This window comes from Nelumbo lutea, chromosome 1 (assembly GCF_056320005.1).
Source record: "Nelumbo lutea isolate HS-2025 chromosome 1, American lotus-T2T, whole genome shotgun sequence".
NCBI classification, from domain to species: domain Eukaryota; kingdom Viridiplantae; phylum Streptophyta; class Magnoliopsida; order Proteales; family Nelumbonaceae; genus Nelumbo; species Nelumbo lutea.
Genome location: NC_142684.1, coordinates 73,631,990 through 73,758,674, shown reverse-complemented (window position 1 = coordinate 73,758,674; position 126,685 = coordinate 73,631,990). Strand labels below are relative to the sequence as shown.

The window sequence follows — 126,685 nt, the reverse complement described above, 5'->3', positions numbered from 1 at the left end:
TGGTTTTGGGCATTTTGGGTTTTCTATAATTCGGTTTTGGTTCGGTTTTTAAGGAAGTAGGGTTGCAAACAGATTGGATCAGATTTGAATGAGAGGGGATTCGAATTGTTTTTGGGCCAGTACTGATTCGATGTGAGTGCGCAACAACCAATACTGATTCTTAGAATGAGTTACCAGCGTATAAAAAGGAATTGTTTTTGGATGTAGAATGGCTTTTGTTCATCGAAGCATTTTAAGGCTGTTTGGTTAAAATTCTGAATTATTACTATTTGGAAAATGAATTTTGAGTCAAAATGATTTTTTTTTTAATTTTAAAGAATCAATTCTTATAATGAGTTCTAGCCTATGAAAACGATTATCTTTAATGGTGTTTATGAATCCAAGCTTAAAAGTGGTTGCTAGGATCACTTAACTTTTGGTCGGCTATGTTTGGTTTGAAAGTAAAGGTAAAGGAAGGGAAACTTGTATAAACCTTGTATAGATTTCTCTACCTTTCCCAACCTTTTCATTCAAATCAAATACAACCTCAAAAATTAATTCTTTGAAAGTTTTCCAAATATAGCCTTTTAAGTCATGTTTGGTTCAACTCTCATTCTCACCTAAGATAAAACTCTAAAATGGACAAGAATGGGTTAAAATGAATAGAATGAGAAAATATTGCTATGAACCAACACTCTTTTTCCTAAAAAATGAAATTTTCATACTGCTAAGTGCCCTATGTTCATTCTTCAAAAAAACTCTATGTTGTTGGTTATGCAAAGTTTCTTTAAAGAATAGAATGAGAGAGTATTGCTATGAACCAAACACTTCTTTCCTAAAAAATGAAATTTTCAGACAGCTAAGTGCTTTATGTTCATTCTTCAAAAAACTCTATGTGTTGCTCATACAAAGTTTCTTTAAAGAATGAAAATGAACAAGCTGAGGCATGATTATTTGGTGCATCAGACTAAAGAATTGTCATAGGTTGGAATAAAAAGTGAAGGGATATAATTGGAATTAATATAGGGAAAATTCCACTTTAGTACCCTACACTTTGGAGGTAGTGTCAAGTTAGTACCCGAAGTTTCAAATGTGTTACTACACTACTTAAACTTTCAAAAAGTGTCAAGCTGGTCCCTATTGTTAACCGATCATTAGTTATCTATTGAAAATGTCAAAACTACCCTTTGAAAGAAGACGCTATTTGTTGTCTTCTACCTTGGTACTGAACTAGTTATCTTCAAAGAAAAGAGAGAAAAAACATGAAATATGATAAGGGAAATAATAACTAAAAGCAAATAAAGAACTAGATAAGAATGTTACATATCTAAAAGTAGAAGACAATGACTTCATTAGTCTAGAATCTCAAACACCTCAACTGGTTCAGTCTCAAGGTAGAAGACAATGAATAGTGTTTTCTTTTGAATGATAGTTTTGACATTTTCAACAGATAATGGACGGTCAGTTAACTGTAGGGACTGACTTGACACATTATGAAAGTTTAGGTACTATAGTGATACATTTGAAAGTTCGGGTACGAACTTGACACTACCCCCAAAGTTCAGGGCATTAAAGTGGAATTTTCCCTTTTATATATGGTTAGTTAATCAATAAAAATAAAATAATATATACATTTGTAGGGGTAATATTGGAAAAGCAAAATCGTGGTGTTCAACCATTCTACTTGTCTCATTCTCATTGTTATATATGGGTAATAGAAAACACATATGAATGGGTGTTTGGACTTTATTTTTATAAATTTTTCATTATGGCAATTGTATGCATGATATCTTAGAAAAGTTGTCCGTTTTCCAAATTTCAATGTGCCACATCACTTTGATTGTTGCAAATTTCAAAATATCCCTTCTTTCATAATATCTTAATATTAATTATTGCAACAACATTTTTTTCCAAAACAAACGGTTTGCTAGGTGTGATAAATAGCGTTTCCTTTTTTGTTTTGTTTTGTTTTTGTTTTTATCCCGCAAATGTAGCAAATTGGAAAAAGGGATACCCATTAACACAAGGTATTTTGGAGGTGTGATGTTTTAAACGTGAAATCTCTACTATTAGGGCCTTTTTGTTTTTAGGATTTTGAGAGGGGAAGACTTGGTAAATGGGATTTTGGTTGTGGTTGAACTTTTTCAGATTTATTGGGATCTACAAAAAAAATTATTTTTCCTAGGTACTCCTAGGTGAGTAAGTATCTTTTCCCATGAAAGTTGCATCACTTGTATAAGACATAATAATGACTTTTTTATGGCTAAAACATCATTGTCTTATTTACCTGAGAAATAAGGTACTTACATAAATGCTTTTACTCGGATAAATAGGTTCCCAAAAATAGAACGAGGCTTTAAAGCTAGCTTCAGCTACTACAACAAAACTTGGACCACCTTGATTCTACTATAGAGAGCTTGTTTGGCCGAGTTTTCATGCAATGGTTTTTGGCTTTATGAGGTACGCCCCACACAAAATAGTCTATATGCTATGTTTGGTAGAAAATGGAGAGCCCAAATATGGATTCAGCCAAAAACTTTGGTGAAGCTTCGGTTAGTAGCTTCTTCAAAGCAATTCAGTGAAAACAACTCAACCAAAGCTTTATCCCTCACAAACAGGCCCAATCTCCAGTACATCTGCTTACAATTACAACCATCCCTGTAGTACTATAGATGCTTTCTCCTGAAACTAAAATCCACCATCAACACTGGTTGAGGTATTAAATTATTCCCATTTTTGTCTATAAAAAATGAAATAATCGCCTTTTATCTACTATTTGTATTTGTTCTAACATAATATTCCCTTACTTCACAAAAAAAAAAAAAGTGCACTTCAAAAAAAAGGTGATAATCCTTATTTTTTACAATTTAGAAAACATGTCCATTCATTAGTTCTATTTAACATGTCGTTAAAAAGTTAATTGTTTAACCAGGTACTTCAGCATCATTGAATTGCTCACCAATCGATTGGTGTTCATTCAAATTCATAAGTTTTAGGTTTTTGTTTGGTTAAAGTTCTTACGGCACCATTCCTTATTAGCACTAGAAAAATTGCCTACCATAAGCCTATATCACCAATTCACCGTCAAAGACCTTGACAGTTACTGATGGGGTGGAAGTGAACCCGAATAAAATTAAGGCACGTGGTAACCTCGGTCAGCACATACTCACCTCGGACAACTAACACTTACCTCAATTGGACTGGATTTGGTCCAATCCGATCCACCAATGTGAGTCCATTTATCAGGTCCAATCCAATTCAATGATTGTTTTGGATCAATTTGGACCAGTTCAATTCAATGTCTAGACCGTCCAATCTGTTCACATTCATTTTGATTTAGATTGGTTGTTTTGGACCAATTTGGACCAGTTCAATTCAATGTCTAGACCGTCCAATCTGTTCACATTCATTTTGATTTAGATTGGTTTCAACCCAAACCTGGTCCATTGATATATGTATTCTTTTCTTATATCAACGGATCAGATATTGGCTTAATCCAACTCAATCCAATATAAATTTGTTACAGACGGACCAGGTCCAATCCAATCTAATGAATATTTTGGACCGGATTGGTCTGGTCCAATATATCTTATTGGTCCGTCCAATCTGTCTAAATTGATTTTGAACTGGATGAGGTCCAATCCAAAACCGGTCCATTGACACCCTTACTGACAATTACCCTGATTGAGCACCCTGATTGAGCTACCCTACTAGTAGTAGTGAAGGGCAGCTCGGCTTACGAGCTTATTTACATAAGAAAGCACACTTCGTCGAGATGAACTGCCTTAGAAGAAACACACTCGAGCTCCACCACGTGTACATTGAGATAGAATATCTGGCAGGCTGGCAGCATAGTCATCACACCTACCCATTCGATCATTTAGTGGGCCCGGGCTTCCTGCATGCGTGATTAACATGGCATATGAATCACCTAAAGTGTCCCACTTCAGTTCTAAGTGTCTCGCTTTATTTCTAGGTACCTTACATCTCTCCCACACATACAAACTAGCATGAGCATCCCCAACCTAACACACCTTGGACAGCTTGGCCGTTACTAACTTGCTCGTTAGAAATTCAAGCCCGGGGTATCATTCGGGTCCTCCCACTCTCTTCACCCTTGCAGGTACCCGGCTTAAGGGTGCAAACGAATGGGATGATATACGATCTGATTCGAGATTTCATTTTATTTGGTCGAATTTGGATCACCCCTGTCAAGATATTCGGATCAGATTGGGTAATATGATCCGATATGAAATTGGATCAGATTTGGATCACTCTATCTAATCCGACGAGATCCGATGTATATTATATATTTATAAATATAAATATATATAGTACGTATATATGTTATTTATTTATTTATAAATATATTTTTACTTTATTTAAATTAGTATATTTTAATTTCCTTTTAATAATTTATTAATTTTTAAAGAAAACAAGTTAGATCAAATCAGATCCGAAGATCCAACTTACCGATAGAATTCAAATTCAAATAGAGTCCTATCATATCCGATCGGATTGGACCTGACATGAAAAGTGTTGAATCAAATTCGAATAAACCCTGAGATTTTTGATCATCATCAGTTACCAAAGTCGTTGCTTCCGAGACAACCTTTTTAGCTAAGACATTGCATTTACATCAAGTCTAGATCAAGGAGGATTTTAAACTGACTGTTAAACACAATGTTTTCAACCCGTGTTGACCTAGCCAACCGAACCGTTCGAACCATCACTCAGCCAAGATTCCGGGTTTGGTTCAGCCAAGACCCATTAGATGATTAAAAACTGTTGACTTGGTCAAGAACCATTCAACCCCGACCGGTTCAATCGTTGACCTGTTCGAGCTGGTCATTGAGTCGTGGGTTGCACACTCAATGTATGCAAACATTCGGAGGCCATAACTTTGCACTCTGATGTCCGATGTCAAATTATAATTTTTAATATTTTTTATAAATAAAAATTAAAAATTGATTTAAAATATAAATTAAATATAAGAGTACATATAACATATTTATACATTATTTATTGATAAGATATATATTTATACACATATATGCATACATACATACATACACACACACACACACATATATATATATATACTTAATACATATATGTGATGAGGCAAAAATAGTTTGGCCTCTGTGTTGGTTTTTAAAACATTGGTCGAACAACCCATGTGAAAAGGGTGAAAAATCACAAGGAACATCAAGAAAAACGTTGATATATGAAATGAAATGGCTCAAGTATAACACTAGAAGAACTTATAACAACTCCATAAAATTGATTGGTTAAAGCTCTTGTAGTATCATACTTTTTAAGCATCATAGATTTACCCCTACGTGAAATTATTTCAATAAGTTAACTAACTTTTAGGTTCTTATAAAGCACATGAGGGTGGAGCCCTTGAGAATTGAGATTAGGCCTGTCAAGGACTTTGTGGCTCGATTTAAGATATAATTCGATTATCCCAGATTAGGATGATGTGTTTATGTAATTGGATTGGATTCAGGTTTTGCAATATGCATCTAACTAATAATCGGATTGGATTTGAATTTAACTCTACCTGATTAAATTAACATCCAAATTTGATTATATTATAATATTTATTGATTTCAATGTAAACCATTTATATGATTATATTTAAAATTATAAAAACATTATTTATATATATATTATATCATATATACAATAAATTCAGTATATTATATTTGTATTAATTTATTCCATATAAAAGTTAAAAAATAATTAACCTTTTAAATATTTTTATATTTTAAAAAATTAAAACAGAATTAGATTAAATCCAAATCTAACCCGAATATGTTAAAAATCGAATTGGAATTCAAAATTTTCAAATCAAATCGAATTTTAGATCCGATTTGAATTTTGCTGAATCCGATCCATTTATGAATGATTAGGAGGTCTTGGGCTTTGGCAGGCACGCTTGGTCTTGGTGAACTCATAGAGATAATCACCGTATGACAGAATCAACTGCCACGCAAGTGTGACTCCCAGCCCATCTATGCAATAACCCAATTGCACACTGATTATGTGTTTATGAATATGCTGATGGTTGATGGAGTGTATCTACCTCATTTGTACTTGTCTTTACGTGGTTGGGTCACCATTATTTTTCATTTGATTTAAATCCAATATAATCAATTTTTATTATGCCTATTGGTTACGACTAATCACAGCTCCCCCCTCCCAAAGGCTCATTGTTCACGACTTTTATGATACCATTAGTTCAATACATATAGTATATTCAATGCAGGCTTTAGTATGTACCACTAATTGTATTTATATCATTCAATTCAATTTCTTTTAATTTGGGGAGAATTTCTTAACAGTATCTGAACTTTGGGGATTGTGTCAATTGTCAAGTCAGTTAAATTCGTTATGTAATATTAAATATGTATTAAATAATTTTAAAATGACAAAATTATATTTTATGATATTTTTTTTGATCATTTTATCCATTTCGTCTGAGTGCTAAAAAAAAAGAAAGGGAATGAAAGGTTATGAAACCGGACAGGTGATCGTCCGATTACAGTTGATCGTTGAATGGGGGAGGTTGAACAGGGGATCAGGAGCTTCAATTGACTGAGTCCGATTTCATAACCCTTCTTCTCCTTTTCTTTTTCTAATACTTAGATGAAATGGATAAAATGGTCAGAAAAATATCATAAAGGAGAATTTTGTCATTTTAAAATTATTTAATGCACACCTGATGTCACGTGATGGTGTTGACTAACCTTCAACTAAGGGTAGGGACCTATTAGACACAATTTGAAAATTTAGGATACTATAAATTAAAGACACTTTTTAAAGCTTGGATACTGACTTGATACAACCCCAAAGTTCAAGGTAAGGCACTATTTAGGAATCTTTCCTTTAATTTTTGGGATTATATTAGATAAGGGCAACTTTTGGGCCCTAATATCAAAGTAATATATTTAAGTAAGATTTCAAAAATAAGTTAATTTTTTAAAAATAATATAAAAAAGGAGCAAAGTTATTGTTCATCTTCTTCTCAGAGCTGCCACCGCCGCCTCTGAGACACCTCCGGCACATCTCTGACTGTCGTATCAAAACTCTATGGAAGCAAGGTGGACAGAGACACTTCTCTCTATTTTAGAACCTTCAAATAAAAGGGGGACAGAGATCTGCATTTACTCCTGCGGGGACATGAGTATGGAGACAGAAAAACGCTTGCTTATGACAATCATTTTTCTATACTTAGATTCTTCGAAGAGCAAGAAAAGAGGAGTCTTAATTTTAAGAATCCTTATCCTCTCAGTCTTCTGTATTTTGTTACTGTTCATCTTCTTCTCAGAGCCGCCCACCGCCGCCTCCGACATGCTTTCGGTACATCTCCGACTGTTGTCATTTTTCTCAGTGGAGTGCTGCCTGCTAGCTAGAGGCGGAGACGACAGTCGGAGACGTGCCGGAGGCAAAGGTGGGCGGCTCTGAGAAGAAGATGAACAATAATTTTGTCACTTTTTGATATTATTTTTAAAAAGTTAACTTATTTTTAAACTTTTATTAAATATATTACTTTTATTGATATTAGGGCCCAAAAATTGCCCTTATATGATATATCCCTTAGTTTTTAAAAAAAACTTAAACCTCCTTTGACATTTGTCCTATATAATGCTCACCTCTTTTTTCAAAATGGACTAGATCTCCCCCTATCTAATGCATTAATTGTTAAGCCTAACCGAAGAGTTAAAAAATTTAATATAGCCTTTTGGATTAAATGAACTTTTGGCCATCTAATTGTCTTCAACAACACAACTATGAAAAACCATTTCTGTAAAACCCCATGCCCTTAAAACTAGACATCACCACAACTTCAGCAATATTATATCATTAGTAACATCCCCTTTGTCAATTTAATTCGCACTATATAGGAATTGAGCAGGTAAAATCTCTCTTTGCAATTAACATTCTTCAACTTCATATCATCTTAAAATAATATGAGGTATTTCAAATTCTAAATCAGTATTGGAACATGAAACCCATCATAGCTCAATTGTACATCCAACCCTCAAATTCCATTTACCTTTTGCGTTCCCTGTCATTGAATGTATCATTTCATTGAAAAAAGTTATCTTAGCTTGGATCTTCCTAACTTCCTCTAGTCTTTGGGTGTCTAAAATGTGTCAAATCAGGGAGATGATAATGATTATCCAATCACAAATTAAGACGATAAAGGCCTCTAAATCCAAGAGACTTTGGGAGTCTAATAATCATAATTTTTAAAACCGGATCGGATTAGATGGTCGAGTAGAAAAACTGAGAATCAGTCACCGTTTCATTTTTCCCAAACCAGATATTTGCAAAAAAATGTTGATTTTGTCAGCAAATCGTTGATTCAGGTGGTCGAAATGTTCAAATCGTTCAACGGTTTTGACTGTTTTTAGTTTATTTTTATTTTTTGTTAGAACAGGCTGACTGTGCGACTCAAATAGTCAGACCATTCAACCTGAGAATCGGACCCCTAACCGGTTTGTTCTCTGGGTCGGTTTTAAAAACTTTGCTAATAATAGAAAAGATTAGAATGAGAATGGGTAATAATGACAGTATTTCCCTAGTAGAAAAAACTTGCTAGCATTCTTATAAATGTTAAATTTTCCAAGAGAACATCTAATAAATTGGATGTCTTTAGTTATCTGTGAGGCAGCTTATGTGTGGGACGCCTTTACAAATTCCGGAATTGCTGTCCATTAGAGGTAAACTTGGAAAATCCGTTGAAAACTTGAAATGGAGGGGATATGCTGTCTCGAAAATGAGATGCAAAGTTGTATAGCGTAACTTTGCTTTTGAAATGAGAAATTGTTAATACAAGTATATTATTGTTTTATGTTCTATTAATGTATATATATATTTTTTGAATTATTCATTAAACTGGACACCTATAGACTTGTGTTAATTTAAAACACTCTCAGTCATTGGATAGAATTGGATAGCTTATATTGACAAAGCTGACACTGATATGCTATCGACTTAGTGGAGTAACTTATTTTAGTTACTAGGGTTAGATCCCAAGCATAGTTAGAGGGTGTCTGGAAGAAATACTAAATTTGAGCAAATTTCTAGTTATTCCATGAACCTCAAAGATAGATGGGCAAAATTAAAAAATTGCATTTAATCCCATATTTGATTATGATATTGCATTAGGTCATGAACTGAATTGCTCTTGATATGTCAACCAGTCAAATCCATTAAGGACCAAATACTTAGGCAATTAGACCAATTTGGGAAATTACTTGAGCGAGTGATCATAATGATATGATTGACCCATTTGTCAAACAAAGCGAATAATAGATTTGATGAAAACCTAAACTGCCCACAATGGATTTCAACTATATTTAAAATTTGATTTGCAAAATTATATTTACATACTATATTATATTATTTTCAGGAAATGTTTATAAAAAGTTTTAATTACTGGACCCATCTAAGTAGAGAGTGTGACTACATTTTGTAATAAGGGAAGATGTCCTTCCTTGTGAACAATGTTTTGATGATTATGAGCCAAGAAGTTAAGTGCAAGAAACCATTACAAGGCTAATTACCTGATTAGCTTCATATTATATAACATAAGTCCATTATCTTTGGCTCTTTATAGAATGTTTGAATCCAAGGATCATTTATATTTAAATGTTAAGTACAAACTGAGCCAATGTTGATTAGGTCAGGGGTAAATTTGGTTTCCCCTACTACAGGGGTAGGGCCAAACCTCAGTGGACTTATAAAGACCTTTGTGGATCCCACACCATACAATGTTTAGGCCTATGCAAGCTTTTGAAAGGCTAAAGGCATATTTGAAATGTAATGACCCAAAAATTACAATATCCATATGATATGCCAAATTATAATGATAAAAAAATCAGTTTACAAAAAAGGAAACAAATTAGTTGATTTGATCTATAATAATAATAATAATAATAATAATAATAATAATAATATAAAAAAAGATCTATTAGTATAACAAATGAGAAAAATAACAAACTTGGGACATTACATTTAGAATAATAAGAAAAATCTCACTTGATTTATCCAAAAGAAACTAAGAACTTAATTAGTATTTTTTGCATTGAACTTTCTTAAAACACTACTAAAACCAATAGAATTTGATTTACCTTCTTGGGTTTTCTTTTTTATTTTTTTATTTGGGCTATAATTATTAAAGTGTTTTTAATTTTTCTATATACATTAAATTATAAAATGTATATTTTTGAATTAATTTACTAAGTAATCATTCATATTTGAGGCTTATGCTTTTTATGCCTCAAGGTATGCCTCACATCAAAGTTGTGAGGCTTAAGCCTTGAGGTAAAATTTGTACGCCTCGCCTCAAGGCATACATCTCATGCCTTAAGGCTTAAGCCTTTTAAAACAAAGGGCTTATATGGCCTTTTAATGCTTAAGTTAGTGAGCTATTAAACAATTTGGCTCAAGGCCTATTACTAATGTTATTACTTAAGTGTTTACATAACAACTTTGAACCAAAATTGGTTATAGAGCATCCATTCTCTTAAGAAGATAATGCTTGTCTAATTAAAGATAAGTCTTGATCCAATTTGATTTGGATCAACTTCTAATAGAATTAGAAGAGTACTCTATATAAGAGAGTAAGAGGGAGGAACAATTCACTATATTCTCTCCACCTTCTTTCTCTCTTCTCTTTTCCCTTTGCACCTGAAAAACCCTAGTTCACACTAGCTATGGTAGGGGCCGATTTGGATTTGACATTGAACATGAACTACTACTTTGGGAAAACACTATGGTCTCCATATCAGGTATAATCGGTTTTAGCTTAGATTTTAAATTTGGTTTGATTCATTGCAAGATCAATAAAAAAATTCAGATTTCAAAATATTGAAAAATTGATTCTCAGGTTGGATTGGAAATTATTTTTAACATTCGACTGACAATTGTAACAGGTTCGACCACTTTATATATGGTTTCCAACCCTTTCAACAAAAATCAGCATAGGGAATTTTATGAAGTTTAGAATGAAAGATTTTTTATATTAGAATTATTTTTTCAAGTAGAAGTAGAGAAAAGATAAAAAAAAGAAAGAAAAAACATCAATCAGTCATTAGCGCCCTGGTCCTTAATGCAACACCAAATTAATTATACATACAACTTGAAGAGACAGGCAAGAATACTGTATTGGCCCCATAAGAAAATGAAGGTGACATTAGGAACCAATGCTGTGCAATTCGGGCATTCCTAACTGGCAGTCGACTGGCTCTTAACTAGCGACGGACGGTACCTGAGAAGAAGACGGTGAAGGAATCCCGGGGGACTTGCCCGGTGGGAATACTTCGATGCTTAAGTTAGAACACCTGAGAAAGCGGTAAGGAATGCAAAGAGCTAAGAGTGCAGGTAGCGCTAGATCAATGAAAGTTTGAGACTAACTCAAGATACAAGATGCAAGATACCTTTTCCCCTTCAACCATGGGGCTCTTAAATATGTGCGTTCTTGTCAAATTGGGTGTAACTGCCACTAGATCCCTATCGCAGTCGTTATTTGCCAGGGCTGCGCAGGTAACCGTTGTAGAGTACTACCCAATTGGATGAGTGACACGACCCAGAAAGGACAGGCACGCCACCATCTACCGATAAATGTGGGTGCAATCTACCGGGTTGGCAGGGACTGCACCATCAGTCGGGAGATGTGATGTAGTCTGACAGGTACGGTCTTGTCAGATAAGAAGCTTCCTAAGAATGCTACGTCACTTAGTAGCGAGCTATCCTGTTACGAGTTGCTTTGTAGTGAGCTCCTAGAGGTACTTCGAGATGATTCCGCCTGAGGTTGCCTTTGGGGCAGTTCTCCTACCTAAGTGTTGGAGCGAGCTAGGATAGACTTGTCTTGGAGTATTCCCTTTCAGCATACTAGGGCTCTTGAGCTCGTGCTGTAGTGAGCTCATTCCGTGGCGAGCTGTAATGTAGCGAGCTGTCCTGCGAGGACCTTAACGAGTTTGCTACTCAGTCGTAGCCAGGCTATCATGCTGAGTTGTTGCTTATGCTGAGTCATGTCCACGTGTCATCTTCTCAGGAGGTCGGGTCAAATCACCCTCCATCAATTGCCCCCCACTCCTCGAGCTAAGGATTCTATTCTACTACAAGGAGTTCATGAAGTGTGACGGGTGGATTTGATCCGAAATTCAAACTTGGTTGACTGATTGCATTAAATACACGCATGGAAGTCAGGGGATTCCTAGGTTTTTCGAATGCCAAAAAAATGCGCCAAAACGGTACTCAGTTCCAGAAGTCGTGCAACCGACATTACCTTAATCATGGAAGACGTGCAGCCAGTCATGTTTCGGTTTCATAAGATGTGCGGTCAGCTTGACTATGAACCATCGATTTTGAGGTCAATGGTTTTGTGGGCACAGTAGTTGTAAATAGTAGGGCCCCAGGCCTCATTTCATTCACGCCAGCTTGCCTTGCCTTCGGATTCTGAGGTCGCGCCTTCCCCTAGCTGCTCGAGCTCTTCTTTCTGTTCACGTTGTCTTTTCGGTTCATCTCTTCCCTGGTGAGTCTTATCATTTTGTCAGTATGTCTGGGTATCCGTACAACGTCTTTCCCTGGGGAGGTAACCAAGATGACGCCCCCTCGACCTCAGGGGGAGCTTGGGGGCAAGCTCCAAAGGCTCGGGAGGCGTCGGCGAGATGGCTTCCACCTCCTGGGGCAGGGAGCCAGATAGCTTTGGTCCTTCCTCCATGTCGATGGAGAGACTTAGAACCTTGGTTCTTCAATTTAACCTCCCTAGAAACCTCATCTATAGTCTCCCATCCAAAGACTACCCTTGGGAGCACGGTCACGATGAGATCGTGATCTTCCAGAAGCAGCTCATCGCTGGCCTCCATCTTCCTCTGCATCCTCTGATAGTGGAGGTTTTGAACCACTTCAATGTTACTATTGACCAGCTTCACCCCAACTCAATCCAAAATGTAGTTGGAACTATCTCTTTATTTTATTAATATTGTCTTCCCCTTAACCTCGACATCTTCTCCACCATCCTTTCCATCAAGAATGCTTCCCTCGGAGCGCCTCTAGAAAGGTGTTCCTATTATTTTTCTCCCCGTTCTGGCTTCAAGCTCCTACACAAGCTACCGAATAGAATCCTAGCCTAGAAGCGGGACTATTTTGTAGTTCGCAACCCCGAAGGGTGGCCCTTCCCAACTCATTGGAGGGCCGCCATCTAGGATTCGGGTGTTGACTTGGATCCTAAAGTTCGGGAGACGTTGAAATCCTGGGCAGCGGTCGACTTCCATTGGTCGAACTACTTGACCGAGGACAAGCTCGTGCAGGCCGACCTAAGCCCTGGTAGGTTGCCTTTTAGGTCGCGTAGTGCCTTATAAAATTTTTTTATTGGACTAATGCCTTGTGATGTTTGGCAACCATCATGTCTGGTGTAGATGCACGCCGCCTTTTATCCAACAACCAGAAGCGCAGGGCGAAGAGGTCGCGCCCTGATTGAGCTTCCACTTTTGGGAGTGCTGAGTTCGAGGCTGCTGATCCAGCCTTCGTTTCTCCACCACATGAGAACCCACCGGTCCCGTTTGAGGGAGTAGCCACGGAAGGTGGCGTAGAAGAGCCTGAGCTCCCGACGCAAGGGCAACACCCTCCGCCTAAGTAGTCCCACCCTTTTGCTTTCCCACGGTTTCCCACCGGGGGGTGGGAAAGCGTCACTGACTTCACCGTGGCTTCACGAAGGAGCTGAAAGGCAATCTCCCATGAGGAGGTCGCTAGTTGGGGAGGGATGGACCCCAAGCATCTTACTAGGCTAGCCTCCGCTCACTCATGGTGGTAAGTAACTACTTTTTTCTTCTTTTCCCTTCTTCTTCTTTTTTCTTTTTTTTGACCTCAACCTTTTGTTGGCAAGTGAACTCCGCCATCCACGCCATGGCCCTCCAGACCAACATTCACTCTGATGATGCTCTCGCTCAGAGGTCAACCGTGTAGACGCTCACTCCAGGACGAGCTCGATCGGGCCCGAGGTGAAGTTCTTCAGGCTCGAACAGGGAGCAAGGCCCAGGAACTGCACGTCCGGGACCAGGAGGCACAAATCACTCAACTATCTGAGGAGAGCGCTTGCTACCGGGAGGAGTCATCGAGGGTGGCAACGGAGAGGGAGCTTCTTCGCCAGCAGGTCCGGGACTTGGAGTCTACGCTTCAGGGTTGGACTTGGAACTTCGACACCATGGTGGAGGGTGAGCGAGCTAAAGCAGTGTGGGACTTTAAGGACTCCCAGGAGTACCACGACCTCCAGGTGGAGTACGACTCAAGCTCCTACCGTTCTGGATTTAAAGTCTGCCACTGGCTAGTTCGAAAGAAGTTTTCGGGGCTCAACCTTGACGGCATAACAATTAACAGTGTGGATCCAGAGATGGCGGACCTAGCGGAGGAGGAGGAGCCTGACTCTCCGAAGGATGACGAGGATGTGGAGGCGGTGGATCTCTGAGGCCGGTTTCTGCATTTCTGTTTTCTTTTTCTAATTGGATTCTGGTGGTTCCCGGGTGTTAGAACCTAGTTTTAAATATCTCTTTTTTGATGAAATCTCTTGGGCGATTGGCCCCTACTTTTTATTTGTTTTTTGTTGAACCTTTCCCGGGATGTTAAGCCCAGTTTTTTGTTTATAGAAATTAGTAATGAAATATCTTATCTTTTTCTGCTAAGTACTGTGTGCTCTTTACTTTCTACCGAAGCGATTTTATCACTCGAGCTGTTAGAGCTACATGTACGAAGTATGATCTTTCGGTAGTCGTTACCCCGAGTTGTTCCTCCATACTTGAGGTAGTTTTTATGGTATACCCCGAGGTGGTTATCATAGTGAGCTCGAGTTGTCCCTTATCGAGTTCAACTAGTATACCAAGGTGATCTACACTTCATAGGGCTCATGCCCGAGCTGCCTATGCCATTGGTATTAATACTTAGCTATTGCCGATAAAATGGTAAGGTCTTTCACAATGCCGAGGTCTTAGTTAGCTTGGCGTTTTAGCCCTTAGGCTGAGGGAGTGACTCATAGTCCACTCTTGGAGTTCGCCCATGCTATGGAGGCGACTGAGTCCTATTGCACCGAGGCCTACATTAGCTCACGATTTTGGCCCTTAGGCTTTGGGAGTGACTCGTGGTCTACTCAGTAGTTTTCCCATGCCATGGAGGCGATTGAGTCTTATCGCACCGAGGTCTGCATTAGCTTGGAATTTTGGCCCTTAGGCTCTGAGAGTGACTCGTGGTCTACTCAGTAGTTATAGGTAATATTGCTTTAAGTTGAAAATATTCCATGCCCGAGGTACTTGTTTCGCTTCTAGGGTTCCGAGCTCGTATGTTCCCTCCCCGAGCACTCGCTTTACTCGATAGGGCCCTTCTCAATTTGGCCCGAACTTACCAACAACGGGCTCAGGCACCATAACTTTGCGAATGACCAAGTCGTCGACGCGGAGGTTCCGCTTCTTGACCCTGGCATTATAGTACCGAGCTACTCTCTACTGGTAGGCCGCAAGGTTCCGTACTTCGTTAAGGAGGTTGAGGTTAGTGCATAGCTCATCTTCATTCGCCTTGTCGTTGTATGCTTGTAGTCGTAGCGAGGGAACCTCGATCTCGACTGGGATGACTACTTCAATGTTGTAGGTGAGGTTGAAGGGGGTTTCGCCAGTGGCGGTCTTTACTGTGGTCCGATAAGCCCATAGAACACTGGGTAGCTTGTCTGCCCATAGTCCCTTAGCTTGGTCTTGCCATGCTTTCAGTCTGCGGAGGATAGCTCTGTTTGTGATTTCTTCTTGACCATTTGCTTGAGGGTGTGCGACCGAGGTAAAATTTTATGGAATTCTCATGTCTTGGCACTAGTTATGGAATTTAATATCCTCAAACTGCTTACCGTTATCAGAAATCAGTACCCGAGGTAACCCGAAGTGGCACAATAAATTTTTCCAAAAGAAGTTCTGTACGTTCCAAGCTGTGATTGTTATGAGAGGTTTAAATTATACCCACTTGGTGAAATGATCAACTGCTACCACTAAGAGCCTCCTCTAGCCCGTCACTGGTGGAAACGGTCCGAGTATATTGATCCCTCATTGTGCAAAAGGCGACAGGCTGGGGAGATACTTGAGGTTGGCAACGGGCTGATGGTGGATATTGGCATGCTTTTGGCACTTGTCACACTTTCTGATGAGCTTGATCACGTCTACTTTCATTGTTGGCTAGTAGTACCCCTGTCGTAGCGCTTTTTGGGAGAGGGCCTTGCCCCAATTGTCCACCGCACATGCCTTCATGAGTGTTGCGGAGCATGACTTCGGCTTCGGAGGGTTGCAAGTAGCGCAAGTAGGGGAGCGTGTAAGATCTTCTGTACAATCATTCGTCTATCATGACGTATTTGGCCGCCTGATGCTCTACCCTTCTGGCAGCGTTGCAGTCTACAGGGAGGGTTCCATGTAGCAGGAAGCTCACGAGCGGATCAATCTAGCTCGGCTCTGCTTGAACGACAAGAGCGACCTCCTCTACCCCCTCGAGAATGCTAGGCCGAGGTAGGTTCTCTATGTACACGGTTCTCATGGTATTATCACTGGTGTTGGCTAACCGGGACAGGGCATCGGCCTTAGCATTCTCCGATCTCGGGATTTTCTTGATGAAGTGTGACTAGAAGTTGAGCAGAGTCTCCCTTACTTTGGCTAGGTAGGCAATCATAGTTGGTTCATGAGCTTCGTATTCGCTTGTGACTTGATTGACCACAAGCTGGGAATCGCTGCAAATGATGATATGCTTGGCTTTCACTTCTTTGGCTAGAGCTAGCCCGACTATTAACACCTCGTACTCCGCCTCATTGTTGGATGTCGCAAATTCGAAGCGTAGTGCATACTCCAGTTTTATGCCGCTTGGGCCATACAAAACAATTCTAGCTCTGCTGCCCTGTTGGTTTGAGGAGCCATCTACGTGAAGGATCCAGGCCATACAAAACAATTTGCGCTTGGCCTAACTAGGAGAGATGTCGCACTGGTTACTTCCTCACGGTGCTTGAGCTCAACCGGTCTGGGAGCTTTGGGCTCGCCCGAGCTGGGGGCCTCGTGATCGACTGGCCTAGGGACTTCGGAGTTGAAAGTGCATTCTGCGACGAAGTCTGCTAAGGCTTGGGCCTTGATAGCAATTCGCGGCTTGTATTAGAGGTCGTACTCGCTGAGCTCAATGGCCCACTTCGTCAGTCTACCGGAGACCTCAGGCTTGAGTAGAACTTGCCTCAGAGGTTTGTTGGTGAGGACGATGACAGTGTGAGCTTGGAAGTATGAACAGAGCTTCCGGGCTGCAATAACTAGTGCATAGGCCAACTTTTTTATCTCTTGACATCTCGTCTCTGCTCCTTGCAATACTTTACTAACATAGTAGATAGGTCGTTGGACCCGATCTACCTCTTTTATCAGTACCGAGCTACCCACCTCATCGCTTGCTGAGAGGTACAACTCTAAAACATCGCCCTCCTCGGGCTGGGTTAAGACTGGTATACTAATGAGGTGCATTTTGAGCTCGTCAAACGCGAGCTAACATTCTTCAGTCCACTCAAAACATTTGCTCTTAATTGCCTTGAAGAAAGACAGGCAGCGGTCTACCGACTTGGACATGAAGTGGCTCAGAGCAGCTATTCGGCCATTCAACTTCTGAACCTCCTTCAGTTTTCAGGGTGGACTCATGTCTAGGATGGCCTTTATTTTGTCCGGGTTGGCTTCAATGCCGCACCGGTTAACGATGTATCGTAGGAATTTACCTGAGTTAACACCGAAGACACTTATTCGGGTTCAATTTCATGTTAAATATACGCAGAATTTCAAAAACTGAATGCAAGTCTTGTATTAAATCATGCGAAAATTGGGTCTTTACGACCATGTCGTCTACATAGCATTCTATTTTTCTGCCAATCAATGGCTCAAACAATTTATTCACGAGTCGCTGAAAGGTTGCTCCAACATTTTTCAACCCAAAGGGCATGACCTTGTAACAGTACAGGCCGAGCTCGGTTATAAAGACAGTCTTTTCTTCATAAGTTGGGTCCATCCTGATCTGGTTGTAGCCTGAATAGGCATTTAGGAAGCTCAACAACTTGTGCCCTGAGGTTGCGTCTACTAGACGGTCAATCCTGGTGAGTGGGAAGCTGTCCTTTGAGCAAGCTCAATTCAAGTCAATGTAGTCGACGCACATGCGCCATTTACCGTTAGCCTTTTTTACCAGAATGGGGTTGGCCACCAAGCTTGGGTAGTGGACTTCCCTGATAAAGTCAACTGCGAGGAACTTCTCAACCTCCTCATCGACTGCCCTCCATCACTCTGGGGCTAAGTTGCGTTTCTTCTGTCTAACGGGCCTAACTACAAGATCAATATTAAGCTTGTGAGTTATGATGTCGGGGTCTATGCCGGGCATCTCTGCCACGGACCATGCAAAAACATCTAAATTTTCAAGTAAGAAGCGTACCGATTGAGATCGTAGGGGCTCTTCTATAGAAGCGCCGATATGAAGTGTCCAAGCTGGATCCTCCGCCGATGTCGGGATGGAGACAGTCTCCCCCCACACTTAAACCTTGCCCGTCCTCGGGCAAGACAAAATTCAAGCAAAAATAAAACAAGAACAAACTAATTATCCTACCGATTTTTAAACTCAACTCTCCATCTTTTTCCACAAATATCCTAGGTCGGTTATTACGAACTATTAAGTCATCACAACCAAATTATACTCAACTCATCTATCAGTCAATCCCTTCTTTACTACTACAAACTAGGTAGTAAACTAAGGAAAACATTTTTACTTGCTCTCTTTTTTTTCTTTTCTTTTTTCTCTCATTGGTAGAAGTGAGTGTATTTTATACTCCATCTCACTTTTAGAAATTAGTTAGTGGGTGCATTTTATACTCCATCCCACTGTTAGGATTACTTGGTCAATAGGTGCATTTTATGCTCCATCCTATTGATTGAATTGCTAGCTAGTAGGTGCATTTTATGCTCCATCCTACTATTGAATTGCTTGGTTGGTAGGTGCATTTTATGCTCCGTCCTACCAATTGAATTGCTTGGTAAAATATTTACCCTATTTACTTAAATTTGAATTTAGGACTAGCTTAAAAGGGATGGCTTCAGATGGATGGTGTACTCCTTGATCATATTTCTTTACTTAGTTCACAAGAATTTTCTTAGAATATTGTTTCAATTGATTTCAAAAGAGTTGAGTTTTTTTTTTTTTTATGTAGAAAAACATGACCTAAATCAAATTTTAAAACACAACCTAAATTCTAACCTAAATCCTAAATCCTCCCCCCCCACACTTAAAACTTACATTGTCCCCAATGTGAGGTTAAATGCAAAGAAAGGGTAGAAAAACTAAACTAGAAATGTAAAAACAAAAACAAAAAGAAAAAGGAAAAACAAACTTCCCTGTTTTTAATAATCATGAATCGGATCCTCTAACTCTCGTGGTTGCAATTTTCGGTGTGTTCCCCTTTCATTCATCATGGGTGGGTTCAAATATGGAATAGGGGCCTGCAAAATAGAGGGTAACGGTCTCTCATTAGAAATCGACAACATAATATAATGAGCATTACCTTGTCTTGGCTTGAACCCTTCTTGACCGTCCTCCAAATAGTTCAAAACCTCCTTAACTTCCTCATCCAAGTTAACTTTCAAAACTCTTTTAGGGTAGGGGAGAAGAAGTTTAATAGCATCTAATTTATTTTTAGGTGTACTCCTTTCAATCTCCATTTAAGAACCGGCTACCTTAATTTTTTGATTGTCATCCTTGATCTCGCCAATAGTCTTTCCACTTCTTAAGGCAATGGCATTCACTTGCTCCCTTGGGTTCTTCTCTATATTGCTAGGCAATTGTCCCTCTCTTCTTTCTGACAGCATGCTCACAATCTACCCCACTTGAACCTCTAAGTTCTTAATAGTTGATTCTTGATTTAAGAATCTCTTTTCGTGATCTTGCAACTTTGCTTCAGCAGTATTAATGGACTTAGAAATCAGATCCTCTAAATTTCCCTTTTTTTTCTTGTGGGGGTGGCTGTTGTTGAAATCCCATGGGTGCTTTTTGTTGGTTGTTATTCCATGAAAAATTTGGATGATTCCTCCACCCTGGATTGTATGTATTCGAATAAGGGTTGAAATTTGGCCTGCCATCATGAGAAATGAAATTAGCACTTTCATGTGAAGCAAAAGGATTACCTACTGGACAATCAGAACTTATATGTCCCATTTGGCCACAAAGATCACATGGATTATAAGATGACACATTTATTGAAGCAACATTAAAATTGTCTAATTTTAGCAATTTGAGAAGATAAAGCTGAAAAAGAATCTATATGATGCATTCCCCTTCGATTAGCTCGTTCATTATTCCATTGGTAGCTGTTTGATACCATTTCTTCCACTAGATCATAGGCTTCCTCTAGAGTTTTCCTTATGATTGTACCTCTTGCAGCTGCATCAACAATGGAGCGATTAGATGGAGTAATACCGTTATAAAAAGTTTGAATTTGATGCCAAACTGGAATTCCATGGTGAGGACACTTCCTAAGCATTTTTTTAAATCATTCCCATGCCTCTGGTGTGTGTCATACACTAAGTAATCTGAAACACATTAAATAAAAAGTAAAATCCAAATTAACCAAGGTTAACAAGTTCTAATATTATTTTAGGATTAAATCACTGGCAATGGCGCAAAAACCTTGATAACTATAATTATAACCCTAACAAGTGCACACCCTAACAAGTGCACTAGTTATCAAGTAGTATAAAAGTATCGTTCCCAAGAGGATTTAACAAAATAAGTATCAGAATTACAACCTTCCTTAATTATTTGAACAATCGAAATTTAGATCAAACAATAAGAACTACTGAAAATTAAAAATAGAAAAAGAAAATAAAAGCAAGGGTGATCAATTACTGAATATGCAACGATTAATTGAAATCTCTAGGACCATTGGTCCACCTAACCATTTCAATGAATATTAATGGATAAGATTAACCAAGATAATTTGTCATTTCCATAAGCTAAAGTTTTTCCAATTTTATTTAATATTCTTTCCCAAGATATATCAAATCTACTTCTATCAAGTAACCCTTTGATCCCTCGACTAGAGTTCTCAAGATAGAAATGCATTAAGTTCAAAGAAAAACTTATACATTCAGATGAATCATGTGTATATATCCCTATATATCTTTCAATTCACACCATGAATTATTCGGTCCATTATATGAATTCCTCTCTCGATTCATTCACATAAACCCAATCAATTAAGAGATGGTCACTCCTAATCACATTAAACATAATAACTCATAGACTATATGGAAATCACAATATTGGATAAATCATAATAAAAATATATCCATTGTCATGGTTAGGCTTTCCACAGCCCTAGCTATAAATAAATCAATTCATGATAAAGGAAATAAAACAAACGAGAGGAAAGAAAGAACTCATAATGCCACCCTTGGAGCTGAGATCTTCTCTTCTTCTTGCTGCCACCTCCTTCTTGAAGCTTTCTTGATGGTCTTCTTGATTACTTCAGAGGGAACTTTAGTAATTGATTGATTGATTGAGTGATTCAGGTCTGGTATGTCCACCCTTTACATAGTTTTTGGGGAGGGGCTGTTACAATTACTTGGAGTTATCTCAAGAATGGATAATCCAGGTTAGTTTTACACTGATCCTATCCTATCTTATCTTATCTCTTATCTAATGATCTCAATCTTCTTTAACTTTCTAGAATTATATTTAGAATTCAAATGTAAGAGAATTCTGGATTCTTGAATTCGAGTGGGCTGCTTTAATAAGTTGGGTTGCTACAAGGCTTTTCTGCGAATTGGGCTTCAACTGTGAGCTGGGCTTTACTATGGATCCACTTCGACTTTAGGCCCGATTTTGACTTTGGTGCAGGCCGAATCTGTCAATATCAAAAACATAAAATTTGTAGATTTCACTCTCATCTTTCCATTGCATCTTAAATCAGCCCAATCGGAGCCCGTATATGAGAGTTATACCCAGATTACTGAATGGTGTCAAAACTATGAAAAACCATTCGATTAGCCTTATTTTTCACCTGATGCCTTCTTTCATGCCCTGAATCGAAATACAAGAATAATGAGTCCAATTAAGTACTAATTAAGTATAAAAGACTGAATATTTGGGGATAAAAATATGATAATTTTTATTCTCATCATAGTCTCTTCTATGGGTGCAGCTCGCTCCTCGCACTGCTCCGTAGGTCGCTCCAGCTCGAGGTCATTGGCCACCTTGGCTTTCCCTTTGAGGGCGGTGACGTAGCACTTGCGAGACTCAAGCTGATCACCTCGTGCTATCCTGATTCTGAAGTCTGTGGGGAACTTCATCACCAAGTAGTAAGTGGAGACCATTGCAGGTAGGGCATGGGTGATCGGCCGACCTACTATGGCATTGTAGGGAGGGGGTTACGACCACTAAGAAGTCGTAGTTGAGCCTCACAATGCTAGGCCAGGTTCCGACTTCCACGGGTACTGTAATCCTTCCCAGGGGCCTGACTTCCTCTCCGCTGAAGCCTACCAAGGGAGTGTTTACAGGCTTCAGGTCGCTTTCTTAGAGCTGGAGCAGGTCGAATGCTGTTTTAAAGAGGATATCCGCTGAGCTGCCGGAGTCGACAAGGACATGCCTGACTTCAAAGTCGTTGATCTTTATCTTTATGATGAGCGCATCAACATGGGGGTAGTGGATCCCGTGCACGTCGTCCTCCGTGAAGAAGATTGGATCTTTCGTCCTTGGCCGCTTCGGTGGGTTCTGTTCTTCCCTGGCGGCCTCGTGAGCTGATGTCCGAGCTGCAACTGTGGTACAACCCATGACAATCAAACCTCCAACGGTTACGTGGATTCTCCCCCGAATTGGTCTTTCCTCCGGGGGCTGCCTCTATGGTTGCTTTGCCTGCCTCCATGACAGATGATCTCCTCTATCTCATCGCGGAAGATTTTACAATTTTTGGTGCTATGACTGTGATCTTTATGGAAACTACAATACAATTTTTTATTCCTTACACTAGGATCGGCCTTCAGCTGAGGTGGCCACCTCACATACGGGCCGCCCTTGATCGCCATAAGGATCTCGGCCCACTTTGTGTTCAGTGGCGTATAGTCCATTCTTTCTGTTGCTGGACCTTAGAAAGGCTGACTTGGCCTTGCCCCCCGAGCTGGGTCTTTTTTCTTCTTACCGTCCCCTTGAATCGAGGACTCGCCTTCCCTTTTTCTCTTTTCGGGCACACTTGCGTTCTTCTGGTTGATTTCCTCATCCGTCCCTATAAACTGATCTGCGAGCTTGAGGAACTCAGTCACAGTCTTGGGCAGGTTAACTACCACATGCCACTTGAATTCTTTATGAGTGATGCCTCGCTTAACTACAGTGAGACGAACTGCGGGGTCCAGATCAGGTATTTTCAAGCAAGCGTCATTGGACCGCTTGATATAACTCCGAATGGACTCCCCTTCCTTCTGGATTATGCCAAGGAGGCTCTCTTGAGTTCTTGGGCACCGCTTGCTGGTGACAAAGTGGGAGGCGAAGACTTGCACGAACTATGCCCAACTTCTTATTGATCCGGGCGCAATGTTTTGGTACCATGTGCTGGCCACCCCTTTGAAGGTGGTGGAGAAGGCCACGCACATATAGGATTCACTGGCCCTTGTCAGGTGTATCTGGGACTAGAAGGCGTCCACATGGTCGTTCGGATCGAAGGATCCGTTGTACTTATCCAAGGGAGGGAGCTTGAAATCCTTCGGCATAGGGACCGCAAGAAGTTCTGATGACAGAGGGGAAGGGACCGACAGGAGAGGAGTAGCTTTTACTTCATCGGAGCTTACCTCCTCCTTACCCTTGAGCTCGAGTAGGACGTGGGTAGCGGTTCAGCGAGCTCGTCAATGCCTCTGCTGCTACTTCGCCAGCTTGGCGTTGGTGCTGTTGGCTTTAGTATTACCGAGCTCAATGGATTGCTGATGATAGCTGTGAATCGAAGAGCCCTGCTTGTAATCTGCGGCTAGGACCTCAAACTGGTTTCCTGCGAGTGAGAGATCGAACTGAGAGTGTTGAGGTGATGCGAGCCTAACCGGCTGAGAGGTCCCTGACCTGCCCGCAGGCTGTGAGCCATGAGACGAGGCTTGGCTTTTGGAAGGATTCTAGGTTTGAGAGGCCTTTCCCTGATGAGGATGTTCGCTCCGACGGGAGGGCTTGGCTTGCTTCGACGCCGGATGTTGAGGGGGAAGCGGCTACTGGGCCTAAGGCAGTGAAGGGAACTGCTGTTGGTACTGGTATTGAGAAACTTGATGCAACACTTGTTGCTGGTATAGTTGAAACTGCAAGAACTGTTGCATTTGAACTTGAATGGCTCGCATGCACTGCACCAGGTCTTCAAGCTGGTTTTGGCTGCTTACTGGGGGAACAACGGAAGGTTCAGTAAATGTTGCTCCAACCGCGGAAGGGAGTGGAGCGTTCACAGGTGCCACCGTGTGAGGCACGTTCAAGCTGGGAATTCCGTCCGCAGAGAGGGGGGCGGTGAACTGTCCGATGCAGACAGTGCGGAGCTGAGGTTGTTCCCCAGGAGCATTCTGGTCGGCACCATGTTCGGCATTACTAGAGGAAGCCATGAATGCTGGGTTTTTGAGAGGGGGTTGTGGAGATTAGAGGATGGCTTTTTGAAGCATTCCCACAGACGACGCCAATTGATGCTGTGCAATCCAAGCACTCGTAGTTGGCAGTCGATTGGCTCCTAGCTGGCGATGGACGGTACCTGAGAAGAAGACGGTGGGATTCTCGGTGGAATTGCCCGGTGGGAATACTCTGATGCTTAAGTTAGAACACCTGAGAAAGTGGTAAGGAATGTAGAGAGCTAAGAGTGCAGGTAGCACTAGATCTATGAAAGTTTGAGACTAACTCAAGATACAAGATGCAAGATACCTTTTCCCCTTTGACCATGGGGCTCTTAAATATGGGCATTCTTGTCAAATCGGGCGTAACCGCCACTGGACCCTCTTGCAGCCATTATTTTCCAGGGCTGTGCAGGTAACTGTTGCAGAGTACTACCCAATCGGATGAGTGACACGACCCGGAAAGGACAGACATGCCACCACCTGCCGATAGACGTGGGTGCAGTCTGCTGGGTTGGTAGGGACTGCACCGCCAGTCGGGAGACGTGATACAGTCTGACGGATACAGTCTTGTCAGATAAGAAGCTTCCTGAGAACGCCGCATCACTTAGTAGCGAGCTATCCTGTTACGAGCTGCCTTGTAGCTAGCTCCTAGAGGTATTTCGAGGTGATTCCGCCTGAGGTTGCCTTTGGGGTAGTTCTCCTGCCTAAGTATTGGAGCGAGCTGGTTATCCCAGCTTGCGAGCTGGGATAGACTTGTCTTGGAGTATTCCCTTTCAGCATATTGGGGTTCTCGAGCTCACACTGTAGCGAGTCATTCCTTGGCGAGCTGTCCTACAATGACCTTAACGAGCTCGCTACTCAGTCGTAGCCAGTCTGTCATGCTAAGCTGTTACTTATGCTGAATCATGTCCACGTGCCACCTTCTTAGGAGATCGGGTCAAATCACCCTCCATCAGCACTTTCCCTTCATCAGAGTGTCCCTATACACCATGTAGATTTTATTGATCTCATGTGCTGTAATTGAGTATTGATGGATATGCATGACGGAGAACCACTTGGTTTACAAAACAGCCAAACAATTGCAAACCTGAAAAATAATATTCCCATATGATCAATCTGACATATCTTTAGCTTGTTAATTAGAATATAGAATACAATATAGAGGTCCAAATTGAAGAAGAGGACCCAAGATGCATACATCTGGATTGGATTCAGGACATACATAGCTAGTGCTCGCTTTGCTTTCCCATCGCTCTCTATATTCTTGACCTTACAAGTTACAGTCCTTCATTGAGGAGTGGCTCGCCGCGACTCGTCAATGTCCTCCACTTGCCCAAGTGGAAGGCGACAGGAAAAGCTGAGCCCACTCACAAACGAATATACCAGTTTCTTCTTTTCCCTTTCTTTTTCTTCTTTTTATAAACCCCTTACTAGTAATTCAGTTCAGTCAATTCAACAGTAATCAAATGGCCCTATAGAGAATTATTATTATTATTATTATTATTTTGCTTCAATTTAGTGGATTGTTTTAATAGCTATGATTTTTTTTTCTTTTTTTATTGGGACTAACATGGGTAAATATAAATTTTTAGTTTTTTTTTTTTTTTTTCCTTTACTGTTCAGTCTATTACAAGGCCAAACTTGTTTCGGCGAGCGGCTTCTTGACAAGCAATTATTTGTATAAAATAATGATAATGGAGTGACAAATGAATATGTCAGAAGTAGAGATATAAAGAATTTGAACGGTGGCACAGAAAAAAAGGGTAAATGTAAATGTTTTGGCTATTTTGTTTCATAGCCATTTTATGAGAAAACGGTACTGATAAGTGATTATTGCATTGTTTCTCAAAAAAGAAAAAAAAAAAACAGTTCTTTTTTATTTGGCATCGATGCTGTCATATAGACTGTTTTTTGGAGAAACAACACTGGTTTTATTTTATAGCAGTGTTGTATAATTGTTTTTAGGGGATTGAATTTAAATTGGATTAAGTAATATCTGTATTCGAATCTAATTAAATATTCGAATATTCGATTCAATTAAAGTTTGATTAATTACTTATTTTAGATAGTTAATAAATATATAAAATAAATAATTTATTAATATAAAGTATATAAATATATAATTTAATTATTATATAAAATATTTTATATATTATATATAAGAATTAAATAATCAGTTAAATTTGGGTATTTATCAAATCGAATCAAGTCATATCCAAATTTGAATCCGATTAACTATTATTCGGTATGAATAGGATATCCAAATTCAATTTGATTATGTTAAATATGGAATTCAAAATTGGATTTTCAAATATCGTTGACATCCAAACTGTTTTCAGCATTGGTCTATATTATCTAACGCTTCAGATGATGCCACATTAGTGCCACGCCATTGTACTGTTGATAACAACGGTTCCCAAAACAAAAAATGCCAAATTTGACAAATCATGCATTTCCGATTTTCAAGATGTGATTTGGAACAATATATTTTCTAAAAAAACGGAATCAAGCAACGACATCAATGCCAAACACCATAAATTTTTGGCTATTTTATACAGCGTATGAGAAGTATGTTATTAAGGCAACCCAGTGCATACGGTTCTCGCCAATGTGAGGCCTGGATTTAAACTCCGATCAATCGTTGCGCCAAGGACCCACCCTTGAATGAAGGCATAAGACTGGGTCACATTTTATAGATTATATCAACGCTTTTGGTATCTTTCCGGGGCCCACGGCCCAAAGTAATTCTCTTTTATGGGTACTTAGTGGGCCAGAGACACAAAGTTGTATCATATCAATAGATGCATCCTTATCGGTATTAATCAGAACCCCCCAACAAGGACAAAAGCTAAACAGGGTGAGAAGTGAGAAGTAGTGTTAAGTGTTAACACCCCTAAATCATCTGTATTCGCACAAAATCACAAACACCTTTTTCTATTTTATTTCATCTTTTTTCTTTTGTTGTCTTACGCTTTTACCTTTACAAGGTCATAGCGGCTGCGGTTCTTGGTGCTAGTTTTCCTCTTTCTACGTCACCTTTCATTTGTTCAAAGATACTTTTTAGCCCTGTTTTCTTCCATTTTCCTGGAACAATCCTTGCAGACCATGAATATGCATCACCTAAACGCCCCCACTTGTACACTGCCTTGATTTTATTGTATACCCCTATATCCTTCATTTCTATTACTCTCCCCCCCACTAAATGAACCGTAATGAAAAATATTGGCTGCATTTAAATGTGCTCTAATTCTAATTCTGTACTCTTGGAATTTTGCACTCATTGGTTTAAAAAGTGGCGATTATCCATATATATTTATATATATATATATATATATATATATATTTACATCGTTTTTATAAGAGAATTTCTTTTTCCTTTTTCAATTATTGATGTAAAATTCGACATGTTTTGGTGGTAATTTACGTTTCATCCAAACAATTATAAAATTGGACTGAAATGTAAAATTCCTGCAAACAAACGCAGCCTAAAGAATGAATTATTTAGATTTCCAGCAATTTTGGGCTATCTGAACCTCAGCACGCCATGGGCCGGGGCTCAGGTCAATTTTGCCGGTAGATAGCTGAGCTAATACTTGAGAGTCGTGACTGAGCGTAAGACCTACTGTGTATTGTCAAATTTAATCGAAGAGGCTTACGGTTTAGTGGAAGGTCAATAACTGATATCTGTCTGGTTGGTTAGACGAAAACCAAATTTTCATGGAAAATGACAATTTGAAGGAAAAAATAAATAAATAAAGAGGTTTAAGCAGAGAGAAAGTTGGACTTGGACCTCCCTTTTTTTAATTTCCTTTTTTGGCTTATTATTAGCTCGGCAAGTTGGACCAAAACTATCATGCATGATAGTGAATGCTTTGGGCCTTTGGCATCTTTGAGGGCCCACAAATTCAGTGACCTCACCAACAGAGCACCTACTAATGTTGTCAGACTCAGACCAGACCATATGGTTGGACCATTGATAACAGTAACCAGCAGCGTGGTTCTTAAAAAAATGTTGACCTAGTCAAATTTACTTCAAATAGGTTTAATAATAATATAATATTCATTATGACCAATAACAAATTAGCTTTAGGAGATAATCTGGAATTATTTATTTCTTTTTCTTTTTGTTTTGTTTTGTTTTGGTTTTCTTTTTCTTTTTTTTCTTTTTTTTTTTAATCTAACGAGTTGAATGGAAATGGGTATTTTAACAAAATCGCCATAACAACGAATAAGTATCAGTTTCTGCCCTCAAAATACATAGAAATTAACAGGAGTGTCCTAGTTTATAAACGCCAAATATAAATAGGGGTGTCAATTGGACTGGATTTGGTCCAATCCGATCCAGTCCAATGTGAGTTCATTATAAATGGACCAGGACCAATCCAATCCAATGAATATTTTGGACTGGCCCAATTCAGTGCCTGGACCGTTCAATCTATTCAAATTTGTTTTGATTTAGATTGATTTCAATTTAAACCAGGTCCATTGACACCCATATTCTTATTTTATATTAATTGATCAATATTGGTTTAATCCAATTCAATCTAATAAATATTTTGGACCGAATTAGTCCAATCCAATCTAATAAATATTTTGGATCGAATTGCTCTAATCCAATATATCTTGTTGGTCTGTCTAATCCGTCCAAATTGATTTTATATTGGACGAGGTCCAATCCAAAACCGGTCCATTGACACCCTAAAATATAACCATACCATCTCAAATTATTTTATTTTCTGAAATCATTTTTAACTTTTCATTTTACACCTTAAAACTATGGTGAAAAAGTTCAGCGCATCAATTAATATAGAGTAAGAGTATTCTTTTATCCAAATGTACAGGGAAGTAGGGGTGGAAGTTGGGCCGAATTAAGTTAGGTTGGAGGTCAATTGTTGTACACCCAACCATAATCCTAAGCCGGCCAATAACTTTGGTTTGGGTTCAGGTTGGCCTAATTTATTAACTTCTTATCAGAATGTTCTTATTTCTCAGACCTAATATCAGCAGATTAAGGGCCCATGTGGGATATTGTTCAGAAAAGGGGGGCTGTTTTGGAGGGTTTCAGTGTTGATTGAACCCGAAAATAGCCTATTAAAAACAACAAATGGGAGGTAAGAGTATTTAAACCCTAATTATTAGTTTGTTATAATTACACTTCAATTGCTTGTTAAATGAATGTAGTTTGATTCTTATGGCTCAGTTTGGAAAGAGTATAAATATAAATTTGTAAAGTGTAAAACCATATATTTGCATTGTACATATTTATATTTGTATTCCTTTCAAACTGAGGCTAAACAACCTTTCTTATCTAAGGGGATGATTGTCAATAAATGTTAAAGTTGATTATTATTTATTGTTATTAGTGTAAAACTTTAGGATTTATTTAAATTTTCTAATATATATATGTATGTATTGATTTTTGTCTGCATCCTTGATCCTTGAACATACCTTCCAATGCTAGAAACCACTATGTGAAACCCTCCCAAAAAGACGCTAAGGATGATTTACAGTAGCATTGTTACATGTACAAGGACAAAGATATGGTGCTTTATCAAAAATACATACATATATTATACTTAGGCCCCTTTCGCTTTAAAGTAAGTTATTTATCCGGGTAAATGCAGTTATTTGGGTAAGTTTTTTTAAGAAACACTTACCCATGTAAGCGTATTTATCCATGTTCTTTTATTTCTCATGTAAATAAGGCAATGACCATTTTAATCATGAAAACCCATTATTAAAAAAGACAATTTTATACCATTCAAGTGTTGACAACTTTCCCCTAGGTGGGAAAGTTATTTACCCATCTAGAAGATGGGTATACCCAGGAAAATAAAATTTCCCTAATCCCCATATAAATCTGAAAAAAGAACATGCGATTTTTGGTCAATGAAAATCAGAATCTTATTGACCGACTTTCCCCCTTTTAAAATCCGAAAAAAGAACGCCCCTAAGAAATAAGTTCTTTTGAAACTTACGAGCCATGATGATGCATCCATACAACATTTATACATACAAATACAAAGATGTGTCAAGTTTGGGTGAAGGTTGTCCAAAGTTTCAATCCTAAATCCGATCCAATATCAAGTTGGATTAACCCAAACTTTAATCCTACCTAATCCAACCCAATTTTTTCTTTTTTCAGGTAAAGTTGTACCTTTACGAAATTTTAAATATTACATAAACGTCTTTTTAGAGTTTTATAGGATTTGTTAAAATGTAAATGGGCCAATGCAAGGGCCCAGGCCCAAAAAAGGTACCTTACTTGTACCCCCCTTACAAGTCGGGTCTTAAATCAGATTGAAACCGAAAAATTAATTAGGTGACAAATGTCTGCTGACTAAACTATTGAGCTCATGAAAACCGTCAAATAACCGGAACCGAGAAGGCTCGCTGAGCCATTGATACAACATCCCGGTCCGAGTTCGAGAACAGTGGAATAGGTAAAACCCGAAACTGCTAACGTTGAGTAAATTAATTGGTAAACCGTGAACCCGAGTACCCGATAATTATTAATTTTAACAAGATCGCAAGGAGGTATAAATAATTTACATTATTAATTTGTTTATTTTTGTTAAGATTTGTTTGGAGGCTGGCGTTCCATCCAGGAAGTCTATCAGACTCTCAGCTTCAAACCCTAATAATATTTATTTTTCTTCTGGCCCGCCAATTGCCAAGTGACGGAAGCGTACAACGACAGCACAATTTATATGAACCAATGGTAGTATGACACATGTCAACAAACAACAATCACATTCGAACGTATAAATGCGTCCAGATTCAATGAACCTAGAAATTCGTAATTTCCTCAATCAATTATTTAACACCGCTAATCTCCCGGACCGAGTATAACAACACAACAATAGAGAGATACAGAGAAAGAGAAACAGAGAGTTTCTTCTTTAGAATTCTCGAATGGCGTTGGCTGCTGCTTCTTCTACTGCCATTTCTGGTTCCATTTCTTCGCGGTCTCTGGCTTCCCATGAGCTCATAAAAGGTACTTCGTCCTTTGATTTCTTGTTTCTCCCATTTCTCCTGCGGCACATTCGGTTATTTTTTGAGCTCTTTTGCTCTCCTTAACTTATTCTCGATTAATTTCATGTTTTGCGTCATGGGCTCCTCCGAAGCTTTGATTGGTTTGTTGGCATTAAATTTTGTTTTTCTCGGTGGGTTTGTTGATGTTCCTTTTCGTGTTTTTATTTGTGGGTCAAACTTGTTTTCCGTTTGAGTTTCTTTTCCTGGTTTATAACCAATAACCTCTGTCGTGAGTTTGAATCCATGTAAGACCAGTGTCGGAAGGCAAAAATGATAAATCTTGGTTTTGTTAGAAAGGACGGATAATTTTCTTTCACTTGTAGCAGGATCGGATGAGGGTGTTTTGAGTTCCCCCCCCCCCCCCATCCATGGTGTTTTGTTGCTCCTCCTTTTTTTCTTTTTACATATTCTTTATTGTACACTGTTTACTTTGCTTCAGCTTATTGCGGCTTACAATTTTCGTTTTTTTTTACAGTTTATTACTGTTCTTTTTATTTTATGTAGAGTTTGAGTCTAATTTGTTCTATATTCTATCCACAGCTCCACAGATCGGTTCTTTTCGACCGCTAGAGCGACATCTGGTTCCGTCAGGGGCGGTGAATTCTTCCCGAAGACGATGCTTGGTAAAGCCCGTTTACGCCGAACCAAAACAGAGCAATTCCACCGTCCCTCACGCAGCAACAATCGTTGCTCCCGGTATGATTTTCTTCTTTGGACAAATATATATGGCGTGTACGTTTTTGTTTGTGGTAAACACGTATTGACTGTTTTTTCTTTTTCTTTTTCTTTTTTTTTTTTTTGCGTGATATTTGCAGAGGTTTCAGAGAATGTTGAAGAGAGTATTGAGAAGGAAGACTACGAGAAATTGGCCAAAGAACTTGAGAATGCATCTCCTCTTGAAATTATGGACAAAGCCCTTGATAAATTCGGAAATGACATCGCTATTGCTTTCAGGTAATGATTCTGGATTCTGGACGATGAGGTGGATCTTCACGCAGAGCCATAGATTCCCAATAAAATTACTAATAAACATGTAAATGGTTATGCTTGGTTTGTGCAGTGGAGCTGAGGATGTAGCCTTGATCGAATATGCTCGGTTGACTGGACGACCGTTCAGGGTGTTCAGCCTGGACACTGGTAGGCTCGACGCCGAGACGTACCGGTTCTTCGACACCGTGGAGAAGCATTACGACATCCGCATCGAGTACATGTTCCCAGACGCAGTGGAAGTTCAGGGGCTTGTTAGGAGCAAGGGACTTTTCTCCTTCTACGAGGATGGACACCAGGAGTGCTGCCGAGTGAGGAAGGTGAGGCCCCTGAGGAGAGCCCTCAAGGGTCTCCGCGCTTGGATCACCGGCCAGCGCAAGGATCAATCGCCCGGAACTCGAGCTGAGATTCCCGTCGTTCAGGTAGACCCATCTTTCGAGGGGATGGATGGTGGGGTGGGCAGCCTGATCAAGTGGAACCCAGTAGCCAATGTGGATGGCCGGGATATATGGAATTTCCTCCGGACCATGAACGTCCCCGTTAATTCACTGCACTCTCAGGGATACATCTCAATTGGGTGTGAGCCCTGCACGAGGCCTGTGTTGCCGGGGCAACACGAGAGGGAGGGGAGATGGTGGTGGGAGGACGCCAAGGCCAAGGAGTGCGGCCTTCACAAGGGCAACATCAAAGACGAAGCCGCTCTCACTAATGGTAATGGTAATGAAGCTGCCGCTGCTCACGCCGGTAGCACCGTTGCAGACATCTTCAACACCCAGAACGTGGTGAATCTTAGCAGGACTGGGATTGAGAATCTGGCTAGGTTAGAGGAGAGAAAAGAGCCTTGGCTTGTTGTGCTCTATGCGCCTTGGTGCCGCTTCTGTCAGGTAAATTTCATCAAGAAAACTTGGATTTCTTGCAAAAAAACAAAAAAAGGAAAAAGAAAAAAAAATTCTGTGATTAACAACCAATTGTGCGAGTCTTATAACAAAAATGCATATCTTCTTCAATTTGGACAGGGGATGGAGGGGTCATATGTAGAATTGGCGGAGAAATTGGCAGGTAAAGGAGTTAAAGTAGGAAAGTTCAGGGCAGATGGGGAGCAGAAGGAATTTGCAAGGCAAGAGCTAGAGTTGGGGAGCTTCCCCACAATACTCTTCTTCCCCAAGCACTCATCTAGGCCGATCAAGTACCCATCTGAGAAGCGGGATGTTGATTCTTTGACGACTTTCGTCAATGCTCTTCGGTGATGCAACCCAACGAGTTATAAATCCATATTACGTGTATAATTTGGAGTAGAGGGAGTTGTGGGATTGACGAGCCACGAGCCCAGCAGAAGAGAGGATGAAGGTGAGCAGTCAATTTACAGTTGATTGCACGGTGGCTAGTTCTGTCCCGTTAACAAGCAGCATAGATGTTCTTGTATATTGCTCTTTTTTTTTAACATAAATTTCTTTTTCGAGTCATTGTGAGAGAGTTCCCCTTCCACTTCAGTTCTCCTTTTTTCTCTTGTAATATTTGTATAATCGTTGTTGGAACGAATCAATGAATTGGTCTAATAAGCTTCTTTTGCTTCCCAGAATTGTGGATGGATGACCTTTGTGATTTGTGAGCAACTTAATTTCTCTCTGTCGAATGCTGACCCTTTTTCGTGCAATAGTGGGGAGAGAGAGATGAGTGTTTTTGGTAAATAACACTAAGATTTCATTAAACATGAGAATCAAACACAGATACATCAGAGTTTGGTGGTCTCTGGGTGTATAGACTAAAGCGAGATTGTGGTTATTGATGGATTGGGGCATTGGATCTTGACTGAGCGTGCAAGACATTTGTTGGAAGGATGAATGTCAGCGTCAGCGAGATTATGCAGTTGAATTAAGTGGGATAGGGTGTCGTTTTAAGTTGCAGAAAGCCACCGAAAGATTATAGAAAAGTCCACAAGCAATGATCAATTATGGAAAGAGATCATGGCTAGCATGGGAGATCAAAATTTGGAATAGATCGAGACTTGTAAGTAGGCCGGGCGGGGTCGGGTTTTAAGCTCAACCTAGGCCCAACCTTAATATAAATGTATGCATCTCCCTATGAATTATAACATGTAAATACTGAAAAACTGTAATGCCATGTGGGTCCAAATATTTATATACACACGAAATCCGGATAAATTCAAATTTGGAATCCTGTTTGCATCTGGGTTGGGGATGGGCTACTCCTGACCTAGGCCCAACCCAAAAATATTAAAATGCCCAAACTTTTGGGTTAGGTCCATTCTAAGAACTGAAATTCAAGTCCAATCCATATAAACTTACAGGTTCAGAGACAGTCCGAACTCAGGTTTGGCCCACCCAAGTTGAACCCATATTTACCGTTATTTCATATTAATAAAAATGACCATTTGACTTAGACAAAACTTAGATTGAGTTTGGATAAGCATGAAGATTCCACTTTTGAAGTCTAACAGCGCAAAGCCTCAATTTTTAGTATCATTTTTAGAAGCAATTCTTTCCAAATGCTTAAAAGACTTTTTGGTTCATTTTTGTTTTTACAGCCCGAAATCCAAAAGCAAAAGTTTATCGGGAAGGAGCCTAATTTTCCAAAATTGTATAATTTTGTGTTATACTGTTTTATTAGTTTGCCTTTCCTTATAGAATGTACTTAGCAATATTTCAAAGTTTATTTTGGAAACTTTATCAGATTTTTTATTTATCAGATTCTTTATTTATGTTTTAAGATACTTTTCAGATAAACAAACGTAGGAAAAATAACAATCCATCATAGTAGTATTAGAAGTGTACAAGTTAGCTTAGATTTTGATAAAAAAAAAAAGAAGAAAATTTAATTGTTTTGATAGACGTTGAAACCCTATTTACTAATGGAACGCTCCAAATTTGTGGTATAGGGTTCAATTATAAGTGGCACAAGGAAAAGAATTTCTAAATCCCCCATTACGTAGCCTATTCACCTTGCAGAAGCAAAAGAAAAAGGTTAAGCGACCGAAATGAATAGTTTATTGTTTTTAGGGTTTGGAAGTCCAATTCAATTATTAAAAATTCTGATTGATCTAGGGGTCTTAAATTGGATTTGAGTCGTAAGGAATTTTTATATCCAATACAAGTTTGTTTTACCATTTTTAAAATAAAAAAAAAATGAATAAATTAATCACACTTTGACTTGTACCCAAAAATTAAATTTATAGATGTAAAATGATAGATTTATTAGTCATAATATATACATATCTTATATATAGTCATCCAAACCATCCACCAAGTTTGTAATCTTTCAGTCCACATGAGTTTTATAACCCATTTAAAATGATAAAAAATATAAAAACTTTCCGATAAAAAGCAACTCTTTTGGATACGTGCCAAGTCTTTGGGACCCTCCCCTCTCTCTCTCTCTCTGCTTCATGGGCCTAGAAAACAGTTTAGGTTGCAAGTTGGGTTTCTGACATCAGTCCATTAAGGTTTAGGCCCATTGAAAATTTTACAATTTCCAACCAACCTGACCCAATGGCCCATTGAAGATTTGATAATTTTCAACCAAGAATCCCAATCGATTTTTAGTTATATACCAAAAAACAGGGTGGCTTCACCTATTTCGTACAAGTGGTAACTGTTGAAGCACTTAAATCTAGTTTTTATTTGTTCTAACCATATGGAATCTGCTACATGAATTCTGTTCTGCCATTCCACTCTGAACAATGAATCTTGTAAAGCTGGTGAGTTTGAGCCATGAATGCAGAGTTAAAGGTTCCAAACCGATACGAGCTGTGTCGGTGCTTTTTTTTTTATATATATTTTACTTATTTTTTTGAAGTCAGTTTAGAGAGACCGGTTAAGGTCGGATTATCCTCTGGCTGACCCGATACAACCCCTGTAGGGACACATCTGGAAGTCACTGGCACGATCGATACTTTGAAGCTTGACAGTGTAAAGTTTTAAGCAAAGTAAACAAAGTGTCTCAGTGTTAGTTCGTCTTGCAGTGTGCACTCTATTTCTAAATTTTAATAAAAAAGTATGAACTGTTCTTCCACGGTTCCACCTACCTGTTTAAACGAGATTTCTGGGTTTTCACCTACTCTCCCCATTTCAATAACAGTAAAATTTCTTAAGAAAAAGACATTGTTAACACATACATAATAACTAGGGGAATAGAGACAATTTAGAATACAATGGTAAAATTAGAAGATCCTCTCGATATACCCATTCCAACAATGTAGGTCTTCTTCCCTCAACAGAACTAGCAATAGCAAACTAGACTTTTTTTTTTTTTTTTTATTCTTTTGTGGTATAACAATAAGGCTAGAAGCTACACAAAACGAGGCTTAGGTCGCTCCCGATAGTCTTCCACAATAATTGCAATGTAGGTCTTGAGAAGTTTCTTCACTGGCTTGGATGTTACCCTTTGGTTGGCAATTAAATACCTTGCTTGATTTTCTCTTGAGTATTTATGGCTTACATTGACTTTGGTACTCCGGACTCTGGCTGTTTCCCAAGCCATCTTTTGGATGTCATTACTCATTAGTGATTGTAGACTTTTTATGGTGAACCTATTTTCCCCTAAGGCTGTCTTTGGTCTGATAGAAAACAAGAAGGAAACAATAAGTGATAAAATTTTCCTCTATAATGATTGTGAAACTTTCCTCCAAGTCTAAAGAACTTTCCACTTTCTGATTCTCTCTTATTTTCTATCAAACCAAACGCAGCGTAAGGTAATCCAATTGTGGCTTTTTAAAGCTATTGTGTTTTTATCATTAATGGATTTTCACTCTGCCTCAGGTCTTTCTACATTGGAAACTGTTTATAGTGTTGTATTGGAAATATCTCTCCATGAAAAAAAGCATACAAATATGGAAATATTTCTAATGCTGTAAAATACTATAAGAACATGGTCTTATAAGCACTGCCACTTTCATTGCATCCCCAATGGATGATTGGAGATTATTTATCTAGAAATTTCTGAGTCCAACTCTGATCTGACCAACGACTGCATTTAAGCGGACCAGAACTAGTACTTTTTGATAGATTTTTTTTTTGATAGACCAGAACTAGTACTTAGAACTTTAATTTAGCCCAGAAGATATAGGGGTCGTTTGGCAAGTATTTTTGGGAAGATTTTTTGATAGTTCTGACAGTCAAATAATGCCTTGAACTTTTGTACCAAGATATGAGTAATCTGAAGCTAGTTTAGCTACTATACATCTTTCTACGTTTTTTCGTCAAAGAATAAAGCGAGAAAGATGCGAAAAGCTCCATTTGGAGCTTCTCAAAATCAGCACAAAAATGAGCTTCTCACGTTTTTTTGATACATCAGGCTAGATCTGTTATAAGTTAAACAGAAAAGGACTGCGGCATGATCTGCTTGACTTATAAATAGCCAAAAGACCGCACAGAAAAACACATCAAACAGGGCCATAATCTAGTGCAGATTTTATAATATGATTATCAGTGTGTTTATATATAATTTAATGATGAATATAATACCGAGCAAAGCAGAATAGAATGGCCAAATGGGATTCATGTAGCCAACTCCATATAATTGGGATAAGGCAACTGACCCAGAATCGCATTAGTCCTGCATTTAATGTAGGCCAAAACTAGTACTTGTAATTTTAATGTAGGCCATAACCTAGAGCAGATTTTATAATATGATTACTGTGTTTATGTATAATTTATTGATGGATGCGGATTATATGAACAGAATGGAATGGCCTAATAGAATTCATGTAGTCTACTCCATATAATTAGTATGAGTATTATATAAAATATTTTTCATATTTGTATATTAAATTCATGGGAAGATGTTGACAGTAGAAATGTTTATGTATCACTTGCAGACAAAACTAACCCCAAAGACGGTGTATGATGAGATTATGCCATCTTTTGCAATTTCTGGTGGGAAAATTCTAAAAGAGGCAAAGGGTACTACGTGGAATCCTAGGCCAGTTACCTAAAACCCAAGGAGAAGGGCGGGCTTGGCTTGGTCGATGTTGAACATAGGAATGTTGCACTTGTTTTGAAACTTCGTTGACATTTTTGTACCAACCCAGACTCACTTTGGGCACGGATTCTTACTGGAAAATACCTTTCCTAGGATATTTTCCAAGGTGGCAGCCTTCATTAACCATGAATCTATGAAATGGGAAAGGGAAGCTCTATCAACAACCTTCTCAGATTCAGAAGTAAATCTTATCCTTGGTATCAAACTTCCTCTATATGGGACACCAATGAAAGACAAACTGATATGGCACCTGACTACTCATGGTGAGTTCATATCTGCACCCCATAATGCCCCACAGCACATCCCAACCATGTATTGGGAACATTTCGTGAGATATGTTGTTCCCAGTGCAAAAATGGTGGAAAGTAGATGCCAACAATTCTTTTGTACTTCTTAATGGGGTGGTCATAATGTGGTTCCTATGGGGGAGTTGTAACAAGAAAGTGTTCGGGCAAAAAGAGTTCAATGCAATTTCAATTATTAGTCATGTTAAGGATAATGATATGGTTGAATTTGTTATATTAAGATAGAGTTTGAGATGGATTGAGATAGACTACATAGAATCCAAGGTATAGTCTAAGAATTTGAATTTGAATAGGTTTGATCTATCTTAGTTTATAAATATGATGTAATTATTATATCAAAGCAATGCAATTTTTTTCAAATTTCTCTGAAATTTCACATGGTATCAAAGTAGGTCCGGTTGGACCTGATTGATCTCTTAACGTGATCCTAGCAGTGGCCGGCATCAAAGCTACCCATCGGGTCTAATGCCTTGTTTATCCCATTTAATTTACTTGGTTTAGTTTTATTTATATTTCCTTCCATTTATAGCTTTCCTTTTCTCTTCCGTTTATCTCTTTCTTTTGGTTTCTGTCACAATAGAACACTATCAATTGCAATAGGTCTTGAGATTTCAACCCACCTCTTGCTCTCGCTCGATATCACATTACCGGTTATATTATTGTTGCTTTGCAACTTGTTGCCGTCCGACGGGAAATTGTTGGGTGTAGGTCCAGCACATATGAGGGGCCCACCCCACCTTTTTCATGCTTCCAAAAAGGAGTTGTATTGTGGAAGCCAAAAAGGCTCCCACTTGTTTTTTTTTTATTTGGTGTGCTTCCATTTTGTAACCACGGAAGTGAGAAAGAGAATAAAAACAAAGAGGGACCGAGGGTTTTTTTGGGTTCTGAGTTTTGTGAAGAAGAGAAGAAAGAGCTTGCTTCTATTCCATTCAAGGCCAAGTTCAAATGTGTTTTCAAGCCCGTTCTTGATGTAATTAAGTGTTGTTCAAGGAGTCAAGAATCTCACTTCACTTTAGATTTGTTGTCTCTTCATTTTTTCTCAGTTCATATTTACAACAACTTGGTGAGATCCAAACCTTTGTTCTTGTTGAATCCACCTTATATTTGGTGATGTTAACACTATACTTGTTAGCCAATGATTATTTTCCTTGATGTCTGTAAACCCCTTGTTGCTACTGAAGAGGACTATTGTACCCATTAATTTCTGAACCATCGGAAGACTTTCGAACCATAGGTCCAGTGGTTTTTCCCAAATTTGGTGGTTTCCATGTAAAAATTTTGGTGTACTATTATGTGGTGAATGTTATTTGTATTTTCTATTACTTGGCTGAGTTATTTATTTATTGTCATTGTTGTTGATAAACCCCTTTTAATACACAAACTTAGGGGAAAGTTTCTTATTGTACTTCTTGGAAATGTTTTTCATACTCATTTATGCTATTGTAGTGTATTTTCCCCAATAGTGGTATCAGAGCTGGTTAACTTAAATTAATTGTTTGTATTGATATAAATGGAGGAATCTTTGAGTGTTATGATAAAATTTACCTCATTGAATTATGCCATTTGGAAACCTAGAATGGAGGACATTCTTTATTGCAAAGATTTGTACCTGTCCATAAGAGGTGATGATGTAAAGCCAAGTGGCAAGTCAAGTGATGAATGGGGAACTATCCATAGGAAAACTATAGGTCAAACCCGATAATGGATTGACCATAGTATTTTTCACCATGTTGCACAAGAAACTAGGGTTGATATTTTATGGAAAAAATTAGAGTCTATGTATGAAAGGAAAACAAGTTTAAATAAGGTTGTTTTGATTAGTTGCACACTTGAGATGTAAAGATGGGACTAACATGTTTGAACATTTGAGTGATTTTCAAGTTTTGGTAAATCAATTGACTACTATGGAATTGAATCTAGATGATGAAGTGCATGTCTTGTTGTTACTTAGTTCCTTGCTTGATAGTTGGGAAACCTTGGTGGTTTCAGTCAATAACTTAGCCCCTAATGGCATAGTAATCATTGACACTACCAAAGCTACCTTATTGAATGAAGAGTCCAAGAAGAAAGAACAATGAATTTACTCAGAATCTCAAGCTCTTGTGACAGAAAAGAAAGAAAGATAGGGAAGAAGTAAGGGCAGAGGTCCCCGTAACAAACATGATAAATTTGTAGAAAGATCTAGGTCCGAGAAAAACATTATTTGTCGCACTGTAAAAGATCAGGATATTACAAGAATAAATGTAGGATTTGGAAAAGAGAACAAGCCAAAGGAAAACGTGAAGGCAAGAAAGAAGAAAGGGATACTACAATTGTTGCAGCCAAAGGTGATGCCATTATTGTTTGTGATGAAAACTATGTCAATTTTACATGCCCAAACAGTGATTGGGTTATAGATTCGGGTACTTCCTCTCATGTTACTCTCCATGGTATTTTAGACATGTTTGTTTGGGGAATGTTGGTGCATCCAAGATCGTTGTTATGAGAGATATTTGTCTAGATAGCAATACTGGTTGTAAGTTGCTTTTGAAAAAATGTTAGACATGTTTCTGATATCCACCTAAATCTTATTTCCACTAGCAAGTTAGATGATGAACGTTATGCAAACATCTCCAGTGATGGAAAATGGAAGTTCAATCAAGGTTCACTCATTGTGGAAAAGGGAAAGAAGCACAATGCCCTTTATGTGAAGTAGGCAAGGTTGAACAAAGGAGAGGTGAATGCAGTTCATGATTCATCCATTGAGCTTTAGCACCAGAGGTTTGGACATTTGAGTGAAAAAAGGCTTCAAATAATTTTTAGAGAAAATCTTCTTCTTGATGTGAAAGTTATGCCTCTTGGAACATGTGTACATTTCTTAGTTGACAAACAAAGTAGAGTTGTGTTTCATAAATTACATCCATATAGAAAGCCTCATGTTTTAAATTTAGTTCACATTGATGTTTGTTATATGAAAGATAGATCACTTGGTGGTGCATTATATTTTGTGACATTTATTAATGACCACTCTAGAAAAGTGGAGATTTTTTCTTTGAAATCTAAGGATTAGGTATTGGATGTTCTCAAATGTTTTCATGCCAAAGTTGAAAGAGAAATAGGGAAAAAGTTGAAGTGCATCCGAATTGATAATGGTGGTGAATATATGGGTCTTTTTGAAGAATATTGTAGGATCCATGGTTTTGAGTTTAAGAAAAATATTCCTAAGACTCCTCAACACAATGAAGTAGCAGAGAGAATGAATAGAAGAATTACTGATAGAATTAGATATATGCTCTCTCATGCTAAATTACCTAAATCCTTTTGGGGTAAGGCTATTAGATCTACAATTGACCTCATCAACATTTCTCCTTTAGTTCATTTGAATGGAGATACTCCAAGAGAAATTGGTTAAGGAATGCCATATCATATAGTCATTTGAAAATATTCAGTTATAGGGCATTTGTTCACATTCCTAAAGATGAAAGATCCAAACTTGATGACAAGGATAGATGGTGTATCTTCTTATGTTATAGGTATGAAGAGTTTGGGTACAAGTTATGGGATCCACTAGATAAGAAAGTGATTAGAAGTAGAGATGTATTTCTTGAAGATCAAACAATATAGAGAAAATTGAGAAACCAAAATTATATGTTGATGTTCCTATCAATTTGGATCTAGTTTCCCCACCTATAGTTGATAGTGATCACGGGGGAGCTGTAGCAAATGTATATGATGATGTAGTTAATGATAAAACTATTATAAATGAAAATACAAAGGGAATACAAAATGAATAGGTACGTCCATCCTTTTCACCACAAGTTTAGCCTAGAAGATTCATTAGAGAGAAGACCTTCCACTAGGTACCATCCACATGAAGATGTGATGCTAATGGATGAGGGAGAGCTAGAGACTTGTCGAGAGGCTATGTCACATGACAACAAAGGTGAGTGGTTGAAAGAAATGCAAGAGGAATTAAAATCCTTTCATGAGAATCACACATATGACTTGGTGAAATTATTAAAGGGGAAAATGGCACTAAAAAATAAATGAGTTTATAAATTAAAATCTGATGAGAGTGGCTCATAAATGAAATACAAGGCAAGGCAGGTTGTGAAGAGTTTTAGTCAGAAAAAGGGGTGTCGACTTTGAAGAAATATTCTCTCTTGTGGTGAGAATGTCTTTTATTCGAGTTGTACTTGGACTAGCTGCAAGTCTAAATTTGGAAATTGAACAACTTGATGTGAAAACTGGCTTCCTTCATAGTGATTTGGAAGAAGAAATTTATATGAAACAACTAGAGGGATTCAAAGAAAAAGATAAAGAACATTCGGTGTACAAGTTAAAGAAAAGTTTGTATGGATTGAAACAAACACTAGGGTAGTGGTACAATAAATTTAACTCCACGGTTGATCATGGGTACACTAGGAACAGTTCAGATCATTGTGTACTTGTAAAGAAATTTTTTGATGGTGATTTCATTATTCTCTTGCTTTATGTTGATAATATATTGATAGTTGGTCATGTTTCTAACAAGATTGATAGGTTAAAAAATGAGCTTAGCAAGTCTTTTGCAATGAAGGACTTGGGACCGACTAAATAGATTCTTGGTATGAAGACATCTTAAGACAGACAAAATGGAAAGATGTGGTTATCCCGAGAAAAATATATTGAAAAGTTTCTTGAGAGATTCAATATGAGCAATGAAAAAGCAGCTACTACTCCACTTACAGGTCATTTCAAGTTCAACACTAAATAATGTCCTACAAGTGAGAAAGATAAAGCAGAAATGAAAAAAGTGCCTTAGGCATCAACAGTTGGAAGTTTTATGTATGTTATGGTGTGCACGAGGCTGGACATTGCTCATGCTATTGGGATAATTAGTTGGTTTCTAGCTAACCCTAGCAAAGAACATTGGATAACAACAAAATGGATATTCAAATATCTTAGAGGTACTTCTCAAATATGCTTATTCTTCGGGAATGGTAAAATCATGTTGGATGGGTATACAGATGCAAATATGACTAGTGATGTTGACTCTTGAAAATCCTCTTCGGGATACTTAATGACCTTTGCAGGGGGAGCAATTTCATGGCAATCCAAACTTTAAAAGTGTGTTTCATTGTCCACCACAGAAACAGGATACATTGAAGTTACAAAATATTGTAAGGAGATCTTATGGTTGAAGAAGTTCTTACAAGAATTATGCATCTCTATTGTGATAGTTAGAGTGCTATCAATCTCTCCAAAAATCCAAATTTTCACTCAAGATCCAAACACATTGATGTAAGGTACCATTGGATTCGGGTGTATTGGATATAAAGTTGTTGAATATTGAGAAGATTCATACCAATAAGAATGTTGCATATATGTTAACAAAGTCCTTGCCTAGAGACAAATTTGAATTTTGCAAAGAAGTTGCGGGCTTGGTGAAGCCCCACATAGGAGGGGAAAAATTGTTGGGTGTGGGCTCAGTCCATATAAGGGGCCCACCCCACCTTTTTCATGCTCCAAAAAAGGAGTAGTATTGTGGAAGCCAAAAAGGCTCCCACCTTTTTTTTTATTTGGTGTTCTTCCATTTTGTAACCACGGAAGTGAGAAAGAGAGAAGAAAAACAGAGAGGGAACTAAGGGGTTTTCTAGGTTTTGAGTTTTGTGAAGAAGAGAAGAAAAAGCTGGTTTCTATTTCATTCAAGGCCAAGTTCATATGTGTTTTCAAGCCCATTCTTGATGTGATTAAGTGTTGTTCTAGGAGTCAAGAATCTCACTCCAGTTTAGATTGATTGTCTCTTCCTTTCTTCTCAGTTCATATTTACAAAAATTTGGTAAGATCCAAACCTTTGTTCTTGTTGAGTCCACCTTATATTTGGTGATGCTAATGTTGTACTTGTGAGCCAATGATTATTTCTTTGATGTTTGTAAACCTATAGTTTCTATTAGAGAGGACTGTTGTACCCATTAATTTTTGAATTAGTAAAAGACTTTTATGGACCATAGGTCCTTAGGTCCTGTGATTTTTCCTTAATTTTGGGGTTTTCCACGTAAAAATTTTGGTGTGCTATTGTGTGGTGACTGCTATTTGTATTTTTTGTTACTTGGCTGAATTATTTATTTGTTGTCATTGTTGTTGACAAACCCATCTTAACACATAAACTTAGGGGAAAGTTTATTGCCGTACGTCTTGGGATTGTTTTTCATACTCATTTCTGCTATTGTAGAGTATTTTCCCCAACAATGGTTGTAACATCTCCCCTCCCCATTAAATCCCTTATTTCCTCTTAAATATCTATGAAACACTTTTGGCTCTAACAAACAGGGTTATAAATTATATGGTTGGGTTAAGACCAACCTTAAACATGGACACAGGCATGGAAACAATAGTCAATGTTTGTAACATCTTTCTCCCATTAAATCCCTTAGTTCATCTTAAATATGTTTGAAACCCTTTTGATTTTCATTGATAAGGCAAGGATATAAATTAGATGGTTGGGTCAAGACCAGCCCTGAACATGGATACAAGCATGGAACCAATATTAAATATTTTTAACATCTCCTCTTTTTCTCTCTCCCATTAAATCCCACAGGCTGTTTTTGGAAAGATTGCAAATCCCAATTCAGTGCATATATGCACTCTAGTTTAATTATGCTAGTATTTGGCAACAATGCAATTGTGTATTGACAATGCTAGAAAACATAATTTCCGAGACATGTTTACATCCAAAATGAGAGGTAATTCTGCATAAAAAAGGAAGTAAACATTTGTGTTCAAAGTAGTTAATGTTAATAGGGTTCAACTATGATATGATATCCAAAAAGTAATTGACCAATAAACAAGAATCATAAATGTGGTAGAAAATAAGGTCTTATTTATCAAAATTCATGGGTGGGTTTTGATTGGTCAAAACTCTTTCCATACCATTTCTTTTCCGCATCATAGATTTTCCCATGTTAAAAAGGTATATTTCAATACTGGGATTTGTGTTTGCATCCATTACAACTAAAACTCATTTGACAAGAGAGTAAATTTATCAATGCAAAACTAATCTAACTTTGCATTTGTATGGACCACAATGCATTCTACATATTTGCATTTACACTTGATTTGTACTATTTCCAAATGTAGCCTTATTTCCTCTTTAAAATCATTGAGTCCCTTTTGGATTCAACTTGTAAAGAAGAGCATGTATCGTAGAAGGAAGCAAAGCCATAGATAAATCTACCTTCCCCATCTCTGGCCACACCCCTCCCGCCAAACCCGGGTTCCCTCTAGAGGCTCCATCAGTGTTTAGCTTAACAGGTAATTGCCATTTAATCCATTTGACAGATTTGGTTTTAATTGCCTTAGTTGGGATTTGAAGAATTGCATTCCATCTCATATTAGAGTCTAGAAATCGAGGGGGTAGAGCCAATTTGTTTAATTCAAAGATCCAACTTTTAATATGGATAATAATTTGGCTTGCCACTAGGTACTTACTTCCCTTCAAAACAGCGTTGACATCTTTCAACCCAGATTTACCACAATAAGACTGAAGGCAAGATTATTAGAACTTGTTTCTGTTGGGAGTCTTTGGTGCAAAGGCCCCACCAGTCCTTGACCTTGCTTCTCGCATCTTGGGTCTTATGAATTGGAATCTCAAAAATATCAACAAAGTGCTTCCAGCACTCCTGTAGAAAACAAGTGGTCAAAAGACACTTGATTTGGGTTGCCACCACATCTATACTTGGAAACCAAGTTAACCCCTTTCTTTATGATAAGATCATTAGTATCAAGGGCTTTGAACATGAAAATAGAGATTTTTGCAGGGATATCCACTTCCCAAATAAATTTTGACCAGTTCAGAATTGTCTCGTGATTTTTTGCAGGATTCTAGACTAACAAAGTAGAAAAGCACCCGCTTGAGTTTCCTATCCACACCAACCTATCATTGGCATTAGTAAGCTTGGTGCTGGACTTGCGAACCAACTACTGAATATTTTCTGGGGCTCTTAAGTTGCTTGGAAAATTCCAAGAGCCATCATCTCTAAGAATTTCATTAACGTTGAAGTCCACCACCTCTAATTGATTTGTTTCAAAAGCAAGTGGTCATGTCTAGTCCAATGATGATACCAAAAAGATACAGGACCACAACTGATTAATCACTTGTTTTTCTCTATAGTGTTGTCTCTTATCTGAAAATTTTTCTTCCAATATCTAGTGGCACAAGGATTAAGCAAGGCTGTATTGAGGGGGGTTAGGTCCCAGATATCTTGTTGTAAAGAATTGCGCCCATGAATTTTCAATAAGTTTGAAGCAAGGTTTTAAAAACTGTCTCAAAAACACAACCATTCTAACCATCGGTTTTTGGGTCAAACGGTTTGAACATCTTACCCATTAGATTAGAATATTAGGGTAAGATGTATACTATATAAGAGAAAATAAGGGTTAAAAGTTGAAACTTTGAATGAGAGAGATTTGAGAAAATTGTCAGCTGAACTGAAAGAGTTTAGAAGAAGAAGTAGAAGAAGAAGAAGAGGACTTGCAGGTTGCAGGCTTGCAGCGTTGACGACGACGGTGACTTAGTGTTGGGTGTGGGTCCAGCCCATATGGAGGGGCCCACCCCACATTCATTTGCTCCCTAAAGAAAAGGGAGCCGAATAGTGGTAAAGTGGTTAACACATTATTGGTTTTGTTTTTTTTTCAGTGGCGTCAAACTAGTAACCACCGAACAGAGAAGAACGAAGAAGAAGAAAAAAATACAGAACCAAAAAGAAAGTTTGATCTGGTTCTTTGAGTTTTGTGAAGAAGAGAAAAAAATTGACTCTTGTTCCATTCAAGATCAAGTTTGGAGGTGCCTTTCAAGCCCGCTCTTGATGATGTTAAGTGCTAGAGTTAAGAATCCCACTCCAGTTTAGATTTGGTGATTCTTCTTCCTTTTCTCTACTTCTCAGTTCAGATTTATAGCAACTTGGTGAGATCTAAACTTATGTTTGTGTTGTATCCACCTTGCATTTGGTGATGTTAATGTTGTTCTTGTGAGCCAAGGATTATTTGCCTGATATTTGTAAGCCTCTAGTTGCAATTGGAGAAGACTATTGTACCCATTAATTTCTGAATTAGTGGAAGACTTTTATGGACCATAAGTCCCGTGGTTTTTCCTCGATTTTGGGGTTTTCTATGTAAAAATTCTGGTGTGCTATTGTATGGTGATTGTTATCTGTTTTTCTGTTACTTGGCTGAATTGTTTACTTGTTATTATTATTGTTTGAAAACCCATTTTGACACAAATTTGGGGGAAAATGCCAATAAAACTATTTGATTGGGTAGAGCCGGAATCTCACTCCCTTCCTGATGGAATGGCATTCCTCCATTTGAGGGAATGGCTCTTTCCTCCTCCTCCTTTGGGAAACAAAATCCCATTTCATCTGGTTTCAATTCCCATGCATTCTGATTCCTACTTGAATTAAACAGACTAGGAATAGATCATTTCAAATCCAATTCTGATTCTGACTACAAACCAAATGGACCCTTAATTTTAATTTTAAGAACAAAAAAAAAAAAAATGTTCATCCCAGGAATGACAACCTGAAACTTGGATTTTGTGTTGTTGGTTGAGCTTTAAAAGCACAAAACCTAAAGCTTATCCAAAAGCAACACAAATCTATTTAAGTTGATGATGGTATGTTGATTTGAGTTTTTTTCTTTTAATTAATGATAAAAAGTTCTTTAGTCTGGTCATACCACTAGTATGGTGGAAATGGTGGCCAATGTTATCTTTCAACAGTACTTGGGTTTAAGCATCTCTTAATTATGGGGCTATTTAGTTTTATTGGTGTTTATTTAATTTGTATGGCATTTATCTTAAAAATGAGAAAAACGGTTGAAAATGTCATGGGATTGGTTTTACTTATTATTATTGTTTACTTGTTATTATTGTCTTGGGATTGGTTTTACATTCATTTCTGCTACTATAGTGTAACTTACCCAACAGTGCTATCAGAGCCAGATTGGCTGAAATTAATTGTTTGTGTTGATACAAATGGAGGAATCCTCAGGTGTTATGATAAAATTGACTTCATCGAATTATGCCATTTGGAAACCCATAAGGGAGAACATTCTTTATCGCAAAGATTTGTACCTACCCATAAGAAGTGATGAAGTAAAGCCAAGTGACAAGTGAAGTGATGAATGGGAAACATGCATAGAAAAACTATAGGCCAAATCCTACAGTGGATCGACCACAATATTTTTCATCATGTTGCACAAGAAATTAGGGCTGATGTTTTATGGAAAAAATTAGAGTCTATGTATGAAAGGAAGACAGGTTTAAAAAATGCTACATTGATTGGAAAACTAGCACACTAGAGATATAAATATGGGACTAATATGTTTAAACACTTGAGTGATTTTCAAGCTTTGATAAATCAATTGACTACTATGAAATTGAATATGGATGGTGAAGTGCAGGCCTTATTGTTACTTAGTTCCTTGCCTGACAGTTGGGAAACCTTGGTGGTTTCAGTTAGTAATTCAGCCCCTAATGGTATAGTAACCATTGACACAATCAAATATGCTTTGTTGAATGAAGAGTCCATGAGGAAAGAACAAGAGACTTACTTTGAATCTCAAGCTCTTGTAATAAAAAAGAAAGAAAGACAGGGAAGAAGTAAGAGCAGAGGTCCCCGTAACAAATATGATAAAACCAGAGGAAGGTCTAGCTCCAAGAAAAATATCATTTGTCATCACTGTAATAAACCGAGACATTACAAAAATGAATGCAGAGTCTGGAAAAGAGAACAAGCCAAAGGGAAAGGTGAAGGCAAGAAATAAGAAAAAGATACTACAACTTTTGCAGCCGAGGATGATGTTGTTATTGTTTGTGATGATAATTATGTCAACTTTGCATGCCCAGGCAGTGATTGGGTCATAGATTCAGATGCTTCTTTTAATGTTACTCCCCATGGTGAAATTTTCACAACTTACACTACAGGTGATCTTGGAAATGTTCATATAGAGAATGCTGGTACATCCAAGACTGTTGGCATGGGAGACATTTGCCTACATAGCAATACTGGTTGCAAATTAATTTTGAAGAATGCTAGACATGTTCTTGATATACGCCTAAATCTATTTTTTTCTAGCAGGTTAGATGATGAAGGTTATGCAAATACCTTCAGTGATGGAAAATGGAAGCTTAGTCGGGGCTCACTCATTGTGGCAAAGGGAAAGAAGCACAATACTCTTTATGTGATGGAAGCAAGGTTGAGCAAAGGAGATGTGAATGCATTTCATGATTCATCCATTGAGCTTTGGCACCGGAGGCTTGGACATTTGAGTGAAAAAGGGATTCAGATGTTTTTTAGAGAAAATCTTCTTCCTGATGTGAAAGGCATGCCTCTTGAAACATATCTACATTGCTTAACTAGCAAACAGAATAGAGTTGCATTTCATAAATTTCCTCCATCTAGAAAGCCTCATGTTTTAGATTTAGTTCACACTGATGTTTGTTACATGAAAGATAGATCTCTTGGTGGTGCATTATATTTTGTGACATTTATTGATGACCACTCCAGAAAAGTGTGGACATTTTCCTTGAAATCTAAGGATTAGGTGTTGGATGTTTTCAAGTATTTTCATGCCAAAGTTGAGAGGGAAACAAGGAATAAGTTGAAATGCATCTGAGTTGATAATGATGGTGAATATAGAGGTCATTTTGAAGAATATTGAAGGATTCATGGTATCAGGCTTGAGAAAAGTGTTCCTAAGTCTCCTCAACACAATGGAGTAGTAGAGAGAATGAACAGAACAATTACTGACAGAATTAGATGCATTCTCTCTCATGCTAAGTTATCCAAATCCTTTTGGGGTGAGACTATGAGAACTGCATTTGACCTCATCAACTTTTCTCCTTCAATTCATTTGAATGGAGATATTCCTGAAAGAGTTTGGACAAGGAAAGCCATATCATACAATCATTTGAAAGTGTTTAGTTGTAGTCATTTGTTCATATTCCTAGAGATGAAAAATCCAAGCTTGATGACAAAGCTAAACAGTGCATCTTCTTAGGCTATGGGCACGAAGAGTTTGGGTATAGGTTATGGGATCCAGTGGACAAGAAAGTGATCAAAAGCAGAGATTGTATTTCTTGAGGATCAAACAATTGGAGATATAGAGAAAATTGAGAAGTCAAAATTTTCTGTTGATGTTCCAATTAACTTGGATCCGATTTTCCCACCTACAGTTGATGGTGATCATGGGGGAGCTGTACCAAATGAACAATATGATACAGTTAGTGATGAAACTCCTATAAATGAAAATATATAGGAAGTACAAAATGAACATGTATCTCCAATTCCTTCACCACAAGTTCAACTTAGAAGATCAACTAGAGAGAGAAGACATTCCACTAAGTATCCTTCACATGAGTATATGATGCTAATAGATGGGGGAGAGCCAGAGACTTATCAAGAGACTATATCACATGACAAGAAATATGAGTGGCTGAAAGCAATGCAAGAGGAATTAAAATCTTTGCATGAGAATCACACTTATGATTTGGTGAAATTACCAAAGGGGAAAATGGCTCTTAAAAACAAATGGGTTTATAAATTGAAATTTGATGAGAATGGTTCACAACTAAAATACAAGGCAAGGTTGGTTGTGAAGGGTTTAAGTCAGAAAAAGGGTATTGACTTTGAAGAGATATTCTCTCCTGTGGTGAAAATGTCTTCTATTCGAGTTGTGCTTAGACTAGTTGCAAGTCTAAATTTGGAAGTTGAATAGATTGATGTAAAGATTGTCTTCCTTCATGGTGATTTGGAGGAAGAAATCTATATGGAGCAAACAGAGAGATTCAAAGAAAAATGAAAAGAACATTTGGTGTGTAGATTAAAGAAAAGCTTGTATGGGTTGAAACAAGCACCAAGACAGTGGTACAACAAATTTGACTCCTTCATGGTTAATCATGGGTGCACTAGGATCACTTCAGATCATTGTGTATTTGTAAAGAAATTTTCTGATGGTGATTTCATTATTCTCTTGCTTTATGTTGATGATATGTTGATAGTTGGACATGATTCTAACAAGATTGACAAGTTGAAAAATGAGATTAACAAGTTTTTTGCAATGAAGGACTTAGGACTAGGTAGACAGATTCTTGGTATGAAGATCTCTCGAGATAGACAAAATGAGAAGTTATGGTTATCTCAAGAAAAATATATTGAGAAGGTTCTTGAGAGGTTCAAATGAGCAATGCAAAACCAGTGACTACTCCACTTGCAGGTCATTTCAAGCTCAACACTAAACAATGTCCTACAAGTGAGAAAGACAAATCTGAAATGAAAAAAGTGCCTTATGTTTTGGCAGTTGGCAGTTTAATGTATGTTATGGTGTGCACGAGGCCAAATATTGCTTATGTTGTTGGTATAGTTAGTCGATTTCTCTCTAACCCCGGCAAAGAACATTGGACAACAATAAAATGGATATGCAAGTATCTCAGATGTACTTCTCAGATATGCTTATGTTTCGGGAATGGTAAAGTCATGTTGGATGGGTACACTGATGCTGACATGGTTGGTGATGTTGATTCCTAAAAGTCCATTTCGGGATATTTAATGACTTTTGCCGGGGGAGCAATTTCATGGCAATCCAAACTTCAAAATTGTGTGGCATTGTCTACTACAGAGGCTGAATACATTGTAGCTACAGAAGCTTGTAAGAAGATCCTATGGTTGAAGAAGTTCTTACAAGAATTGGGCATGAAGCAAGAAAGATTTGCTCTCTATTGTGATAGTCAAAGTGCTATCCATCTCTCTAAAAATTCAACTTTCCACTCAAGATCCAAACATATTGATGTAAGGTACCACTGGATTTGGGATGTGTTGGATATGAAGTTGTTGAACATTGAGAAGATTCATACCGATGAGAATGGCACAAACATGTTAACAAAGTCCTTGCCTAGAGACAAATTTGAATTCTGGAAAGAAGTTGCAGGCTTGATGACGCCCCCCATATGAGCTGGAGAGGGAGAAGTGTTGAGTGTGGGTCCAGCCCATATGAAGGGGCCCACCCCACCTTCATTTGCTCCCTAAAGAAAAGGGAGTCGAATAGTGGTAAAGTGGTTACCACATTGTCAGTTTTGGTTTTTTTTTTTTTTTTTTTTGAGTGGCGTCAAACTAGTAACCACCAAACAGAGGAGAATGAAGAAGAAGAAAAAAAAAATACAGAACCAAAAAGAAAGTTGTTTTTGGTTCTTTGAGTTGTGTGAAGAAGAGGAAAAAGTTGGCTCTTGTTCCATTCAAGATCAAGTTTGGAGGGGACTTTCAAGCCAATTCTTGATGATATTAAGTGTTGGAGTTAAGAATCCCACTCCAGTTCAGATTTGGTGATTCTTCTTCCTTTTCTCTACTTCTTAGTTCAGATTTACAACAACGTGGTGAGATCTAAACTTATGTTTGTGTTGTATCCACCTTGCATTTGGTGATGTTATTGTTGTTCTTGTGAGCCAATGATTATTTTCTTAATGTTTGTAAGCCTCTAGTTGCAATTAGACAAGACTATTGTACCCATTAATTTCTGAATTAGTGGAAGACTTTTACGGACCATAGGTCCTGTAGTTTTTCTCCGATTTTGGGGTTTTCTACGTAAAAATTCCGGTGTGCTATTGTGTGGTGATTGTTATTTGTTTTTCTATTGCTTGGCTGAATTGTTTACTTGTTATTATTGTTGTTGGAAAAATCCATTTTGACACATAAATTTGAGGGAAAGGTTCTTGTTGTCCTGGAATTGGTTTTACATTCATTTCTGCTACTATAGTGTAACTTACCCAACACTTACAGCGACAACAGTGGCGGCAATGGCAAACTACAGAGGTGATGGTGGAAAATCTGAGATTTCTCAATCTCAAATCTCACTCTCTCTCACCGTCTCGCACAGATCTATCTCACACATCTCAGATCTCTCTCACCTTCTCGAGCAAGAAAGATAAATCTGCACAGATTTGAGATTTCTTAGTCTCAGATCTAAGATTCTCGGTTTTTAAAATTTTACAGCAAACCATTCTCTAGGTTGAACGGTTTTTAACTAAATGTCGGGTTTGGGGTAAAACGGAATCGGTCATCTAAATGGTTTCCGGTTTGAATGGTCCAACCATTTGAGTGAATGACGGTTTGAAAACATTAATTTGAAGCAAGGTTTGATTCAGCAAGCCTTAATGACCTCAATTTGAGGAACCCAAAAAAATTGGGCAAAAGTTTTATGGATTTGTTGAATTGTTGTATAACTTTTTTTTTTTTTTGAGTTAAAAGAGAGCTTTAGACGTGAATAGACATACTTTGGAGAACATGTTTAATAAGAATTAACTTACCCCTAGCTGAAAGAATTATTTATTTCCACCCTTGGAGCTTTCTTCTGATTTTTTAGATTAAGGAATCAAAATCCCTAACACGCAAGCTTATATTTCCGATTGGAGCGCCCAAATAGAAACTTTTTGTTAGTTTCTGGACCTGAGTTCTCCTCATAAATATTTAGGAATTGCAGCAAGTTCCTTAAGCCTCTCTTCAAGCCCTAGGTAAAAATTACGTCGCATCATCTGCAAACAAACAATGTGAATGGTTTCGATTCAATTTTAATTCACAAATTTCTGAAAATCAGTGTACGGGTTCGATTTGAAAAATAGGCCCGGCGGTTGGAATAATCGAATCCTGAGCACCCCCTACACTGCTTTTTTTGGTTTTGGTAGAAAGAGCACCCCCTACACTTTTTTTTGGTAGAAAGAGAACCCCCTGCACTTGTATCCCATGTAATGCAATTCGTAATACCCAAAACAATCCCACTCCCAAATCATGGATACCCCACAGCTGAAATATTTGGGAAAATGATCCATCAGTCCAGGGTCATAATTTATAGGTTCAAATTACTATTAGAATAGGTAATTTACATTAATGCATAAAATGTGGATTGTAGTCGTTTTCAATATTTATAACTCCCCAGTGTAAATCGGAAAAACAAATCCGTACTTCTCTGAAAATATTTTTCATAGGACCCACGTGGAGTGATAGATCATAGATATGACGCTGACTACAGATATTATCACTTGTCAGTCCACGCATGTAAAATCCCACATGTATGAATCCATTTAAAAGGAGCAGTGGAGAAAATAGAAATTTGCATTGTTGGCCTTCTTCTATAAGAATCTGATCCATGCAATAGTCATGAAAATAAATACGTAAACCTGGTCCCATCCCACACGCTGATCAATGAATTATTAATTAGAAGCAACAATTTAGTCGTACCAAATGAAACAAATTGTAAAAGTTGACCTGAAACATATATTTAACTAAAGATCCTTAGAGTTCTGCCAATGAGAGGAAGCTCTTCGTATTGCTCTCAAAAAGGGCTTAAAACTTTTGTCTGGGTAAATGGATCAATGGTTCGATCATTTGGGTTAATAAATCACTAATTAAATTAATGATTTTTGGCTAAAAAACAGTTTTAAGCTAAAATGGAATTGATTTCCTGCTCAACTGGTCGGACCTTCCGGTTTGATTTGATTCTCAAAACCATATATATGTATATTTAAATAGATATACTTAGAATTCTGCCTGCCAATGAGAGGAAACTCTTGGTATTGCTCCCGTTTTTAGAGCATTGATTTCAGGTCCCCACCCATTTCTTAGTTCATGTAAAAGCCCCACCCAACCTAATACGGTCATATACTGTCTTACAGTACGTGAGAAAATGGGCCCGTCCACTGAAATAGAAAAGTACCGGCCTTTGTAATGCCATATGTGGGCTTTGGTTTTAATTTTAGCCCCAAAGTCGGAAGTTGAAGAAATACAACTTCTCTTGGACGCATTAATTCTTTCCAAGTTATGATGACCTAACTCAGAGAATATGGCTGCTCACTGTGGCTCTTATTTCCAGTAGTTGTCCAAGGAAATTGAGAAGAAAGGTTAATGGAGATTCCGTTGAGCTCCCAGAAATCAATTTTGTTGCCATACTCTCATCGTTGCCATTTAGCCACTTGAAAGATTCACAGAATTTCATTACTATCCTCAGAGGATACTTTTCCAAGGCCAATTAGTATTTTTTTTTAAGCTTTCGGTGCTGGGGATGGTAGACTTGGTGGGGTTCAATACTCAATAGGTTCCCCAGCTTGAATAATTCTGGTTTCCTCCTATCAGACCTATTTTAGTTTTAACCCCAATCTCACTTTCTTTTATAATTTATATGTTAATTCATTACATACTACTTCCACACTATCTCACCCAATTACACAAATCCCTTTTGGACATATTTGTAAAACAAGGGTAGCTTCAGAATAACCTAGCTCTGCTTTCCAGCAAACAAAGGACAATGACCTTGTTTTCCATGCTTAGAACTGAGGAGTTTAGTGTTTATTTTATGAGATACCCGTATCGACTAACTTACTTGCATAAATGTACAAGGGCTCAAGTTATTGCCTTCGGGGAGTTGATCATCCCAATGAAAAACAACAGAGGTTTGAACCTGGAAGTGGTCCAAATCCATAGTTTAGTGAAAAAGGGGTACTACCAACATTTTAAGACAATTACCTACCAACAAATCTTTTCATTTTTAAATCCACGGTAGCATCCAAACTGGGAATAGCTGCCTTGCCGGAATTTGATTGTGGTTGATAACCTACTGATGTTACTAAGTGGGGACTCGATTGGTTGGAACCTCAGTTTCAACAACTACTGTTGAACATTCACATTTGGCAGTCAAACGCATCCTCCTCACGCCCTTTGCCCTACTTAATAAATGGATTTGATAGGGATGTATTCAAATGGTATTAAACACAGAACAGAATAAGATGTAATCACAGCCATCCGATCCCACTTCTGACGAACTCCCCAATGAGCGATAACCCACCACAGCTATAGTGGTATAGCCTACAGGCCACAGGATTTGACTAGATTGTAAATTTCTAATGACCGATTGTGTAAAGTGTAAAGTGTATAGTAAGTTCTGAATTTTAAACCAGTGGGCCGCCGGTCTGAATTTTGATTTCTGAAGTAAACCGGTTTTGTAACTGGGAAAGGGTGTCTTGGTAATTCCACTGGGCGATCGGAACTTCTTCTGGACGAGAAGGAAATGCCAGCCTGTGACCCAACCCACCTCAGCGATGAGCTTTGCAATCACCGAAGCACCCTCCAATTCCTCATAGAACTACGAAAATACCCTTGCGTTAGTGCGCCGATGCGTAACTATCATGTAGTTTGCGTGTTTTTTGTATAGATGAGGGGTAATTTTGTCATTTAAGGATGAAAAAGAATTCAGACAATCTAGTAACGCTGAAAGAGCAGAGCTTTTTATCTGTTGGATCCTATTCGACTGTTGACAATAAATTCATTTTTAATACGGAATTTCGTCGCCGTGTTCTTTCTTCCGTTCCCAAGAGTAGATCTCGTGGGTCTGTCTCTCTCCTACTGCAATCCATTGCATGTGTTGAGGACCCGAGAGAAATCCCTTTTTTTTTTTCCTGTTTTTTACTAAAAAACGAAGATATTCGAAGATAATGCAAGGATCCGTAGCTGAACCAGACGAAGACGATGAACAAGTAAAGCGTGAGGTCCTCAAAAATGGCGGATTCTAAGCTTACTACCAAAGCTACCGCTCGCTTATCTCTACCCTTGTTTGTGTTGTTTACAGTTTTAACTGTAGCAGGTAAAACCCACTAAATTCTCCCAATTTAAGCGAGATTTTTTGTCATCAAAGACCGCACCTTTCTCATCTCTCTTTTCTCTATCAATCGGTTGTTGCAGCAGAGGCGGCACTAGTAACAGAGGTTAAGAAACAAGACGATGACCAGCCTTTTGTGGGAGTTAACATCGGTACCGACGTTTCCAACCTCTTATCTCCGACGGCCCTGGTTTCGTTCCTACAGTTACAGAAGATCACCCACATCCGCCTCTATGATGCTGACACTGACATTCTTCGAGCTCTCGCTCAAACCAAGATCCGTGTCGTCGTTGGTGTGCCCAACAATCAGCTCCTCGCCATCGGCTCATCGAATGCCACCGCTGCCGCCTGGATCGATCGCAATGTCGTCGCATTCTACCCCGAAACTCTTATAACCGGCATCGCGGTAGGTGACGAGGTCTTCACCACCGTTCCCTCGTCGTCTCCTATTCTTCTCCCTGCAATTCAGTCGCTCTACAGTGCTCTGGTCGCCTCAAATCTACATACCCAGATCAAAATTTCGACGCCCCATTCGGCTTCCATAATTCTCGACCCGTTTCCCCCATCGCAGGCCTTCTTTAACCAGTCTCTCGTCCCAATCGTCCTTCCCCTGCTCCAATTCTTATCCAAAACAGGGTCTCCTCTCATGATGAACCTCTATCCTTACTACGTGTTCATGCAGAACAAAGGGGTCGTCCCTCTGGACAATTGTCTCTTCAAACCATTGACCCCTTCGAAGGAAATGGTCGATCCTAATACCTTGCTTCACTACACCAATGTACTGGACGCCATGATCGACGCCGCATACTTCTCCATGAAGAATCTCAACATTACAGACGTTGTGGTTCACGTGACAGAGTCAGGATGGCCATCGAAAGGGGACTCCAAGGAGCCATACGCCACAATGGACAACGCGGACACATACAACTCGAATCTAATTAAGCATGTTTTCGACCGGAGCGGAACCCCGTTGCATCCGGAATTCACTTCCATTGTTTATATCTACGAGCTGTTTAACGAAGATTTGAGGTCGCCGCCCGTGTCGGAGGCGAATTGGGGGCTATTCTACGGGAACTCGACGCCGGTATACCTGCTACACGTGTCGGGAAGTGGGACATTCATGGCGAACGATACAACGAATCAGACGTACTGCGTGGCGATGGACGGAGTGGATCCTAGGACGTTGCAGGCGGCGCTAGATTGGGCATGTGGACCGGGACGGGCAAATTGCTCGGAGATTCAGCCGGGTGAGAGCTGTTACCACCCCAACAATGTGAAGAACCATGCTTCCTATGCGTTCGATGGCTATTACCAGAAAGAAGGCGAAACTGCTGGGTCCTGTGACTTCAAGGGTGCCGCCATGATCACTACCACAGACCCAAGTATACCCTCTTAAATCTGATCAAACAACAATAATTAATTAGAAATTTCTCTTTCAAGGAACAGAGCTATAAGTAGAGTCGATTACTTGAAATTTGCTAATCCGTAGGATAGTAAATTTGGGCATAAAAGTATCATATAGAGCAAGTTAAGAACTTAAAACCCCAATCAAGTTTGCTACTTTGCTCGAAAAGAAAAATACTATGCTTACAGCGTACTCTTCCCTTTTCTTCTTCGGTTTTTTTTTTTTTTTTTCTTTTTTCTCCCTCTTTTCTCTTTTTTCCACTTTGGCTCCTGATTTCCAACGAGCGTCGTAGTGGGCATTAATTTTTGGTGGTTTGCTTGTGATTGCAGGTCACGGGAGTTGTATTTTTCCTGGAAGGTGAGAAAGGTTCTGGGTGACTGAATCTGGGGTTACTCTCCTTTCCGTCTTCCCTCCATCCATAGTACTCTGTTGTTTCTATTGGTTCTCTTCTCCCAATACAGGGCACAGTTTCTTATTTTAATAATTGTTTCCGAAAGAAGGAAACATCTTAATCAAAACTTAAATTCAGAAATCTGAACTGGGTGCTTGTTATTTATTAATTAATTGCAGCAAGAAGGTAAGCAACAAGACAGAGACGGGAGGGTCCAGCTCCAGCAACGTGACGGACACAAGTGGAGCAGCTGCTGACAGACTCTGGTTCTGGAGAGGGACGAGAAGGCCGGAGGTTTCACACGCTCTTCTGGTTTTGTTGTTAACTTCGCTAGTGTTTGCCATATTTGACGCCACAATGAGGTAAAGGAAAATAAAGGGAGAGCGGAAATGTTGTTTTGGTGAATGTTGGTGAAGAGGAGACACCTGCATCAGCACAGCAGCTTCCTCGCTTTTCTCTGCAAGGAAAGAATGATGGGATTCATTGATATTTTGGTCCCTGTTAGAGTAAAAGCCGGGTGGGGGGAGGGAGTAACGTAACTCTTTTGTTTTTTTCACCGAAGAAGAAGTGAAAAGAAACTAGAAATTCTTTTGACCCTTGTTTCGGGGGGCAACTGTATGTATAAAAAAGTTGCTTTTCTTATTATTAAGAAACTGGTGAGACCAATTAGACACTTGAGGTTGTTTTTAATATCTTTAGGTTATTTTTCTACAGGTGGAAACCATTTGTTTTGATCCCAATAACTCTATTCATTCTTCTCCTTTTTCATTATTGTTCTCTTTTTGGGTTTGCCTCAACTTTACCTGATCCATGTGTTATATCGTCATTGTCTACAATGGTGTTTTGCTTCTATTATCAAAGTTTGTAGAAAGCAGATTTATATTTGGACGGACTCTTATGAGTCCACGCTAATGACTAATGCATTTGGACTCTTATGAGTCCACCAGTTTAACGTATTGCAACAACCCATGTATGTGACCACATTATGCTTTCCCTTTCTATTCTTCTTCGTCTCTCTTTTTAGGCCCAAGACGTTCACGGAAAACTAACAGGACTAGATTGGATTGGATTGCTTCACCGTTAATGATGGTTCTTTTCTTTTGCCTTTGTCTTCTGATTTCTTTCGGTGTGCTGGCTTGATTAGGAATAGAGGGTTTTCTAATAAAAAGAGCATTGGATTCCCTTCTACTCATTAGAGCATTTCTTTCCTTGGAAACCATAAGCCTTTTTGTGGAAAAGGATTCTGAGATTCACTCCTTGTTGGGCTCACAAAAAACACAAAAGCCAAGTGAAATGAAGAGATTCGTTGACCTTTAAGCCATGTTTGCCATCGGCTCCTAAACAAGGGCTTGCTCATTCCTGTTATCCACCAAAACAGTAGAAGTTGTGCCCATAATACACTTCCCAGTTCCTCCCCGCGATTCCAAGATTGCTTTGGTTCTCTAAGTTTTAAGTTTTAATGCAAAAGTGGGCAAATGTTAAATATACAAGTGAGAGGGCGTAATCTGAACTTAGTAGGGTTTGAATCCTTAGGACTACAGAAGTAAGAAACTGGCATTTCGATGTAGGCTTCCTTATGGTTCTTGGATGTACAAATTGGGTGGGCCTGGGTTTGATATATGTTTGATTTTGAATAGTTTGACTTTGAAGCAGCCCATGAGAAATAATGCGTATGTTTGGTTCTGCCTGCGTTTCCTGAGAGGGGTTTTTTTAGGTAAATGTTTATTTAAAAAATGCTATTTTAAACGTTTTGGTTTTTGTTTCTTTTTTTGGTTTTTCTATTTGGTTGGACGTTTTATGAGTGTTTTAAGTAACACCCCATAAAATTGTTTTCCACATCAGATAAAGTGTGTCACATCAGCATTTCATTTTAAGAAATGCCCACGCATTATGGGAAACATGAAATTGATGCCCCATGCACATAGCATTTCTATTTTTTTAGTATTTATTTGATAAATTGTGGAACTAAGCAGTGGTTTCATATGCAATAAACACCAATGCCTATGTGGTGCTGATGTGGCATTGGACTACAGATGCTGAGGTGGAAGCTGATTTCGTAGGCCTGTGCTTTGAATGAGTCTGAATCTGCTCCTCATAGAGAAACCTCACAGCATGTTCCAGCTGCACATCAGGAACATCTCATGTACTTCCATGTTATTGTTCATTGGAGATGTTCTGGTATACCATGGAAAGTCAAATGTGGCCGTGAGGTAGGTGTGAGTAGCAGGTGCAGATCCCAATTCGCTTTGGATGCCTAGGGCTGACTGGCTGTGAGTGGTGACTTCAGCAGCATGTTGGATTCAGGGTTGGAACTAAATACAGAATTATATGCATCTAACTGCACGCTTCCCCCACTCTTCCAACTCCACTGAAGGCCGAAGGGCTTACAACCATCCTTTAAATTCACTATCCTTTTAATGGATAATTGCTGAAACCTCCCCTCAAGTTTGGTAGTTGCAATCACATCTTTGAACTTTATGGCATAGTTGCAAGTAGACCCCCCTTTGTTAGAGTACTATAAAAAGAGACATGAAAATATCCAAAATACCCATTAGGTTACTTTTGACCAAAATGTTTATTTTCCAAATTTTCTTTTCATATAAATTGCAAGTCCAAACCCTTCCAATCTCTTTTTTGAATTTGATTTTTTTTTAATTATCCTTCATATCAATCACCTAGAGGTAAAGCTACAACTTTAAATTCTCTATATTTTTTTTTGTTATTTATAAAGTTTGTATCATTTTTTCTGTAGAAATCAATCTCAATAGTAATTGTATGGGTATTTTGAGCATTTAAATTCTCTTGTTAGAGGATTCTAATCGAGGGATCTACTTGCAACTATGTCAAAAATTTCAAGGGAGGTGGTTGAAGTTACTGAACTTCAAGGAGGATTCAACAATGGCCAGAAACTTCAGGGGAGCTTTTAGCAGTTTACCCTATTAACTTTTACATGCAAAACTATTTGAACGAGTACCATATCTATATCTATAATATCTATAATCTATATCTATATCTATAATAATTATAAAAGTGCGAATGGGGCTCTTGGCTTCTGGAATTTTCACTAGACAACTTTAACTCTATATCTTGAGGTCTTTGAAGGGTATTCATGTATTTGTAATTTGATAAAATGATTCACATTAATTAACCTACAATTAAAGACTGGCTTTTGGTTTTGGCTAAGAAACAACTAGCTAAATAAAATGGAGAGATAATGGTAATGGTATAACTTGAGGTCTTTGGCTAGAAAAGACTCATAAGAGGTTGACTTTGAATTCTGTCAAGATATCTTCTCTAGAGGAAGGGTTAAATAGAACAATGCTCAAATTGCAACTAGCTAAAAATGCAGAAATTAAGGATGGTTCTGATAATCCAACTGATATTTCAAGGAAGTTCCAAAAATCAAATTTGGAGTCTGAGCAGTTTAAAGAGATGGTAGAATTTGCTAAATATGAGGTTTTGAAAGCAATGTCAAAGATTGAACAGGCAAAGACGAGTATAAAAACAGCTAAGATCCGATTGATTGCAGCCAAAAATATGGAGGAAGCAACTAGAGCAGTTGAAGTTGTTGCCTTTGTAGAGATCAAGGCTCTGGCAAACAATGAGAGCTCATCTAGGGTTTTCCAGCAAAACCTTGAAAGAGTAACTCTTTTTTTTTTTGTGAAGAGTATTCTTCCCTAACCCACAAAGCCCAAGAAGTTGACATGTGCTCAAGGAAGAAGGTGGTAGATCATATATGCCATGCTTCAAATAGATGAAGCAAATATATCTAAGATGGAGATATTAAAGAAGGTGGAGCAAGCAACAGAAGAAGTCAAAATCAATAAAATAGCTCTTAAAGAGGGTTTGAACAAAGTGGAGGCTGCAAATAGAGGGAAGCTTGATGTGGAAAAGGCTCCAAGGAAATAGAGATTGGAGCGTGGTCATAAAAGATGCCCATTATACAACTCTACCAAGTTCAAGAACTCCTACTCATCTTACCATCGCAAAGATTCAAGGCTACTTGATCTAAATGGAACGAACATGAATATTGATGGGTCAAAGCCTATCTTGAGACCTATTAGAGACTTGCGATAGACTTCATGATAAAGTTCATTGCATGATCCTTACATGTAATGAATTTTTTACTTAAGGTCTAATTGCTCCCTCGTCCTTATCCTGATAAACTCTATCTGATGGAGTTTTGTTGTAACTTAAACCAATCTCTTAATCTTGAGTGTTGTACACAAACTCAAACTCTAATAATTGCACTCAATCTTTATCTGGTCATCTATAAATAGTTCAAGGTTCGACCAAATCATTATCGGATTGTTTACCCATTCATCTTGAATTCTCTCTATTGTGCCTTCTTATTTTCTTTATCTTGGTATCAAAGCTATGACTCCATGGCTTCCAACGACAGCACAAGCTTAGTTCAAAATTCGACGCAAAGCTCTCAATCCAATAATTTCTCAATCCGGTGGTACAGGTTCTTTTTCAATTTCAACTTCGTCACACTATCTCCCGATCAAACTAACAGGAGAAAACTGTTTGTTGTGGAAAGCACAACTACTTCCGGTCTTCTATACTTACAGGGTCATGGGTTTTGTTGATGGAATGACAAAATCTCCTCCAAGAGAAATTGCTGATCCGAGTCAACCTAACAATATCGTACCAAATCCTGCCTTTGCCGAGTGGTTTCAACAAGACCAACATGTTCTTAGTTGGATTATCTCCACAATCATGGATGGAATTCCCTCTCAAGTAGTAGGCCTTCATTCTTCTCATGAGGTATGGACTGCACTTGCAAAATCTTTTTTTTGCACATTCCCGTTCTGCATACTTCAGATGTGTAGACAATTGCAAAGTCTTAAGAAGGGTACTCTCTATTACTGAATACATCAATCGAGCCAAATGTTTTTCTAATAATTTATCTGTTGTAGTCGATCCTGTTAGCTCTATAGATCTTATACTTTATGTATTAGCTAGACTAGGTTCAGAATTCGAATCAGTTGTTACCATTATCACCAATTGGCCCAATATGGACCAACTAGGCATCGATGATGTCTTAGGCGTTCTACTCAGCCATGAAGCTTGGTTGGAACAACATCATACCCAACCTCTGGATACCACACATAGCCAATCACACTTCCTACAAAGGCAAAAATCAATCATCCCAAGAGAATAATCAAAATTTCTCAAATAACTGAGGCAAAAGCTGTGGTCGGGGCAGAGGTCATTTCAATGATAATGGAGGCAGAGGTTGTGATCGTTCCACTATTATTTGTCAAGTTTGCAACACCCTAGACACAAGGCACTGAAATGTCGCAGATGGTATGATCTCAACTTTATTAATGTACAAACTGAGGAATTTACACCTGCTTCTTATCATGGAGGGTTCTCTTCAAATTTTGATCCTACATGGTACCTGGGCTCTGGTGTCACACATTACATGATGCCCAATGCTAACTGATGCGACACGATCCGGGCACTCCTAGCTGGCTGCTGATTGGCTCCTAACTGGCAACGGACGGCACCTGAGAAGAAGAAGGTGAAGGATTTTCGGGGGATTTGCCTGGCGGGAATACTCCGAAGCTTAAGTTAGAACGCTGGGGGAGAAAGTAAAGAGTGTAAAGAGGCTAAGAGTGTAGGTCGTGCTAGATCACTGAGTTCTCAAGATTAGCTCGAGAGCAAGTAAGATGTCTCAAAATCAGATTCGATCAGAGATCCCTCCCCCCTTCGACTAAGGAGCTTTTATAGGGGTGTTCTTGTCAAGTCAGGCGTAACCACCACTGGGCTTCTGTCGCAGCCGTTACCTGCCAGGGCTACGCAGGTGACCATTGCAGGGTACTACCCAATTGGATGGGTGACACATCCCAGGAGGATAGGCATGCCACCATCTGTCGAGAGATGTGTGTACAATCTGCTGAATGGACTCGGACTGCATTGTCAGTCAAGAGACGTGGTGCAGTCTGACGGGTATGACCTTGTCAAATAGAAGCTTCTTGAGAGCACCGCGTTACTTAGTTGCGAGCTACCCTGTTGCGTAGCGAGCTATCTTGTCGTGAGCTACTTTGTAGCGAGCTCCCAGGGGTGCTTCGAGGTAACCCTCATCGAGATTGTCTTTAGGGTAGTCTTTTTGCCTAAGTGTTGGAGTGAACTAGTCACCCTAGCTCGCGAGTTGAGATAGTCTTGGAGTATTCCCTTTCAGTAGCTCGGGGGACCTCGAGCTCGCATTGTAGCGAGCCATGATGTAGCGAGCTATCCTACAGGCTCGTTACTTAGTCGCAGTCAAGCTGTGGTGCTGAACTATTGCTCGTGCTGAGTCAGGTCCACGTGTCATTGTCTCAAGGGGTCGGGTCAAATCATCCTCCATCAATTGCCCCCCACTCCTCGGGCTAAGAGTGCTACCTTAGTGTGAGAAGTTCCTGAAGTGTGACGGGTGAATTTGACCAAAGTTCAAACTTGATTGATTGCTCGCATTAAATGCGTTCGTAGCATTTTGAAAGACGAAAAACACATCGAAGTAGCTCTTAACTCTAGATGTCATGCAGCCGTCATTACCTCAATCATGGGAGACTTGCAGCCAGTCACATTTCGGTTTCAGAAGATGTGCGGTCAGCTTGACTACGAACCATCAGATCTGTCTCAATCTGGGTCGTTGATCTAAGAGCACAATGGCTATAAATAGGAGGACCCCCTAGTCCTCGTCTCATTTCCTTTCACGCTAACTTGTTGTCTTCGGATTTTGAGGTCGCGCATCCATCTAGTTTGCCCGAGCTCTTCTGTTCACACTGTTTTATCTTTCTGGTGAGTCTTATTCATTCTGCCAATCATGTCTGCGTATCCGTACCACATTTATCCCTAGGATGGTAAACAGGATGACAATGCCCCCTCGAGATCAGGGAGAGCTTGGGAGCAGGTTCCGAAGGCTCGGGAGGCCTTCGGCGATGTGGCTTCTACTTCTCGGGGCAGAGAGCCCGACACCTTCGGCCCCTCCTCTATGATGATGGAGAGACTCAGATCTCTTGTCCGCTACTTTCACCTTTTTGTGGACCTTATCTACGGTCTCCCCTCTGGTAACTTAGCATGGTCCCAATGACATAGTGATTTTCCAGGGACAGCTCGAGGTTGGCCTGTGTCTTCCTCTGCACCCTCTAATAGTGGAGGTGTTGAATCATTTCAACATCACCATTGAACAGCTCCATCCCAATGCCATGCGGAATGTAGTTGGGATTATTTCCCTATGCTATGAGTATTGTCTCCCCCTTGATCTTGATATCTTCTCTTCCATTCTCTGCATTAAGAATGCCACTCCCGGAGTGCCTCCGGAAAGGCGTTCTTATTACTTTTCTCCCCGCCGCATCTTTAAGATCCTGCACGACTTGCCGAACAGGGTTCCCACTTGGAAGCGGGACTATTTTGTGGTCCATAACCTCGAGGGGTGGCCCCTCCCAACCTCTTGGAGGGGTGCCATCCAGGACCCCGGGGTTGAGTTTGACCTTGAAACTCAGGAAGCGCTACTGTCCTGGGCAACTGTAGGCCTTCTCTGTTCAGATTACTTGACCGAGGAGAAGCTTGTGGTTCGTGTAGTGCCTTGTAAAAATATATCATATATTTTCTTTTTTTTTACTGGGTTAATACCTTGTGGTTCTTTGGCAACCATCATGTCTGGTGTTGACTCGTGCCGCCTTCTTTCCAGCAACCAGAAAGGGTAAGGTGAAGAGGTTGCATCCTGACCGAACTCCCACTTCTGGGGGCACTAAGTTCGAGTCTGCTAAGCCAAACTTTGTTTCTCCACCGCCTAAAGTTTCACCGGCCCCATCTGAAGGAGGCACCGGAGAAGGTGGCCTCAAGGAGGACGAGCTCCCGAGGCAAGGGGTGATTCCTTCTGGTCCTTCCTGCCCAGTCCCCTACCCGCAGTTCCCGGTAGGAAACTGGGAGGGTGTCAATGACTACATTGTGGCTGGGCGGAAGAGCCGAAGGGCAATCTACCACTAGGAGGTCACTAGATGGGGGGAGATGGAGCCCAAGGCGCTCACCGCATTTGCCGCCTCTCACTGTATGGTGGCAAGTGGTCTTTTTTTTTTCTTCTCGTTCTTTCCTTTCTTTTGTTGTTTTCTGACCTTAGTCTCTTGTTGGTAGGTGAACACTGCCATCCACGCCATGGGCCTCCAGACCAACATCCGCTCCGGCGATGCTCGCAATTAGAGGGCCATCGTCCAGAACCTCCCGGGCGAGCTTGACCAGGCCCGAGGCGAGCTCCTTTAGTCTCGCAAGGGGAGCGAGGCTCAAGAGCTGCTTGCCTCTGACCAAGAGGTGCAGATCACCAGGCTTTTTGAGGAGAGCGCGCGCTACAGGGAGGAGTCATCGAGGGTGGCAGCAGAGAGGGAGCTCCTTCGCCAGGAGGTTCAAGACCTAGAGTCTACACTTCTAGACCGAAATCGGAACTTCGACACCATGGTGGAAGCTGAGCGGGCTAAGGCGGTCTGGGACTTCAAGGACTCCCAGGAGTATCATGACCTCCAAGTGGAGTATGACTCGAGCTCGTACCGCTTCGGATTTAAGCTCTGTCGCTAGTTGGTCTGAAAGAAGTTCTCTGGGCTCAACCTCGACCGCATTACAATGAAGGGCCTGGCTCCCGAAACGACGGACCAGGCGGAGGAGGAGGAGCCTGACTCCTCGGAGGACAAGGACGAGGTGGAGGAGGTGGACCCTTGAGGCTGGCGGCTCTGTTTTTTTGCTTTTTTGACTGACTTCTGATGGTTCCCGAGTGCTAGAACCCGGTTTTCAAAAATCTTCTCCTTAGGCGGTTGTGCCCTTTTTTACTTCTTGTTGGACTTTCCCGAGCTTTTTTAGCTCGGTTTTTATTTATGCATTAGTAATGAAAATTTTCTTTCTCTGCTAAGTATGGTGTGCTCTTTTATTTTTTGCCAAAGCGACCTCATCACTCGAGCTATTAGAGCTACATACCCGAAATATGATGTTTCGGTATTTATTTCCCCGAGCTATCCCTTAGTGTTTCGAGGCATTTTGATAGTATACCGCGAATTTGTTATCGTGCATTCCTGAACTGTATGTTTGTAGGTTGTACCTTATCTGGTCCAACCGATGTGTCGAGACGAGCTATGCTTCGTAGGGTTCAGCCCTGAACTGCTTATGCCTCTGATACTTCATACTTTGCCTTCGCTGGCGAAGCAGCTAAGTATTCCATCGTGTCGAGGTTCTGGTTAGCTCAGTGTTTTAGCCCTTAGGCTGAGGGGATAACTTATAATCTACACTTGGAGTTTACCCATGCCATATAGGTGACTGGGTCTCATTGCGCCGAGGTCATGTTAGCTCGGCATTTTGGCCCTTAGGCTTTGAGAGTGACACATAGTCTACTTAGTAGTTCGCCCATGCCATGGAGGCGACTAGGTCTTATTGCACCGAGATCGTGTTAGCTCGGCATTTCGGCCCTTAGGCTTTGGGAGTGACACATGGTCTGCTTAGTAGTTCGCCCATGCCATGGAGGTGACTGGGTCTATTGCGTCGAGATCATGTTAGCTCGGCATTTCGGCCCTTAGGCTTTGGGAGTGACTCGTGGTCTACTCAATAGTTACAGGTAATACTGCCTTAAGTTAACAATATTCTAAGTCCGAGGTACTTGTTTCCCTTCAAGGGTTTCAAGCTCGTATGTTCATTCCTTGAGCACCCATTTCACTCGGTAGGGTCCTTCCCAATTCGGTCCGAGCTTGCCAACATTGGGCTCTGGTACCATAACATTACAAAGGACCAGATCGCCAACGCGGGGGTTCCGCTTCTTGACCCTGGCGTTATAGTACTGAGCTACTCTTTGCTGGTAAGTTGCGGCCCTGATATATGTGAGGTCCCTTACTTTGTCAAGTAGGTCGAGGTTGGTGCGTAGCTCATCTTCATTTGTCTTGTCGTCATATGCTTTCAGTCGTAGCGAGGGAACCTCGATCTCAGCTGGGATGACTACTTCAGTGCCATAAGTGAGGTTGAAGGGAGTCTCTCCTGTGGCGGTCTTCTCTGTGGTTCGATAAGCCCATAGAAAACTGGGTAGCTTGTCTGCCCATAGTCCTTTAGCTCGGTCTAATCGTGCCTTCAGTCCGGGGAGGATAGCTTTGTTCGTGACCTCTGCTTGACCGTTTGCTTGAGGGTGTGCGACCGAAGTGAAGTTCTGTTGGATCCTCATGTCTTGACACCAGTTTTGGAATTTGATGTCCTCGAACTGCTTACTGTTATCAGAAATCAATACTCGAGGTAACGCGAAGCGACACACTATGTTCTTCCAAAAGAAGTTCTGGATGTTTCGGGCTGTGATCGTTACGAGAGGTTCAACTTCTACCCACTTGGTGAAATAATCCATTACTACCACCAGGAACTTTCTCTAGCCTATCGCTAGTGGAAACGGTCCGAGTATATCGATGCCCCATTGCGCGAAAGGCCACGGGCTAGTGAGATACTTGAGATCAATAGCGGGCTGGTGGTGGATGTTGGCATGCTTCTAGCACTTGTCAAACTTTCTAATGAGCTCAATAGCGTATGCTTTCATTTTTGGCCAATAGTATCCCTGTCGTAGTGCTTTTTGGGCGAGGGCCCTGCCCCCCAAGTGTTCGCCACACAGGCCCTCATGAGTGTCGTGGAGTACGAGCTTGGCTTCGGAAGGTCGCAAGCAGCGCAGGTAGGGGAGCATGTAGGATCTTTGGTACAGCCGTTCGTTTATCATGACATATTTGGCCGCCTGACGCTCTACCCTTCTGGTGGCATTGCGATTTGTAGGAGGGTCCCGTGTAGTAGGAAGCTCATGAATGGGTCAATCCAGCTCGGCTCTGCTTGAACAACAGGAGCGACCTCCTCTGCCCCCCTCGAGAATGCTAGGTCAAGGTAGGTTCTCTATGTACACGGTTCTCATGGTGTTATCACTAGTGCTGGCTAACCGGGACAGGGCGTCGGCCTCAGCGTTCTCCGACCTCAAGACTTGCCTGATGAAGTGTGATTGGAAGTTGAGTAGAGCCTCTCTTACTTTGGCTAAGTAGGCAATCATGGTTGGTTCGCGAGCTTCGTATTTGTTTGTGACCTGATTGACCATGAGATGGGAATCGCTACAGATGATAATGTGCTTGGCTTTCATTTTTTTTTCTAGAGCTAGCCCGGCTATCAACGCTTCGTACTCTGCTTCATTGTTGGATGCTGCGAACTCGAAGCGTAGTGTGTACTCCAGTTTCGTGCCACTTGGGCCGTGCAGAACTATTCCGGCTCCGCTGCCCTCCTGGTTTGAGGAGCCATCTACGTGAAGGATCCAAGGTTCCTCATCCCATTTCACGTGTGGCCTAACTAGGAGAGATGCTGCGCTGGCTGCTACCTCACGGTGCTTGGACTCAACCGCCCTGGAAGCTCCGGGCTCGCCTGAACTAGGGGCCTCATGCTCAACTAGCCTAGGGACTTCGGAGCTGAAAGTGCACTCCGCGACAAAATCTGCTATGACTTGGGCCTTGATAGCTATTCGTGGCTTGTATTGGAGGTTGTACTCGATGAGCTTATCGGCCCACTTTGTCAGTCGACCAGAGACCTCTGGCTTGAGTAGGACTTGCCTCAAAGGTTTGTTGGTGAGGATGATAATAGTATGAACTTGGAAGTAGGGACAGAGCTTTTGGGCTGTAATAACCAGTGCATACGCCAGTTTTTCTATCTTTGGATATCTTGTCTCTGCTCCCTGGAACACTTTACTAACATAGTAGATAGGTCATTGGACCCGATCTACTTCTTTTATTAGTACCGAGCTGACCACTTCGTCACTCGCCGAGAGGTACATCTCTAAAACATCGCCCTCTTCGGGTCGGGTTAAGACCGGCATGCTAGTGAAGTACTTTTTGAGCTCGTCAAACGTGAGCTAACAATCTTGGGTCCATTCAAACCCTTTGCTTTTAATTGCTTTAAAGTAGGCAGCGATATGTCGACTTGGACATGAAGTGGCTCAGAGCGGCTATTCAGCCATTCAGCCTTTGAACCTCCTTCATTTTTCGGGGTGGTCTCATATCTAGGATGGCCTTTACTTTGTCTGGGTTGGCTTCAATGCTGCGCCGGTTTACGATGTATCCCAAACACACTTATTCGGGTTTAGCTTCATATAGAATCTACGCATGATTTCAAAAACTAAATTCAAGTCTTGTATTAAGTCACATGAGAACTGGGTTTTGACGACCATGTCGTCTACATAACATTCTACTTTTTGGCCAATCAACGGCTCAAATAATTTATTTACAAGTCTTTGAAAGGCCACCTCGGCATTTTTTAGTCCAAAGGGCATGACCTTGTAGTAGTACAGGCCAAGCTCGGTTATGAAGGCAGTCTTTTCTTCATCTACCGGGTCCATCCTGATCTAGTTGTAGCCTGAATAGGTGTCCAAAAAGCTCAGCAACTCGTGCCCCAAGGTCGCGTCCTCCAGACAGTCGATCCTGGGGAGTGGGAAGCAGTCCTTTGGGCAAGCTCGGTTCAGGTCATTGTAGTTGACGCACATGCGCCATTTACCGTTAGCCTTTTTCACCAGAACGGGGTTGGCCACCCAACTCAAGTAAAAAGCATACCGGTTTAGATCGCAGAGGCTCCTCGATGGAAGCACCGATCTGAAGTGTTCGGGTTGGGTCCTCCGTCGAGGCTGGGATGGAGACAGTCTCTTATATGGGTGCAGCTCGCTCATTGAGGGCGACGACATAGCATTTGCGAGACTCAAGCTGGTCTCCTCGTGCTATCCCGATTCCGAAGTCTGTGGGGAACTTCATGGCCAAGTAGTAGGTGGACACCACAATCTATAAGGCATGGGTAATCGGCCAACCTACTATGGCATTATTAGGGGGAGGGGGTTGCGACCACTAAGAAATCGTGGTTGAGCCTCACTATGCTAGGCCAAGTGCCGACTTCCACGGGTATTGTAATCCTTCCCAGGGGCCTGACTTCCTCTCCACTGAAGCCTACCAGGGGAGTGTTCGCGGGCTTTAGGTCACTCTCCTGGAGCTGCAATTGGTCGAAGGCTGCTTTGAAGATGATGTCCGCTGAGCTGCCTGAGTCAACGAGGACGCGCCTGACTTCAAAGTCGTTGATCTTCACCTTTATGACGAGCACGTCATCATGGGGGTAGTGGACCCCGCATGCGTCATCTTCTGTAAAGAAGATGGGATCTTCCAACCTTGGCCGCTTTGGGGAGTTCTGTTCTTCCCTGGCGGTTTTGCGAGCTAATGCGCGAGCTGCAGCTGAGGTACAGTTTGCTACAATCGAGCCTCCAACTATGACGTGGATGGTCCCACAAACTGGTCTCTCTTCGGGGTTGCTTCTGTGGCTGTTCCGCTTGCCTGCTGGACTCGGGAGTGTCTTTACTTTGCTCCCCTTTCCAACCTACTTTATTATTATTATTATTATTACTTTGTACAAAATTTCTCAAATATCTGCGACGGATGAGTTCTTCTATCTCATCGTAGAGATTTTTACAACTTTCGGTGTTATGACTGTGATCTTTATGAAAGCTACAGTACAAATTTTTAATTCTAACATTAGGGTCCGCCTTCAGCCGAGGTGGCCACTTTATGTATGGAGCATCCTTGATCGCCATGAGGATCTCGGCCCACTTCGCGTTAAGAGGTGTATAGTCCCTTTCTACTGTTGGAGCTCAAAAAGGCTGATTTGGCTTTGCCCCCCGAGCTTGGTCCTTCTTCTTCCTGTTGTTGCCCTGAGCTGGGGGCTCTGGTTCCCTCTTCCTTTTCTTAAGGGTCTGCTTGCCTTTCTAGTTGATTTCCTCCTCCGTCCCTTTGAACCAATCCGCAAGTTTGAGGAACTCGGTCACGGTCTTGGGTTGATTGACAACTACGTGCCACTTGAACTCTTTGTGGGTGATACCTCGCTTGGTTGCGATGAGGCGAACTGTGGGATCTAGGTCGGGTATCTGTAAACAAGCGTCGTTGAACCAATTGATGTAACTCCGAATGGAGTCCCCTACCTTTTGAACTATGCTGAGGAGGCTCTCCTGAGTTCTCGGGCACCTTTTGCTGGTGACGAAGTGGGAGGTGAAAAATTGCATGAACTGCGTCCAGCTTCTTATCGAACCATGCGCGAGGTTACGGTACCATGTGCGGGTTACCCCTTTAAAGGTGGTGGAAAAGGTAACACACATGCAGGATTCACTAGCTCTTGCTAGGTGCACCTGGGACTGGAAGGTGTCCACGTGATCGTTTGGATCGAAGGATCCGTCATACTTGTCCAGTGGGGGGAGTTTGAAGTCCCTTGGCATGGGGACAACAAGGAGTTCTGGAGATAATGGGAAAGAAACTGAGAGGAGAAGGGTAGCTTTCACTTCACTTGAGCATACCTCCTATTTTCCTTTGAGCTCGGGAGAGACTCGGGTAGCAGTTTGGCGAGCTCGTCGACGTCTTCGCTGCTGCCTTGTTGGCTCGACGTTGGTGTTGATGCTTCTATGTCACCAAGCTCGACAGGCCCAGACTGCTGGTCGTGGCTCTGAACCGAAGGGCCCTACCTATAGTCTGCGGCTAGGACTTTCAGCGGATTCTCTACGAGCAGGAGCCCAAACTGTGAAGGTCGGGATGGTACAGGATTGGTTGGCTGGGAGGCCCTCGACCTGCCCACGGGCTGTGAGGCGGGAGTGGTTGGCCTCTCCTTCTGGCTATGGGAAGAGGCTTGGCTCTTGGCAGGATCTTGGGCCTGGGAGACCTCTTCCCGAGGAGGTTGTTCACTCTGACTGGAGAGCTTGGTCTGCTTCATGGCCGGATGTTGAGGGGGAAGCGACGGCTGGGCCTGAGGCAAAGAGGGAAAAACTGCTACTGATACTGGTATTGGGAAACTTGGTGCAACATTTGTTGTTGATAGAGTTGGAATTGTTGAGATTGTTGCATTTGAACTTGCATGGCTCGCATGCACTGCATTAAGTCCTCAAACTGGTTTGGGTTGCGCGCCATTGGGGGCACAACCGAGGGTTCAACAAAGGTTGCTCCAACTGTGGAAGGGAGTGGAGTGACCGCGGGTGCTACAGTGAGAGACACATTCAAACAGGGGACTTCGTCCACGGAGAGGGGGACGGTGAACTGCCCAATACAGACAGTAGGAAGTTGGGGCTTCACCCCAGAAGCGTTCTGGCTGGCACCACGTCCGGCGTTGCTGGAGGAAGCCATGAATGTTGAGTTTTCAGAAAAGGAAACTGTAAAAGCTTTGAGGAAGGCTTCTTGAATCGTTTCCCACAGACAACACCAAATGATGTGGCACGATCCGGGAACTCCTGGCTGGCTGTTGACTGGCTCCTAACTGGCAATGGACGACACTTGAGAAGAAGAAGGTGAAGGATTCCCGGGGGATTTGCCTGGCGGGAATACTCCGAAGCTTAAGTTAGAACACTAGGGGAGAAAGTAAAGAGTGTAAAGAGGCTAAGAGTGTAGGTCGCAGCAGGTCACTGAGTTATCAAGATTAGCTCAAGAGCAAGTAAGATGACTCAAAATCAGATTCGATCAGAGATCCCTCCCCCCTCCCCCCCCCCCCCACCCTCGACTAAGGAGCTTTTATAGGGGCGTTCTTGTCAAGTTGGGCGTAACCGCCACTGGGCTTCTGTTGCAGTCGTTACCTGGCAGGGCTACGCAAGTGACCGTTGCAGGGTACTACCCAATTGGATGGGTGACACGTCCTGAGAGGACAGGCATGCCACCATCTGTCCAAAGACGTGGGTACAGTCTACCAAATGGACTGGGACTGCACCGTCAGTCAAGAGACGTGGCACAGTCTAACGGTTACGGCCTAGTCAGATAAAAGCTTCCTGAGAGCATCGCGTTACTTAATCGCGAGCTACCCTGTCGCGCAGTGAGCTACTTTGTAGCGAGCTCCTAGGGGTTATCCCATACTTCCCATCTAATATTTACCCTACAATAATCCAACTTTTATTTTTACCGTTGTAATCTATCACAAAGCACCGCCGCTACCATGCTTCACCGTTTGCCGCTGCAATTCCGACCATCGCGTCTTCCTTCAGCACTCATCATTGCAACTCCGACCAACATTGCACTGAACTCTCTGTAAGTATAAAGAGAACCCATTTCATATTTGATTAATGAAACAACTCCGACCAGCACTGCAATCTCTCATAGAGCATCGCCGCTACCATTGCTTCACTGTTTGCCGCTACAACTTCGACCACCGCGCCTTGCTTAACACTCACCGTTGCAACTCCAAACAGAACTGCATCGAACGGTTTGTAAGTATGAAAAGAACCCCTATTTCATATTTGATTAATGAAACAACTCTGACCAGCACTGCAATCTATCACAGAGCACTGCCGCTACCATTGCTTCACCGTTTGCCACTGCAACTATGACCACCGCGCCTTGCTTCAACACTCACTGTTGTAACTCCGACTAGCGCTGCACCGAACTGTCTGTAGGTATGAAAAGAACCCCTATTTCATATTTGATTAAAGAAACAACTCCAACCAGCACTCCAATCTATTACAGAGCACCGCCTCTACCACTGCTTCACCGTTTGCTGCTTCAACTCCGACCGCCTTGTCTTGCTTCATCACTCACCATTGCAACTCCGACCAGCACTGCACCGAACTGTCTATAAGTATGAAAAGAACTCCTATTTCATATTTTGTTTTCTTATTTGATTAATGAAGCAAATATGGTGTTTTCGGTAGAAAGAAAACGAATATCCTCTTTCATATCCATTAACTCTCTTTGTCTGTAGAAAGAAAACGAAAGTTCACAAATTTTGTCTTTCTAGATTTTTAATTTGCACCTGTTTCATATCTGTTTACTCTTGTTTCATATTGTCTTTCCATTGCCACTTTGCACAAGTATTTGAACATCTTTTTTTAATGAAATTTTGGAAAGCATGTCAATGTTTTTTATCTACTGAACATAAATAAGAAAATAGTTGCAACCCCACTTCCCCGTGAAGAAGAAGACAATATTTCCCCTTCTACTCTCTCTCTCTGTCAAACCGGTTTTGAGATATAGTTACTGCATCCCAATCAAGTAGAAGAAGTAGAAGGAGTTTCTGATGAAAACCTTGAATGGGTGTGATTAGGGGTAGTGCTCATAAGAGACCAAAAACCTGCAAACCAAACCAAAGGAACCGAACCGAAAAGGGCAGTTCAGTTTCGGTTCGGTATTATATATTATTTATAATCTAATATTCCTAGTATTTATATTATATATTTATTATTATAAATATATAAAAAAAGCAAAAAGCTAAAGAACTGAGCTAGTCAAAAATCAAACCGATCAATCGTTTAATTGATTTGTTTCGATTCACAATTTTCCAAAAACCGAAGGACCAATTCGATAGGAAAAAAGACTAATGGACCGAACTATAAGCACCCCTAGTTGTGATAAAACGTTAGATTGCATTTGGTTGTAGTGTAAATCTATTTTGCAGTGATGCAAAAATAAGGCAGTGCAATTTTTTATTTATTCTTATTTCAAATTATATTTTATTTTTGTTAGATTATAGTGTAAGTTTATTCTTTTCATTTGCACTCATACATCCGTACCAATGCAAATAAAATTGCACCGCGAACAAAATCAGAAAAAAAAGTGAAAAACAAGTAAGTATATAGTGTTATATGTATTTTGGGAATAAACAATCATGGGCCCAATGACAAAATAAACACTTAAGGTCATTAAGTAAATATGTTGCAAACTATAAGGGATGTTTTAGTAAAATGAAAATTATGTGATAGGTTTGAGTAAATCCGTGAAACTTTAGGGGGTATTCTAGTATATGTCTTTTATTTCACTTAAATGGGTTGACTCGAACCATTGACACCCCTAGTTCTGGTTGACCCATTGAGCTTGACCAAGGGCCAATGCAAGGCAATTGAACGGTGCCATATTTGCACCGAACAGAAAAAGCCATTACAACATCTGTGTTCGCACACCTCACAGAATTGGGACCGAGTTCCAGTATCATGGTGAGATGTGTGGATAAAGATTAGGTTGGAACTAGTGGGAACGATTAGGTTGGAACAGACGGTCTTTGTTGTCGTGTGCTTAGGCTCCGTTTGTTTGTGATACAAACACCAAACGAATGTATTTATGTTTGTTTGAAATGTAAAAAAGTAATGATTATCATAGCACAAATGTATTTTTTGATAGTTCAACATATTTTTTTGGATACAAATTTCTGTTCTTTTGATAATTAACTTTTTGACCAAAGTTAATACATTGGAGCATTTAATGATAGACCCACACTTCTGCACTCATTTGAAACAAATAATATGAATGCCAAAACGATTTAAAATGGCAACCGTATTTGCATTCATAAACCGAAAAATAGGTAAATATGTACAACCAAACGCAGCCTTAGCTCCGATGGCCATGGGCAACAATTAACAACAAATCTACGCGACAAAACTCAAAAGCAAAGAGGAGCGGCAACACTACTTAAATGGCTCCGGCTTTGATTCGTGTTGCTTGCTCTTCCGTCTCCTCTTCTACCCTATACCTATACGGAAGCCTTAGAAGAAACTCTGCTTCTCCATCCAAATTAATGGCGTGGCCTTGTTCCAAGTGCACTTTCATCAATCCTCCATCGCAGATATCAGCGTGCCAGATCTGCCTATCTCCCGTTTCTTCTTCTAGTTCTCCCCCGTCGTTTAGTTGGTCTTGCAAGGCCTGTACTTTCTCCAACAAGTATGGAACGACTAACTGCGAAATCTGCGGTACAAGAGCCAGTGCTTCGTTGTTATCGCGATTTGACGATTTGGATTCTATTGGTCCCAATGAAGAGTTAGATTCTTCGATTGGGTCTGTTTTTCTGCCCCTGCAGCGCTGTAGTAAGAGAAAGAAGCCTGAGACTATTGAGGTTGACGATAACGACGGTCTTGGTGGACTGGACATTTCTCGAGTTGCCAAATCGTCGAGGCAAGCAGAAGACGCTTTGGGTTAGTCTTGTTCTTCTGTCTGTTTTCAATCAAAACCCTATCATTCTTTATATATCTTTTTTTTTTTCTTTTTCCTTTTTTTTTTCGAAATTACGTGTTCTTTCATTTGCTTTTAACTTTTTGCCTATTGGTGTGCGTTGTATGTGACAATGATGCATTCGACACACAATTAACATTGTGGGGAATTGCACAGTTTCAGGTTATTCAAATACACAACTGCATCATAATCCAAAATGTAGTACCAAATTTAAAGAAAAACTATAAGTGATTCCGTTTCTTGAAGGAACTCCCCTGGTATTAAGTTTGTTTGCCAGTCTCAAAGCCGAATAGAGGTTTTATCGTATTGGCATCTTCCGTAAGACCTTTTTCCAAACCCATTTAAACGATATGGTCTTACTGGAGTGGGCTGACGGAGGAGGATAAGCTCTTATCCATCCCGACTATCTGGAATAAGGCCTCTTTGTTCGAAACCTTCAAATGTCTTCATTTTCTGAATTTTATAATCCCCTTTGAGAGACTCGTGTTAAATAATGCAATTTTAATATCTCTTTTGTTGATGCAATTTGAAATTTGATACGTATCTGGCATCCAGATCCTACAAAATAAATAAACAAGTTGAAAACTGAATTGGTTAAGTTTTTGCAAATTTGAAATTTAGTAACATTTGGAAATTCAGACCCCAATGAAATAAATAAACAGGTTGGAGATTAAATTGGTCAAGTTTTTGCAAAATTGAAATTTAGTAACATTTGGAAATTCAGACCCCAATGAAATAAATAAACAGGTTGGAGATTAAATCGGTTAAGTTTTTCCAAATTTGAAATTAGTAACATTTGGAAATTCAGACCCCAATGAAACAAATAAACAGGTTGAAGATTAAACTGGTTATGTTGTCACAATACTACCTTTGACGGTTTGACCTCAATTTTAATTTAATAATATAGCTTCTATATTATCCCCACTGTTGGAATTTGGAACCTGTAGCACTATAGTACTAATGAGTTAACATTTTTCTTTCTTTAATACTCCCTTTTCTCCCATGCTCTTACTGTTGCTTTGTTCAGTTCTATGATTTTGTGGTTTCAATTTATAATGTGGTACCGCATTTCCTTTTCTTTCCATTCCTTTTCTCCCCCTTCTTTATTAGAAGTTAACACCAAGCAAGACACCAATTTGAGCACATTGAAGATTTTGACTTACAATGTTTGGTTTCGACAAGACCTGGAAATGTATAAGAGGATGAAAGCTCTTGGCGAACTTATTCAACAGCATTCCCCAGATATCATCTGTTTCCAGGTTTTGTTCTTTTCTTTTTGATTTGGACATAATCAGGTTTTGGACTGATTTATTTTATCATCATCCATGATACTTAAAGTATATACTTTGTACAGGAGGTTACACCAAACATATATGACATTTTCCAACAATCCAGCTGGTGGAAACTATATCACTGTTCAGTTTCAAATGATGTAGCAATAACAAGACCATATTTCTGCATGCAGGTTAGATCCTGATGCTCTATGGAGATTATTTTCATATATTTGCAATGGATTCCTGTTCTCTGTTTAATATATGCCTTTACAAGATTCCCTGAGTCAAAAATTAACCATCCAACAATTCTAACCATATGGCATGATCATTCCATCCTGAGCATTTTATTTATTCCATTATTTTGGCCAATTATAATGACAAAATGCAAAAAGTTTATTCTTCCTCCAAACTTGGGGTCTGAATCTATTATGTCATTTGCTTTTTACACAGTTATTGTGCAGACAATTAGTGTGAGACACGTGTCCTGCAAACTTATGTAGCAGTCCATGTAGTGTATAGACTATAACTCACTTCACATCTTCTGTTTCTTATTTTGAAAAATTTTCAACTGGATCCAAAGCCATATATCCCATTATTATTCTCCTACCAGCTGCTGGCCGCCACTATGTCTCCTAACTACACAACTGGTTTCCCCTCCACTATTCGAACTATAAATGCAGACTCACATCAATTAACCTTCATTCCACTGCCCCACCTTTCTATTTCCATCTCCAAATATAATCAGCCACCCACTTGTCTCCTTCCAAAATGATTGGTGATTACATGTTGACCAAACCTCAGATGATCCTAAATTCCACTCATACCTGTCAAAGAGCCCATTCAAAGGTCGCTGAGCTTCCACCTCTCTTGTTTGGAATCAACTTTCACAGCTCAAAATGTCATACTTGGCATCCTTATCATGCACCCTTGTCTGCATTTTTGCTGACCTAAATGCTCACTGAGACAAGCTGGAACATGTTAGTCATTCTTGCCTGGGTTTTCTTTGGGTGGCTCACCCATGGTTATGCCTGTGGCCCCATGCTCACCTTGGTCTTTGTGCTCTTTAGGATGTCTTTTTTCCTGCTGATGCTGTAGCACAACCCTTACACAGATGATGTTATCCCTCTCTTCCTCAGCCGCTTCATACTTGCTATTGCCATCAATTACCATAGAATATATAAGAAATTGGCCCTGAATATGAGTTCTAAGATCAATATGGATGTGGTGCACAAAAATATTAGCTGGATTAAGGGAGTGCAGTTAAGAAAAGTTGTCTTATTTTGCATCTGTTTGATTCCTAGGAAACCTCAAATTTTTTTTTGGATATTACTGCATCTTTTTCTTAAGCAATAAATGTAGGAGGATTTGTGTGAAAAATCATTGTAAATGATTCGGGGATTTGCCCCTACTTTGTAGCAATACAAGTTTATACCACTTGTAAAAAATAAGGTTGGGTACCCAACTTGAAGAATTCACACAGCATTAGACTTGGGACCTCTGGCTGGGCCCATTCAATTTTTAACAACTGCTCAGCCTCAGCCAACCCAAGTTGCAGCCTTGAGTCCAATGATATAACATATAACAAAAATAAAAAAGGAAAAAGTTGCAGCCTCACTTGTTGGGTTGCCCGCAGCTGGCAGGAAGGGCACTGGTGGGATAACAGGGAACAAGTGAAAGTGTCATGAAGGGACACTTGTGGGAGAGTAGAATTGCAGTCAGGGCTACACAGAAGAACGGTATCTCTGAGGGCCTCTTACCTGTGGCTGGCTGGAAGGGTGCCAGTGGGAGAACAATTACTGGCATTGTGGATGTAGGTAGCAGTCATTGGAACAGAGATACAGTTAGGGTTCAGGATCATTCTCAAAGGTTTTGAGAATTAAAAAGAATAAGTGGTATGATGGATGGTATTATTAGTCTCACACATCACACCTGTGGACTGCGAAACGTGTTTGGAGGACAGGTTTTGTACACTGATTGTGTGCAGCAACTTTGGAGGCAAAAGTGCATAGCAGATCTAGACTCCCAAACTTGAAGATAACCTTTTCTTTGGTGCTTACCTGTTCTTATGTTGCATATTTTATGTGTTTATTTATCTTCTAGCTTCTACTTCAAATTTTACTTGCTTTCTTTGACATCAATCTCCTGTATTATTCCCTTCTTTTCTTCTACCATGCTTTTGCCAAAAGTTAGTCTGTTGAATTCCTCTCTAACTTTAGATTTCTGGTCCTGTTATATGTTATATTTTCTCCAGTTCTTAATTTAATTCTGCTGTGTCAATAATGAAGTTTGAACTGTTAAATCATTTGCAGTTAAGTAAACTACCTGTTAAATCCTTCAGCTGTACACCATTCAGCAACTCCATAATGGGTAGAGAACTTTGTGTTGCTGAGATTGAAGTTGGGATTGATAAGCCATTGGTTGTTGCCACTAGTCACCTTGAGAGTCCTTGTCCAGCACCTCCCAAATGGGATCAAATGTACAGCAAGGAACGTGTAGCTCAGGCAAAGCAAGCCCTTAATATTCTCAAGGACCTTCAAAATGTCATATTTGGTGGCGATATGAACTGGGATGACAAGTTGGATGGTCAGTTTCCCTTGCGTGAAGGTTGGGCTGATGCTTGGGCAGACCTCAGGCCTGGGGAAAATGGATGGACATATGATACAAAGTCCAATCAAATGTTGTCTGGTAACAGGACATTGCAGAAGCGATTAGATCGATTTGTATGCAATTTACAAAATTTCAGTATTCAACGGATTGATTTGATTGGGAAGGAAGCAATACCAGGACTTTCCTACTGCAAAGAGAAGAAAGTAAAGAAAGAGATACAAAAGTTGGTGCTCCCTGTTTTGCCTAGTGATCATTATGGCTTGCTCTTGACAATTAAACGGTGCTAGGAGATGAAGATGCAGAATCAAGTTTTAACTTTTTGAGTCCAGTGGGTTGATGCCCTTGTTACTACAGTGCTGCTATTATTTATATTATTGTCCCTCAGAGCAATTTTGTACAGTTGGTGGGCTCAGTCAGTGGTGTAAAGGACTTGGTACCTTATTATGTCTTTTTGTATCTTCCAAATTTCTGTGGAAAAATGCTTTAACATTTCTGTGTTCACTGTTTTTTTTGGATAGAAGGCATACTCTTGCATATTTGTAAAATTTAAATATAATTTTGTGCAAATGGATTTAACACGCAAATTCCAATTCCAAACCGTCCTACCCTACTGGGTACAACCTTGTACCAATTCGTCCCGATCAACAGAATTTGGTTTGTGGGATCCTAGGTGTCAGTTTCTCCACAGACCACAGTGAAAGAAGAAAAACCAAAACAAACAATGGGGTTACGTCATACCAAATTATAAGAATAACTTTTATATGTTTTTGGGAGTCGTGACCGGATGGATTGGGATAGTGAAACCCAAAACTAACTTTGGTTGAAAGATTAAAACTCTAATCTGACCCTGCACCTGAATAAACGTGACCCTAACCTGACTAGGAAGAATCCAAACTAAATTAGATTTGGTTGTATGATTAAAATATATCAATTACCTTTGTAATATCAACGAAGAAACAAAGCATTTTAAGAATTAAGTGGTCAATCATGCTAGTATGATTTGTGAGATGAAAGTGAAACATTAAGCACCAGTTGACGAAGCCCATCCAGTCATTAAAAAGTCTATATTGAAGCTCATGTGGTAAATGAACTGATGCTCCATTTTCATTCTATTGACCACTGTACTTAATGGACAAAGCAGGTGCTTCGATCCTTATGTAATCATAAAATATTCCGCAGAGCGCGTCTCCTCCTCTGGCTTGTGTCAGGAATACTGTATTAGTTCCCTCAGACAACAATAATGAGGAAATATCGATGCTAAAGAGCCGGTATAATCCATGGATTCCATGTCGACAAACAGCATTATCCATCCCCAAGTTCAATACTTGAAAGACCAGATGATATTCATCTAGATAATTGACATGGACCTGTAATTGGACCAAGTTTTTAAAGCAAGTCCATGAATGATGATCAATTGCGTGTTAGTCAGTACCTGAAGGTCAGAACGATTTGCTGATGCAGTTGCAATTCTCAGTTTATAAGTTCCACCGGCCAAGGAATCAAGATTAAATTTCACCGCCCAAGTTGTGGGAACATATGTTTTATCTGGTCGCCTCCTGTGAAAATTTGAAACAATATTCGTTTTGAAAAGGGGAGTCAATGGCTTACAAGTGAACACTAGTTCAGAAGTCAGAACTGGGTAGAAAGAATATCAATCAGGAAATCCAATGCCAAAATCTTTGTGCTGACTTTATCATTGAGTGTCCCATCCCCCCAAAGTTAGGTTTTAGCCTTTTAGGTGGTGAATCATCCAAGGAAGAACTATTATTATGATTTGTCTTTTACAGTGAAATGAAAAGAAAAGCGTTTAATACAAGAAGTACATCTAGTGAGTAGTGAGTATTGCCTATGTTTATTTTCAAATTTCATAGCAGAAAGGGGACAGACACTACCTATCAACATGGGCGAAAAACCAATCTTTTCCGGAATCATTAACTCCAACTGTGAAAACTTTATCAGATTCAGGGTATATATCTGCGTATCTGTCCCATAGTCCATATTGCCTATATCTGCATTTGGCAGATGATTCTAGTAAGAAGAAAAAATCAAAAAGACTTGAAACAAGAACAGTCTAAACAATGAGCAACATTTATAGAAAGAGCCAAAGTTTCTTACTTTTCAGGACTGTTGATATACAACTTATTGACGTATAGTGGGTTCACATCAGGCACATAGTAACCCATTGCAGTACGATCTGGAAACCCAATCTCCCATACAGTGGCACCATCTCTCGGCGGTACATATGTCAAATTGCCAAGTTGTGTCTCTGATCCTGAAGTAGTTGAAAATCGTTCTATTAGAACACTGAAAGTATTTTTGTTAATGCTTCTGTTTTCCGTCTTAAGCTAAAACTAAAAATCCATGTTTACTAAGGAACGGAAATAGCTGCTAAAGAAAGACTACAGTACTGCGCCTTTTCTATTTGCATGTCGAGATAATTAATTGTTGGAAGAGGAATGGGAGTACCGGGATAGATTAGGACCGGTTCTTTCTCAAGGTAATCACCAATAAAACCCGGAACCCATCCGTGGAGGCTATAAGAGCCTGGAATCACATTGTTGATGGCGAATTCTCCATTTGAATCTGTCTGTACCCAGAACTGATAACCCTTCATACGCACAACATTAACATGAACACACATTAACCAACATAACATGGATTTATAGATTTCAATTAACACTTTTTATTAATTCTTCATTACAAGCATGCCAATCTTGTTTTAATTAATTCCTATGGTACTGGTTCAAGTTCCACCTCTATAATATGCTTTTCTGATTAGACCTGACTTTGGTTGCATGCCAGATGTGAAGGAAGATAAATTAAATCATTTCCTTATTGCATGGAAAATGATGTTCAACAGGAAAACTCTCAGATTCATATTTTCCTGGTGATTTGATTAACTTGGAAAAAAAACATGATTAGTCCAGATATGAATCTGTATTACCCATCAGAAAATAAGAACTGTTGTTTTCCCATAACTAGCACACCCACCTTTTGGAGAATAGCAATTTTCAGGAAATACTTCATTTTATGTGCAATCAAACAGAACCTAAATTGGAACTCATTGGATGAGCTTAATCCTATAGCTTTCTACTGGACAGTGACAACAAGTTGGGTGTTTCTCCTCTTGGTACTTATAGAGTACTGTTAAGGTTTATACTTAATTTGGCACCAATGTAGACAATTGGTAGGTTACCTTGCTTTCTAATTGCCAAGATCCTTCACTAGTTGCAACTGATAGGCCAACATATGCACATTTGGCAGGGATAAGATCTCCAGAGACGAATCTGCATATTCAAATTGGTGGTGAATTATGAGGCGATTAAATGAGTTGCAATAGAACCTTCAGGAGAACTTGTCAAAAGAAATCCTTACAGGATGAGTCCTCACCTATCTTGAACAAATAATCTTCCTGAAACTGAACCCCGTTCGTCAGCAGTAAGGAAATGTTGTGAGGAGACGAAATCATATGGCCACATAGTCTCTTCAAACAGCCTCTGGAGAATGATCAGGACCATGAAGAAAACAAACAATAATTAAGCAACCCTTTATTATTGAGATTTAATAAGCACAGGCAGTGAACAGTCTACTAGTAAATACAAAGCCTTGGCCTTCAGGTTCAGTTGGATGGTCTTAACTCTTAACCGTCCAAAATGATCTTAACAAGAGGTCAGTTCTTTTAACACATTCATACTGTTTCTAACCATATTTGGCGGTCTGGAAACTCTCAATTATAGACCAACCCACAGGCCAGCCGCCGGCCACCAGCCACCGGTAAAATGTTGTTTCAATGGGAACGGGGGCAATTACCTGTCTTTTTGCGTCGACCCACAAGTCGTGTGCATTAGATTCATCTGGGGTCGAATTAAGGTAGACAAAAAATGGTCCCAGTACCTTCGTCCAAGCCTCTCCTTCTTTAAAATGAGCAACCATATCCTTACCAATATAATGAGTTCCATGAAGCATCTGCATGTAGAAGCTTTAACAAACTTAAAGTATCAGACAAACATACATCTAATTGTTACTTTAATTTTGGACTTGGGTCTCAGGCTTCATTTCATTAGTTGTTGTTGCATTCGTTGACAGATTACATATACTGACTTAACATGGAAGTATTGGATTGCAGTATTTAAGTTTTGGTTACTTACCGCCAGACAGACTGGACCAGTGTGGACGGTGAGATTTTGCTTGGTAGGGCCACCATTGCGGAATTCATTGCTGGGGAAGATGACCCAAAATCCAACAATAGGGCCGTCGGAGCTTATCCATCCGTGGACTCCACCATCCTTGTTGTCCATCGAATACTGGTACTTGTCATCCACCTGACAGTGGAAACCACACACAGACAAGGGAAAAGACTACCATCAGTTTTGTGTAATTTGGACTCTAATTCAGGAGCTCTACCATGTGGTTTACTGACGCATACCTCGCCTTTTAGATCTGGATTAATGGGATTAGTGAGCAAGTATGATTCAGGGACAATGAGTTGCTTTGATCTATGACGAAGTAAATCCTCTGGCATTGGCATTATCCTCTGCTTCTCATCTGTGATTGCCATGTAGTGAAATCTGCATTATTTAAAATTAATCAGATGGGTGCCTCCATCAACCCTTGTATTAACTTGCCTAAACAGATGAATCAATCACCAGAGCTTAGTTACTGAAACTAGCCAATAACTCCCGATATCTCGTATATCGTATTCAATTCTTCTTGCATCTTTTCCTATGTATTTGAATATTTGTTGTGTTTCAATTACTGAGCACGTTTGTGCTACATTAATTGGAGGGAGATTGAATTTCACATGTTGTACGAGTCCTAAAATGGTATATATATATATATATATATATATATATAAATATATCTGTATTAGCTGATTATTGTTAATTAATTTGCTGTCTTTTAACATAATTTTACGTAGTGAGTTCTTGAATCAAATGGGTGCAAGGCTAAAAGGTACTTCTCTCTTCTCAACCGGAAAACCATCCTCGTCTGCGTCAGATCGAATGCAGGGCTTCCGGCAGGGTGCTCATATATTGCGTAGCAGTAGAAGCCTGAAACACCACTCCTTAATATGTACCTGAAATTATTCATTTAGGAAGTAACTAAAATGATTCGAGACGGTGGCACAAATAGAAAAACACGAACTCATAGACTATACAAGACCTCTTATCTACATTGAGTGGCAATACGATGCCGGTAGCTGATGGATCCCAGATACGCTTGAATGAGACCTCTACACAGTCGTCAGACGATTGAACAACACTGTAATCTGTCCCATTTAGTCTGTTTAATTCAAGGCAAATAAAAAACTTTCAATTTAATTTTGTCCTGGATCCCTCCTCAGTGAGAAACATGATGAGCAGGATTGCGATGAAATGGGTTCTGAGGGATTTGTTGATAGCAAAAGCTGCTTCAATTAATGAAGACAAAGGCGTACATACCTTTGGTAGATGTCATGATCACCTGGTGGGCTCCAGTCGATGTCCCAGTATCTGCACAAAACATTCTTCACGTATGTGTTATCCAAAATGCAAGACTGAAAACAGAGTAGTCAGGTAAAGAGAAATTTTACGACTGTTGGTGGAGATTAGTGAGAATTAATGACAACTCAATTTGGATTCTATATATCCCAACACTCTGGTGAGCGCGTGCAGATACAAAATAACAAGAAATCATAAGATAACCTCAGTACTGATTTATATTACCCCCGATTGGATTCACTTTGCTTGAGGTCCAGTACGTTGTCCATCCCTCCATACTTTATGCCTGTCAGCAACCCACTTGGTTTTAAAATCGTAAGCTGAACCAATTCATTGTCCAGTATAACCTACACCAGATACCAATGTGAATCAAAACAAATTAATAATCTTCTGTGTGTGTCTGTGTCCGTGTTTGAGAGAGAGAGAGGATGTAGTGGAAATACATAGGAGCCTTGGTCGACCAATCTTACGTTCCTTGCCATGATAGGAAGGATAGAGTATGGGGGGGCCGTGAGAGAAGCACTATTGAAGGTATTCAGATTTCTAGCTAGTTGGTTTCATACTTTCAATGGAAGAGCATGAGCAGGCATTGATAATATCCTTCACTTGTTATTTATCATCATAAAGAAAATGCAGAAGATTTGTAAATTTCAGCAATAATGCTGCTATCTTGAGTATTTCTTATATATAGAAGGGAAACAAAAACAAGCTAAGGTGCTTACAGAGGATTAGCTGGTACTTAAAGTAGAAGAGAACTGCCTGGTGCTTGAAGTTAAAGGATATCTTCTTTAAAATTAAAGCCAAATTTGGCCTTATTCTATTCTGGAACCCAAATTTGAACTTGTTAAAAAGAGATGACAAATCGAGTTCTACCTATTTATGGAACTGAAACTGTGTAACACACATCACGGAGGGGAATTACATCTTTACATATTACATGCTAGATTAATTGTATCCACACCTAGCGTACTTGATGCCTATGTGTTAGGAATATATATATTCACACTAGTCACTTGCATGGGGGAGTTATGAGACGGCTAAGTAGGGAATCCAATGATAGGGTTGCTCAAGAATTGAATGAATGAATTTTGTTATGAGGAGGATCTTTATTTCTAAGTAGGGATCCCAAGGTCCCAAAAGGAAGGAGTAAAAAATGCTCGTTTTCTACTATGAAAGAGAATATTAAATCTGTTGTCGGTCATTAAAGAGCATTATTAGGGTTATCATAACCTTAGGATTATTATAACCCTATGTGCGGTCTTTCACCCGAGGATTATCATAACCCACGTGTACTACCACCTTTTTGCACCTTACTTAACCAACATGGCGCTACTGACGTCACTGCATAACAGGCGGCCCCTTTACTAAACCTACGTGGTGCCTTATTACGTGCGCTACTTAGAATTACACATGCACTTAATATTTAAGCCTGGTTCTTAACGAATCGGGATTCTGTAGTGGTCCAGGGTTTATTGTAAGACCGCACTCCTCCGGAGTTCATTGCTTGACCGTGTGTCTCTAAGGTTTATTGCAGAGTTGCATCCGTTCAAAGTTCATCGCAGATTTAACTATAACATGTTTTAGTCTCATATTAAGTACAAGTCCATCGCAAATGTGCGATGAACCGTGTATTTATCGTGAGCGTGTGATGCATTATAAGTTTGTCGCAAGCAACCGATAAGCTATGAACTGATTGTAAACATCCATTTGGTATTAATTTAGTGTCTTCTATACTTTGAAGGACTGAGGGACTTGCCATGTATGAGATGTGTGGTCTCAAATGTTATTGGTAAGGTGTTGAAATGTATTTTGTTGGCAGGTGATTCAGACTCGTTTTGTTGAGCTAGGATTGCTTAGTTAGTGCCTTAGTGGCTACGTAATCAATAATGACGCCCTACATCTAATTGTTTAATTTGGGCGGATTATGGTTGGGATTTTGTCAAAATTTGAATAGGCCCAACCCAACATATTGTAATTTTTTTTATCCCTTTTTTTTGTCTCGTACCTACGATTATGAATGAGGATGATAATAATAAGTTAATGGTGAACATAATAGCAGGGTCCAAGACAAAGTTGGAAAATGGAACCCAATTTAATCTTGATTGGAAGATTGGTTCTTGTGCATGGCTAAGTTATCTTCTTAAGTAGGGGTGTCAATTAGACTGGATTTGGTTGAATTCGATCCAGTCCAATGTGAGTCCATTATAAATGGACCAGGCAAAAATATCTAAGTTTTCGAGTAAGAAACTTACTAGCTGGGAGCGGAGTGGTTCGTTGATCGAGGCACTGATTTGGAGAGTCTTGGCCGGTTTGTCAACAGAGACCGGTAAGTAGGAGCAGCTCGCTCGTCAGTGTACTCCGCAGGTCGCTCGAGCTCAACATCTTCTGCTAGCTTTACCTTTCCTTTAAGAGCAGCTATGTAGCATTTGTGCGACTTGAGCTAGTCACCTCACATGACTCCCATCCCGTAATCAGTTGGGAACTTCACCGCCAAATAGTAAGTGGATACTACCACGCATAGAACATGCGTGATGGGCCGACCTACTATGGCATTGTAGGGGGAGGGAGTCGCAACTACCAGGAAGGTGTGCTCAAACTGCACGATGTTTAGCCACGTGCCGACTTCTATAGGTACTATGACTCGCCCAAGAGGTCTGACCTCCTCACCGCTGAACCCTACTAAAGGGGTGTCTGCCGGTTTCAGGTCGCTCTGCTGTAACTGTAATTTATCGAACATCTCCTTGAAGAGTGCATCGGCCAAACTGCCTGAGTCTACCAATATCCGCTTTACTTTGAAGTCATTGATTCACAACTTTACTACTAGAGCATCGTCATGAGGATACTGGATCCCGCGTGCATCGTCCTTAGTGAAGTATATCAGTCCTTCAAGTCGAGGTCGCTTTGATGGGTTTTCCACTTCATTTTCTAGCTTACGAACCGAGTTCCTCCCGACTTCCGATGTACACCCCACGATGATGGACCCGCCAGTAATCATGTTAATTACCCCACGGATCGGTCTCTCTTCTGCCACTTGTTGTGGCGGTTGCTCGTTCTGCTTGCTGGCTTCTGGGGCATTCCTCCTTTGGTCCCCCTGTCGGTCTGCCTGTTGGTCTGTTTGTTCCCTTTCTTCACGTAAGATGAAGTTCTTCAGGTATCCGTGTCAGATGAGTTCCTTGATCTCGTTGCAAAGATTCCTGCAGTTCTCTGTACTATACTTGTGATCTCGGTGAAAGTGGCAATAAACATTCGAGTTCCTTGCTGTTGGGTCTCCCCTTAGCCTGGGAGGCCATTTGACGAAGGAGGAGGCTTTAATGGCCATTAGGATCTCTCCTCTTTTAGCTTTCAAGGGCATATAGTTTGTTGTCTCCACAGGTGGGGTTCTAGAGTGCCGGCCTGACTTACGAGATCGCGAGGGGGATCGACTTTTGAAGTTGTTTCTTCCCCTGCTCGGGGACTTGCTTTTCTTCCTCTTCTATCTGCCACTGCTCGTCCCTTCATTTTCTCTCTTCCTCTTTTCCGGTGGTGGGTTATCAACCTTTTGATTGATCTCCTCCTCGGTACCAATGAACTCATCTGCTAACTTGAGGAACTCGATGATGTCTTTCGGTTTGTTAGCTACCACATGCCATTTAAACTCCTTGTGGGTGATTCCTTTCTTGGCTGCAGTGAGTCTATTACTGGGTCGAGGTCTGGTATTTGCAGGCAAGTGTCGTTGAAGCGCTTGATATAGCTTCTGATTGATTCTCCTTCCCTCTGAACCACATTGAGAAGGATTTCCTGCGACTTTTGACACTTTTTGTTGGTGATGAAGTGTGCAATGAACAAGTCGGAGAACTACGACTAGCTTTTGATTGAGTCCGGCGCGAGGTTCTGGTACCAAGTTCGAACTACCCCTTTAAATGTAGTAGAGAAGGCTACACACATGCAAGACTCATCAACCCTAGCTAGGTGCATCTGAGACTGAAAAGAGTCCACATGGTCATTAGGATCAAACGACCCGTCATACTTGTCTAACGGGGGCATCTTGAAATCTTTTGGCATTGGAGTCGCCAAGAGCTCGGGAGACAAAGGAGATGACTTGCAAAGTAGTGGAGGTGTGGTCTTTGTAGCCACCGAGCTCGCTTCTTCCTTCCCTTTGGTTTACTCTTCTCGTTGGTCTGGCTTTGCTGGCGGGTTGTTCTTGACCAAGGTACGACGTGTCTTGCAACGTCTCGTTGTTGCTTTTCACCAACTCCACTTTGGTGCTACTGACTTCAGTTTGATCTGGTACAGTGGCCCTATCACGAGGTAGATCCTGGTTTCTTGAGGGATTATGGGGTTGGCTATCACGAGGGGTAGAGAAGCCTTGTCTTGAATTCGCACCTCGAACCCCCAACTGGTTATTTGCTTGCGAGCCATCATTCTCTCGCTGTGAGTACCGAGGCAAATTAGGTTGACTATCCCCGGACCTACTTCTAACATTTCCTTGTGAGGTTGGCAGAGTGTGTTGGCCGTCTCTCCTCCCACGGGGCAAGACTTGACTCTTGAGAGGAATTGGTACTTGTGAGGTCTCTTCGCCCCGATGGGGTGATCGGCTGATGTTCTAGTTAATCCCAAGGCGATTTGGATTCTGACCATGATGAGGCCCTAGGTGTTGAAGTGGGAGCGACTGCTAGTTTAGTTGTAGTGGAGGGAATTGGTGTTGATATTGTTAGTAGAAGTAATACTACTGGTACTACTGAAACTGTTGGACTTGCTGCATCTGGATCTGAATAGCTCGGACACACTAAACGAGGTCGTGGAACTGAGAATGTCCAATTCTTGGAGGAAACATGGAGGGCTTAGAGAAAGTTGCACCTACCACTAAGGAAAGTGGGGCACTCACTTGTGTGGTGCTCGGTGGTGCAGTCAGTGATGGGACTCCAGACACCGTGAGCGGAATGGTGAACTGGCCGATGCACACCATAGGAGCTTGGGGGAAGGTTGGCTGCTGGGCTTGCCCCCCGGTGGTGTTCATCTCGACACTTTTTCCGGTGTGGCTGGAGGATGCCATTGAGATTGAGGTTAAGCTTGAAACTACAAAGAGGTAGGGATGACCTTTCGATCATTTCCCACAGAAGGCACCAATTGATGGTGCGCGATTTGACTACTCCTAGCTGGAGGGTGATCCGAACTCTAGATGGACGACGAGCTAGATCAATCTACAAAACAGTGTATCAGAGAATTGGGGGTAGCTAACCCGGCGAGGTTGCTTCGATGCTTAAGTCAATAATTATGTTGTGAAGCGAGCTGAATGCTTGAGTGCTTGAGTGCTAGAGAGTAGAGTAATCACGCGTACATTTTCCTTGAGATTTCGAGTCTTTATATACTGGAGTAGTCGTGGGCTTTACGAAAGAGCTCCGGATTCTCCGGGCTGTAAAGATAAGGTTGTTCCATTTTTGGAGGAAGGCGGTACGTGGATGAGGCTTATCGTCCACCTCCGGTTCAGGCGGCATTGGGATGAGTTCTTATCATGATCTCGGGAGATTCGGGATTTGTTGGCTCATTGTGACCCCAAGAGATTCGGGATTTGTTGGGAAGGCCTTTGGAGTTGGTTATACGATGCTTCGGCTCATTAGCTCCGAGTTGGAACTTCAATTCTTCAGTCCCTAACTGGATTGGATGTTGGAAGTGCCTCTATGCTAAGGCGGGCTTTGGGCCGAGGTGGTTGGATACCCGAACTGCGAAGGTCGCGAACTGGGCTTGCCTGGCTGAATTGTCATCCTTTTATCAGATCGCACCTACGTGTCCCCTTTCTATTAGGTCGTGCCAAATCACCCTTCATCACAAACCAATGCATGTTTTGGACTAATTTGGACCGGTCCAATTCAATGTCTAGACCATTCAATCTGTTCAAATTCATTTTGATTTACATTGGTTTCAACCCAAACCCGGTTCATTGACACATATATTCTTATCTTATATCAATGGACTAGATATTGGTTTAATCCAACCCAATCCAATATAAATTTGTTACGTACGGACCAGGTCCAATCCAATCTAACAAATATTTTGGACCATATTGGTCCAATCCAATATGTCTTGTTGGTCCATCTAATCCATTCAAATTGATTTTGGACTAGACGATGTCCAATCCAAAACCGGTCCATTGATACCCTTAGTCTTAAGTAGAGAAAATATACATGAATGAATACAAATACAAATATGTAAAATGCACAACTTTATCTACTGTATTTTTAAACCATGTATATTTATATTGTACATATTTATATTTATACTCGTACCTTTAAAAAAGAATAAAATACAAATATTTACAATGTAAATATATACACAATAATACAAAATTCAAAATTTTGCAGTTTTCATGTTTGTATGTGTACTACTTCCAAACTAAGCTCTAGGAAAAAAAAGCGAATACAAATATTGTTTTGAAGGTAGTATGAGAAAGGACCACCTTTCTCAAATTGACCAAGTGTCCCTCTTTTCTAGAGTAATCCATCATTTAAATATCATGAACTCTCCAATTACCCCTGTTTTCAACTTTTTATTGTTGATGCAAAGCCTAGAAGGTAAACCTGTGAGAAGGACTTGTTTTCGTGTTATGATTATTTTTTTGGTAAAATTTTCTTTTAGTACCTTGTACTCTGGGCTAGTGTCATTTTAGTCCCCGAGCTTTAAAATGTGAAAATTCAGTATCCGAATTTTTAAAATGTGTCAATCCAGTATTTATCGTTAATCAACTGTTGACTAATCGTTAAATGGCATTTGAAAAAGACATAAATGTCTTTCGAGTGTTATTTAATTTTCTTTATCAACCACTCAAACGTTATAAAAAAAATAAAAAAAATTAACAGCTTTGAATCCTTACCTCTTTTATTCAATAAAGTTTGGGTCCAAAATGTCCATTGATGTTAATTTTTTGTCAATGTTTGAATGGTTGATAAAGAAAATTATGACACTTGAAGGGAATTTGTATCTTTTTAAAATGTCACTTAACGGCTGATTAAGGTAGGTACTGGATTGATACATTGTAAAAGTTCGAATACTGAATTATCACATTTTTAAAGTTGTGAGACCAAAATGGGACAGGGAATATTTCATTCACCATCACAAGCGGAATAAGACGACCATTTATCACCCTCTCAGAAAGAACTAGTACACAATTGAACGGCCATCTTAGCCAAATCATGCGCAACACGACTACAAGAACAAAAAGAGACAGAAACAGCAGGATTGATCATCCTCAAAAGTCAAAAGATAGCGACAATCCTCCATGGTCATCCGAGAGCCTGATGCTGTTAGTGGTTACTTGGGCATCGGATTCAATCAAAACAGGGCCACCTATCAAATTTAACCTCAAAGTAAGGGGCCTGCGCAGTGCGCACCTCCACCTCCACCTCCACCTCCACTGCAGGACGCTGATCAATTAATACATAGAGTTTCGCTTTCACTTGCCAGATGACGGCCATCACAAATTACAATCCCTGTCTACCAGCTCAATGCCTCCCCCACTTCTCTCTCTCTGTGCGTATGTTAATTAAACAATACGGAAATAGCCTCCTCTGTTCTTATTCACCATTGGTCTGACATGCACACAAAGAAGGCAGTTTTTGACATTTGGCTTCTTTACACAACTCCTTATCATTATTTGGCTCTGCCTTTGGAATTATGTTCTGAACGCACGCCTATGTCCAAACAGTTGAACAGTGATTTAGGCGAAGATTAACTACTTCTGAGTTCTGACAGAAGGACAGGGAGAGTAAAGGCAGAAAAAAGAATGATGAAACGTGAGAGTGGTCTGAGACTGAATGACACAGAGTACAAAGAAAAGAAGAAGAAGAAGAAAATAGATTTCTCCCTACTCAATCTGTCTGCATGCAAACATTTACGACTATATGATGCTTGTTCAGTTTGCTTGCTGTACAAGTCCAAATTGGGTTTAAAATTTTCACTTGACATGAATTTGTTAAGAATTGCAAACGGATCAGTCCAATTCAGATTGCAGTAACAAACTAAAAAATGACTTTGATATTATTGATCTTGTATTTCATGAACAAAATGAATGAAAAATAAAACTTGAACCTTTGACAAATTGTTAAAACACAAAATCTAAACCAATTCTATGAATAGATAAAATATAAATTTCAAGTATATATAAGCATATATATTTAAATCAAATTGAATGGAATTTTCTTAGATCAGATAGGGTTATTCGATCCAATTGTAAACGGGTCGAATTCGATCACCACTACTGGAGTTGAATTCGAACTTAATAAAAATTCGGATCACCATTAATGTAGCCTTAAGATTTGTTGATAATTGCTTAGGATTATGATTTGTACCTCTACCTCATGCAAAACTTACACCTTTTGTGTCGTTGGCATTAATTGACAATGCCAATTTTGCATCCCAAGAATTGATACAAAAATTGGACCACTGCCTTCATTCTCTTTATAAAATCGAGATTACATCATTTTACTTCTCATCTTCCTTCTACCTTTATTTTCTCTTAGAACAAACCGTTTTGCTTCACATTTTACTTTAAAACAAATAAATCAATGTGAAATTCAAAATAAAAACAAACCTATATCAATTTATACTCAATTACGTACCTATTTGCACTACATCAATTCGCACTGCAAACAGATAGAATCGTTAACGGCGAAGATTAGAGAACTTACCCTATCTCGTGAGGTTGAGATCCATTGAAGATGGTGAACAGTAAAGATGTCTTGTTTTCCTCCATTTGATTGAATATGTTCAGTAGGATTATGACAGGTGTACGTACTGATGTATGTCCCACTCCTTTAATTTACCTCTTAGTCCAATTAATCGCATGGTCCACAAACGCCGCTTGACTTGAGAGTTGAGGCTGGGGCGGTGGGACCAGGAATCAATAATAAATTGCACAAGATCACAATTTAAGGAATCTAAGAAACCTAACGAGCTTCTTCCTGATAAACATTAACTAATAAATAAACAGAACACAAAATCTGTAAGTGTTTTCCTTCATGGTGCTCACTTTTAGTATAGCACTTGCAACGCTAATTGCTTCTTTTGTTTCCCTTTTTCTGGAACATCTCTCGATCTGAATCCGATCTTTATCACTCACAGACACAAGACTCAGAATAGAGGATGAGATTCCAACCAACACAGCAGGTCAGCATGCGGGTCATGCGGAGATGGGCCACTACCGAGCAATGCAAATATCCAATGCAATTCAATCAGAGTGCGACCTCACCAACCTTGAAAGCGATGGGCTTTCTATACTTTAAATCAATATATAAATACAAATAGGAATACAATTTTTTGGCCCACACATGACATGAGAGACTTGAGAAAGTGGGTTGAGTATGGTCGGTGTCTTTGCCCGAACGCCCACGACGTCAAGTCTAAGTCTGAGTAAAAAAGATAGATAGGGCTCCTCACTTTACATGGAACAAAGATCCACCAAGCGTCTCAATAGAATCCACTTACTAATTGTCGACTCCACCCATTCTTCTACGCAACTCTGAAAAGAAAGCGTGAGACCCACAAAGTTGAGATAGAACTATTTATAAACGCGGCTGATGATCCCAGAAGTGCCACTTGTCTGGGTTGGCATCCCATTTGTTCAATGACCCATCTATGCTGGGTTCAAACTTCAAACAGGAGCGTAACTGGGCGGACCGTGCTTGCACTTTTGGGGTCTGAACCTTTGGCTCAATTTTGGAAGGAGTACAAATATACAAAATATACAAGATTTTGCACTCTATACCCATATAAAAAAAACTCCATTCTTTACTCTCAAGTCTCAAGGCTTAGTTACGAGGGTGTACATGAGGAATGTCATTGCTATATGATCGTCTGGTTCTAACCCATATTGGCAATCGGCAGAGTGTGCTTTAGGGCCACTTTGCTTTTGAGGGTAACAGGGAATAGGGATCTAATATACTTTACCAATTTAGTATTCCTAGAAAATGGTGTCTAATGACAATACAATTAATGCTTATATGGGCCATCAGTAAGCTGATCTTTTAACAAACCTAAATTGGTACTGATGGGCACATGAAGTGGCTATTCAGGAAGGTGCTGGAATCCTTCTGGGAAGTGGAGCTAGGCTGTCCTCCTTAAGCAGAACCATTGGCCTGGTTGGACCCTTTTATCTTGGGGAACATTGTGAGGCAGAGAGGCCCCACATAAAGAACTTAACCCATTGGAATCCTTCGTCTTGATGCTGTGGATACCCATTTCTAACAGATCATCTGCGAGACAAAAGCCAAAAGGTTCCAACTCTGCGGCAAGCCAGTTCAATCTAAGAGCATTTATTCTAATTTAAAAGCCTTCAGCATACAGGCTTCTAAATTAAAGGTGAGCCCTTTGTAGTAAAACATTAAACATTAAACATCCATTACTGAAAGTAAACTTTCATCATGTTCTTCGACCCCTATCAAGTATCAGCCATTTATAAGTTTCTTTCCCTTTTTTCCCTTTTTCTTCTTTTCCCCTTTACGAGTTATTATTATAGAAAGATTTGAAGTGTGAACTATGAGAAGGCATAAGAGTATCCTCCTCCCACTAGAGCGGCTGTTGTAGAGCCCACGCGGCTTCTCAAATAAAGTCGTGTCAAAACTTTCAAAGTCCAGAATACATATTCCGTCAACGTCATTTCCACCTCTTTAAAAGCTCATCACCCTCGCTCAGATCCTTCTACTAACAAACACACAAAGTACATATCTCTTGAGAGTTCAGAGAGGGAGAGCTAGCATTGCAAGAAGCTGAGTGTAATGGCTGCTAAGTACATATCTCTTGTGGTTGCGTGTTTCCTCTTGTTGAGATGCGCCTACACAGACGCCCAAATGGTCCCGGCTGTGTTCGTGTTCGGAGACTCCCTTGTAGATGTTGGCAACAACAACCACCTCAAACTATCACTTGCCAAGGCTGATTTTCCTCACAACGGCGTTGATTTTCCAGGAAAGAAGCCCACCGGAAGGTTCAGTAATGGAAAGAATGCAGCTGACTTTCTGGGTACGTAAATACATTATAATCATAAACACAACGACTTTGCACCTAGCAGGCTAGCTCCTCTTGATTGCAGGTAAAATGGAGGAAAATGAATGATTTATTAAAACTCGTTGCATGTAAAGTGACAGTTAATTATATTAAACGAAGAGGAAAATCGCTTCCTTCTGGTTTTCTATATACAAGTTATTATCTAGGAAGGTGTTTGTTTCTCATCACAATTCAAATCTTTCCCTACTCGTATATAATATTTTTCTCAACTATTGAGGATTGTTGGAAAATTAGGAATACGATTCTCATTTTTATTTTCCTTCATTTTATGTACAACCAAACAGACCTCAAGAGTCTAATAACTAGGTTAGTTGTTGGTATCTGATCATATAGATGTTATTCAGAAACATTGACCATTGATGAATGAGAACAAATTACATTACATGTGAGCTGTTGAGTGTTGTGTCTTCTCTGAGAAAAGGCCAAATATTCATTTTGCTTTCTATATACGCAGTTATCTCCACCCATCCTGCCAATACCAATGTAATTGTCGTTTGTGAATTCCAGAATGCAGATATTTCAGACTTTAGAGAAACGGCCCATATCACTCCAAAAGCATATGTATATACTACATACATATGCTTTTGGAGACATCATAGCTAGGTAAGTCGAGTATGGAATCATGCACCTTTTCTCTGTACTCATGTGAGGGTGAGAGTGTAATACTCTCTACTATCACACAGAAATTGGTCAGTGCAGGAAATTTGGATGAAGGATCTTTTATCTTTTATTATTAATATATATATATATATAAAAAGCTTATATATTTTCAACAATATTTATCCAGAATAAAATAAAATAGGAAATTTTGATTTCGCTGTTTGTTTGTTGTTTGGCAGCTGAGAAGCTGGGTTTACCGACTTCGCCACCGTATCTCTCCCTTATGTCAGCGACCAATAAGAGCAATGCGTTCCTGGGCGGTGTGAACTTCGCTTCTGGAGGTGCTGGAATTTTGGATGGTTCCGATAATATTTTTGTAAGCACAAACCAACAGAGCACCGTAAACTGTAAACCAAAAAAGATAAAAATGCGGTGAGCGTGGATCGAACACGCGACCTTCAGATCTTCAGTCTGACGCTCTCCCAACTGAGCTATCCCCGCAAGTTTGAAATCTAGTCCACCATTAATTCTATTGAATAATTTATTTTGTATAAATTTCCAAGTGCAGAAACGATCCATCCCGCTCAACAAACAGATCGAGTACTACTCAACCGTATACGGGGATATGGTACAACAACTAGGAGCCGTTGGAGCACAAAAATACTTTTCAAAATCAATATATGGCATCGTGATCGGAAGCAACGACATTCTCGGTTACTTCCACTCGGGGTCGGATCTCCGTGATAAGTACACTCCCCAGCAATATGTGGATTTGATGGTTCTCACACTAAGAGGTCAACTAAAGGTAAACAAACGAAGATGTTGATAGATACTAATCGTACGGTTCTAGTTAGACCAAATGGAGCTGACTTTGACCTAGGTCGTAGGTGATCTCTCAGACCAGATGATCACATTGCTCATTCATGCTTTGTGCCTGGTGCAGCGGATATACAACTTGGGTGCACGTAAGTTGGTGATGGTTGGGGCAGGGGCGATAGGATGTTGCCCATCACAAAGGAACCAGAACAAAACAGGGGAATGCAACCAAGAAACAAATTACTGGTCTCTTAAGTACAATGAAGGCGTTAGGTCACTCCTCCTTGAATTGAAGTCTGAGCTTCCGGACATCAACTACTCTTTCTTCGATACTTATACTGTCCTACTCAACTTCATACAGAAACCATCTGTTTATGGTACCAAATGAATTAAAATCTCTCTCTTCTTTCCAATAGTTAGATATCAAGTTTGATTTGTTTATCGGTGGTTACAGGTTTTACTGAGGTGAAGGCCGCTTGTTGTGGGCTGGGAAATCTTAACGCCAAGGTTGCTTGCGTCCCCATTTCACACTATTGTCCCAACAGGAGTGATCATGTGTTCTGGGATCTTTACCATCCTACGGAGGCAGCTGCTCGCATTTTTACATATTATATTTTTGATGGCTCGCAACCAATCGTGTACCCTATCAATGTGAGGCAGCTAGCTCTCATGTAAGCTGGATTATAGATACTTAGCTAATAGCAATATTCTCCTAATTCCTCCTGAAATACACTCTTTCGTCCTTTCATCAAACCATGATCTTCAAATATCCATAAATGGGTGTTAGTGTATATACAGAGACACCCCCCCCCCCCCCGGATTTTTAGCTAGTGGTTTTACATTTTGTAGTAACTGTTTAAGTTGAGGAAAGAAGTCAGGAGAATGAGACTTTGTAACAAATGAATGGCCCAATGATTTAAGCAATCCGGAAGCTTGTGGTTTACATTTAACTAGTACATCTTTCCTTGAAGTTTTCGCACATCATCTGGATAGCTGAGATCAATGGTCCAGCTGTTAGGAGCGGTCATGGGCCGGGCTTTGGGCCTTAGTCACTAATTAAATTTGTAAAAAAATATATAATACTTTATGACATAAGTATATTATATGTATCATTTTATATAGCATTATATATTATAGTATGATATTAATATATAAATAATGCAGGCTTGAGCCTGAACACAAAGCCCAGACTCAAACTGGGCTGGGCTGGGCCGGGCCGGGCCGGAACGATCAACGATCACCCCTCATGGCTTTGATGATCATTTGGATTTTGGACCATCAAAATGGCGCCTATAAAGAGAGCAAAGTCGTCCTAAAAATCAAATCAAGGGCATCTTATGCTTTTAGAAATGCGTAAGTCATTTAACAAAGAGAAGCTAATTAGGTGTAAAGGGTGCTGAGTGTCATACCCTCCAGAATAAAGGGGTGGTCCCTAATCACTATGACACACTATTGTTTGCCCTAATTAAACTAAAAGGGTCTAATTTTTTTAAGCCTAACTAAAAGGTTGTGATGAGTGTTAAATATTCATTCATGTGCATGTCCTCTCAACTTAGGGGAATTCACCACTTATACATGATTTTTCTTTTTAAACTGTTACATCAGCAAAATTATACTGTTTTTTTTTTTTTTCTGGTGTGGCAATCGTTTATGTTTTCAAAAACAAAATCATACATAGTGGGAAACAACCCCCCCCCCCCCCTTGATATCCAAATTTACCCAACTACCTCCCCAGGCAATGGAAGCAAGACTGCACATGCCACCCACTAGTGTGAATAGTGATGTGCATATGCAAGCCTAAATCTAAATTCTATTTATACTAATATACTTATATATCACATGTATGATTGTATTAAATTATATATGCTTTGCTTATGCATTAATTATTAAGCCAGTTCAATTACCCAAGTTGTTCAAAAGGTATTATTAAACAACTTACTATTAATATATTTTAGTCGGTAGAGGTTTGGCAGGGAGATGTATACATACTATCACAGAGTGGTGGTCGGTTTAAGCATTTCTGTGTGCTTCACGCTAGCCATACAAAAGAAACATAATCGCTCTGTTATTTTAATAATGTCTTTCAAGAGGTAGTTAAATAAATAAAACTGTGTTCGGTTGTAGGGCAAATTTATTTATATTCATGCAAAAGTATAGTAATACAAATTATTTGAATATAAATTCTGATTTATTTTGATTATCAATTTTACCTTAATTTGTTTGATTGTAATATAGTTGAAGGAATATAAGATATGAAACAGGATATAGTAAAAAGGTAAAAAAAAAAAGCAAAAACAAAATTAAACCAGAATTATATTCTTTTCAATTGCACTCCTATGTATTTGTACTATTGTAAATAAAGTTGCGCTGCAACCAAATACACTTGAAATGTCAAGGCAAATAAACACGTGCACTTGCCATAAACATCCAACTACCAGCCAACTAAGGGTGGCTTAGCTGGTTTGTTTTATAAAAGGTAGATTTTTTTTAGTAATTAAGCGCAATTTTTTGTCCAAAATATTAATAAAATATAATATTTTTATAAAATAATAAAAATAAGATAATTTTTTTTTTAAATATCAAGGAAGGGCAATGTTCATCGTCTTCCTTTGCGTCTGTATTCATCCTCCCTTATCTGCTAGAATTTCACAATTGAAGAAGGTCCGGTAGACTCCGTTTTCCCAAAAAGGTAAGAGAGAAGCGAATATGCCGGTTTCAGCTCTCCGTCTCCCTTTCTTCCGCCTTCTCCTACTCATATGCATCGCCGCTACTATCACCACCCTCGTCAGCGGAACCGACCAGTTCGTCAGAGATCATTTTGGGCTTCCAACACATGGAGAGTGTTGGGAGCGTTTGATGGGTGGCGCTGGCAGATGCCTAATTGCTAAACAGACGCAGCTGAACTGAAGTCTGAAACCATTGCCAGGAGGACATGACATGATGACATCTCCCCATTCCTCAGTCAGTCTTTACCTCCGTTTATTTTTATTTTATTTGTTTTCTTTTTATCGTTTAGAGTCTCACGAGTCACGGTTGTCGGATATGCACGGCACGGCGGACTGGCAGACGGACCTTGCATTTGTAGAGGGGGTCATGTCCCCCTCCTCGCAATCCCTGACAAAACCCCTAAAACCCACAGCTCCAGCCAAGATGTCTTCCGGCCGGAATTGTTGATTCTGAGGGCTCTGTTGGTTTTGTGCGAGTGAGCAACGAACGAAGGGCAAAGGAAGACAATGAACAGTATTATTGCCTTTTTTGGATATTTAAAAAAAAAAATTAGCCTATATTAGTTATTTTATAAAAATAGTATCTTTTATTAGTATTCAAGGCAAAAAATTGCCCTTATATGCAAGAAAACTTTTTTTTTTTGGGATAAAAAGAGAGAAACAATTTTCATTAAAAACAATTAAAGGGGTACATGTCTTAATAAGAGATCAATCAAAATGATCCAAGCCAAAGGGAGAAGTGTAGAGAGTCCATGTCACTACCTCCTGATGTCCTCACAGCATTTGCTATAGCGTGTGCCAGACGGTTTGCCCGCCAATTGCAATATTGCTGGACAGTCACACAAGAAAAATATTGAGAAAGGCTACCAATGTCCAACCATAGAGCATGAAGAGGGGAGAAACTGTGTTCTGTTGGAACTGTTATAATCTTTATTACTTGTAAAGAATTGGAATGCACCTTTGATCAGCACATCCGAGTCCGATGGCGCATGCTTCAGCATTCAGAATTGAGGTGCGCCAGACTCTTAAGCGCTTTGCTCCGACTTGTCGAAACTTGCATAACAGTTTACCTTAAACATTGAAGGGGAAGGGAGGATCCATCGAACTGCATTGGACTTTGGACCGTTTTACTACTTCCGCACGAGTGATTTGTGAACCTCTAAACATAAACTCATTCCTATCTAATCAGATTTTTCAGCAGATAATCCAAAATCCTAATGAGCGCTGCCCATTTTGGTTTCTCCTCCTTGGGATGGATTTAATTGCTGCACCGGTTTTCAAACCAAACATCAATATTTGTGCAAGTGATCTCATCTACTTTCAGAACTAAGAGGGAAAGAAATGTGGTGTTGCACACTTGCACTATATATTCAAAAGGTCCCTACGAGGATCCAGGCGTATCTGTAAAATACCAGAAAAAAAAAAAAAAAAAAACTACGTACGACACGTTGCTCTCAAATATGTACATCTACTTGGACAAAGTTTTTATTTAGTAACTTGATGTGTATATTTTTGCTGAGGACATTTTGTCACGTTTTCTTTTTCTATGAAATGCCAAACTGGTTCCTTAGATGAGGAGGAATGAGGATCATCATTTGATTTATATATTCCACCTTGGCCGGCCCTAAGCATGTTGTGAGCGGTGGAGACCATGACTGAGGAAGCTGTGGAGAGTGGAGACCGGCCCTGCATGGTAATAACAAGCTCGCTTACGGCAGTAGATGATGGGTTGGGTTAAAAGTACGAACTACAAAAAGCCTTATCCTTTTTCGTTCACGTTCACGTGGCCGTATAGCAAAGCAGCATATGCTGTACGCCACTTCCACTCCCACTCCACAACGTCGCAGCAAGGAGTGGCGTGGCGCCCACAACTTCACGGGTTCCATCCTTCCATTCCATGTGCAGTTTCGCAGTACATTGCATGTATCCTTAGTGTGAAAAAAAAAAAAAGTCACAAATGCAGATAGGAGGAGCATTTAACCAGCCCATTGGGGAATAATTCACATCTGCGCTCAACAAGGGGCGCCCCAGCCCTACAACTTCCCACAGCATATTTTCGCCATATATTGAAAATATCTCCCGATGATAGTATCCGAATCGATGATGATATGTTCCCAACTGATGTGCTGGCTTCACCCATTAGCTCATTAGTCACTTGGCGTTAAACGTGGTGGGATCGAACATGTAATGTAAGGGAGACATACCAGCTCAGGCGATGAGCTCTTCAATAAACCACGATCCCACCCACTTTCAAATAATTTCAGTCTCGCATTTATGTTTTCTTTCTTCTTGTTTCAGTTTTCACTGAGCGCTCCTTACATCAATCTCACACACTGTAGTTGTAGCAGAATATAGAGATATATTTTTAATGAATACTGCAATATGTTATGAGGCTGGTGTGAGGAGTAAATCTGAATTCTTTTTTACTGTTTTTAATTATTTTTAATGCAATATGTTATGCCAGTTCAATCCAGCGTGTTTTGCATCGTTGTCATTGCTCCAAAAAACAACACCACATCAGTGTTATATCGGAAAAAATGGGTGCTTTAGGAAACGGACATTTGTTCGAAATCATTTTTTCATATAAAACGGTGCTCCAAGCTACACCTTGGAAATCAAGAAGGCATAGCTTGGAGCCAAATTTGACGTTTCTTGGAGTTTCAACGCATTGCTGCCAACATGGACGTGAGGTGATAGTGACGTGGCACTGGATAATGGGTACTAGTATTGCTAAAAACGTTTCCTAGAGCATTGGTACCAACAAAAAACATTGTTGTTGCTCCAGGAAACGTCTTACTTGGTAGCAATGTTTTCAACCAAGGTATTGCATCTGCAGCATTGATGCCAAACATATACTAAAGTGCCAAGGGTTAGGAGTCCAAATGTTATCTATCCAAGTAAGTGCACTTACTCATGTAGGTGTTCCCTTACTAGGATAAGTGTATTTATCTATTTTCTTACGATCAAAAGTATTTTTCAAGTTAAATGATTGACTATTTTTACTTATAAAATTTTATTATTAAAAAGGGGAAATTTTATTTTATAAGATTCTAGCAAACTATTTTCCTAGGGTTACATTTGTTTGGGTAAACATGTAATTTTACACAAAAAATTTGTGTAAATTTTCATTTTGAATTTTATTTACATCGATAATCAGTGTAATATATACATCAAAATTATTGATGTAAAATTAACTGCTCTTTCTTCCTCTCTTCTTCTTCTTCCCTTTTTTTTCTCTTTCCATCACCACCGTTGCAATTAGTTGCAGCGACAGATCTGAACCCCTCACACTTGACGATTCTTCTCACCGTGAGTACGAGTTCAACTGCAGCAACAGCCCCACCTACCCCTCTCACTTCCCCTTCCATGTCAACAAGTGCAACGGCTACCACCATTTCTATTCTTCTCACCACCACCATCATGATCAGGACGAGATAGACGTCGTTAATGCCATGCAAAAGGTGTTTGAGATGTTGAACAATGACACTGTTAGTTGTTGAATAGTGCTTCAAACTTAGTGGGAATGCGGAATAGTGCTTCAAACTTAGTGGGAATGTTGAATGGTTAGTGGGAATGTTGAGTAATGCTTCAAAGTTAGTGGGAATGTTGAATACTTAGTGGGCTAGTTACTTCCTAATTGTCATGCATTATTTTTGAGTTAGTGGACCATGTTTATCTACTTTCTAGTTTAATTGCTTATTTTTAGCTAAGGTTAGTTTTGTTGTAAGCCTATTTATTTGGACCACAGACGTTGCTTTTTTGAAGATGAATAGAATTGGTTGTATGGCTTTGTTTTTTAGCATATAATTTTAATTCCCCAACAATTTCTTTGGTATCAGAGCCTCCAGGTTTGGGTCTTTATTTGGGCAAAGGGTAAAGAAGAAAGAAATTGCACCATGGCAAGCAACGGAACCAGTTCTTCAGCTTTGCCCCTAATTCCAGTCTTTAAAGGGGAAAATTATCATTTCTGGAGCCTCGAAATGAAGACCATGTTCAAGTCTCAAGAGTTGTGGGACTTGGTGGAGAAGGGATTTGAAGACACAAATCCGACCAAGCCCGATCAACGGTTGCGAGAAACCCATAAAAAGGATGCAAAGGCTATGTTCCTCATTCAACAGGCCCTTGATGAAGAATTTTTTCCAAGAATTGCAGCAGCTAGCACCTCCACTCAAGCATGGAAGATTCTAAAGCAAGAATTTTTGGGCGACAAGAAGGTAATTACTATAAAACTACAGACCCTTCGTCGTGATTTTGAAACATTGGCCATGAAAGAAAAAGAATATGTGCAAGTATTTTATCTAAGGTGTCTGGGATTGTTAATCATATGAAGTCATATGGTGAAAGTGTTAGTAATGAAATTATTGTGAGTAAGGTTTTGAGGAGTTTAACCTCAAAATTCAATCATGTAGTTGCTGCAATTGAAGAGTCTAAGGACTTGTCTACTTATACTTTTGATGAATTAATGAGTTCTCTGTTAGCCCATGAAGCTAGACTGAGCAGATCCTATGAAAAAGTTGAAGAGAAGGCTTTTCATGTTAAGGGGGAGTCTTCCTACAAGGGAAAGTCAGAAAATTCAGGAGGCCAGGGATAGAGCAGAGGTGGTAGAGGTCGCGGTGGTGGCAGAGGAAGATGCCAATTTGGTGATCAACACCAACACAAAATCACCACCCAATGCCGGTATTGCAAGAAATTGGGTCACAAAGAAGTAGACTGTTGGACCAAGCAGAAAGATGAACAGAAACAAGCCAATTTTACAGAGAAAGTTGAAGAGGAGAGCAAGCTAGTCATGGCTCATTCTCCTATTGATAATGCTTCCAATGGAGTTTGGTTTTTGGATAGTGGATGCTCCAACCATATGTCCGAAACAATGTCTCTTTTTAAAGAACTTGACGAGTTACAGAAAAGTGAAATTCTACTTGGAGACAACAAGCAAATGCAAGTTGAAGGGAAATGTACAATTGCCATCAAAACCTCACAAGATAATGTAAAACTCCTCCATGATGTGTAATATGTTCCTAATTTAGCTCACAATTTATTGAGTATTGGGCAATTGATAGATGGTGGATACTCTATTTTGTTTGATGATAGTTGTTGTTCTGTTTAAGATAAGAAAACATGACATATAATAGTTAGCATTCCTATGGCACAAAATAAAATGTTTCCGTTAAGAGTCTCTGAAGTAAGAAATTGTGCCTTAATTTCTAGAGCTAGTGATGCAAAAATATGGCATTTGCGTTATGGGCATTTGTAATGTGAAAGGGCTGAAACTGTTGGCTCAAAAAAATATGGTTGTCGGGTTGTCGAAAATTGATGGTCTTGATTTTTGTGAAGGTTGTGTCTATGGGAAACAAAGTAGAAATTCATTTCCTATAGACACGTCATGGAGGGTTTCTGATTGTCTTGAATTGGTACATGCTGATGTGTGTGGACCAATGAGTATTTAATCATTTGGTGGAAGCAAATATTTTTTGTTATTTACTGATGATTACAGCCGCATGAGTTGGGTGTATTTCTTGAAATTCAAATCAGAAACTTTTGAAACTTTCAAGAAATTCAAAGCATTAGTGGAGGAGAAAAGTGGGCATTGTATAAAGGCGCTCCGTTCCGATAGGGGTGGTGAATTTACCTCTAATGAATTTAATGTTTTCTATGAGGAAAATGACATTCACAAGGAGTTGACGACACTGTATTCATCAGAGCAAAATGGTGTGGCTGAGTAGAAGAATCGAACGGTGGTTGAAATGGCAAGAAGCATGATGAAAGCAAGTTGTGTTCCTCATCAGTTCTGGGCAGAAGCAGTGGCAACAGCAGTATATCTTCTCAATATCTCACCTACAAAGGCTGTCATGAACCGGACCCCATATGAAACTTGGAAGGGCAGGAAGCCGCGGGTAAGCCACTTAAAAATTTTTGGTTGTATAGCCTATGCCTTGGTTACTTCTCCAACTCACAACAAACTTGATGAAAAATAAAAGAAAATGCATTTTTGTTGGCTATAGCCCTCAATCCAAAGCATATAGGTTGTATAACCCTGTAAGTGGCAAAGTAATTATAAGCAGGGATGTTAAGTTCAACGAAGAAGAAACTTGGGCCTGGAATAACGACAATGCAACACCTATAGCACCTCAAGTTACAGAAGATGCTAGTATAACCCCTATGACAGAACCTCCAGAACCAGCTAGTTCATATGCTGGTAGCAGCAGTTCAACCATTCACTCATCTCCCTCCAACAACAGTAGCACATCTACTCCAACAAGCTTGCAGTTCTCATCTTCAAGTTCTTTTAGTGAAACACCTCCAAGAAAATTCCGATCATTGAGGGATATTTATGCTTCATGTAGTTTTGCTTTGTATGTTTCTGACCCCACTTGTTATGATGAAGTTGCAGAAAGTCAAGTTTGGTAGGATGCAATGAAAGAAGAGATGTTGGCCATTGAAAGAAATGAAACTTGGGAGTTGATCAATCTACTGGAAGGCAAGAATGTTATTGGGATCAAATGGGTGTACAGAACAAAGTATCGTGCTGATGGTACTATACAAAAACACAAAACTCAGTTGGTGGTGAAAGGGTACTCTCAGCAGCAAGGTGTTGACTTCGAAGAAAACTTTTCTCCGGTTGCTCGCTTTGAAACGGTGATAACTTTTCTAGACTTGGCTGCACAATTAAATTGGGATGTGTACCCGTTTGATGTTAAATCCACCTTTTTGAATGGAGAACTAGATGAAGAGGTGTATGTTTCTCAACCTGAAGGTTTTGTTAGTGGCGATGACACCAAAGTTTACAGGTTAAAGAAGTCTTTATATGGCCTAAAGCAAGCCCCGCGAGCTTGGTATAACAAGATTGACTCCTACTTTCAGGCGAATGGATTTGAAATGAGTAAAAATGAGCCAACACTTTATGTGAAGAAGTGAGGTAATTCTGAATTTTTGGTGGTGTCTTTATGTTGATGACATAATTTATATGGGATCTTGTGAGTCTCTTGTTGAGGAATTTAATTCTTGCATGATGAAAAAATTCGAGATGTCAGATTTGGGTTTGTTGCATTATTTTCTTGGTTTGGAGGTGAATCAAAGTGCATATGGGTTTTTTATTTCTCAAAGAAAATATGCTAATGATTTGTTGAAAAGGTTCAATATGTTAAATTGTAAAATAGCTCCAACTCCCATGAATGTGAATGAGACACTCGTAGCTAATGATGGCATTGGAATGGCAAGTGCGAGGTATTTTAGAAGTATGGTTGGTGGTTCAAGCTACTTGTCTCACACAAGGCCTGATATAGCACTCCCTGTCAACGTTGTTTCTAGATTTATGCATAGCCCAACAATGCATCACCTCGGGGCAGCAAAGAGGATCCTTTGTTATGTTGTAGGAACTATTGATTTTGGAATTTGGTACTCAAAAGTATCAGATTTCAAACTTTTGGGTTTTACTGATAGTGATTGGGCAGGTTGTTTGGATGATAGAAAAAGCACTTCTGGCTATGTTTTCTCCCTTGGTTTGGGTGCTATATCATGGAGTTCAAAGAAGCAAGAGATCGTGGCCTTGTCATCATTAGAAGTGGAATATGTTGCTGCAACGGCATCAGTTTGTCAAGCAGTTTGGCTAAGGAGATTGTTAGTTGATTTTTGCCAAGTTCAAGAAGGTGCAACTCAAGTGTTTTGTGACAACAAGGCAACAATCGCTATGGTGAAAAATCTAGTTTTCCACAGTAGAACAAAGCACATTGACATCCGCTATCATTTCATCCGAAATCTGGTCGCTGAAGGAACAATAGCAATGAAGCATTGTGGGACCAATGAACAAGTAGCTGATGTTCTTACCAAGTCACTACCACATGCCAGGCACAAGTACTTCAGACTGTAGATGGGAGTAACAAGTTTTGAAGCAAGGGGGAGTGTTGAATAGTGCTTCAAACTTAGTGGGAACGTGGAATAGTGCTTCAAACTTAGTGGGAATGTTGAATAGTTAGTGGGAATGTTGAGTAGTGCTTCAAAGTTAGTGGGAATGTTGAATACTTAGTGGGTTAGTTACTTCCTAATTGTTAGGCATTATTTTTTAGTTAGTGGACCATGTTTATCCACTTTCTAGTTAGTTGCTTATTTTTAGCCAAGGTTAGTTTTACTGTAAGCCTATTTATTTGGACCCGAGACGTTGCTTTTTTGAAGATGAATAGAATTGGTTGTGTGGCTTTGTTTTTCAGCATATAAATTTAATCCCCCAACATTAGTGTGGAGGCATCGCCGTTGGTAAACCTATCGGGGTTCAGGAAGAGCCCCATGGTACGACAGTTGAGGATAATGGACTCATCGTTCCCATTACAACCTAGCGAGGAAGACAACCACGTCGACAAAGCAGCTAAGGAATTTATTGAAAGGTTTTATAAGGATCTAAGGCAGCAGAAGAGGATGACTACTCTCGAGGCAAGCTACCATGATACATGGTCGCCCCTGGGTTAAGATAGACCTACAACTAGCGAGTTGAGATCGTCCAACTTGACGATCGTCCTCGAGTAGTTGCAGCGGCCCCTCCGTCCTTGAGCAGTACCCCAACCGAGTCGAGATCGTCCAACTTGACGATTGCATCAACAATATACCATCTGTCTCTCTTTCTCTCTTTTTCTTCTTCTTCTTCCCCTGCTTCCCTCTTCCTCTATAGATCGTCTTCTCCTCCTCTGCACCATCTCACCAAATTTACACATTAACAATCAAATAAGGTAGATGTAAACTTTCAAAATCAACCAATTTTAATTTGCACCGACTACTAAATTAGTTCATTTTTTCTATGGTGTACAATTTGAATTATGCAGATTAGGTGAAAAAGTTATTTACCCCATTGAAAGATAAGCATCAATTATTGAAAAAGCAAGCATGGAATTCACAGTTATCAAAAAGCAAACATAAGAGATTATTGGCCAACGGAAAATATATTCCGTTCATCATCAACTTTCCCTCCCTTCATTTTATCAAAAAACAAATGGAACCTTTGGACATAATCAATAAGAATTCATAAAAACTGTGGGGGTGGAATGGTAAATTTGGGAAAGTTTGACCAATCACCAATTCATAAAAATTAATAACTGCTCATTTGTTTGGGTACAAATTAAATCTCTAACCTCCTAAAAACTCAAAATTATTGGGACCAATAACATTGGATGATAGTTTTTGTGGAAAAAAGTGAAATTAACGTAGGAGCTGTATTAGGAGTATGACCGTAGAAACATTGAAAAAGAACATTTGAAAAGTTCCGTACACTTGTGGAACATTGGCACTGTGATTCCACAGCTAGATTAAATAGGGGTACAAATGGGTCAAATCGAATTTGGTAGGTGTCTATCTGATTCGATTCAATAAAATTTTGTAGGGCTTCAAATTCGATATGAACCCATCATGCAGATTATACAAATCGTGATTCGAATTTAATCCATTCTTATCTCAACGGATTTACAAATTTGAATTTGATTGGGGCCGATAATTATCCTTAGTTGAGAAACTTCTAACATCTAAAGCCAGAAAGAAAAATTTGAGATAAAATGAATAAAGGACGGTATCCTATGTTTTGTTGCTATCAACCTATCATTGTTCATTCGATCACCAGAGAGAAAGTAAGAGAGGAGAAGACTTACAGAGTTACAATGATAGCGACAATGGTAATGGCTGAGTGACAACGATAGTGATAGACTGAAAATGGAAGAAAAACATCCATTGAGTTAAAATAGAATGAAAATGGAAGAGGAACATCCGAATAGGTGAATTATAATGAGTCAATTAGAGCTTTAGACCATATAAAAAATCTTTCAGCAGTCAATTGAAATCATAAACTAGTAGCTAATCAAGTGTTTTGGAGTATATTTAAATTTGGATCCAATTTGTAAGGAATAATGGTAGAATCCAACGGATTCAACTTATTTGCAGCCCTAAGAGCAATTTTACCTTGCACAACTTATGGTTGTGGTGTGGAGCACTTACACAAAAATCACCCCTACACCTGACACAGCTCCAGATTGAAAGTCAGCCGGCATACAGTTAACTCTCGCAAAAATCTACTTAACAATATAATCCCTGCTCGAATATGACACTATGATCGATCCAATCAAAATATGGGAGATGTTTGGTTCTATTTATTTATTTATTTATTCTCTTTTGCAAGTTTTGAGAAAACGTTTATGTATTGTGCTATTTCTTAGAAAATGGGGCCATGTAAGAGTCACACCAGCCATTATATAAGAAAATGCTTTGAGAAAATAAAAAACATAAGAAATAACGTTTTACAAGGGCCACTAACCACAAAGCATGTGTATTAGGCAATAAAGACATATTGAGGAACTCACAGTTTAAGCTTTTGGGTTGAATTATATCTTAACAATATACTGTTGTTTTACTTCTCCAAAACCCAGTGAATGGCAGTCTGTTTTTGTAATTTTACAGTTAGCAACTTAGCACATATATTAGGAGAATTTCGGCGGGAAAAGTCGCGCCTGCAACTTGAGTCTGTCGGCAATGCAGTTTAACCTTAATGATGTATAGTCGAGGTAAGCAAATCCCCAATTGACGACTGACGACTTGAGTTTTCTAGTTTTTACTCTCCGTAACTCAATTCCCATAATACAATAATAGAGGGGGAGAGATTATGATATTGTACATCATACTTATTTGTCAGTAAGTTTACTTTGTACACCTATTCTAGGATTGGAATATTCCTGTCGAAATACATACTTTGATTCGTTGCTTCTCATCGATTTCTACATCCTCACCCTTTGTAGTGGAACACTGCCCATACACAAAGACCTGCGAGTTGCGACGCGAGAAGCTGTCCGACATTGAAGTTTGGGCCAATCTCGCTGATCAATCACCACAGTTGACCATAAATGAGCGGTCAAGATTGCCAGTGTCAACCAGATTTTGAGTGGAAGGCTCAAGCATGCAACGATTGGCCCACCAAACGAAGGGTGCATTTATGATCGTCAGTTGCCAGTTGTAAACGCGGTGGAAAGAAGCAGGTAAGGAAATGAGGCACCTGCGAGAAACTTTGGCACGGAATTCTAAACACGAGGAAGAGACAAAAGCGATTGGGGAATCCAAACATACAAAGCCAAGTCCTCCTGTCTCCCGAGACCCTCCCCGGCTCCCCCACCCCACTACTTAACTGTGTGAGCTTCCAATCTAATTTGATGAAACCACCTTCACATAATCGTCTGATCCCGTGATCCGCATAGCATGTCGATCTGACGGTTGTTAGTCTTTGGGAAATGGTTATCCAATAAGTCCTACTTCATACTATCACGACTCCATAAGATAAGATTTAAAAGAAAAAAAAAAAACCCTAGAAGCTGCGTCGGTGCTGAAATTTTATACTATATATACGGAGAAAGAAAGAAAAATATTTGTGTTAAGATCCAAGGAAGACGGTCTCACGTGTATGTATACATGAGGAAGTTCATGGGAATGTACATTTATATGCTTATAAAAAGAGTGAGATCAGAAATCAGAGTGCAGAGTCTCTCATCTTAGGCCTCAGCCACTAAGTTTTGTTATTTTGCACGATGCACATGGCCTGTTTGCTTTAAAAATTCTGTTAATCGCCATTAATGCTAAGTGCTTTTTTTCATTAGTTATGATTATGGTTATGTTTTAGTTTTATAGATGATGTTTATGATGGACAGATGCCCCCACATACATAGCATTCCTCTTTCAAGCGATGTTGATCTTGAAAGTTGGAGCTTTTTCTCATTGTTGGGAGTTGGAACCAGAATTGACAGTGTTGTTTACTTAGTATTCCTCTTGATTCATAAATAACGAGTAAAGACTAAAGAGTTTTTCATCATACTCATCGTACTAACAACTTTTTAAATTTAATAAAAAAATTTCCCTTTTTGATTCGAGTGATCATCGCAATACGTGTTTGATTTTTTGCTTTGTTACTTCTATCGGATTGTAATGCGGAACAAATGAACAACAACATAGTAATCTATCATTCCATTGGGCGTCCACCGATGAGTGGCCGGCACAAATTTTCAGCAACTGCTTCGTTTTAGGGCTGCAAATGGGCCATTTTTTTTTATTCCACCACTTCATCATATTGAAAACTCATAATAGTAATCTATCATTCCACCATTTTTGAATTTTTACTTTTTTTTTTTTTAATTAGTATAGGAGTGTTTAAAAACAAGTGATTATTTAAATAAATACTTTCTTTTGGGTCAGGAATCAAGATTAGTGTTTGATAAATAAGTCACGAAGACCAAATTATCTATACTTCCCTGTTTGAGATAAATTCTTTTATACCAAATGCTTATGGATAGTTATTAGAATGAACCCTTTTTTTAAGCACTTATTTAATGAAAACCTATTTTTCAAATGAACACTCCCAAACTCCACTTAGTACGCCAGTAAAGAAGTAAAGTTTTTTTTTGGTAACTTGATAAAAGCTTGGTAAATCCAAATCGTATGTAATACCCAAAAAAAAAAACTGTTGAACTCGTCGCTCACTCCGTTCGAAGCCTTGGGAGTGGAGAGAAGGCCGGAGAGTTCTCCTCTTCTTTACAACACTGACAGCTCACACACTCTCTCTCTCTCTCTCTCTCTTCCGAGTACAAAAGGCTCCTGTGGATCAGAGATCGAATACTTCAGGCTTACCGACTTCTTCATTCATTACCTCTGAACAAACAGAGGCACACTGAGGACAGGCACAGAGAGAAGGGGGGACTCCCATATTTTATTTTTCTTTGTTTGTTGTTTTCTTCTCCCGCCCTTCTCGTCGGTAACCCTTTTAATGGCGCCGTAGCAGCTAGAGACTCTCTTTTGTATAGATCTCCCCATTTATTTCAACCCCATTTAACCATTTATTATAGAGGCGAAGGTCTGGTAGAGAGAACAGGAGGACGTGATGGGGGACAACAGGTTTCTCTGTTCTCTCCTGCTCCTCCTTTTTCTTCTTTCTTGCGTCAATGCCGAAGACCCTTACAGATTCTTTACATGGAAAGTTACCTACGGCGATATTTATCCTCTCGGAGTAAAACAACGGGTACTCATCTTTCATCTCTTCCCCCTCATTTTACTCTTTAAATTTCAACTTTTTATTACATATTTTCAGAGTGTTTGGGCTAATGCTGGTTAACGTTGCAGGGTATATTGATAAATGGCCAGTTTCCAGGTCCTCAGATCGACTGCGTTACTAATGATAACTTGATTGTCAGTGTTTATAACTACTTGGACGAACCATTCCTCATCTCATGGTACATAAGCCGACTTCCTCTGTTCTTGTTGTTGTTGTTTCGTTTGATTTTTTAGTATTTTCTGTAGTACTAAATTCCTTTTTTTTTTTTTTTCTTCTTCCTTCTGCATTTGCTCTCTTTTTATAGTTAGAAAACAGTTAACAAAGATCTAGGATTGTAACAGTTTCTGAGTATTGCTTTGAATAACCAAGTTCTAACGATAATTTTCTTGATAAAACATTCATTGATGCCCGGTAGCATTGGCGATAAGGGGAGAAAAAGGGTATAGACTCACTGGGAGTCTAGAAGTGGAAGAGTAGAAGAGTAATTCTCTGAGAAGCAGTAGCAATAGGGTTATTTTGGTAATTCAGATTAAGGACATCACTGGGAGGATACCATCTGTATACTTAACTTTTTTACTTTTCTACAGAGAAAAAGGCGGGAATCTCTCTTGCTTTCTTTTGCTGTCAGGGATTGGGTTAGATTGGTTGTTCTAACTTTGGGGATCCATCAATCAATAACAACTATGTTCCAAAAAACGTTTTTACTTTTTACTTTACCGTGGAGGGACACTGATTGCTATATTAGTGACTCACCGTATTAAAAATTTAAAATGATGGTTATCGCTGATTGAAATACCAACGATATTGCCAATGGACAATATTGTTGACCACCAATTTACCGTGTAGATCTGGGATCTGAAACCAGCTGGGCTACTGAATTTATATACCATGTTAATTAGATGGACCTACCCCACCTTGGAGGTTGATGACCCGATGGTGCCTCGCTTATTTATGGATCACGTGTGAAGAAAGACAAGATATGCTTTTCCATTCTTTGTTTTGTTGTAGAAAAATTAATTTAAGTCAATTCTGTGCTTGGCCTCAAAATTCAATCCCAATTTAGTTGGTGTTTCTTTGGTATAACATTCAGTTATGATTCTGTGTCACAGTTACTGAGAAGTGATTGTGTGGTTGTCTTATTTGTTTGTGAGAAGTAAAATGAATTGGCTACCACTTCAACTGAATGAGAATGGAGGTGGGAGGGTTATCTGTGTAGGATGCAAGATGATGTGGTCCCCACTTTGTATGGAAGAATTTATGTAGGAAGAAGGTGGTGCAAATTTTGCATCAGTTTATGGATGTGATATTTACACTGCAGATGAGTGCAAACAGGACAAAGTACAAATTTTGTATTAAGTGGAAATGAAAATTATAATTGCAAACAAAAAAAAGGCAAAACTGAGCCCGGTACAAATTTTGCGCCCAGTCAAGGCTTGCACTGCAACCAAATGCAGCCCAAGGAACACCACAGAAGAGTTGCTGTGTTCCAGAGCAAGACGAAACACTAACTCAACCACAGACAGAACACGTTCTAAAATGTTGACCTACCTGATTGAACTTGTGAGTACAGTTGTCACAATTGGGCAAACAGAACGTATTCTAAACCGGTTTCTCAGTTTCAAGTTGAGGAAGGTTTTGGGGTCCCATCCGTCTGATTGAATTGGACGGATTCACTTTGACTGGGTTGTCCTCACATACGTTTTTCCTATCAAAGAGGAATGTTAGCAAAGCACATGCAATACGCTACATACACGTTGAGGCCCAGAGAAGACATTGTCTTTTACTTCTCTTTTGGTGGGCCTTGCAGATCTGTTCTGCACTGCATACAGCTGAATGTCTTCTACTACTAACATTGCCTCTTTATATATTGAGGAATTTGTTCATTTATTTCCTAACATTGAATTCACCTAATCTGTGATTATGTATTGGTTATCCATAGAAGATAGAAGAATTTGATATATTTATCCCAACAGAATTTAACAGTTGATTCAAATTGACCAGGAATGGCATACAGCAGAGAAGGAACTCCTGGCAGGATGGTGTCTATGGCACCAATTGTCCCATTCCCCCTGGAAAAAACTTCACTTATGTTCTTCAAGTGAAGGATCAGATTGGCAGCTTCTTCTACTTCCCTTCTCTTGGATTCCACAAGGCTGCAGGAGGGTTTGGTGGCATCAAGATCAACAGTCGTCCAATGATTCCTGTCCCTTTCCCTCCTCCTGCTGGGGATTTCACAGTATTGGCTGGTGATTGGTTCAAGAATGACCACGCTGTAAGTAGTTTGGATGATTTCAAATAGTATGCTAAATTGCCTATTTTAAATTAAACTTCAGGTCAAGTACTGATACCCTGTATTCTATTTCCATGTTAGTTGTTTCTTGTGTGTAATTGGCTAAATAAGTGCTGTGGAAATATATGGCCCTATATGGACCAACTATATCTTATTCTTGCCTCTTGTATTACAACCATGAACATGTCTGTCTCATGAGTCTGAAGATTTAGCTGATTAGGTAGCTCCAGCAATCCATTTCGTTGCCTTAGTTTTAGACTGCTGAAACAAAAGCATAGCAAATAGTTCAAAAAGAGTTGCAAAAATGCGTCATTTTATGCAGATGCAAAAGCTAGTCATTTGATGCCAAAGATATTTCAACGCTTTCTTGTTTTTTTTTTTCCCTGAATTTTGCATTTTGTCTCTCTAAATATCATATTGGCTTATTTGGGTTTACAGGCTTTGAGAGCAATCTTAGACGGTGGTCACAACCTTCCTTTCCCCGATGGACTTCTCATCAATGGCCGTGGCTGGAATGGTTATACATTCACAGTGGATCAAGGTAAACATCACTACATCATGTCATAGCTGCAATTTAGCTATATGCCTTTATTTTGGTTTTACCATCTACTTGATAATCTTACTGTACAGGTAAAACATATAGGTTCCGGATATCGAATGTGGGTCTCACGACGTCTATCAACTTCAGAATTGCGGGTCATAAGATGAAATTGGTGGAGGTAGAAGGATCACACACACTCCAGAACACCTATTCTTCTCTTGATATCCATCTGGGACAGTCCTACTCTGTGTTGGTTACTGCTGATCAGCCTGCACAGGATTATTACATTGCTGTTTCCACCCGCTTTACATCCCCAGTCCTCACTACTACAGCCATTCTTCACTACAGTAACTCTTATGTACGGGTGTCTGGTCCTCCACCTGGTGGGCCTACCATTCAGATTGACTGGTCACTCAATCAGGCTAGATCTATCCGGTAATTTCCCAAATTTCATTAAGAAAGTCAATACATTCTACCATGTCAGGAACTCTCATTTAACTCTTGTGCTCTCCCATACCAGTTGGAATCTGACAGCAAGTGGTCCAAGACCTAATCCCCAAGGCTCTTACCACTATGGGTTGATCAACACCTCTCGCACAATCAGGCTTGCCAACAATGCACCTGTCATCAATGGTAAGCAGAGATATGCCGTCAACAGTGTGTCCTTCGTTCCTGCGGACACACCACTGAAAGTTGCTGACTACTACAAGATCCCCGGTGTCTTCTACCTTGGAAGCATACCAGATCATCCTACTGGTGGTGGTGGTTACCTCCAGACTTCTGTCATGCCTGCTGATTTCCGTACTTATGTTGAGATTGTGTTTGAGAATTGGGAAGATACTGTGCAGTCATGGCATATAGATGGCTATTCCTTCTTTGTTGTTGGGTATGATTGTCTACCAAGATTGTAGTTTTGTCTCCTAGTTCTTCTGCTCATGATTTCTGAAACTAGGATGTTTGTGGGATGAGCAGGATGGATGGAGGATCATGGTCGCCTGCAAGCAGAAACGGTTACAATTTGAGAGACACAGTTGCTCGTTGTACCACTCAGGTAAAAAATAGAAACCTAACTAGTCATTGGAATATGCATATATACATGTAACCCGTGTAATCATCCTCTATAGATTTCTTGCTGATTCCTCAAACCACCCTGGTAAATAGGGTGTTTACGATATGGTTTGGTGCAGTTTGGATAAGATCTCAGACCAAACCAGCAAGTTATGGCTTGAGAAATTACTAAATCGAACCAAACTGTTTTGGAATGGAAACCAAACCAGACCAAATATGGTTTGGAGACTTTGGACCATTTTATGATTCTATTGGGATTAACCCAATTAGAAAGCCCAAATAGCACCCCCAAAAATTAAAACTTAGAACTTTTATTTTATTATTTTATTAAAGTAAGAGAGTTTATTATATATTTATAATTCTATGCATTTGATTTAGATATTATATATATATATATATATATATATATATATATATATACTTTTTTTTGAAGGCTATATATACTATTTTTGCATCATATATTTATACAATTATATAATAATAATAATAAATACTTTTGATTTATTGTTTACGGTTTGGTTCAGTGTATAAAATCCAATAAAATCAAACCTTAACTGTAAATCACAATAGCAAAATATCAAACTGAACCAAATTGTTTTTAGGTGTCAGGCCGAATCAAATCACAAATTTGATTTGGTTCGGTTTGATTTTGCAGTTTGAGTCGTACAGTGAACACCCCGGTTGGTAGAAAAGTCAGTTGCATGGATTTATATAGCTTAGAGAAATACGGAGGATGAAAGGAAGCATTGAGGTTCTGGTGTGATAGTGTAATATATGCACTATTACACTATTCTATGAAGGTTATTGGCTTCTTAGAACTCCTGCTTGTTAGATGGGTAAAGCCATGGAAGGTTGCTGGGACATATCTTACAATGTTCTGTTTGACTGAATGCAGGTGTATCCCAAATCATGGACTGCAATTTACATGGCATTGGACAACGTCGGAATGTGGAACATCAGATCCGAGAACTGGGCCAGACAGTACTTGGGTCAGCAATTTTATCTTCGCGTTTACTCTCCTGCAAATTCATGGAGAGATGAGTACCCTATCCCGAAGAATGCTCTTTTATGTGGCCGGGCTTCAGGACGCCGAACTCGGCCTCTCTGAATCGGCTGGACCCAGATTCCGTCACGAGAGGGTGACTGGTTCTTGGACGTTCAATATTAGGAAACGGGTCTATACAGTAAGATGTTAGTAGGGCTCAGCTCGAGCATGGATATTTTATTTTATGTTTCTTTCTTTTCCATTATTTCTTGTGGTGTTTCCGGTTATTGGTCTCTACATAGTTAGTGGACATTATTTTTCATGGTTTGTTCTACAACCAGATTTGGTGGCGATAAATGCAATTCATGAGAAGATTTCAAGCTTCTACTACATCTAGACTCTCGTAGGTCTGAAACAATTTTTTGTCTAGCTTGAAAAAATTGAGTATCCACGAGTCTATTCTGGGGGAAATCCTCAACCCCCTTCAGAGCACCCGAGGGAAAAACAGGGCACATTATGAGGATTTCTTCTGAGGCAAAACTGAACAACATGGAGCACGGTTATTTATCGAGTTACAGGTTATCTCGATTTTTTCTGCCATGGACTGATATTTCAATATAAAAAGAATGAGATTCATGATAAGAATTTTATATCCAAGTGCTATAATGTTACTCGATTTTGGTCAAAGTGAGTAAGAATTCTGTGGTACTGAACCAAACACGGCCAAGGGTGTAATACGGGATTCGGCCCAACGGAGTAAACAATTTTAAATTGGTTTTGACAACCCATCTTAGTTCGTTATTACCAAGGTAGTGTTATTATAGAATTTCTATAGTAGTTCATATTTACCAAATTAGTGTCATAGTGTGATTTTCGAATTTGTATTCAATTAGGGTTTTTTGAAGAGTTTTAGTAGGTTTCTTATAAAGAGTGTTCAAATTGATTAGGAAGCCTCCTTTTATGAGGCATAAGAGTGTAAAGAAGTCTATATAAAGAATAGTTAGGGTAAAGTTAGGGGAGTTTTATGTTGATTTTCTTTTAAGTACTCAATGAAGAGTTGTTCTTGTTTATTTTGATTTTAGTTATTTTCTTTGAATATTCTCTAAATGTGATTTATTTCCGTATTGCGTCAGTTGATATTGGAGCACAAATTTGATCATTTTTTGGATGACTCTAAGAAGAAATAAGTGGCTCACATCATGCAGTGGGTGGTGGTTAGAAACAATGGGAAATGGGTTTCAATATTGAGATCCTAAAATTTCATTAAGGTTTTTCTACTTGGTAAGCAATCAAGCTGGTTATAGTTGCAAGTAGTAAATAGAAGCGATGGGAAATAGATCTCAAGTTTGAGTTATTGGAGTTTAATGGAGGTATAACATCAAATGAATTCATGGACTAGAGTTCCATGGAGGAGTTAATAATTTCAGAGCCTTGAGGTAAAATCATATCTTATGACTTTGTTGAATGCATTAATATTGTTGATGATTGTAACAAAAATCTTGTGTGGCCATTCTCCTCAACAATATCTATTGAAGAATAACATGTTGATTGGATCAAACCTCCGATCTATGATGAATAATCCATTGCTCAAAATGAGTATGTTATCATTCATAATGAATTTCAAGATGATAGAGATAATACCTATCATCTTGGGGATTAAGATCACATTGTCTTCATACAAGTCAATGAAGATCCATATTGGCAAGAAATTTTGCAATGTTTAGAAATGTCACTAAAGAAATAGCCATCTTATGTGTAGTGAAGGAAATATATTTCAAAATATAAGATATATAGTGAAAATGTTTTAATTCATATTGGAGGATTGCACCACTAGTTATTTGTTAGAGGGTCAAAAACAAAGAATCGTAGCAAAAGTGTAACAATATATATTGGTGGCCTCTCAGATGGTAACTTAAATCTGAAGTCGAATTCTCTCCAACTCGAGGAAGATGATGTAGTATGGGATTTGGCCCAACGGAGCAAACAATTACTAAGTTGTTTCAACATCCCATCTTAATTCGCTTTTATCAAGATAGCGTTATCTCAGAATTTCTGTCTTAGTTTGTATTTACCAAGTTAGCATCACAACGTGATTTCTAAATTTGTATTCAATTAGGACTTTCTTTTTGAAGAGTTTTTAATAGGAATTTTAGAAAGAGTGTTCAAATTGATTAGGAAACTTCCTTGTAGGAGAAATAAAGGTGTAAAAAATCTATATAAAGAATAGGTAAGGTAAATCTAGAAGAATTTTATGTTGATTTTCTTTTAATTATTCAATGAAGAGTTGTTCTTCTTGTTTATTTCAGCTTTAGTTCTTTTCTTTGAAGCTTCTCGGAATGTGGTTTGTTTCTGTACTGCACTAGAAAACCAAGTGGTTTGGTTTTTGGCATCCCTCCCTTTCATCCTTAAGGAGTCAAGGACAGATAGGAAAATGGATAAACTGATTGATTGATCATTCATTTAACTAGTAAAATTAATTATCTTTTCAACAAAAATTCTTTACATTGGAGGAAGATGCGAAAAATCTTTCCTGCACTGCAATTTATCAAAGAGTGTATGCCAATTCTAAGAAAATAAAGTTGGCTGGCAAAATGAACTTATGTAAAGATAAGCCATGAACAATTGCTCTTTATTCACCTTATATAGTTTATACAACTTCCTTGTTGTCTTATGTCAAGACTAGCATACATCTTTGTTAGAGGAAATACACTTTGGATATTCTTCAGGATGTTGGCATGATCAAGTGCAAGCCCCGTCCGTTTCCAATGCTACAACAACACCTTGCTTTAGCTACTAGGCTGTTGCTCTAAGATGTAGCTTAGTACAGAAGACTTGTTGGACGTCTAATTTATTTGCAAGTTACAAGGCCTGTCATAGAATTTAATATTAATGTGTTCACACAAACCATGACTGCACCTCGACAAGAACATTGTGATGCTGCATTTCACATCCTTAGATATTTGAAGGGAACAATTTCATTTGACATATTCTTATTTGCATGAAGTGACTTAACACTCAAAGCTTACTGTGATTCAGATTGGTCCAGTTGCCTAATAACTCGACGTTCAACCACCAGTTATATCACAATGTTGGATAGTTCTCACCTATCCTGGAAGCCCAAGAAGTAGAATACTGTCTCAAGGACTTCAACAAATACGGAGTATCTCACTATGGTCTTTGTAACAAAGAACTTCTTTGGTTGTAACAAAGAACTTCAACAAATACGGAGTATCTCATGCTCAACCCATGCAACTGTACTGTAATAACAAAGACACTTTGCATATAGCAGCCAATTTGATCTTCCATGAAAAGACCAACCACATCAAAATAGATTGCCATTTTGGGTGAAATCTAATACAGTTTTGGACAATCATCACTTATCATGTATCTTCCAAGCTTCAGCCAGTTGATATTTTTACCAAGGCCCTTGGTCATGATCAGTTTCACTCATTATTCAAGTTGGGCATGTTCTCTCCAACACCCAGTCCATGTCCAACTTGAGGCAGAGTCTTAACTGTCTAACATAATCTATTACAAAGTTACATGTGGGCTATGAGTTTGTTAGAATTAGTTAGAACCTGTCAAGATGTATAGACGGTTGCTTATATGTGTAATCTTGTCTATAAATATTTAATATGAATCTCATGTGAAGAGATAATTTTTCTTTATTCACAAATACTCTATTTCTATACCTTTTTACATTTGGAGAATTGTAAGCAAAAACCACAATGTATAACAATTTTCATACGCTATCAAAACTAGCTGTACATGTACGTATTTATACTGAGTTTTTGGTTGAATAGAAGTTTTTTTCGTTGAATAGAAAAAAAAAAAAAAAAAAAAAAACAAACAAAAGAAGGAATTATTCATCGAGGGTGATGGGTGGAACTAATAATTCTCAAGCAGTCTGATTTGAATTTTCTTTTCACATAAAATTTTCAACTGATTTATGTGGGTTAAAACACAAATAGTACAAAATATATAAAGGTTGATAATTCTAGCTCTCACATAGAATTCTCAAATTACATCTAGCTGATTATATGATAATTTCAGGGGAAGGATGAGGAGAAAGAGATAAAGATTGACACTGAGAAGTTGAGAAAAGATGTTGGGGATGAATGCAGCCTTTACAAATTGGAAAACCCAACTAAGTGTAAGAGTGTACATGGGAGAAGCTGATAGCAGATTATTTTTAGGGTTAATTACTTAAAGAAATCATGAGCTTTCTGAGGGATGAAAGCATTCTTTATAGATTGGAAAACCCATGTTAAAGTAAGATTATACAAGGTAGGGCTGTCAATAAAGTGGTTATTGGACAACCTAGTCCTATATGAGTCCATTACAAATGGACCAGGTTCAATCCAATTCAATATATACTTTGGACCATTAATTCATGATTGATCTAGTTTAATATGTCCTGTTGGTCCGTCCAATTTGTTCAAATTGGTTTTGATTTCGGACAAAAACCAATCCAAACCTAATCCATTGATACCCCTAATACAGAGGAGAAGTTGATAGAAAATTATTTTTAAGGTTAATTACTTAAAATACCCCTTAGGATTCGAAGGTATGAATGCATTCTTCATAGATTGGAAAACCCATCTTAGAGTCAGAGTAAGAGTGTACAGGGGAGAGATTGAGGAGGATGTCATTTATAGAATTAGAACATGATGGTCGAAATAGAGGGGTGCATTTAGAGTCTTATGGAGCAAAGTGTTAGGTGGTTAGAAACAAATGTCCCAATAATGAATGTGGCATAAAATGTATATGGTAAGATAGATGAATGGAAAACTACGAAATGTAGGATTAGAAATGAAACCCAAAGAAAGGACTTTGATAGCTTCAATAAATAATAATATGAGAGAAAATAAACTAAGATGGCGTATTTATATGTACAAAAGACATCTAATAACTCCTCAAAGAAGTGATATATTACACGTTAAAGGGGTTGAAAGGGCTAGGGGGTAGACCAAAAAGGACATGGACCTACGTAGTAAGTAATAATGTTTTAACAATGGAATGGTTCAGACAGTTTGCATATTAGGGCAAATATTTTATATGAAATTTGAGAAAGGAGAACTGGAGAAGAGATGTTGTTGGCCGAGAAAGAAGAAAAGAAAGAAGGAAAGGGAGGAAGGAGGAAGGAAAAAAAAAGAAGAAAAGAAGAGAAAGGAAAGGAAGGAGGGAAGAAGAAGGAGGAGGAGGAGGATGGTTCGATGCTCACCGGCGACGGTGAGGCGGTGGCAAGCCGACAACAGGCACATATCTAAGTTCTTGGGTCTGAGATCTGAGATCTGAGTTTCTCGGATCTTAGATCTGAGATTCTCTGCAACATTTGTGATCTTCTTCTTCTTTAGATCTGAGTTCGTGTGTTTCTCTCCTACAACTTTATACTGCGAACCGTTGTCCGAGTCAAACGAGTCGACGGTTCGATCGCTCAGGTCAGTAGTTTTCTGACCAAGGCAACGATTTTTAACCCAAGAATGGGTTAGAGGTGAAACGGAATTGGTTGCTTGGACGGTTTTTGGGCTGAACGGTTTGACTCTCTGGATCATGGTTTTTAAAAATGAACCGATAACTGAACTGGTTAGGGGTCCGGTTACCGGTTCGAACGGTCCAGCCGTTCGAACGGCCGGCTCTTTCTGACAAAAAAATTTAAAAATTTTTAATAAATTGCAAAATGGTCAAAACCGTTCGAACGATTAACCCTCGATTCAACAATTTATGGACCAAAATCAATGGTTTTGAGAGGAAAAGCGATTCTCGGTTTTCTCGGTCCAACTGTCCAATCGAATCCGGTTTTGAAAATAGTACTCCAGATTAATGACGGTTCAAAAGCATTATTAAATAGAAT

General features: G+C 39.5%; 6 protein-coding genes and 1 non-coding gene across 10 annotated transcripts; 5 read left to right on the top strand and 2 right to left on the bottom strand.

The window, feature by feature from the left end:
- Positions 1–31,424: 31,424 nt before the first annotated feature.
- On the top strand, positions 31,425–34,233 carry LOC148875350 (5'-adenylylsulfate reductase 3, chloroplastic-like). Its single transcript, XM_088965587.1, has 5 exons — positions 31,425–31,629; positions 32,208–32,363; positions 32,483–32,621; positions 32,728–33,538; positions 33,671–34,233. Exons 1-5 carry the CDS (start codon positions 31,548–31,550, stop codon positions 33,899–33,901), a joined length of 1,419 nt encoding a protein of 472 aa, XP_088821713.1. The 5' UTR covers positions 31,425–31,547; the 3' UTR covers positions 33,902–34,233.
- A 23,015-nt stretch (positions 34,234–57,248) lies between these two features.
- LOC148875349 (O-Glycosyl hydrolases family 17 protein) lies at positions 57,249–60,146 on the top strand. 2 transcript variants are annotated; one of them, XM_088966438.1, is made up of 4 exons: positions 57,249–57,595; positions 57,694–58,992; positions 59,345–59,372; positions 59,586–60,146. In XM_088966438.1, exons 1-4 carry the CDS (start codon positions 57,511–57,513, stop codon positions 59,770–59,772), a joined length of 1,599 nt encoding a protein of 532 aa, XP_088822564.1. In that variant the 5' UTR covers positions 57,249–57,510; the 3' UTR covers positions 59,773–60,146. The 2 variants fall into 2 exon arrangements, with proteins under 2 accessions (XP_088822564.1, XP_088822565.1); XM_088966439.1 differs by having other exon boundaries at positions 57,265–57,595; positions 57,697–58,992.
- A 17,618-nt stretch (positions 60,147–77,764) lies between these two features.
- LOC148875348 (endonuclease/exonuclease/phosphatase family protein) lies at positions 77,765–82,741 on the top strand. 3 transcript variants are annotated; one of them, XM_088960360.1, is made up of 4 exons: positions 77,765–78,322; positions 79,473–79,618; positions 79,714–79,824; positions 81,943–82,741. In XM_088960360.1, exons 1-4 carry the CDS (start codon positions 77,827–77,829, stop codon positions 82,525–82,527), a joined length of 1,338 nt encoding a protein of 445 aa, XP_088816486.1. In that variant the 5' UTR covers positions 77,765–77,826; the 3' UTR covers positions 82,528–82,741. The 3 variants fall into 3 exon arrangements, with proteins under 3 accessions (XP_088816486.1, XP_088816493.1, XP_088816480.1); XM_088960367.1 differs by having other exon boundaries at positions 77,798–78,322; positions 79,542–79,618; XM_088960354.1 differs by having other exon boundaries at positions 77,799–78,322; positions 79,470–79,618.
- Positions 82,742–83,287: 546 nt separating this feature from the next.
- On the bottom strand, positions 83,288–88,378 carry LOC148875347 (uncharacterized). The gene is made up of 15 exons (XM_088965459.1): positions 88,164–88,378; positions 87,946–88,067; positions 87,682–87,732; positions 87,404–87,523; positions 87,198–87,317; positions 86,667–86,808; positions 86,389–86,562; positions 86,051–86,206; positions 85,631–85,737; positions 85,437–85,527; positions 84,707–84,848; positions 84,356–84,512; positions 84,133–84,249; positions 83,673–83,796; positions 83,288–83,607 (listed from the first exon to the last, which is right to left on the bottom strand). Exons 1-15 carry the CDS (start codon positions 88,200–88,202, stop codon positions 83,350–83,352), a joined length of 1,920 nt encoding a protein of 639 aa, XP_088821585.1. The 5' UTR covers positions 88,203–88,378; the 3' UTR covers positions 83,288–83,349.
- A 10,004-nt stretch (positions 88,379–98,382) lies between these two features.
- LOC148875345 (GDSL esterase/lipase At5g55050-like) lies at positions 98,383–101,117 on the top strand. Its single transcript, XM_088976708.1, has 5 exons — positions 98,383–98,706; positions 99,591–99,727; positions 99,920–100,156; positions 100,295–100,544; positions 100,622–101,117. Exons 1-5 carry the CDS (start codon positions 98,466–98,468, stop codon positions 100,840–100,842), a joined length of 1,086 nt encoding a protein of 361 aa, XP_088832834.1. The 5' UTR covers positions 98,383–98,465; the 3' UTR covers positions 100,843–101,117.
- TRNAF-GAA (transfer RNA phenylalanine (anticodon GAA)) lies at positions 99,780–99,852 on the bottom strand. Its single transcript has one exon. It is a non-coding gene; the product is annotated as a tRNA-Phe (tRNA).
- Positions 101,118–114,384: 13,267 nt separating the features above from the next.
- LOC148875344 (protein SKU5 SIMILAR 14-like) lies at positions 114,385–121,221 on the top strand. The gene is made up of 8 exons (XM_088964471.1): positions 114,385–115,914; positions 116,016–116,125; positions 117,949–118,219; positions 118,676–118,778; positions 118,868–119,213; positions 119,299–119,664; positions 119,751–119,829; positions 120,742–121,221. The coding sequence occupies exons 1-8, from the start codon at positions 115,777–115,779 to the stop codon at positions 120,952–120,954; spliced, it is 1,626 nt and encodes a 541-aa protein (XP_088820597.1). The 5' UTR covers positions 114,385–115,776; the 3' UTR covers positions 120,955–121,221.
- The last annotated feature ends 5,464 nt before the right edge of the window (positions 121,222–126,685 follow it).

Bases quoted from the DNA above. Each gene is read 5' to 3' on its own strand.
- LOC148875347 (XM_088965459.1), bottom strand. From the start codon at position 88,202: ATGGCAAGGAACGTAAGATTGGTCGACCAAGGCTCCTAT. The intron at 86,207-86,388 runs GTAAGTAACCAA...TTCTACATGCAG, and splicing joins CTGGTCCAGTCTGTCTGGCG to ATGCTTCATGGAACTCATTA. The intron at 84,250-84,355 runs GTAAGAAACTTT...TGCCAAATGCAG, and splicing joins TATATCAACAGTCCTGAAAA to ATATAGGCAATATGGACTAT.
- LOC148875344 (XM_088964471.1), top strand. From the start codon at position 115,777: ATGGGGGACAACAGGTTTCTCTGTTCTCTCCTGCTCCTCCTTTTTCTT. The intron at 119,214-119,298 runs GTAATTTCCCAA...CTCCCATACCAG, and splicing joins AATCAGGCTAGATCTATCCG to TTGGAATCTGACAGCAAGTG. The intron at 119,665-119,750 runs GTATGATTGTCT...TGGGATGAGCAG, and splicing joins TATTCCTTCTTTGTTGTTGG to GATGGATGGAGGATCATGGT.
- LOC148875349 (XM_088966438.1), top strand. From the start codon at position 57,511: ATGGCGGATTCTAAGCTTACTACCAAAGCTACCGCTCGCTTATCTCTA. The intron at 57,596-57,693 runs GTAAAACCCACT...CGGTTGTTGCAG, and splicing joins TACAGTTTTAACTGTAGCAG to CAGAGGCGGCACTAGTAACA. The intron at 58,993-59,344 runs GTATACCCTCTT...TTGTGATTGCAG, and splicing joins GATCACTACCACAGACCCAA to GTCACGGGAGTTGTATTTTT.
- LOC148875345 (XM_088976708.1), top strand. From the start codon at position 98,466: ATGGCTGCTAAGTACATATCTCTTGTGGTTGCGTGTTTCCTCTTGTTG. The intron at 98,707-99,590 runs GTACGTAAATAC...GTTGTTTGGCAG, and splicing joins GAATGCAGCTGACTTTCTGG to CTGAGAAGCTGGGTTTACCG. The intron at 100,545-100,621 runs GTACCAAATGAA...CGGTGGTTACAG, and splicing joins ACAGAAACCATCTGTTTATG to GTTTTACTGAGGTGAAGGCC.
- LOC148875350 (XM_088965587.1), top strand. From the start codon at position 31,548: ATGGCGTTGGCTGCTGCTTCTTCTACTGCCATTTCTGGTTCCATTTCT. The intron at 31,630-32,207 runs GTACTTCGTCCT...TTCTATCCACAG, and splicing joins TTCCCATGAGCTCATAAAAG to CTCCACAGATCGGTTCTTTT. The intron at 33,539-33,670 runs GTAAATTTCATC...CAATTTGGACAG, and splicing joins CTTGGTGCCGCTTCTGTCAG to GGGATGGAGGGGTCATATGT.
- LOC148875348 (XM_088960354.1), top strand. From the start codon at position 77,827: ATGGCTCCGGCTTTGATTCGTGTTGCTTGCTCTTCCGTCTCCTCTTCT. The intron at 78,323-79,469 runs GTTAGTCTTGTT...CTTCTTTATTAG, and splicing joins GCAAGCAGAAGACGCTTTGG to AAGTTAACACCAAGCAAGAC. The intron at 79,825-81,942 runs GTTAGATCCTGA...AATCATTTGCAG, and splicing joins GACCATATTTCTGCATGCAG to TTAAGTAAACTACCTGTTAA.